A 144,179-nucleotide genomic window follows, 5' to 3' on the forward strand; every position below is an offset into this window, starting at 1 on the left:
GAATGTGGCACGAACAGCCAAGTTTCTGGTATTGCGACTGGCTCTAATGCAACAAGGGGTACATCAGCTTCCAAGAGATCAATTGTGTTAGGGGATTCTGTAGTCACAGGTACAGACAGAGAAAAAGCAGAATGGTGTGTTGTTTCCCTGGTGCCAGGATCAAGGATGTCTCAGAGAGGGGGCAGAAGGTTTTCACGGGGGAGAGGGGCCAGCAGGAGGTCATTGTCCACATTGGAACCAATGATATAGGAAGGGAAAAGGTTGAGACTCTGAAGGGAGATTACAGAGAGTTAGGCAGAAATTTAAAAAGGAGGTCCTCAAGGGTAGTAATATCTGGATTACTCCCAGTGCTACGAGCTAGTGAGGGCAGGAATAGGAGGATAGAGCAGATGAATGCATGGCTGAGGAGCTGGTGTATGGGAGAAGGATTCACATTTTTGGATCATTGGAATCTCTTTTGGTGTAGAAGTGACCTGTACAAGAAGGACGGATTGCACCTAAATTGGAAGGGGACGAATATACTGGCAGGGAAATTTGCTAGAACTGCTTGGGAGGCTTTAAACTAGTAAGGTGGGGGGGGGTACTAGTTGGGGGGGGGGGGGGGGGGGGGGGAGGGGGGGAGGGGGGGAGAGGTGGGAAAAGAGGAAAGAGATCGATCTGAGAAGGGTACAGCTGAGTACAGACGAGAGTCAAACAGTCAAGGCAGGCAGGGACAAGGTAGGACTAATAAATTGAACTGCATTTATTTCAATGCAAGGTGCCTAACAGGGAAGGCAGATGAACTCAGGGCATGGTTAGGAACATGGGACTGGGATATCATAGCAATTACGGAAACATGTCTCAGGGATGGGCAGGACTGGCAGCTGAATGTTCCAGGATACAAATGCTACAGGAAGGATAGAAAGGGAGGCAAAAGGGGAGGGTGAGTGGCATTTTTGATAAGGGATAGCATTACAGCTGTGCTAAGGGAGGACATTCCTGGAAATACATCGAGGAAAGTTATTTGGGTGGAACTGAGAAATAAGAAAGGGATGATCACCTTATTGGGATTGTATTACAGACTCCCCAATAGTCAGAGGGAAATTGAGAAACAAACTTGTAAGGAGATCTCAGCTATCAGTAAGAATAATATGGTGGTTATGGTAGGGGATTTTTTAACTTTCCAAACATCGACTGGAACTGCCATAGTGTTTAAAGGTTTAGATGGAGAGGAATTTCTTAAGTGTGTACAAGACAATTTTCTGATTCAGTATGTGTATGTACCTACTAGAGAAGGTGCAAAACTTGACCAACTCTTGGGAAATAAGGCAGGGCAGGTGACTGAGGTGTCAGTGGGGGAGCACTTTGGGGCCAGCGACCATAATTCTATTCGTTTTAAAATAGTGATGGAAAAGGATAGACCAGATCTAAAAGTTGATGTTCTAAATTGGAGAAAGGCCAATTTTGACGGTATTAGGCAAGGACTTTTGAAAGCTGATTGGAGGGAGATGTTCACAGGTAAAGGGACGGCTGGAAAATGGGAAGCCTTCAGAAATGAGATAGCAAGAATCCAGAAAAAGTATATTCCTGTCAGGGTGAAAGGGAAGGCTGGTAGGTATAGGGAATGCTGGATGACTAAAGAAATTGAGGGTTTGGTTAAGAAAAAGAAGGAAGCATATGTCAGGTATAGACAGGATAGATTGAGTGAATCCTGAGAAGAGTATAAGGGAAGTAGGAGTATACTTAAGAGGGAAATCAGGAGGGCAAAAAGGGGACGTGAGATAGCTTTGGCAAATAGAATTAAGGAGAATCCAAAGAGTTTTTACAAATATATTAAGGACAAAAGGGTAACTAGGGAGAGAATCATGGACGGCACGGTGGCACAGTGGTTAGCACTGCTGCCTCACAGCACCAGAAACCTGGGTTCAATTCCCGACTCACGCGGCTGACTGTGTGGAGTTTGCACGTTCTCCCCGTGTCTGCGTGGGTTTCCTCCGGGTGCTCCGGTTTCCTCCCACAGTCCAAAAATGTGCAGGTCAGGTGAATTGGCCACGCTAAATTGCCTGTAGTGTTAGGTAAAGGAGGGGTTGCGGGTCGGTGTGGACTTGTTGGGCTGAAGGGCCTGTTTCCACACTGTAAGTAATCTAAAGAATAGGGCCCCTTGAAGATCAGCAAGGCTGCCTTTGTGTGGAGCCACAGAAAATGGGGGAGATACTAAATGAATATTTTGCATCAGTGTTTACTGTGGAAAAGGATATGAAAGATATAGACTGTAGGGAAATAGATGGTGCGCCTTGCAAAATGTCCAGATTACAGAGGAGGAAGTGTTGGATGTCTTGAAACGGTTAATGGTGGATAAATCCCCAGGACCTGATCAGGTGTATCCGAGAACTCTGTGGGAAGCTAGAGAAGTGATTGCTGGGCCTCTTGCTCAGATATTTGTATCATCGATAGTCACAGGTGAGGTGCTGGAAGACTGGAGGTTGGCAAACGTGGTGCCACTGTTTAAGAAGGGTGGTAAGGACAAGCCAGGGAACTATAGACCGGTGAGCCTGACCTCAGTGGTGGGCAAGTTGTTGGAGGGAATCCTGAGGGACAGGATGTACATGTATTTGGAAAGCCAAGGACTGATTAGGGATAGTCATCATGGCTTTGTGCGTGGGAAATCATGTCTCACAAACTTGATTGAGTTTTTTGAAGAAGTAACAAAGAAGATTGATGTGGGCAGAGCAGTAGATGTGATCTATAGGGACTTCAGTAGGGCGTTCGACAAGGTTCCCCATGGGAGACTGATTAGCAAGGTTAGATCTCATAGAATAAAGGGAGAACTAGCCATTTGGATACAGAATTGGCTCAAAGATAGAGGACAGAGGGTGGTGGTGGAGGGTTGTTTTTCAGACTGGAGGCCTGTGACCAGTGGAGTGCCACAAGGATTGGTGCTGGGTCCTCTACTTTTTGTCATTTACATAAATGATTTGGATGCGAGCATAAGAGGTACAGTTAGTAAGTTTGCAGATGACACCAAAATTGGAGGCGTAGTGGACAGTGAGGAGGGTTACCTCAGATTACAACAGGATCTGGACCAGATGGGCCAATGGGCTGTGAAATGGCAGATGGAGTTTAATTCAGATAAATGTGAGGTGCTGCATTTTGGGAAAGCAAATCTTATACATTTAATGGTAAGGACGTAGGGAGTGTTGCTGAACAAAGAGACTTGGAGTGCAGGTTCATAGCTCCTTGAAAGTGGAGTCACAGGTAGATAGGATAGTGAAGAAGGCGTTTGGTATGCTTTCCTTTATTGGTCAGAGTATTGAGTACAGGAGTTGGGAGGTCATGTTGCGGCTGTACAGGACATTGGTTAGGCCACTGTTGGAATATTGCGTGCAATTCTGGTCTCCTTCCTATCGGAAAGATGTTGTGAAACTTGAAAGGGTTCAGAAAAGATTTACAAGGATGTTGCCAGGGTTGGAGGATCTGAGCTACAGGGAGAGGCTGAACAGGCTGGGGCTGTTTTCCCTGGAGCGTCGGAGACTGAGGGTGACCTTATAGAGGTTTACAAAATTATGAGAGGCATGGATAGAGTAAATAGACAAAGTCTTTTCCCTGGGATTGGGGAGTCCAGAACTAGAGGGCATAGGTTTAGGGTGAGATGGGAAAGATATAAAAGAGACCTAAGGGGCAACATTTTCACGCAGAGGGTGGTACGTGTATGGAATGAGCTGCCAGGGGAAGTGGTGGAGGCTGGTACAATTGCAACATTTAAATGGCATTTGGATGGGTAAATGAATAGGGAGGGTTTGGAGGGACATGGGCCGGGTGCTGGCAGGTGGGACTAGATTGAGTTGGGATATCTGGTCAGCTTGGACAGGGTGGACTGAAGGGTCTGTTTCCATGCTGTACATTTCTATGAATCTATGCTGCCAGACGTGCTGAGTTTTTCCAGCAATTTCTGCTTTTGTTTCTGATTTCCAGCATCCATGGTTCTTTTGGGGTTTTCTTTTTAAACAAATCCAGAACTCCCTGGATGATAAAAAAATAGACTAAGATGAAGAGGAAGGATGCTTATTGCTGGTGTTATGTAGATAATAATAGTGAGAAGCAAATTGAATATTTGATCCTTGAGCCCAAACATAAACAATCTATGTTCATGATGCGGTTGCAGGGATAGAAGGTAGTGCAACCAAATTTGCAGATTACACTAAATTAGGTGGAATATAACTTGCAATGAAGAAATAAGAAATTTGTAAATGGATATGGATAGATTCAGTAAATGGGCCAAAATGTAACAGATGGGGTTAAACATGAATAAGAATAAGGTTATTTGATTTTGTCAGAGGACTAGAAAGGCAACTTCTTATCTAAAGAGAGAAATTTCAGGGTACTTCGCTGCCGTGGGATTTGGGCATCCTCGTGTATGAATCCTAGAAAACTAGTCTGCAGGTCCAGCAGCTAATGAGAAAGTAGGGAACTGATGCATTAATGAGACTGTACCTGGGAATATTGTGTATAGTTCTGGAAACCCTCACTTTAGGAAAGATATAGTTGCTTCGGAAGGTTCAGGGGAGGTTCATTAGATTCATTCGAGAGATGAGGGGCTTGTCTTATGAAGAGCACATTGGATCTATACTTTCTTGAGATTAGGATAAGGAGGAGAGATGTCATTGAGGTTTATAAGATACTAAAAGGGATTGACAAAGTTGACTTGGAGATGATGTTTCCTGATGTGGGGCAATTTTGAATGCAAGGCTAAAGGCGAGCAGATTTAAAACAAAGATGAGAAATCACTTCTCTCAAAGGGTCATGAATCTGTGGAGTTCACTCGCCCAGAGTGCAGTGGATGCTGGCATATTGAAAGCATGTAAGGAGGAGATAGACAGATTCTTAATGAGTAATGGAGGGAAGGAGTCTTGAGACAGGGTAGGAAAGTGGAGTTGAGATGAGATCAGCCATGATTACAGTCCAGACTCAAGGGGCAGAATTATGGATTCCTGCTCTTAGTTCTTATGTTTTGTTTACTTCTGCCTTAAATATATCCACAAAAATTACCCATTCAATGAAACTTTCCTACTCAAGAAAGGAGACTGAAAACAGATAACCAGAAGTGAATTAATTCATTGCTAACACTCTGGGCTCTGTTTTAAGCAGGGCGTTTAAAAAAACTTCAATGTGTGACAGGGAAATCAGATTTTGCCTAATTCATTCGACTTCCTTGGGCAAGTGAGAAGAAGTGTGAATAAAGGGAACCTGTAGATCTGGTGCTGTTGGATCTACAGAAGGCAAGGTGCTACATCACAGGTTCATGCCCAAAATAAATGTGCAGGGTTAGGGCATAACTCATTAGCATGGTGAACGAATTGTGTAGTTAACAGATAAAAAGAGATTAGGCACAAAATGGGTCATTTTTGTGTTCACAAGATGCAGCACGTTGAGCACCATAGAGCTTAGTGCTAGGGCCTCAACTATTTATAACCAACATTAGTGACTTGGATGAATGGCCAACGTAGTTAGATACTAACCTTCAGATAACACAAGGACAGGTGGGAGAGCTGTGAAGAAGACAAAGGGAGTCTGTAAAAGGGATGTTGGCATGTGGGGCAAATATATGGCTGATGGTGGAAAATGTGAACTTGCCCACATTGGCAGGATGAATAGAAAGGTTAATGACGAAAGATGGCAGAACATTATCAGTTAAATGACGAAAGATGGCAGAACATTGTGGCACAGAGGGATCTGAGTGCTCTGTACATAAATCCCAAAATGTTAGTATAAAGGTACAGCAAGTGATTAGGGTGACAAACAGAATATTGGTATTTATTGTACGGGTAAGAGAATATCAAAGTAGGAAAGTTAGCTGCAATGTAAGAAGAATTTGGTTAGAGCACATCTCGTGTATTGTGTGCATTTTGATCTCCTTGTTTAAGAAAGAACAGGCAAGGCAGTGAATACTCTTGTTGCCTTCTGAGGAAAGGTTGGACAGGCTGTGTCTGTCACCATTAGCAAGCACTCACTAATGAGACTGACTGTCCACCTGGAACATACCATGTCAATGGGAATGGGTTCAGTCGGTCATTGTGTGGCTGATGAACGCGATCCAGATTCACACGTTTAGCAGGTGGTTCTGGGAGGTGGAATTGGTCCTTGGCCTTGAGACCATTGAAATTCCTTTCTCTGCTTCCTTCCCCATAATTTCTCTGGCTGATGGACGTTCTTAAAGAATGGTGTCCCTTCAGACAGGAGCTTCCTCCAAGTCGGTTTCTTCTGAGCGAGACTATCCAAGGCATTGGCGTCTATGTTGCATTCCTTGAGGCAAGCCTTCAGGGAAATGTTTCCATGGTCCTCCCCTCGTTCCAGTGTCTTCCTTGAGCCAGGTAAGGGAGGTTTGCTTTGGCAGTCAGACCCTCGGCATCTGAAACACCCAGCAGAGTTGACTGATTCCTGAGATGAATGTGCTGTCTGAAAAGGTAGAGTTGGGTAGGCTGGACTTCTATCCATTGGAGTTGAGGTAAATGAAAGATGATCTTGTTGATCAGATCCTGAAGGGACATTACAGGGTGAATATTGAAAGAATGTGAATCCCTGTGGGAGACAATTGATCAAGGGGCATAGTTTAAAAGTAAAGTGTCTTCCACGTAAGATGTAGGAGAATATATTTTTTTTCCCAAAGTGTGTTCTTTCCCAGAGAGTTGTGGCGATAGGGCCATTGACTAATTTCAAGGCTGAGTTGGATAGACCCCACGACTGAAAATATTTCCCTCCCCACCCCTATCTGCGTTCTGCACAGACCATTCCCTCTGCAATTCCCTGGTTAGGTCCATGCTCCCCACCAACCCACCCTCCACTCCCGACACCTTCCCTTGCCACTGCACAAGGTGTAAAACCTGTGCCCATGCCATCCTCTCACCTTCATCCAAGGACCCAAAGGATCTTTTCACATTCGGCAGAGATTTTCCTGTACATCCACCCACCTCATCTACTGTGTCCGTTGCTCCTGAACTGGTCTCCTCTACATCGAGGAGACAGGACACCAACCCGCGGAACATTTCAGGGAATATCTCTGGGATACGCACCAAACAACCCCACTCCAACTCCCCCTCCCACTTCCCCAAGGACATGCAAGTCCTGGGCCTCCTCCACCATCAAATCCAAGTCACCTTGGGACCCTACAACCACACGGCATCAACATCGACTTCACCAGTTTCCAAGTCTCCCCTCCCCCACCTCATCCCAGATCCAACCCTACAAATTGGCACTGCCCTCTTGATCCTGGCTGACCTGCTGTGCTTTTCCAGCACCACTCTAATTTTTACTGCCCTCTTGACCTGACCTACCTGTCCATCTGCCTTCCACCCATCCACCCCACCTTCCCACTGACCTATCACAATCACCTCCTATCTACGTCCACATATCACCTTCCCAGTTACCTTCCCCCCAAACCCCATGCCCTCCCCCTATTTATCTCTCAGCTCCCTTCCCTGCCCCCCCCACATTCCTGATGAAGGGTGAATGCCTGAAACATGGACTCCCCTGCCCCGGGATGCTGCCTGACCTGCTGCGCTTTTCCAGCACCACTCTAATCCCTCGGCTGCTGCCTGACCTGCTGCGCTTTTCCAGCACCACACGTTTCAACTCGGATTCTCCAGCATCTGCGGTCCTCACTTTCTCCTGGATCCTTGACCTACAAGGGAGTCAAAAGATTTGTGCTGAATGGGTGGAGCAGCATGTGGTTAGGATCTGCATTGCACTGTCGGAGAGTGTAATGGAGGTCGGGTCAATTGTGGTTTACAAAACGAAATTGGACCATTATTGGAAAAGGAAAAAAAATGCCATGTAATGTGGTAGAAGAAAATCACTTAGTAGCTGAATGACTAGAGGCTGTTGTCTTAAACGTGATTTAGTTTATTCCATGATAGCAACGAGATATAAATTACATTGGCATATTGTTCCTGAGGCTAGGAGGGAGACCTCAATATCAGACATTAAGCCTTCGAGGTCCCTGTCTGAATCCATCTGATTTGATGGTATTGGGAAGGGGATGGGGGGACTTGATGCCCTGCCCAGTATTAGCCTTTCATACCCTTACCCCTTTAAACAATGTAAATGGCAAGGAAGGGCCTAAAAAAACTGAATGGGTTACATAAAGCCCAAGACAAGGAAGTAAAGACATAGGAGAACATAGGAGAAGAGCCCACAGCCTGCAGTAATGAGGTCTCTCCATGGGTATAACTGAACAAGTAACTGAATATCCCCAACACAGATCAAGATAGGAATTCCAATTTGGACCTTATCTAATGTTTCCACCCTAAACTTGGCCCTAAGGGCGTTTTATTTTGGGATTTCTCAAACTCTCCCTAGTTCTGGCAGATAAAAGCAAAAAAAATCTCCTTCCCCCACTCAAAGTCACCCTCATACGACTGCCTGTGTGAACATATTTGCTGTACTAACCTCACACACTGCAACACATTAACTACCAATAGTATACAGCATTACCAGAATGCAGACCAACTGCCAGAGAACACTGTAAGTAATCTAAACTAATCTAACCTAGAATGGAAATAGTTCACAAATTCCTCCCCCTGCTCATTCCTACCTGCAGGCATTTGCTCTGAACCTTCTGATGTGATTTCATAATTGTAAAACTTTAGGTAACTGTACCATAGAATGAATCAATGTTTGTGATGGCAGATTGTGCCAGTAACAGGAAACACATTGGTTTGTGATCATCCATTTATTGATCTGTATTCACATGGAAAAGTGGGACTGTGTGTTTTCTGAAAGAACTAGCCAGTCTTCTGCTCCAGTACAACCACTGAATGGATTAGAGTGTGGATTCTGTTACAAAACATCAGAGCAAGTCTCTGAAGTTTGATATGTTATAAAATCTAACGTGCCAACCAGAACTGTCGAGTATTTTGTTGGGTGGATGAAAAGCAGCTGGAAGTGAGTCAGTATCTTTACGCCTTTCATTGGAATAAAGAGGGAAGGAAGACAACAGAGATGTCACATAAACTTCCAATTCATTATTACCCATTTTAAACAATCACACAATATTAAAATGTACCCACGTGCTGTCTGACAGCTCGATATGGTATGATCATGAACCCAAACTCCAAACTGAACCCATTAGTTTTCACTGCATAGATCAGGATTTTATTGGTTTTGTTAATTGCTGCTCTGTTCTGTTTGGACCTCTTTCACTACAATGACTCATAGGTTTCCGTCCCCAAAAGCGTGAAATGTTCCAACATTATTTCCAGGCTGTTGTTTATCGCTGTGCCCTCTGCATCTGCAGCCAACTTCCCCTCCCACTGATCAACTCGTATTTATTTTGTTCAACTCCCTCTGCAAACCTGTGCTTGTCTCTGGCATCAGCAAATCTGATCAAACGTGAATTGTTGAGTTTCCATCTCCAGGGTAATGGGAGGTGGTAGTCTTCCTGATAGGATGGTACAGTGGTGGTTAGCACTGCTGCCTCACAGCACCGGGGACTTGGCTCTGATTCCAACCTTCGGGCGACTGTCTATCTGGGTTTCCTCTGGGTGCTCCAGGTCCTCACAGAGCCCAATGATGTGCCGGTTAGGTGGATTGGCCATGGGGAATGTAAGGATAGGGCGGGATGCTGTTTGGAGAGGTTGGTGTGACTTGATTGGCTGAATGGCCTGCTTCCACACTGGAGGGATTCTATGAATAAGTCCCAGGACACCCCACAGTATTTTGCCATCAATCAACTTCTCATCCATTTCCAGTATTTACCCAAGTCTGTGGAAAACACAGTAAGATCAGTGAGGAGGATTAAACAGCCGCACTGAGCATGAAACCACAGCCTGACTGAGGGAGGTAAAAATTTGTCAGCAGTAACTACAAAATCACAAGTACAGTGAGACTAGTGGGGAGGAGCAAGGTTCAGAATTGAGTGATTGTGGTAATCAAAGTGTTCCATCACACAGAAATAGGACAGTGAATGTCTGGTATGTTTTTTTTGTCTCTTTCTCTCTCTGAAGAAGGGCGTGGCTGGGAAAGTATATTGTCACCTGGGCAAAGTATTTAGAAGGGAGTGAATAAACATGAAGGTTAAAACAGTGTAGGTTCAGAGGCAGGAATTAAAGAGAAATATAAAAACACAATCATAAAAGAAGGACTTTGCTGGGATTGTGGACAGGCAGCTGAGACCTGTTACAATTCCTGCCCCTGTGGGAATTTCAGGACATTTCATGCATCTTGGGGAATCATGTGTAGGAAGTGTCTCCAGCTGTTTGAACACATTATGGATTTTCAGAAAAGGGCGATTGCTTCCCAGATCATATCTTCAAGAAGGTGATTGCACCACAGGCAGTAAGAGTTCAAGCTTCAAGCATAGGAGCAGATTAGGCCATTTGGCCCCATCAGTACCATTCAATCAGGTGAGAGTTGGTTTGGTTGTATTTTGTAACCCTATGTACCCTGATAACTGTTGCTGCTCCTGCCCAACAGGAATCTGTTCACCTCCGTCTTAAAATTATTCATAGATCCTGCCTCCTCCAGAGAGTTCTAAAATCAAACATCCTTCTGAGGCAAAATATTTCTTCTTATTGCTGTCCTTGAAGGCGATCCCAAATTTTAAAACTGTGTCGCTTAGTTCTAGACTCACCCAGAACAGAAAACATTTAATCCACACCTGCCTTGTCGAGGACATTATGGATCTTACACACTTCAATTAAATCATCCAACATTTGGGGAAAACAAGCCCAATCTAATTTGGCAGGCAGGAAGAGAAGAAGCACATTATCGAAACAATAAGGGATTACAGAGGGATCTGGGTATCCTAGTGCATAAATCACAAAAGGTTAGTATGCAGGTATGGCACGTAATTAGGAAGACGAAAGGAATGTTAATTATCCTTTATTGTAACTGAAATTGAATATCAAAGTAGGGAGGTTACATTTCAGTTATACAGAGCACTAGTGAGACCTAGGTGATGCATTTAGGCAAGTTCAATTCTAAGGCGAATTATACAATGAGTGGAAGAGCCTTGGGAAACGTTGATGGGCAGAGAGATCTGGGAGTGTCGGTCCATTGTACCCAGAAGGTTGCTGCACAGGTGGATAGAGTGGTCAAGAAGGCATATAGAATGCTTGCCTTCATTGGACGGGGTATGGAGTATAAGAGCTGGCGAGTCATGTTAACATTGTACAAGACATTGGTTCGGCCACATTTAGAATACTGTGTACAGTTCTGGTCGCCACATTACCAAAAGGATGTGGCCGCTTTGGAGAGGGTGCAGAGAAGGTTTACAAGGATGTTGCCTGGTATGGAAGGTGCTAGCTATGAAGAGAGGTCGAGTAGGTTAGGTTTACCTTCACTAGAAAAAAGGAGATCGAGGAGGGACCTGATTGAGGTTTATAAAATCATGAAGGGTATAGACAGGGTGGATAAAGACAAGCTTTTTCCCAGAGTGAAGGATTCAATAACCAGAGGTCATGCTTTCAAGGTGAGAGGTGGAAAGTTTAAGGGGGATACGGGTGGCAAGTACTTCACACAGAGGGTGGTGGATGTTTGGAACGCATTGCTAGCAGAGGTGGTAGAGGTTGACATGGTAGATTCATTTAAGATGCTTCTGGACAGATGTATGAGTAGGTGGGGAGCAGAGGGATACAAATGCTTAGGAATTGACCAACAGGTTTAGACAGTGGATTTGGATCAGCTCAGGCTTAAAGGGCCGAAGGGCCTGTTCCTGGGCTGTACATTTTCTTTCTTCTTTGTTCTTTGTATATTTGGAGTACTGTGGACTGTATTGGTCTCATTATTTAAGGAACAATGTAAATATTTTGGAAACAGTTCAGAGAAGGTTTTCTAGGTTAATATGATGAATGTACCCTTCCTGAAGAAGGGCTGATGCCCGAAACGTCGATTCTCCTGCTCCTTGGACACTGCCTGACCTGCTGCGCTTTTCCAGCAACACATTTTCAGCTCTGATATGATGAATGGCCTAGTTATCTTATGAAACAATGTTGTATAATCTCTGTGTTAAAAAGAAGTCTTCTTGTCTCTATCTTAAATTGGTGACCATGTCCATGCATATGTCTGACTTCCTGTATAGGAGAAAGTGAGGACTGCAGATGCTGGAGTACCAGAGTTGAAAAATGTGGTGCTGGAAAAACACAGGAGGCCAGGCAGCATCCGAAGAGCAGGAGAATCAACGTTTCGGGCATAAGCTTCATTCTTCATTCCTGAAGAAGGGCTTATGCCCGAAACGTCGATTCTCCTGCTCCTCGGATGCTGCCTGGCCTGCTGTGTTTTTCCAGCACCACATGTTTCAACCCTGACATCCAGTAAAGTCAAGTGCATCACACTGCAAGCCCAACAAACAATCCTGAACCGGCTGTCAATGTAATTATTCACATACTTGGGATTATTTAGCAAATGCTGTCCGACTGTAGAATAATAGGTAATGCTGGGTACATTTTGAGTTTTGCAAACATGGGTTTGTGGGGTATGGTCATTAACATGCTTGTCATGACCAATTGAAGAGATATACTGTTTGTTACAATCTGCCAGTCATTGAAATATACAGCCTACAGCCTTTGCGGTTGGCACGGTGGCTCGCACTGCTGCCTCACAGCGCCAGGGCCCTGGGTTTGATTCCAGCCTCAGGCGACTGTTTGTGTGGAGTTTGCACATACTCCCTGTGTCTGTGTGGGTTTCTTCCCACAGACCAAAGATGTGCAGGTCAGGTGGATTGGCCGTGCTAATTGCCTGTAGTTTCCAGGGTTGTGCAGGCGAGATGGATTAGCCATGGGAAATGCAGGGCTACAGATTAGAATGGGGGGGGAGGGGGTTGGTTCTGGGTCTGAGCCGGATGTTGTTTGAAGGGGCGGCGAGGACTCAATGGGCCTGCTTCCACACTGTACAAATTCTATGATTCTACATAATTGGCGTTACATTGGCACTGACATTCAGATCTCACATTTAACTGGGAACAGTTCTGAGGAAGGGTCACCGGATCTGAAAAGTTAGCTTTGATTTCTGTTCACAGCTGCATCACAGACCTGCTGAGCTTTTCCAGAAACTCCTGTTTTTGTTTCTGATTCACAGCATCTGCAGTTCTTTTGGTTTTTATTTTGCGTTCATAAAGTGTCTGTCACGTCCTCAGGTGATCTTTGAGGGCTTCCAGGTTGATGACCTACACTTTAACATGTAGTCACTGCCAAACAACTGACTACACCAGCCAAAGGAATGAAAGTATCTGATTTAGTTGCTCTGTCTTCACAGGTGGATTCATACTCCAACATTCCCATAGGTCGATAACTCTCACTAAACCAGCAATGACCCAGTGGTCATGGGTCCTGATGATAAAACCTGAAATGGAAATAATTTAAAGGTGGTTCTTGAAGCTTTCCAGGATATTCCCCTGGTGAGAAACCTTGGATTAAAATGAGAACCAGAGGTGGGGAAACACAATCTGGGTTTACAAGAGAGTGCATCGTAAATTTGGGAACAATCTTTGATAAATATCGAGAAGTAAACAAGAACGTTTACATATGCCTCACAGGTAAAAGTGTTTGATCCTCTTTATTACAGAAAGCTAATAGATGTGTGGCTGAAATGTAACATTGACAGTAAAGGCATAAGAGTTATCCAGATCCTCTATTAGGACCAAATAGTGAGAATCAGGTTAGAAAATATCAAACAGCTTCACAGTGAAGAGAGAAGCTAGCTTTCCTGTTTATGTCCTGCACTTTCTTGGTCAGATCCACCGATGTCAAGCCAGTGTTCTTCTCTGACCACTGCCTCCTGCTGGCTGACTGTCACCTAAAGGATGACCAGTGGGCTAGCAAGGGAATGTGGAAGCTGAATGTGGAATTGTTGACCCCAGAAAACATTGAGGAGCTCAAAGGGATTACACAGGTTAGAGAAGCATGAAGCCCCTCTCTGAGTCTCCAGTGGGGATTGGTGGGAAATGGTCAATGGGAACATTAAGAGATGCTTTATCCTCAAAGATGATCAGAAGGTGAGAGAAAGGTGGGCAAAACTGTCCAAAGTCTACAAAAGCCTGCAGGACCTAATCCTGCTGCAGACAGCGGGAGTCAATGTCACAGAGGGTCTCGAGGGGGTGAAGAGCCAGTAAATCTCACTCTTTGTCTCAGAGACCTCCAAGATAATCTTCCAGTCCAGGGTCCACAAGGTGGAGTGGGCTGAGACATCCTCACGTTTCTTCTTTCAGAAGGTGCACAGGGAGAGCTCCGTGCTCAGCAGCCTGAAGGAAGAAGATGGCTCAGTATCGTCACCTCAGTCTGACATCCTGAGGGTCAGCAAATTATCTAAGGCTAGGCTGTGCGACACGAAGCCCACAGACAGCACAGCCTCCCAGTCATTACTGTCTCTATCGCCATGGTCTTAGACAACAGCACACAGCAGAGGCTATACCAGCCGCTGTCTCTGGATGAGCTGGCCAAGGTCCTCGAATCCTTAGAAAAGAATGAAACTTCCCAAAGTGACAGTTTACCGGCCGAGTTGTATTCGGCTCTGTGGGACTTGATTGGCTGGGACCTGCTGGTGGTGTATGACAGTATCTACTTCTGGCAGGGAGCATGTACAAATCCATGAGGAAATGTATCATCACCCTCACCTACAAGCGGGGAGGGGGAGGGAGGGTGTTAGAAATTGGTGACCAATATCATTGTTGAGTGCAGGTTAGAAATTCCTGTCTAATGTCATCGCCAAGTGAGTCAGGTCTGCTCTGGGATCAGTGATCCACTCTGATCAATCCTGTGCTGTGCCAGGAAGGACGACCTCGGACAGCCTCACACTCCTCAGGGATACGGTCAGGACAGGGGAGTGGACACCTGCCTCCTCAGCCTGGACCAGGGGAAAACTCCTCGATAGGATATCACACACCTACATGTAGCATGGGCTCCTCAGCTTAGGAGGCCATTGTTTATCTACTCAGTTGCCTTTCTTTTCCTTTTTTTTCTGTTTTTAAGGTCTTTCAGTTAGTACATACACTATACTATAGGTAAGTTCAAATTCACTTACCTTCATTTTGAAAGCTTCAGCCATGAGCTTCTCTTGAGTGGCTGTTGCTTCTGGAGGTCTTTCCTGATGTGTGGGTCTCGGCCTGTGACCTGTGCTCTGGTCTCTGTTGGGGTGGTTGTCCCAGTTTGTGATCTTGGGCAGTCCAGCTTCTGTCTTGGTTTTCTAATGGCTCACCCTTTTGTTTAGTCTTTGGATGGCAGCCCAGCAATCTGGTGGCCTAGCGGTTTTTTTTGGACTGGTATTCTTGGTGGTGGTATGTCTTCAGAAGCTTTTGACCCAGTGATGTGGCGTCCCAGCGTTTCAGTTTTTGTCCTGTCCTGTTGTTCTCATTGTGGATCTGCTTTCGTTGAGACCAGGAGCCTTTAAATGGACTTGGTTCAACTTTGTTTTATAATAACATAATTTTTATTTAATTTTGTAACTTGTGTTTTTGTCATGACTTCTGTCATTATAGGCACCATGGTAAGGTGACTTAGAACACTTTTCATTGTATTTTTAATGTTAAAATGCATACGACAATAAATTCTAAATCTAATTCTAATTCTACATGTAGGACGTGCTCTCCAACATGGGCTATGGGGAACGAATCTGCAATTGCATTTTACTGCCCTACCCCTGCATTGTTAGTGCAGTCTCAATTCAACGGGCAGGAATCTGAAAGCTTCCCGATCAGATCCGGAGTCAGGCAGGGCTGCCTAGTCTCTCCTGCCTTGGTTGTGTGTTGTATAGAGCCCTTTGATGAGTCCATCAGGAAGGATGTGAGCCTGAGAGATATGACTATTCCAGGCAGCAGGGACCAGCAGGTCGAAGCCTCCCCGTACATGGATGATGTCACTGTCTTCTGCTCAGATCCACTGTCAGTGCACAGACTCATGGGAATCTGTCACCAGTTCAAACTGGCCTCAGGAGCCAAGAGAAATCGAGGCAAGTGCGAGTCCATGTTCTTCAGGAACTGGGCTGTCTGATCCTTTATCCCCTTCACCGTCAGGACAGATTATCTGAAGGTGCTGGGAATATGGTTCAGAGAGCCTGGGGCATGCACAAAAACTTAGGAGGAGCAAATTGCTAAGGTGAAGCAGAAACTGGGCTTTTGGGAGCATCGCTCTCTCTCCATTGCGGGTATAAACCCGGTCACTGGGTGTGAGGCTGTCTCTCTGTTATTGTACGTGGAGCAGGTCTGGCTCATCCCCCCAGGCCTGTGCTGTTTCAGCCACCCAAGCCATCTTCCACCTCATCTGGAGGTCTCTGATGGACCGTGTCCATAGGGACACCATGTATAAAGCTCTGGAAAAGTCGGGGGAAGAACCTACCCAACCCTGTCCTCACCCTGATGGCCACCTTTGTGTGTGCTTACATCAAGTGTTTGGACTCTCTGTACACAAACACCAAGTGTTACTGCGCACTGAGTTTCTCCCTGTCCCTGGTATTGTGAGGGGTGAGCCTGACCTCGCTGCTGAGGAACGCCCTGAGTAGTCGGACCATTCCCTAATACCTGGCCTTCATGGAGAAATTTGCAAAGATCTTTGACCACAAGTCCATTGGGAAGTGGTCAGCATGTAGTGTCCCCGAGACCCTGTGAGGGAGAAGGAGAGGGCGGATCCTGTCACATGGTTCCCTGAGCAGACTGTCAAAGTCATTTGGCAGAACGCCTCATCGCCAGAACTTTCCAACAAGCACCAGGGCAGTGCTCGGCTGGTGGTGAGAAGGGCACTGCCAGTCAGATCCTTCGTGGGCACCTGGTCACTCTGCACCATTTACAGCAGAGAAAAAGGCCCCTTGGCCCATCAAATCTGCACCAGTCAAAACCAACCACTTAACTGTTCTAATCCCATTTCCCGGCATGTGGTCAATAGCCTTGGCATCGGAAGTGAACATCTAAATGTTTCTTAAATGGAATGAGGGATTCTGTCTCTGACAAGCGGTGAGTTCCAGATTCCCATAGCCCTCGAAACCGTCTTGCTCCGTCCCTTAAACCTACGCCCCTGGTCATTGATCCCTCCACCATCTGTCCCAGATCAGCTTACGCATCTCAGTCACATCCCCCGCTCTCAGACTCCACTGCTCTGGGGAAAACAACCCTGATCTGTCCAACCTCTTTCTTCATAACTGAAACCCTCCAGCCCAACGGCTGTCCTGGGAAATCCCCAGGTAAGAAAATCACTGCGTTTCACTAAAACTGCACACAGTTCCCCCCTCGAAATGTGGCCGCAGATGCCCAGGATGGGGGATAAATGGCTGGGATGGGGAGGAGTGATATTGGGTCAAGGAGTGGGGTGGCAGCTGGCTGAGGGGGTGGGTGGGTCAGGAGGAGGTGAGAGCTGGGTATAGCTCTGTGTCTCTGCCTCTCATTCATTGAAGCTGTCAAGTGAGTGGGAGTAAGGCAGTCTTACTGAGGGAGAGAAAGAGAGACAGCCTGGGGCTGCAGGGGTAGGGGGAACCCTCACTCCCAACCAGAAACTGCAACCACAAGTTGCTCACAGCTCGCCATGCCCTGGAGGAAGCTGCTGCCGCCCCCTATCTCGGCTGCCCCTCGCTGGATGATGCCCCTCTGCCTGTCCTCGGTTGCCCTCCTGCTGTTGGGGCTGGCGGTGGTGCCCGCCTGGAGCCCGGGATCGGAGCTCGGGAGCCGGCAGCGGCTGCAGCAACACCAGGCGCCCGGGGAACAGCGCTCCGCCGCCGGCAGCAGCATGAGAGCGGAGAGTCGCTCAGCCCGGAGCCGGAGCATAGAGGCCAGGGCAGAGACTTGCTGCCCGGGATCCCCCCTTCAGGACAGGCGGAAGGTGAGTGAGAGACTGGGGGAGGGAGAGGGAAAGCCAGGGTTCAGATAGGTACCTGGCACAGGAGCTCAGTTTGCAAACTTTTACAAAGACACTGCACACATACAGAGGGCGATGTACAAACATTACAGAGAGAGGAAGAAAAATCAAGTTAAAGTGACTTCTTACAGGAGACTGCTTCTTCAGAGTTCATCCGAGCTGTTATTTTTTTCAAAAATATACTTTATTCAAAAAATTCTTTATCTACATATAGTCACTAGAGCAGCGTGGTCCTGCACAGTTTCTGCATATGGAAACAGACAGGCAAACATTGGAGTTTGACTTTCCCTAGAGTTCCAGCAAGTCAACCCAAGGCATTTCTAACTCCGGCAGGGCACTATTTACATATATTCGAGACACCGGGAGGGTCTGATAACTGGACGGACCCCCACGCCCCCCCTCCCTCCCCTGTAACTTTGCCTAAGGACTGTCACAGACTGGTCTTTGCACCCCCCCCCCCCGCCCCGCTGTCGTCCGTCTCTCAGCGGGCAGCCCTAGACCTTGGAATGGCCAGTCTGCAACACTCATGGAGGTCAACTCCTTGTTGTGTGAGCCCAAGATCCGAGCAGTACTCAACCTCCCGGTTAAAGTGCTGCCCGAGACTGGGAGCACTGGCTGCCCAAGACTGGAACTCCTTTCTTGGGCTTAACCCTTTTGCATTCAGTTTGTTTTTAAGATATTGCAGATATCAAGAGTAAAGAGAGTTCTGATCTAACTGTCCAGTAACAGAGGCTGGAGGGGCTGAATGGCCTCCTGTTTGGGGGTTGGGGTGAAATATTTAAATGAGTTGCTGAGGAAAGGGGTCTGGCTAAGGGTTAGATAGGTGTCAATGTGCCTATTACAGTGCAAGGGCCCAATTGCTGAACTTTTAACATTGAACTGTGGGAAAGGGAGCCTGCGATTGCTTAAAAATATTTGGGAATAATATTCTGCATCAATTTATACTTCTATAAACTTGTTGATAGATCAGTACATCATCCCTTTTTGAACATGGAGTAATGTGAATGACTTTGTGTGACTGAGTACTGACCTTTTGTGTGACTCTGACAACAGACACCTGGTCATACACACTGTACTGAGGGGCCCTCAGGGCTCTAGCTCAGTCATACCAGGATACAATGGGGTTTCTGTTTGGGGAGGGGGCGGGCTTTGTGGAGATCGACTCAGTCATGCACTTCCACCATGTCAAGTACTTGCACAGATTCTACACATGATATGGCCCACATGATAACAGCACGTTTGCCCTGTATCCACATACACACCACTGAAACATTTTTGGTGCCCTTTTAAAAATTTGTTTTCTTCCTTGGCGCCTGATGTGAGCGATGAGGTTTAAACTCGAAACAAGCTGAAAAGTAAACGTGAGGAACAAGATCCTGAATGATTTCTTCTGGACCGTAGATAAGAAATACACCTGCCAGTTGGCTGGCTTCCACCATCAGCATGATTAATACAGGCTTCTGTGCCAAGCCTTTTTCATGATTAAATAAGGTACCAGAGCATTGAAATAGGTAAGGTGGGATGGAGTGTTTAATTACATCAACCAGTTTGGTAGAAAATTGAAGTGAGTTAGAAAATTTGAAGTCCTGTGGTTTAATTGGCATTTCATGAGGCTGGTGTGTCCATTCTAAGCTACAAATTGAACTGAACAGCTAAAGGAGCAGGTTTCTCATTAACAACTGGTCCAAATTGATGGTAGTAATCTCTTATTTTTGGAGAAGGAATCAATTTTCTTAGATACAGTAAGAATGATGTTAAAAAAAGGGGTTCCTACAGACTGACCAGGCTGTAAGATTTTGATTCATTACTGACTCTTGAACTGCTTTTGGTTTTTTTAAATTTCGAAGAGTCAATGAGGCAGAATGTATGTACCTTCCATGGGGAAGCACCAGCAACCCGGCAATTTACAACACTGCGGGTTGGGGGCTGGGAAGGTAAACCTTGTAGGTTCATGATCTCCATATCAGCTGTGGCTATCAATGTGGCAAAAACACTAACCCTTCATTGTTCTGGACCTGGCTCGAGTGTGGTTTCTCAATACTGCACAATAAAGCCTGTTTCTCAACATAATCATAGAGTCATGGAGATATACAGCACAGAAACAGACTCTTCAGTCCAACTCATCCATGCTGACCAGATATCCCAACCCAATCTGGTCCTATTCTCCAGCATTTGGCCCATATCCCTCCAAACTCTTCCTATTCATATACCCATCCAGATGCCTTTTAAATGTTACAATTGTACCAGCCTCCACCACTTCCTCTGGCAGCTCATTCCATACACAAAACACCCTTTATGCGGAAAAGTTGCCCCTTAGATCTTTTTTATATCTTTGCCCTCTCACCCTTAACCTATGCCCTCTAGTTCTGGTCTCCCCCCCCCCCCCCCCCCCCAGGGAAAAGACTTTGTCTATTTACTCTATTCATGCCCCTCATAATTTTGTAAACCTCTATAAGGTCATCCCTCGGCCTCTGATGCTCCAGGGAAAACAGCCCCAGCCTGTTCAGCCTCTCCCAATAGCTCAAATCCTCCAACCCTGGCAACATCCTTGTAAATCTTTTCTGAACCCTTTCAAGTTTCACAACATCTTTCCGATAGGAAGGGGATCAGAATTGCACACAATATTCCAACAGTGGCCTAACCAATGTCCTGTACAGCCGCAACATGACCTCCCAACTCCTGTACTCAATACTCTGACCAATAAAGGAAAGCATACCAAACATCATTTTCACTATCCTATCTACCTGTGACTCCATTTTCAAGGAGCTATGAAGCTGCACTCCAAGGTCTCTTTGTTAAACATCACTCCCTAGGGCCTTACCATTAAGTGTATAAGTCCTGCTAAGATTTTGCTTTCCCCAAATTCCTTTTGCTGTTACAGCATCCTTCATTCCAAAACTGTTTAACATATTAGTCTCTGGTCACATCTGGCTGATTGAGAATCCAGATGTGTTACATTCAATTTCTGATTAGTAAATAAAAGAAAGGTAAAGGATTCCAGCGTTGAGGATGTGATCTGCATATTCCCTCACTCAATCCTTTCATGTGGACTTTAACCATTTATTGGTAAAATGATCAGCCAGACATCAGCGTGCGGTTTCCCTTTTTTGATTTATTTTGAGGGCTCTCCTTCCTTGATCTCCCATTCCCATAGACAGATGTACCTGCTGCTGTAGGGAGCTTCCCGGATTCCGAGCACTGGCACTGTCTTCAAAGTCCATCCGTGCACTCGTTCAGATGCTGGCAGCCCACATCTGCTCTGCAGGGTTTGTTTAATTGTCCTGGAGCTGTTGGACTGAGAGTCACCCCCACCCTCCTCTAGCTTATCTCTCCATGCTTCAGGCTCACTGTCTTTATTCTTGATGAAGGGCTTTTGCCCAAAACGTCGATTTCGCTGCCCGTTGGATGCTGCCTGAACTGCTGTGCTCTTCCAGCACCACTAATCCAGTATGAGAGTAATTAGCACCCACTTTGCTGATGGGGAGTTAGAGTGGGACAATGAATTTGCAGATGAGGTTGCTGTCTCTCTGAAATGGTTTAGCTTCTCCCTGATGCCGCAGATGCAATGTAAATCTGCCCAAAATCTGGGGAATGAAAAGGAATAGATTTTTTAAAAGTTAATTATATATTTCTAAGGAGCTGTTTTGACATTATTTATTGTGCCGCTCTTACAGTAGTGTGGAACCAAATCTCACACATCAAGGCCATCGCTCCTGGATTGAGAATTTTGCAGTCTGTTAAGTTTGGGCACTTTCATCTGGAAAGGGGACATTCATGTCCCAACTGGGACATCATGCGCACTGCCATGCCCCTGATAGCAGCTAGTTGGAGGATATGATACTTTGTGAGTGCTGGCCCATTTTGATTTCTGACACATAATGACGGGGAATTTTGTCAGGAAATACTCTGCTCCTCTAACTTCAGTCCCATTTTCATTTGGGCTTTTATGAAGCTTCCACCCAAGGAGGCCCAGTATATTTTATGGTTCGATTGTGGGGAGGTAGGCTTGCTCTGGGAAGGCATGCCCATTTCTTATTTGCCCAGACTAGAACTAGAAATCCAGAGGCCCAGATTCATGCTCGGGGGCAGCGTGGGTTCAAATCCTACCTCAGCAACTGGTGGAACTTATATTCAGTTATATGGTCTGGAATCAAAAACTAGTCTCAGTAATATTGACTATGAAACTACCATAAATTATTGTAAAAACTCATTGGGTTCACTACTGTCCTTGAAGGAAGGACTGTCATCCTTCCTTACTTGGCCCAACCTACATGTGACTCCAGACCCACAGCAATGGGTTGGCTCTAAACTGTTTTCTGAAGTGGCCTAGCAACTCACTAATTCAGGATGGCGAACAAATGCTGGCCTTGTCAGCAACATGTAAGTCCCATGGAAGAAAAGAAAGGCTTTGGAGAAGACACTGGAGAGCCAGCTGAAGGAAGCTGTTAGAGCATTGCTACACGTGTCACAAAGTTGTTAGAGCATTGCTACACATGTCACAAAGCTGTTAGAGAATTGCTACACGTGTCACAAAGTTGTTAGAGCATTGCTACACATGTCACAAAGCTGTTAGAGAATTGCTACACGTGTCACAAAGTTGTTAGAGCATTGCTACACATGTCACAAAGCTGTTAGAGCATTGCTACATGTGTCACAAAGCTGTTAGAGCATTGCTACATGTGTCACAAAGTTAGTCCGTTTTTTTCTAAAAGCTGTTCCTTGGCTCAAGGAGATTTTGGTCCTTGATTTTTTTCTGAGGGGCAATAAATCAGACTGGGCTCTAATCAGTCTGGATTGGTTTAGAGATGTAAAGTAATTTCAGAGGCTTTTTGTTTATATGTAAACAGATGAGACTTCAGGCCAAAGTGGTCATGCTTTAGAAGTGACCTGTATAATGAAAGGGGAGTGGTCAGCTCTCTAGCTGAGCAGTTTTAGTTCATTCTTGAACTGGGAAGTTCCACAGGGAGCTGTGTGGAAACTCTCTCTCTCTTCTTCTTTCTGCTCTTCAACTTCAACCTGTAAACTTGTGTTCCAGTTATACTGGTTTTTTTAAAGGGAGTTTGCTTACTGGGCCTGTTGTGTTTATTCGGACCAGCATAATTAAGTCTGGCTGGAGAGACTGAGTTCTGCAGGAGTTCTTTATTCTATTATTTGTGTTTCATTGTGTCATTTTGTGAATAAATGTTTTTGTCTGTTTTAAAATCTAGTAGTCAACCTTGCTATCTTACTCCAGGTAATCTTCACTGTACACAAATTGCAAAGTTAGGTCTAGGGCTGCCTGCTTAAGAATGTTTTGAGTGGTCTGGCCGAGTCCATAACATATGTAACTTAATGTTTTCTATTTAAACCCCACAGCCTATTGTGGGGTCACCATAGTCACCAGCGGGCCATTCAGACTTTAACTCTTCTTATGCAGACCCTCCTGTCACAGCGAGGTTGGAATGTACCTCCTCGTGTACATCATCATACACATTCCTGAAAACATGATCTGTGATGGGAATTCTCCCCTGGATATTGGAATGACTGGCTTTCTTTCTGTTTATACTACGAGGAGGATCTGAAGAGATGGGAGATTGAGGAATGAGTAATCAGAGAGATGGGTTGAGGGGGTTGGGCACAGTTACAAGATCAAACTCCTGCAAGATGTGACGTGTACTGAGGTTGAACAGGGACTTGTGTCTATGCCTTGATACAATTTCCTTACCTGTTTGCCATGGCCATTCACATCTTGATCCCAAATTCTTTGGGTCAGCCTCCGAAAATCTTTTTGTTCTCTATGGAGACAGATAGGTAACCTGAGTAATCTATGGAGAGAAATGTGGTGGTGCATTCAGCGCAGAAACTCCATTCTCAGCGCATGGAGTGACCAATAGAGAGTACAGAGGTATACCCGAGTGGGACAGATTACATCAGTTACAATCTTAGAACTTTGTTACTTAGAATCCCTACAGTGTGGAAACAGGCTCTTCGGCCCAACAAGTCCACATTGACCATCCAAAGGGTAACCCACCCAGACCCATTCTCCGGGCCTATTATCCTATATTTACCCCTGACTAATGCACCTAACCTACACATCCCTGAACACTATGGGCAATTTAGCATGGCCAATTAACCTAACCTGCATATGTGTGGATTGTGGGAGGAAACCGGAGCACCCGGAGGAAACCCACGCAGACACGGGGAAAATGTGCAAACTCCACACAGAGAGTCGCCCGAGGTGGGAATTGAATCCGGATCCCTGGTGCTGTGAGGGAGCAGTGCTAACCACTGAGCCAATGTGCTGCCCAAAAGCTTGGATTTACTCCGGCAGGGTGGTGAACCTGGTCTCCCATGGGACAGGTGGGCATACTAACCATTATACTGCCGAGGAGGTAGCTGAAAGGTGAACAGGCATGTCAAAGGCACGGTGATTTGGTGCCTGATATTGAGAAAGAGAAGCTTAAGGAAGAGTGCAGCTCTGTGAGGGGAGTCTCACTGCTGCTTTCCAGGGTAGAGAATCACCAAAGGTTACTGGGCAGAAGGATGCCATTGCACTGACTCATTAAATGAGCTTCATCACCTTGTGCCAATCTCCTGCTTTTCCCCCATACCCTTCTACACAAATTTTCATCCAAACAGTCATCCAATGCCCTCGTGAATGTCATGATTGAACCTGCTCCCCCATTTCCAGACAATGCATTCCACTCCCTAACTACTCACAGTCTGGGATAAAAAAACATGTTTTTCTCACATCGACCTTGTTTCAGTTGTGGATCACATTAAATCCATCTCTTGTTCTTTTTCCATTCGCGTGCGGGAACAGCCTCCCCCTAGGTAATTTATCCAGCCCACTGAGAGTTTTGAAAACCTCTATCAAATCACCACTCAGCCGCCTTCTCTTCAAAGAGAGCACTCCCACCTCCTTCAGTCTATCCCTATAACAGGTTTCTCATTCCTGCAGCCATTCTTGTGAATCCTCTCTGCACTCTGGTAAAGTCTGTAGTTGCGGATGGCACAGAGCAAGTGCGTCAGCCTCCCCCTCTTATTCAGCACATGTCAGTGAGTGTAACAAGTTCAGCCAGCCTGACCTCATAGAATATGAGTTCCCTGCTTGGGGCTGTTAATCTGGTCCAATCAGGGAGCCCTAGCTGACAGTAAAGGATGAATGTCAGGGTTATTGAGACCATAAATGCCTGATTCAGTGAGAGACAGTGCTGTTGTAAAAGGCGATGCATTTGTGAATAAAGAGTGATTGCTAATGGGATTTTGGCCTCCAAAGAGTTATTTCAGCACCCTCAGTGAAATGCCGCACCAGTAAAAAGAACATTGTCATTGCAGGACATTGAATCACAACCTAATGTTACTGAGAATTGTGTCAACTGTGTACGATTGACCCTTAACATTGTCATTCACTCTGTAAATGGTTCTGGTGGAGTTTTCAATGCAAGTTTCACAACAAAGGATTTAAAAAAAATATGTATGGACAATATGTTAAAAGGAGAGATTTAGATTCTATTGGAAGACTGATACTTGAAATGTATTTCTGTTGTGAAGTTTTTCTGTTAAATACTTACGTTACAGTTAGGATGGGATTGTGGGTCACAAGGTACGGGTGTAACTGCGGTGTCTTGTCCAGGGGGAATGACAAAACGAAACATCCACAGCTGGAGTTTTAAAATACAGCTGGTGGTATCCTTCAATCAATCAGATCACTTTGAATATTTCAAATGAGTAACATTTACAAGGAAGTCCACTCACAAAACCTGTTTTTTTTTGTTTGGTCTGTTTCTTACGTCTCCTGTGGTACCCTGAATGGCTCTGTCTATGCCAGACTTCAGAAACTGGATGAAGTAATCGCTGTCTGTTTTTAACCACAGGAGAACCAACAGATTGACAGAGCCTTAGTCACTGATCTGTGGGGCCTCAGACAACTGGAAATAATTGTTGATAAGCCAAATGTTATGTTTAGCTTTTTTAAAGGAGCATTTTTATTATGTTTTGACTTTATTTAAAATTATTGCTGAAAAACTGCCAAACAAGGAAGAAACGGGACCTCAGGGCTGACATTTCAATATCCTGTTTTGCAGCGAATGATTAGTACATTACCCTCACACATTTCATTGTGGTTTGAGCAGAAAATCCCTGGTTCTTTCTGTGAGATGGTGTCTTCACTTTTGGCAGTCAGTCAGTGAGTTCATTAGCACTCTGCTAAATGTGAGCGCAGCAGGATGAAGGTGATGCAGTCCTTTGAGGTGATAGAATTTGTGGATTTGAAAGATGCTTCCAAAGGTGCCTTACTGCAGTGCATTTTGCAAAAGGCACATACTGCTGTCGCTGTGCATCACTGGTGGATGGGATGGCTATTGAAGTCAGTGGATGGGGTGTCAATCAATGGGCTGCCTTGTTCTGGATAGTGTTGAGCTTCTTGAGTGTTGTTGGAGCTTCACTCATTCAGTGAAGTGAGGATTATTTCATCACTGTCCTGACCGTGCCTTCTAGATGGTTGACAGGTTTTGGGAGTTAAATGGAGTTATCTACAGTAAGATGTGGAGCCTCTGACCTGTTATGGCAACCACTGCTGCTACAATTAGCATTCTGATCAATGATAACCTCCAGAATGTTGAGATGGTGAAGCCATTGAATTGGATGATGATAGCTGGTGAGATTCTTTCTTGTTGGTGATGGTTATTATCTAGCAGTTGGGTGATGCGAATGTTACTTGTCACTAGTTAGTCCAAGCCTGCATGTTCCCCAGTGTTTTTGCTTGAGTTCTGTTCTTGAGAATGCTCTGTGTTATTGTTCCATGAGTGACAGGCACCCGATTTCTCACACGTCAATCTACACACCCGTGTGCATGAAGTTTGGAAGAAAGAAGCTCTGAATGTGGGGATTTGGGCAACACGAGAAGATTAAATGATTTCTTTGTCCAGATATTTTGTTAGAAAAGCTGCAGATTTCAATGTCAATCTGTAAAATCTTTAAGCTAAGTCTAGGAAAGAGCACATTACCCTGGATTAAGCCACGTTCTTTAATTGGATGTAGATGTTAATTAACAGCTAATTCAACACAAGCCATTTTAAATTATGTTAAATTCATGCCATCTGATATTGGGGGTTGGTGTGTGTACACATTCTGGAATTAATCAGACTTGAGTACTCAACATACAATACCTCCACCTGAGAAAGCTGTTAGCAATTTATTTCTAGTCTGTATTGTAAATTGCATAAGTGGTTATTCAAAGTGTGCACTGCTTGTTCGGCTTTATCTTGAGAATTGAAACTTCTTGTTTACAGTATATGAATTCAATTTATTCTGTCCTTATTTGCTCGACAGCTTCTTCCACTGACAGAGAAAAAAAAATTGCATTTACATAGTGCTTACCATGACCACCAGACATCTCAAAGCACTTTGAGTGAAGTGTACTACCTTTCTGCAGTGTAATATAGGAAGCATGGCAATTTGTACAGTGAAAGCTCTCACATGTAGGAAAGTGAGAATGACCAGATCATTTGATGCTGACTGAGGGACACGCATTGGCCAGAACACCAGGAATAACTGCACAGCTCAACTTTTAATTACGACGATTGCATGTTCTATATGTACATAAACAGGCAGACAGGGAATCAGTTTAACATCTCATCTGAAGGGCAGCACCTCCAACAGTGCAGCACCTCCAACAGTACAGCGTCTCCGATTGTGCAGTGCCTCTGACTGTGCAGCACCTCCAACAGTGCCACTCCTCCAACAGTGCAGCGCCTCCAACAGTGCAGGGTCCCCTACAGTGTAGCGCCTCTGATGGTGCAGCGTCCACTACAGTGTAGCGCCTCTGATGGTGCAGTGCCTCCTACAGTGCAGCGCCCCGATAGTGCAGCGCCCCCCTACAGTGTAGCGCCCCTGATGGTGCAGTGTCCCCTACATTGCAGCGCCCCCCTACAGCGTAGCGCCCTTGATGGTGCAGTGTCCCATACAGTGCAGCGCCCCAATGGTGCAGCGCCACCTACAGTGCAGCGCCCCGATAGTGCAGCGCCTCCTACAGTGCAGCACCCCGATGGTGCAGCGCCCCCTACAGTGCAGCGCCCCTGATGGTGCAGCGCCCCGATGGTGCAGCGCCCCCTACAGTGCAGCACCCCTGATGGTGCAGAGTCTCCAACAGTGCAGCACCTCCGATGGTGTAGCGCCCCCAACAGTGCAGCGCCCCAACAGTGTAGCACCCCCAACAGTGTAGCACCCCCAACAGTGTAGCACCCCCAACAATGCAGCACCCCCAATAGTGCAGCACTCCCAACTGTGCAGCACCTCCAACAGTACAGCACCCCCAACAGTGCAGCGTCCCCAACAGTGCAGCGCCCCTAACAATGCAGCGCCCCCAAAAATGCCGCACCCCCAACATGCAGCACCTCTAACAGTGCATCGCCTCCAACAGTGCAGCGTCCCTGATGGTGCAGCACCTCTGATGGTGCAGCGCCCCCAACAGGGCAGCACCCCCTACAGTGCAGCATCCCTGATGGTGCAGCACCTCTGATGGTGCAGCGCCTCCTAACAGTGCAACACCCCCAACAGTGCCACTTCTCCATCAGGGCGGCACCTCCAACAGTGCCGCACTGCCAACGGTACCGCATGTCCAACAGTGCACTGCCTCCATTGTTTCCACTCCTCAAACAGTGCAGCACCTCCAACAGTGCCGCAACGCCAACGGTGCTGCTTGTCCAACAGTGCATCGTCTCCAACATTGCCATTCCTCAACATTCCTCAAACAGTGCAGCACCTCCAACAGTGCAGCACCTCCATCAGTGCAGCGCCTGCAATGGTGCAGCATCCCCAACAATGCAGCGCGTCCAACAGTACTGCACCTCCAACAGTGCAGCACCCCTAACGGTGCAGCGCCAAAATAATGCAGCACCCCCAACAGTGCAGAGCCCCCAAAAGTGCAGCACCTCCAACAGTGCAACATCCCCAATGGTGCAGCGCTCCAAACAGTGCAGCACCTCCAACAATGCAACGCCCGCAATGGTATAGCATCACCAACTATGCAGCGCCTCCAACAGTGCAGTGCCTCCAACAGTGCAGCACCCCCAACAGTGCAGCACCTCCAACGGTGCAGTACCCCTAATGGTGCAGCGCCTCCAACAGTAAAACACCCCTAACGGTGCAGCACCCACAAGAGTTCAGTACCCCTAATGGTGCAGCGCCTCCAACAGTGCAGCATGCCAACAGGGTGCAGCGCCCCAATGGTGCAGTGCCTCCAACAGGGCAGCGCCCCCAACAGTGTAGCGCCCCCAACAATGCAGCACCTCCAACAGTGCAGCACTCCCAATAGTGCAGCACCTCCAACAGTGCAGTACCTCCAACAGTGCAGCGCCCCCAACAGTGCAGCGCCCCCAACAGTGCAGTACATCCAACAGTGCGGCGCCTCCAAAAGTGCAGCACCCCCAATATTGCAGCGCCCCCAATGGTGCAGTGCCCCCAACAATGCCGTGCCCCCAACAATCCTGTGCCCTCAACAGTGCAGCGACCACAACTGTGCAGTGCCTCCAACACTGCAGCGCCTCCAACAGTGGAGCGCCCCCAACAGTGCTGTACCTGCAACAGTGCAACGCCCCCAACAGTGCAGCACTTCCAACAGTGCAGCGCCTCCAACAGTGCTGCACCTCCAATAGTGCAGCGCCACCAACAGTGCAGTGCCCCCAACAGTGCAATGCCTGCAACAGTGCAGTGCCCCCAACAGTGCAGTACCCCCAACAGTGCAGCGCCTCCAACAGTGCAGTGCCCCCAACAGTGCAGTACCCCCAACAGTGCAGCGCCTTGAACAGTGCAGCGTCTCCAACAGTGCAGCGCCTCCAACAGTGCAGTGCCCCCAACAGTGCAGTACCCCAACAGTGCAGCGCCTCCAACAGTGCAGTGCCCCCAACAGTGCAGTGCCCACAACAGTGCAGCGCCTCCAACAGTGCAGTGCCCCCAACAGTGCAGTACCCCCAACAGTGCAGCGCCTCCAACAGTGCAGCACCTCCAACAGTGCAGCGCCTCCAACAGTGCAGCGCCTCCAACAGTGCAGCGCCTTGAACAGTGCAGCGCCTTGAACAGTGCAGCGCCTCCAACAGTGCAGCGCCTCCAACAGTACAGCGCCTCCAACAGTGCAGTACCCCCAACAGTGCAGTACCCCCAACAGTGCAGCACCCACAACAGTGCAGCGCCTCCAACAGTGCAGCGCCTTGAACAGTGCAGCGTCTCCAACAGTGCAGCGTCCCCAACAGTACAGCGCCTCCAACAGTGCAGTGCCCCCAACAGTGCAGCGTCTCCAACAGTACAGCGCCTCCAACAGTGGAGCGCCTCCAACAGTGCAGCGTCTCCAACAGTACAGCGCCTCCAACAGGGCAGTACCCCCAACAGTGCAGCGCCTCCAACACTGCAGCGCCTCGAACAGTGCAGCTTCTCCAACAGTGCAGCGTCTCCAACAGTACAGCGTCTCCAACAGTGCAGTACCCCCAACAGTGCAGCGCCTCCAACAGTGCAGCGCCTCCAACAGTACAGCGCCTCCAACAGTGCAGTACCCCCAACAGTGCAGCGCCTCCAACAGTGCAGTACCTCCAACAGTGCAGTACCTCCAAGAGTGCAGCGCCTCCAACAGTGCAGCGTCTCCAGCAGTGCAGCGTCTCCAACAGTGCAGTGTCCCCAACAGTGCAGTGTCCCCAACAGTGCAGCGCCTCCAACAGTGCAGCGCCTCCAACAGTGCAGCGTCTCCAACAGTACAGCGCCTCCAACAGTGCAGCGCCTCCAACAGTGCAGCGCCTCCAACAGTGCAGCGCCCCCAACAGTACAGCACCTCCAACAGTGCAGTACCCCCAACAGTGCAGCGCCTCCAACAGTGCAGCGCCTCGAACAGTGCAGCGTCTCCAACAGTGCAGCGTCCCCAACAGTACAGCGCCTCCAACAGTGCAGTACCCCCAACAGTGCAGCACCCCCAACAGTGCAGCATCCCCAACAGTACAGCGCCTCCAACAGTGCAGTACCCCCAACAGTGCAGTGCCTCCAACAGTGCAGCGTCTCCAACAGTGCAGCGCCCCCAACAGTGCAGTACCTCCAACAGTGCAGCGCCTCCGACAGTGCTGCGCCTCCGATTATGTAGTGCCTCCAATAGTGACTCGCCTCTGATGGTGCAGCGCCCCCAACAGTGCAACACTTCCAACAGTGCCACATGTCCAACTTTGCAGCGCCCCCAACAGTGCAGCACCCCCAACAGTGCAGCACCTCCAACATTGCAGTGGCCCCAACAGTGCAGCACCTCCAACAGTGCATCACCCCCAATAGTGCTGCGCCCCCAACAGTGCTGCGCCTCCGACAGTGCAGCGCCTCCGAATATGTAGTGCCTCCAATAGTGACTCGCCTCTGACGGTGCAGCGCCCCCAACAGTGCAACACTTCCAACAGTGCGAAAAGTCCAACTGTGCAGTGCATCCATCAGGGCAGCGCCCCCAACAGTGCAGCGCCCCCAACAGTGCAGCGCCTCCAACAGTGCAGCGCCCCCAACAGTGCAGCGCCTCCAACAGTGCATCACCCCCAACAGTGCAGCGCCTCCAACAGTGCATCACCCCCAACAATGCAGCACCCCCAATAGTGCAGCGCCTCCAGCAGTGCAGCGCCCCCAACAGTGCAGCGCCCCCAACAGTGCAGCGCCTCCAACAGTGCAGTGCCTCCAACAGTGCATCACCCCCAACAGTGCATCACCCCCAACAGTGCAGCGCCTCCAACAGTGCATCACCCCCAACAATGCAGCACCCCCAATAGTGCAGCGCCTCCAGCAGTGCAGCGCCCCCAACAGTGCAGCGCCTCCAACAGTGCATCACCCCCAACAATGCAGCACCCCCAATAGTGCAGCGCCTCCAGCAGTGCAGCGCCCCCAACAGTGCAGCGCCTCCAACAGTGCCTCACCCCCAACAGTGCAGCACCCCCAACAGAGCAGTGCCTCCAACAGTGCCACGCCCCAATAGTGCAGCACCTCCAACAGTGCAGCACCCCAATAGTGCAGTGCCCCCAACAGTGCAGCACCCCTAATAGTGCTGTGCCCCCAACAGTGCAGCACCCCCAATAATGTAGCGCCGTCAATAGCGCAGTGCCTCCAATAGTGCAGCGCCTCCAGCAGTGCAGCGCCCCCAACAGTGCAGCGCCTCCAACAGTGCCTCACCCCCAACAGTGCAGCACCCCCAACAGAGCAGTGCCTCCAACAGTGCCACGCCCCAATAGTGCAGCACCTCCAACAGTGCAGCACCCCAATAATGCAGTGCCCCCAACAGTGCAGCACCCCCAATAGTGTAGCGCCGTCAATAGCGCAGTGCCTCCAAAAGTGCAGCGCCCCCAACAGTGCAGCACCCCCAACAGTGCAGCACCCCCAACAATGCAGCACCCCCAACAATGCAGTGCCCCCAACAGTGCAGCGCCTCCAACAGTGCAGCAACTCCAACAGTGCCGTGCCTCTGACAGGGCAGCGCCTCCGAATGTGTAGTGCCTCCAATAGTGACTCGCCTCTGATGCTGCAGCGCCCCCAACAGTGCAACACTTCCAACAGTGCCACATGTCCAACTTTGCAACGCCTCCATCAGGGCAGCACCACCAATAGTGCAGCGCCCCCAACAGTGCAGCACCCCCAACAGTGCATCACCCCCAACAGTGCAGCACCTCCAACAGTGCAGCACCCCCAATAGTGCTGTGCCCCCAACAGTGCTGCACCTCCAACAGTGCAGCGCCTCCAATGGTGTAGTGCCTCCAACCGTGTAGCACCTCCGACATTGCAGCGCCTCCGATTATGTAGTGCCTCCAGTAGTGACTCGCCTCTGACGGTGCAGCGCCCCCAACAGTGCAACACTTGCAACAGTGCGAATGGTCCAACTGTGCAGTGCCTCCATCAGGGCAGCGCCTCCAACAGTGCAGCGCCCCCAACAGTGCAGCACCTCCAAAAGTGCAGCGCCTCCAACAGTGCAGCACCCCCAATAGTGCAGTGCCTCCAACAGTGCAGCGCCCCCAACAGTGCAGTGCCTCCAACTGTGCAGCGCCTCAAACAGTGCAGTGCCCCCAACAGTGCAGCACCCCCAATAGTGCAGAGCCTCCAACAGTGCAGCGCCCCCAATAGTGCAGCGCCTCCAACAGTGCAGCGCCTCCAACAGTGCAGCACCTCCAACAGTGCAGCACCTCCAACAGTGCAGCACCCCAACAGTGCAGCACCCCCAACAGAGCAGTGCCTCCAACAGTGCCACGCCCCAATAGTGCAGCACCTCCAACAGTGCAGCACCCCAATAATGCAGTGCCCCCAACAGTGCAGCACCCCCAATAGTGTAGCGCCGTCAATAGCGCAGTGCCTCCAAAAGTGCAGCGCCCCCAACAGTGCAGCACCCCCAACAATGCAGCACCCCCAACAATGCAGTGCCCCCAACAGTGCAGCGCCTCCAACAGTGCAGCAACTCCAACAGTGCCATGCCTCTGACAGGGCAGCGCCTCCGAATGTGTAGTGCCTCCAATAGTGACTCGCCTCTGATGCTGCAGCGCCCCCAACAGTGCAACACTTCCAACAGTGCCACATGTCCAACTTTGCAACGCCTCCATCAGGGCAGCACCACCAATAGTGCAGCGCCCCCAACAGTGCAGCGCCCCCAACAGTGCAGCACCCCCAACAGTGCAGCGCCTCCAACAGTGCAGCACCTCCAACATTGCAGTGGCCCCAACAGTGCAGCACCCCCAACAGTGCAGCACCCCCAACAGTGCATCACCCCCAACAGTGCAGCACCTCCAACAGTGCAGCACCCCCAATAGTGCTGTGCCCCCAACAGTGCTGCACCTCAGACAGTGCAGCGCCTCCAATGGTGTAGTGCCTCCAACCGTGTAGCACCTCCGACAGTGCAGCGCCTCCGATTATGTAGTGCCTCCAGTAGTGACTCGCCTCTGACGGTGCAGCGCCCCCAACAGTGCAACACTTGCAACAGTGCGAATGGTCCAACTGTGCAGTGCCTCCATCAGGGCAGCGCCTCCAACAGTGCAGCGCCCCCAACAGTGCAGCACCTCCAAAAGTGCAGCGCCTCCAACAGTGCAGCACCCCCAATAGTGCAGTGCCTCCAACAGTGCAGCGCCCCCAACAGTGCAGTGCCTCCAACTGTGCAGCGCCTCAAACAGTGCAGTGCCCCCAACAGTGCAGCACCCCCAATAGTGCAGCGCCTCCAACAGTGCAGCGCCCCCAATAGTGCAGCGCCTCCAACAGTGCAGCGCCTCCAACAGTGCAGCACCTCCAACAGTGCAGCACCTCCAACAGTGCAGCACCCCAACAGTGCAGCACCTCCAACAGTGCAGCACCCGCAACAGTGCAGCACCCCCAACAGTGCAGCACCCCCAACAGTGCAGCGCCCCCAACAGTGCAGCACCCCCAACAGTGCAGTGCCTCCAACAGTGCAGCACCTCCAACAGTGCAGCACCCCAACAGTGCAGCACCTCTAACAGTGCAGCACCTCCAACAGTGCAGCACCCCCAACAGTGCAGTGCCTCCAACAGTGCAGCGCCTCAAACAGTGCAGCGCCTCCACCTGTGCATCACCCTCAACAGTGCATCACCCCCAACATTGCAGCACCTCCAACAGTGCAGCGCCTCCAACAGTGCAGCGCCCCAATAGTTCAGCGCGTCCAACAGTGCAGCACCCCCAACAGTGCAGCGCCCCCAACAGTGCAGCGCCCCCAACAGTGCAGCACCCCCAACAGTGCATCACCTCCAACAGTGCATCACCTCCAACAGTGCAGCGACCCCAACAGTGCATCGCCTCCAACAGTGCATCACCCCCAACAGTGCAGTGCCCCCAATAGTGCAGCGCCCCCAAGAGTGCCGCACCCCAACAGTGCAGTACCTCCAACAGTGCAGCGCCCCCAGTAGTGCAGCACCCCCAACAGTGCCACACCTCCAACAGTGCAGCACCCCCAATAGTGCAGCGCCTCCAACAGTGCAGTACCCCCAACAGTGCAGCATCTCCAACAGTGTAGCACTCCTTCAGCACTGCAGTGGAACTTCAATCTTGATATCTGTGCCTCGGCCCTGGGTGGGACTTGAACCTGTATCGTGCAGTTTAGAGACAAGTGCATGTGACAGGCATTGGTGCCAGAGTTCCCGGATACTCTGGTGATGTTGCAAAGACACATTACTTTGCGTAAGTACCTCACAACTTGATTTGATGCATGCATAACATAACATGGTTAGCACTGCTGCCTCACAGCACCAGAGACCTGGGTTCAATTCCCACTCCGGCGACTGACTGTGTGGAGTTTCCACTTTCTCCCCGTGTCTGTTTCCTCCGGGTGGGTTTCCTCCGGGTGCTCTGGTTTCCTCTCACAGTCCAAAAATGTGCAGGTTAGATGAATTGGCCATAGTGTTAGGTGTAGGGGAATGGGTCTGGGTGGGTTGCGCTTCAGCGGGTCGGTATGGACTTGTTGGGCCGAAGGGCCTGTTTCCACCCTGAACGTAATCTAATCTAATTAAAGAAATATATAACATTTTGTTGGATTAATCGTTGATTGTGACCTGATATGAGAACATGAGCACAATGAAGATTACATCTGATCCCAGTTCCATTATTAAAGCCCACGAGTGTGGCACCATTCCTGCTGCTGACCTCATGAGTAACCTCCAGCCATGACTTACTTTATCCAAAAACTTGCTGCTGCTGCTGAAGGGGAGGAACTTCTCCTCATGAGGCCTTGGAGCCTCCACTGTCACCTCCAAGGGGATATTGTGAAGCTGAGGGGCAACTTTTGAGCTCGTAGACTCATTGTACACGTCCCCCCCCCCCCCATTACCTTCATCCTAAAACAAAGTTAAAATCCTGCCCTCTGAAATACATTGTACTCCTACTGCAATTCCTACTGCTCCTCCTAATTTAGTATTGTCTGCAAACCTGGATAGATCATTACCAAGTCAGTTATAATCATGGTGAAAGATCCCAGTCCCAGATCTGATCACAGGAGAAATAGTGTTTGTCACATCTTGCAATCTGTTTCCCATGTTTACAACAAAACCTCAAACCTGTCAAAGTTGCCAATTTGGCACACCCTTCATTTTGCCAATCTTATTTTTTGTGGAGAACCTTACTGATTGCTCTCTAGAAACTCATACCAGTAACATCCACAGTAGCTCTAATGAGTGACCCATCCATCACTAATCTCCATGTGTGTAAAAAAATACAAATGTAGATACTTTTCCTTCAGCCAAATGTCATCTACAGCATCAAGGAATGTGAAAGGTATTAAAATGAACATTTCTGTTAAAAGTAAGATTAGCTTAGTTTTGCTTTTAGCAAAGAGAAGATTCTAATTGGCATCAAATGACAGTGAGGTGATACAAGATGGTTCAAGGGGAGCAGGGAGAATATGACCCCACCAGTAATTAGAAAACCACAAAGGAACCTTTATAAACCATTAAAGCCTGTTTGATTGAGAATGCCTCACCACCAATAAAAGCAAATTACTGTGGAATTTCGGTGCGTCCTGACTTGGAAAATTTCATAAACTTCGCTTCCAGTTTCCATCCCTTCATCACCTTCACCTAGTCCATCTCTGACACTTGCCTTCCTTTCCTTGACCTTTCTGTTTCCATTTCCAGCAATAGTCTATCCACTAATATCCATTACAAGCCCACTGACTCCCACAGCTATCTGGACTACAGTTCTTCTCACCCTACGTCCTGTAAGGACTCTATCCCTTTCTCTCAGCTCCTTCCCCTCCGCTGCATTTGTTCCGATGAGGCCACTTTCCAAACTGGTGATCTTAATATGTGCTCCTTCTTCTCCAACTGTGGCTTCCCACCTGCAGTTGTTGACAGGGCTCTCGACAGCATACGGTCCATCTCCCATGCCACGACTCCCACCCCCTCCCTCCCCTCCCAGAACAAGGATAGAGTCCCTCTTGTTCTCACCTTTCACCCCACCAGCCTTCACATGCAGAGAATAATCCTCCGCCATTTTCGCCAACTCCAACATGACGCCACCACTAAACACATCTTCCCTTCCCTCCCCTCCCCCTGTCTGCATTCCACAGAGATCGTTCCATCCGGGACAACCTAGCCCACTCCTCTATCACCCCTAACACCTCTCCCATCATACATGGCAACTTCCCATGTAATCGCAGAAGGTGCAACACCTGCCCTTTAACCTCTTCCATGCTCACCATCCAAGGCCCCAAACACTCATTTCAGATTAAGCAGCGTTTCACTTATACCTCTTTCAATTTGGTCTATTGCATTCGTTGCTCCGAATGTGGTCTCTTCTATATCGGAGAGACAAAACGCTGACTGGGTGATCGCTTTGCTGAGCACCTTCGGTGTGTACGCAATCAGGTCTTGGACCTTCCCATGGCTTGCCACTTCAACACACAATCCTGCTCCCTTACTCACATATCTGTCCTTGACCTGCTGCAATGTCCCAGTGAAGCTCAACACAAACTGGAGGAACAGCATCTCATCTTCCGACTAGGCACATTACAGCCTGCCTGTCTCAACACGGAATTCAACAACTTCAGATGATTATCCCATCTTGATGCCTCTGTTTTCATTCTGCTCCATAATTTTATTTTATTTATTTTTAAAAAATTTTTTCACTGTTCTGTACCTCTTATTTCTTGATTGTCTCCCTTTCTCTCACTCCCCACTCTGTCATCACCTTTTTCCTCTCCTCTTCCCTCTTTGCCTACCCTTCTCCCCTGTTTTCTGCTTCATCCCTCTCCCCACCCCCATCCCCACATATTTTGTCACATGGCACTGGCTTCAGCCTTAGTCATTCATAGCTCCTAATCTCCCTATAATCTCTCTATGCACTGTCTTTATCACCTCTTTATTGCAACCTTTGCTTCTGGAGCCATGACTCACCTTCTCTCAGCCTAGTATAAATACCTCCCTATTTCTCTCTTTTTTTTAGCTTTGACAAAGGGTCAGTTAGACTCGAAACATCAGGTCTTTTCTCTCCTTACAGATGCTGCCAGACCTGCTGAGATTTTCCAGCATTTTCTCTTTTGGTAATGTCTCACCACTGTTTGGTAATGTCATCCCCACATTTTGTGATGCTAAAAGCAATCTCTTCATCAATGAGGATACACATGGAGAACTCGCTGTCAGTTGTCACATTGTTGTTTGTGGGCTTTGCCCTGGTGCAGGGTCTTGTAAGAAATAACCCTCTGATCATTCTCTGGCTTTAATTGCAATCCTTTCCATCAATATTTTGGAATTGAGGAAGCGATGCAGATGTAGTCAGGGGAAACAGATGGACAGGACCAGTGTTTCTACTTTGGTAACACTAAGTGGAACAAAGCTATAGTTAGTGTTGCAGAGGGACCAGGTTGGCTTTTAAATTGAGATGTGCAGTCACTATGGAGTGAAACAAGTTTCATTTTAGTTAAATCGATCAGGAGTCAGTGGCCCTTTCACTGAAGTTACTGAAGTTCAGAATCGGATCAGTGATGTGGGGCAATCACAATCGTTTATCTTCCCAATGTATCACAATACTGTCTGTTGCTTAGAAAAGTGAGAACATGTTGAATAAGATTTTTCTTTTCCCTCTTTCAACACTGAAAGCAACAGCAAGTAGCCTTTCAGATGGGTGATATGTCGAATCCAACATAGTGCAGTTAATAAAGGAAGCGTTTGGTTGATTTCAAACGCTGATATTTCCAGTCCCTGAAGGACAAAAGGCTACAAAATAATTTGAACGCGTTGTGGTGCAGCCCACCTTCAGAAAGTGACCAGGTTTTCTCCTCTCCTGCCGGCTCATCCCGGAGACAGTCTTTGTGCACATTCCTCAACTGTCAGCCTTCCCAAAGTGTTTGTCGGTCAGTCAAGGATTTTTGAAGTGAATTCACTGAAAGACAGCAACTGATGCAGTAATTCAGAAAACAGCTATGTGATGATGACCCAATAACCTGGTTTTAGTGATATTGATTGAGGGATAAATACTGGCTGTTCTTCAACATACTGACATGGGATTGTCAGCACCCATCTGAGAGGCTTGACCTTTTATCTGAACGTTAGAATCTCTGACAGTGCAGTACTCCCTCAGTACTGCACAAATATGGCAGCCAGGTTATTGTGGTGAATGTTTGAAGTGGGTCTTGGGCCCACAGTTTTCGGGCAGTTGGTTAGAGGGATTACCAACTGAGCCATAGCTGGCATAAATTGGGGTACAACTTCATCCACCTCCAGCAAGGGCACTGAATGACCATCAGGAATGCACCAGACTGATTTATCTGTTACCAAATGTGGAGACACGTGAAGCATCATTAACCCTTCCACCTCTCAAAGTACTTTAGACATGATTATGGTGATGAGGTTTATAGAACATAGAACATAGAAGAATACAGTGCAGTACAGGCCCTTCAGCCCTCGATGTTGCGCCAATCAAAGCCCACCTAACCTACACTAACCCACTATCCTCCATATACCTATCCAATGCCCGCTTAAATACCCATAAAGAGGGAGAGTCCACCACTGCTACTGGCAGGGCATTCCATGAACTTACGACTCGCTGAGTGAAGAACCTACCCCTAACATCAGTCCTATATCTACCCCCCCTTAATTTAAAGCTATGCCCCCTTGTAATAGCTGATATCCTAGTCTATAGGGCTCAATGTGCCATTTTATAGAAGGCCAGTATCTAGTTAGCTATTCATGGAATAATTGTTCATTTTTGAAAAGTTTGCTGTGCCCTGGATCAGGGAGGGCTTTTATGATCCTTCTAATACAACCTGAAGGCTGCTGAGCTGGAAGCTGTTATTACCTGTGGGTTTGTAAAGAGCTTTAGCTTACACTGTGTCATGGGAAAATGAAATGATTAAATTGTGTTTCATCCGTAGGTACAGATTGAATAGAAATACAGCTGAAGTGCTTAAAAATAAGTGGGTATTTCACAAGATCTGTGTAGGAGAGAGACAGTCGGAGACAACTCTCTATAAATGTATAATTGAGTTCATGGACAAATCATTTAAGATCTCCCGTGGGATGGGTGACAATATCATTCTTTTGTATTGAGATTCTTTGCACATTCCCCTGTCACTTTTAGATAATGCATTTACTCAGCGAAAGCTTTAAAAATAAGCTACTTGGTGTTGAAAAGACTATATGTGTTTATATTTTGATTGATGTCTGAAATAGGAACAGAATTGTTTCATAAGTCAAGGATTGTTAAAGGATTACTACTCCCAATTGACTCCCAATTGAAACCAAGTCATCTAACAATGACTGTAAATGCTATGTAGTTGTTGGTTTAAACAGTGGGCAAAGCCGGAGCCAGGAGGGCTGTGTATAAATGGAGATTTGGCTGGCAGCAGCTAGCTGATTGGTCTGTGAAATAGACATCGATGACAATCTCCTCTCTGCCTATAACTATATGATTGGCTCCCAAATAGGTGAATGGCTTGGGGGTGTGAACGATTGGGAGAAGCCACCAGCTGTCTAGAAGTACAGGTGCTGTTTATTATTCCATGCAGTAGAAAGTACGTCAAGCCTGAGGAGAGTCAGTGTGTTTCCCCTCAGTTACTGGAAAATGATTACTTTGAATTAATAAGTCAGAACTTTCTGAGTATGAACCAGTTCCTCTGTGCCTCCCAAAAACAAATGGAAGTATCTGGAGAAGGAAGATTGAGAAGCAGTATTCGGATCTGCAGCAGGATAAACTTACCAAACCTTGTGGATAGGGACCACTGAATAGCCTTCCTGGTCTTTTCCTCCCTCCATTGCACCCAGGTTTCTGCAGTGGCTGTGAGCGTAGAAGTAGGAAATCTCCGGTCACTAACACAGGACCATCAACCTTTGTCAAACTTGGGTGATTTGATTTTGATTTTTATAGTACTGAAAATGGCCCTTCAGACCATTGAGACTGTGCCAGTCAGAAACAACATCTACCTATTCTAATCCCATTTTCCAGCACTGCGCCCATAGCTTTGAATGCCTTAACATCACAAGTGTTCTGAATCCTTCTTAAATGTTATAATACATGTCATAGGCAGTGAGTTCGAGATTCCCACCACTCTCTTGGGAGGAAACAAACCCTCCGAAATCCCCTCTAAACCTCCTGCCCTGTTCCTTAAACCAATGCCTCCTGGTCATTAATCCCTCATCAAGGGGAAAAGGTTCTTCCTGTCTACCCTGTTTATGCCCCTCAATCATGTACCCCCCATTCCCCCCCCCCCACCCCCACCCCCAGTCTCCCCTGCTCTAGGGAAAACAACCTCAGTCAGCTCAATCCCTTTTCATGACTGAAACTTTCCAGCTCAGGCAACATCCTGCTAAATCTCCTCGGCACCCTCTCCAGTGCTGTCACATCCCTTCTGTAATGTGGATTCTCTAACTGCACATGATACTCTTGCACTAGCCTAATCAACACCTACATAATCCCTCCATAACCTTCCTGCTCCTAAACTCTAGCCCTTGGTTAATAAAGGCTGCTTTCTTAACCACTTTTATCCAACTGTCCTGTTACCTTAACGGACTGGTGAACATGCACACCAAAGTCCCTCTGATCCTCAGTGCTTCCCAGAGTCCTGTCCTGGGGAAGATTAGTTTGCAAAATTCAAACATTTGGGATTAGAGATTATGTACTGGAATAGATTGAGAACAGGTAGGCAGACAGGAAACAGAGTAGGAATAAATGTTTTTTTTTGTGAGCGGAATGTAGTGACTAGTGGGGTACTGCTGGAATCAGTGGAGACTCACAATCTAGATTAATGATTTAGATGAGGAATCTCCAAATGAGACTAAAGGATTTTGAATGCTGGAAATCTGAAACAAAAACAGAATGGAGAAACTCAGCAGACCGGGCAGCATCTGTGGTGAGAAAGCAAAGGTAACGGTCTGGGAAGTTCTGAAGAAGAGTCACGGGACCTCAAACATTAACTGTGCTCTCTCCCCAGGTGCTGCCAGGGTGGTTGCACATTCTGTACTCCCATACTGCTTCTGCCCTAGAGGCCTTGGTATGTGCTTACCATCTTTATGCTGTTCTGTGTATCCCTTGATATCCAGGTTCTCTGGGTTTACCTTTTCTTTATTGGAACATGTTAGCTCTGCATTCTCTCCGTTTCCTTCTTGAATGTGTCCCACTGCTCTGACGTCGATTTATCGAAAAGTATCTGCTCCAACTCCACTTTGGCTACATCCTATCGGGCCTTACAAAAGTAGGCCTGTGTTGATACTTGAACCATTTTTCTTGGCTTCATTACTGAATATTAAATCCAGGACTGCACCCTTGCTTGTAGGCCTTTATATGTACTGGCTTAAAAAGCAGTCTGGATGCATTTTAAGAATTCTGTGCTTTCTAAACCTTTAACTCTAAGCCATCCCCATATTGGGGAAGTTGGAATCCCCCACTATCATGGCCCTATTACTTTTATACTTCTTTGATATCTGCATAAAATCTGCTCCTCTTTTTCTGTTTGGGCTTTATATTACACTTCATGCAATGTGATTGCTCCTTGTGAGTTTTTAAGTTCTATCCATATGGTTTCATTTGAGGATTGACCCAGTCCTGAGTGCCCTCCAAGTTTACTCGTTTTGACCCAAATAATATACCCTTCAACCTTGCTCATGGGCTGATGCAACTTCCTGTTAAATGCACCTCAGGCACTCCATGTGGTAACAGGTACCATGTTTGTGTCACCGCAATGAACATGGCTGTGTGGGGGGGCTGAGAGAGAGAGAAAGACAGAGAGTTAACTTTTGAGGTTAATGACCTTTCTACAGCCCCGCTTTGATAGAATAGCAAAACCCGACCTATAACATTCAGCAGTCAAGGGTGGGAGTGGGTTTGGAGGAGATTGTGAGGGGCTTACGAACTTGACATAAGGTCGTTTAGTTAAGTAGGAGCTGCGAGAGCTTGATGAGCTAGAGGCTCAGGTTTTGAGGTATTTGTGGCCCATTACGCCTCACAGGTTTCACAGCGTGGTCCTATTTGTAATTGGATGAGATGGCATTAAGGATAATGTCAGTGGACAAGAAAATCCCGGATTAATGTTCTGAGGACATGGTTTCGAATCCCATGATGAAATGGTGAAATATGAATTCAGTTACTATCTGGCTGCTAACCTCAGTGCTATCCAGGGTTGTAAATGTTATTTAAGGAAGGAAAACGGCCACCCGAGTTTGATCTGTCCTACATGTGACTCCAGGCCCACAGCAAGGTGATTTGCTCTTAAATGCCCTCTGGATAATTACAGCTGGGTAATAAATGGGCAGCCGGTGAAACCCACATCCCACAAACAAATGAAAGAATAATATTTATGCCTTGTATACTCATTTGAACCTTTGATGGTTGGATCCTAATGTCAGAATAGAGTCACAAGCATATTGTAGCACCCAGGCCATATTTGTTGAAAGGTGGTGTGTATCAGTCATTCCCTGTGGAGGTTTATCTGAGATCACTAGCCTTTGGGACTGTAAGGCATGAGGAGAGGGGAGACCTGGTCCTGGCAAGGGGTTGTGTACAATGGAGGGGTTGAAGAGAGTACCCAAGGGATGAAAGAGGGTGGTGTAAGGGGCATGGGCTAGTAATGTGGGAAGGGCCTGAGTGTGGTGCAGCGGGAGGGAGGTCCAAGATGGGGAAATGAGCAGCTTAAAGAGTGATGACTGCCCACCCACATACTTTAGTTTCACAGCTTTGACAAACAGGAAACATTAGATAAACTGCACTAAAATCTGCTCTTCATTCCCTCCCCCCACCTTCAACAGTAAAAACAGATGTTTACAGCTGTGGAGAGACGTAATTCCCCTTGGTCTTCACAGCTCTTCCAAGGTTAGCTCAGTTATTGTTTCCGGGCATGGGGAGATCAGCTGGCCAGCTGTCAGGGTACAGTGGTGAATGATGGCAGCGGTTGTCAGAGGGTAATCCTGCTCGAAATGCTGTCAAATGGAATTACGGAATCGACAGTGGTTGGAGTGAACCAGAATAACTGCATTTTCATGGCCATTACTGAACTGCCGATGGTAAGTCTGCATCAGGTACCATCTTAGCTGGACATGAGGGATCCCGTGACATTATTCAAAGAGGAATTTGGGATTTCTCTCTGGTATTCTGGGCAATTCCTTCCCCTCGTAGACAAACAGGAGGCTGGAAGGACACAGCAAGCCAGGCAGCATCAGGAGGTAGAGTCCTGAAATGTTGACTTCTCCACCTCCTGATGCTGCCTGCATTGCTGTGTTCTCCCAGCCTCCTGCCTGTCTACTTTAGGATTCTATCATCTATGGTTTTTGTTTTGTCTCTAAATACCTCCCCCTCAACCAACCTCACGGAAAACTGACTGATTAGTTGTTTGCTACATTTCCATTTGTGGCTGTATTTATATCCGAATATATGAATTCGGAGCAGAAGGCCACTCAGCCCCTCAATGTTACGGCTTTCATTAAGACCGTAACTTATCTCATTACCTGATAAGCTTCCACCTGTCCTACTTACTGTATGTAGAATCGATTTACCTCTGCCCCAAAAATATTCAAAGACTCTATTTCTGCTACCGGTGGAGCGTTTCAAACATTCACGACCCTCTGAGAGAAACAATATTCTCTTCATTGTGATCTTCATTGGGCAGCCCCTGGTTTTAAATGTTTTAGGTTATTGAATTTAACTCAGTTTATACATCTTTGGAGGGAACCTCCCTGCTTCTGAAGAAGTGCATATAAAAGAAGCTATTAGTATGTAATTTTATGTCATTTGTCTCCTGTCTGCAAGAAGCTTGAGAATAACTGACTGTTGCCATAGCAACAAACACCAGAGTTTATTAGTGGTTCATTTAGTGAAACAAAGTACTCTTCACCTTATGGAGTAAATGCTCAAAATCTATCTTTTCTAAGCTCTCAAATTTGAATTTGAGATTTTCTATTCAGTCTTGTGCGCCATGTTTACATTTGTTTTAAAACATGTGTGCAGTTTGGAGTAAGGGAACATCAAGAGCTGAAAGAATTGGTTTTATGCTAAAGTCACCATAGTCTTACCAGGCCATAGTGTTGTTCCCTTTTTGGAGCAAGATGACTGGTGGTGGTTTAACCTGAGGGTAACCAAACCTCAGGAGAGGGCAGGGGTTGAGAAGGAGAACCTTTGCTGTAGCCTCAGTCCGCGCGGGAATTGAACCTACGCTGTCGGCATCACTAACCAGCCGTCCAGCCAACTGAGCGAATACAACTCCACTATTTCTAAAACAGTAGGTTCAATTTGGTGGTGACAGTGTTCATTCTCGTAAAGGGTTTCTCTTCTGCTTTGTGCACTCACCGAGTATTATAAATCATCAACCTTCCTTATTAACATTCCTTTTCAATAAATTGCTTCTACAAAATGCAGGAATGCCGATAGCAACAGCATGCTGTCAGCGATGGTCAGCTAATGAAGAAGGAATTAATGAAGAAAGGATTTCTCATTACTGAGATAAATCAGTTTCACAGAACCCGCTGGTATGGGGCTGGTCCCAAACAGCAACAGGAGAGATGCTGAAAATGGCAGGAACTCAATCAAAGACTCACCTGCCCATCTCGATGATAGTCAAAACTAGAAAGTACCTTGTCCCCAGGACGTACTGACAGTTCCACTGAGAGAGAACAATGGAGCCTTCATTATGAATCCACAGAAAAGCCTTTCCAAATCAGTCTCAATGGTCGCACATCATCGATTAATCTGAAATTTGAAGCATGTCCACAGATCCCAGATTTTACCAGCAACCATGTTGATTTCAAAAGAAGTGGACTCAACAGAGCTCAAACGGTGCAGAAGAAAGCCATTTAGTTTCTGTACCACCTTCAAAAGAGCTTTTTAATTAATTCCACTGTCCTTCTCCTTCTCTATCGCCCTGAAAATATTTTCCGTTCAGTGTTTATCCAATTCCCATTTGAAACTCAGTATTAAATCTGCCTTCACCACCCCATTGATTCGTCCAGCCCAGAGCATAATGGCATTCTGCAAGAAAAATGTTTCAACAAACTGCATTTTAATACTTAGTTCTGAATTAGATATTTTGCACTCCAGAAATGATGGAAGTAACAAGGAGCTTCTGTTTACCACAATGTACTACTGATCAGTACAACTGATGTAGCTCTATATCATCAGATCACAAGCTGTAGAGTGTTATGTTCTGTATAGCGAGCCTATTCCAGATGCATTATTGACATGGTTCCACAGCTTACAATTTACTGAGCTTTGATGCTATCATCTTTTGGCTTAGGGATTGTTTCACTTTGTAGGAATGATGCCCTCATGGAGCTAAAGGATGGGGAGTTAAAAATATTGGTAATTCATACAGAGAACAGGCAAAATATGAAATTCTCATGTGAAATATCAGATATGTAAAATCCCTGAGTAATTTAGTACCAGGGTGTGTGAATGTAACTAGAATGGAAACTGGGAAGCAAAATCACTAATCACTTAATAGCCATGAGAACTGAGTTACAAACAATCATTGATTTATTTATTGAGTGATAGATGAACTGAAGCTTTTGCACTCAGTAACTGCAGCCTGCCTTCCTTTGCTAGTCACTTCGATGGCACATTGAACTCCAACCGTGGGCCAGTTCATCTCACTCCCTGGAGGAAGAGGCAGTTCGCTTCCTGACATATATCAGCAGTTCTCAGGTAGGTCAGCTTTCAGATACCTTCAACTAACATCAACATGCGCTCATTGTTGCATCCACTAGCAAAAGGTGAACAGGACTGAGAGAGTAATTTGCATTTATATAGAGCCTCTTGTGATCTCAGCATTTTGAGGTTCTTCGAAAGTGAGAGAATTTTTTTATCGTGCTGTAATGTAAGGAAATGTGACACAATTTGGTACTATGGAGTCCGACAGCTCTACTCTGCTTGCTGTGGATTATTTTTGCAATTCGCTGCCAATTCAGGTAGTGTTGTACCAACTCCTGCTGTTTGTGGCAGCAGATTTCCTATAGTCTGGGAAAGCTCCAGCCCTCCTCAGTTCTGCTGCATTGAGCTGGCTGCAGTGACTACAACAAATGGCCTGACAGTAGATGGCCTCCACCTGGCTGTGAGTGACTGAAGGAGAGGGTCTGCAGACTGGCTGACTATTCTCTGGTGCCTGCCTGTGAACCTATAGACTAGGTGCTGTGGGTTGCTGGTGCTGACCGTGAACGTGCTGGTCTGGTTTGGCTCCAATCTGCGATGGGTTAGTGTCTTCTGTTGGGTAACTATAGCTGATATGTTACATCAAATATTTTTCTAAATTCATAGGATATGTGCGTGGCTGACTCTGCCAGCAGGTATTATTCATAACGTAATTGACCTTGAGAAGGTGGTGGTGAGCTGCCTTCTTGAGCCACTGCAATCCAACTGATGTAGGGAACCATGGGTGGCACGGTGGCACAGTGGTTAGCACTGCTGCCTCACAGCGCCTGAGACCCGGGTTCAATTCCCGCCTCAGGCGACTGACTGTGTGGAGTTTGCACGTTCTCCACGTGTCTGCGTGGGTTTCCTCCGGGTGCTCCGGTTTCCTCCCACAGTCCAAAGATGTGCAGGTCAGGTGAATTGGCCATGCTAAATTGCCCGTACTGTTAGGTAAGGGGTAAATGTAAATGTAGATGTAGGGGTATGGGTGGGTTACGCTTCGGCGGGGCGGTGTGGACTTGTTGGGCCGAAGGGCCTGTTTCCTCACTGTAAGTAATCTAATCTAATCTAATCTAAACTCCCACAAACTACCAATAGGGAGTGAATTCCAGGATTTTGACCCAGTGACTGAGTAGGAACAGTGATATATTTCCAAGTCAGGATGGTGAGTGGCTTGGAGGGAAGCTTTACGGTTGTGGTGTTCCCACGTATCTGCTGCCCTTGTCCTTCTAGATGGAAGTGGTCACTAGCTTGGAAGGTAGTCTCAAAGGAGCCATGGTAAGTTCCTGCAGTGCATTATGGGGATGGTATGTGTCGCTAGTGGAGTGAGTGAATGTTGAAGCTGATGGATAAGATGCCAACCAAGGGCCCTGTTTTACCATAGTTGGTGTTCAGCTTCTTGAGTGTTGGAGCTGCACACATCCAGGAAATTTGGGAGTATTCCATCCCACTGCTGACTGTGCCTTGTAGACAATAGACAGGCTTTAGGCATGCGGAGGTCAGTTATGTGCTTCAGAATTTCTAGCCACTGGCTTCATAGAGTCACAGTTTCATGGAGATATACAGCATGGAAACAAACCCTTCAGTCCACACCAACCAGCGATCCTAAATTAATCTAGTCCCATTTGCCAGCACTTGGCCCATATCCCTCTAAACCTTTCCTTTTCATATACCCATCCAGGTGCCTTTTAAATGTTGTAATTGTACCAGCCTCCACCACTTCCCCTGGCAGCTTATTCCATACTCATAACACCCTCTGTGTGAAAAGGTTGCCCCTAAGGTCCCTTTTAAATCTTTCCCTTAAACCTATGCTATATAATTTTAGATTCCCCGATCCTGGGAAAAAGACCTTGACTCTTAACCCTCTCCATACCCCTCATGATTTTATATACTTGCATAACGTTGTCCCTCGGCCTCTGACTCTCCAGAGAAAACACCTCCAGTTCAGCTTCTGATCAATGGGATCTCCTAGGATGTTGATAGTGGGGTGATTCAGCTATCATAATGTCATTGAATGTCAAAGTGAAATGGTTTGATTCTGTCTTGTTGGAAATTGGCATTACCATGGTGTGAATGTTACTCACCAGTTGTCAGCCCAAGCCTGGACATTGTCCAGGTCTTGCTACATCTGAACATGGATGGACTGCTTCAGTAACTGAAGAGTCATGAATAGTGCTGAACATTGTGCAATTGTTGGCGAACGTCCCCACTTCTGACCTCATGATGGAGGGAAGGCCATTGAAGCAACTGAAGGTGGTTGGGCCTAGGACACTACCCTGAGGAACTTCTGCAGAGATGGCCTGGAGCTGAGAGCACTGACCTCCAAAACCATGACCATCTCCCAATGTGCCAGGTATGATTCCAACCAGTGTAAAGTTTGCCCCATTATACACATTAATTCCAGTTTTCTAGGGCGCTGTGATGCCACACTCAGTTGAATGCAGCCTTATGTCAAGGGCTGTCACTCTCACCTCCCCTTTGAAATTCATCTCTGTTGTCCATGTTTGAACACAGGCTGCACTGAGGTCAGGAACTGAGGGGCCCTGGCAGAGCCCAAACTGGGCATCACTGGGCAAGTTAGTGCTGAACAGGCGCTATTGATGACACCTTCCATCATTTTACTGATGATCGAGAGAAGACTGATGGGCGGTCATTGGCTGGGTTGGATTTGTACAGGGTATAGCTGAGCAGTTTTCAAATTATATGCAATTAAATGTAAGTGTTGTCGCTGTACCACAACCGCTTGACTAGGGATGCCGCAAGTTGTGGTGCACAAGTCTTTGGTGCCATTGTCAGAATATTGCCAGGGCCCAAGGCCATTACAGCGTTTGGTGCTTTCAGCTGTTTCTCGATCTGATGTGGAGAGCATCTTTAGTGAGGGCTACAGTTAGGGCTACACAGAGAAGGTTGGGAGATGACCAGGCAAATGAGTAAGCTTGGGCGGGCAGTGCAGGAGTCCCCTGTGGCCATTCCCCTCTCATCAGGTACACTGTGTCAGATGTTGTTGGAAGTAAGACCTCTCGGGGGAAAGCAGCAGCAGCAACAGCCAGATCATTGGACTACAATTGGTACTGTTGTATAGCTGGGAGGGTCGATATGTAGGTTAGCAGTTGTGATAGGCAACTCTGCAGTCAGGGGTACAGATTGGCTTTTCTGTGGCTGCAAACAAGACTCCAGGATGGTGTGTTGCTTCCATGGTGCCAGGGACAAGGATGTCTCTGAACAGGCACAGGATATTCTGAAACAGGAGGATGAGCAGCCAGAAGTATGGTCCATATTGGTACCAATGACATAGGCAGAAAGAAAGAGGAGATCCTGTAATGGGAGCTCATACAGTTAGGTAGAAAGTTGAAAAGCAGCACCTCTAGCATTGTAATCTTGGGATTATTTCCTAGATCACCTGCCAGTGAGGCCAGGAATAGGAAGATAGTACAGTTTAGCATGTGACTAAGGAGCTGGTGTATGAGGGAGGGCTTCAGGTATGTAGATCATTGGAAAGTCCTCAGGGCTAGTGGGACATGTACAAGGAGGTCAGGTTGCATCTAAACTGGAGGGCAACCAACATCAGATCAAGGTGGTTTGCAAGTGTCACTCGGGGGGGGTTTAACATTTAGTGTGGCGGGGGTGGGAACCAGAGCAGTAGGTCAGCAAGTAAAATGACTGAGGAGGAGTCTGAGACTAAGGCCAGTAAGGCTAAAAAGGAAAAACAGATGGGAGAGGTTACTTAACACAGTGGGACTGGCGGTCAGAAGCGTATTTGATTTAACAGGTAAGGCAGATGAACTTAAAGCTTGGATTGATTCATATAACTATGATGTTGTAGCTACTGCAGAGTCGTGGATGAGAGAGGAGCAAGACTGGCAGCTTAACGTTTTGGATTTAGATGTTTCAGGTGAGATAGAGAGGGATGTAAAAAGGGGATTATGTTACTGATATGGGAGAATATCACAGCTGTACTGAGAGAGGACATCTTGGAGGACTTATCCAGCAAGACCATCTCGTAGAGTTCAGGAATAGGAAGGATGCAATCACTATGATAGGATTTACCACAGGCCTCCTAACAGCCAGCAGGTGATAGAGGAACAGATATGCAGACAGATTATGGAAAATTGTAAAAACAAAAGCATCCTTGTGGTGGGTGTTTTAACTTTCCCTGAATTGCCTGGGACTCGCTTAGTGCTAACGGTTTGGATTGGGGGGGAGTTTGTTAGGTGTATTTAGGACTGTTTTATGAAAAAATATGTAAATAACCCAACTAGGGAAGGGACCATAGCAAACCTGGTTTTGGGGAATGAGCCCAGCCAGGTGATCAAAAGTTTTAGTGGGGAGCATTTTGGGAACAGTGACCATAATTCCGTAAGTTTTAAGTTACTTATGGATAAGGATAAGTGTAATTCTTGGGTGAAAGTACTAAACTGGGGGAAGGCTAACAATGACAATATTAGGCAGGAACTGGGGAATGTAGATTGAGGTCGGCTGTTTGATGGTAAATCCACACCTGGCATTTGGGAATCTTTTAAAGGCCGGTTGATTAGAGTTCAGGACCAGCATGTTCCTGTGAAAATTAAGGATAAGGATGGCAAGATTCAGGAACCTTGGATGATAGGAGAAATTGAAAAAAGAAAAAAAGGAGGCATATGTAGGTTTAGGAAAGAACCCTCAAAGAATACAAAGATAGAAGGAAAGAACTCAAACAAAGAATTAGGAGGGCTAAAAGGGTCAATGAAATCTCTTTGGCAAACAGGATTAAAGAAAATCTCAAGGTGTTTTATACACATATACACAGCAAGAGGGTAGCTGGGGAAAGGGTAGGTCCACTTGAAGACAAAGAGTTGTACATAGAGCTGGATGAGTGGGTGAAGTCCTTTCCAGATAGTTTGCGTTAGGTTTCACAAAGGAGGGACATGTTGATATTCTAGGGCCTGTCAATGTAATAAAGGAGGTGGTTTGGATGTTTTGCAAAACATTAAGGTAGAGAATTCCCCGGGATCTGATAGGATCTATCCCAAAATACTAAGGGAGGAAAGGGAGGAAATTGCTGGGGCCTTTGCATCCTCTTTAGCCACAGAGAGGTTCCAGAGGACTGGAGAAAAGCAAATGTTCTTCCTTAGTTTAAGAAGGCCAACAGAAATAATCCGGGAGATTGCAGTCTAGCGAGCCTTATGTCAGGGGTAGAAAAAGTATTGGAAAAGATTCTTGGGGATTAGATTTACTCACATTTGGAAACACGTGGATTGATTAGCGATAGGCAGCATGGCTTTATGCAGGGAAGGTCGTGTCTCTCAGACATGACCGTGTTTCAGGAAGTGACAAAGATGATTGAGGAGGACAGGGCGGTGGATGTTGTCTAGATAGACTTTAGCAAGGCCTTTGACAAAATCCCTCATGACAAGCTGATAGAGAAGGTGAAGCCACATGGGATCCTGGTGAGCTGGGGAGTTGGATCCGGAACTGGCTTAGTCATAAAAGACAGAGAGTAATGGCAGGAGGGTGTTTCTCTGACTAGAGTTCAGTGGCCAGTGGTGTTCCACAGGGAGCAGTGCTGGAATCTCTTTTATTTGTAATATATATTAATAATTTGGAAGGGAATGTAGATGGGCTGATTAGGAAGGTTGCAGATTAGACAAAGATTGGGGGAGCTGCGGATAGTGAGCAGAATTGCCAGAGGATACAGCAGGATATAGGTAAGCTAGAGACTTGAACAGAGAAAGGGCAGATGGAATAGAATCCAGACAGATACAAGGTAATGGATGGTGGGAAGTTTAATGCAGGAGGGAAGTTTACAGGAAATGAACAGAACCCAGAGAAGCATTAACATACAGAGGCATCCAGGCAAATAGGTCCACAGTTCCCTGACAGTGGCAACACAATTGGATAAGATGGTCAAGAAGGCATATGGCGTGCTTGCTTTCACTGGTCAGGGCATAGAGCATAACAATTGGCAAGCCATGTTGCAATTTTATGGGACTTTAGGTCACATCTGCAATATTGTGTACAGTTTTGGTTGCCACCCTACCAGAAGGATGTGGGGGCTTAGAAGAGGATACAGAAATGGTTTTCCAGAATGTCACCGAATTAGAAGAGTACTAGCAATGAGGAGAGACTGGATAAACTTGGTCTGGTTTCACTTGAATGTTGAAGGATGAGGGGTGATCTGATAGAACCATACAAAATTATGAGAGGCATAGCTAGTCTTTTACCCAGAGTAAAAATGTCAATCACTAGAAGACATAGGTTTAAGGTCAAAAGTGGTAAGTTTAAAGGAAATGTGAGAAGCAAATTCTTTACACAGCGTGTGGTAAGTGCCTGGAATGTGTTGCCACAGAAGGTGGTTGAAGCAGATATAATGACAATGTGTAAGAAGCATCTTGACAGATAGATGAATAGACAGGGAATAGAGGGATACAGACTGTGTAGAGGCAAACGATGTTTAGTTTATCATATCAGAGAATCCTTACAGTGTGGAAAGAGGCCATTTGGCCCATCAAGTCTACACCAACTCTCTGAAGAGTAACCCAGACCCCTCCCCCCTACCCTCTCACTCTACATTTAGCCCTGACTAATGCACCTAATCCACACATTCCTGAACAATTTAGCATGGCCAAATCACCTAACCTGCACATCTTTAGACTATGGGAAGAAACCACAGCACCCAGAGGAAACCCACATAGACAATGTGCAAACCCCACACAGACAGTTGCCCGAGGCTGGAATTGAACCCAGGCCTCTAGCACTGTGAGGCAGCAGTGCTAACCATCAAGCCACTGGGCTTTTAGAAACGCATCTCCTGTGGGTGCAGGCTTTGTGGGCTGAAGGGCCTGTTCCAGTGCTGTCCTGTTCTTCGTTCATGTGGAGTCAATGAAATTGGCTGAAGACTGGAGTCTGTGATGTTGAGGAGATCTGGAGGAGGAGAAATTGTTGAAAACTGACAGAGTTAACTTGTAATTATGTTACTGTGTGCCCACTGAGGACTGAGGCTGTGTGCAATTAATAATGTACTTAAATTATGCATTTTATTTCGAAGCAGTTGAATTTCAATATTAGAGATTCTGCTAAGAACTGTGTTAAATAAGGCCTACAGATCATATAGCACTTTGCAGCCATACTTTAATTCCGATTGGCTGGATAGCTGCCTGCTGTTTCTAATTAGATTATTTGTGTGAAACCATTTGGTATGGTGCATGAACTTTCTCTAGATAGGCTAAATTACTGTGCCAAATCTGATTGGGTATCGTGTACCAGAGTGTGCCAGGTCCAGAATGGTTTCTCCTTCCTTGTTTCAGCTGGACCTCTCCCTGAGGCTACATTGAAGGAGGGGATTTTTGGAATCTCAGCAAGCGGCTGAAACCATTTTACAAAAATCCATGGAAAAGATTCAGTAGAGACAGTGTCCCGAACTGTCCTTTAACCTCTGCATTCAGTGAAGGCTCGTCCTCCTCTCAGGTTGTACAATTCCCATGCGAAATGAGTTTGATACAATCGCAAACAATTCCCCTGGAATGTCCTGATTAAAAAATCAAATGCCTTTGCATATGTCTTGCTGAATTAAAACAGAAACCACTACATCTACTATATCTTTGATTAGAAAAAACAATTCATAATTTGGCCGACATTGTAACCATGTAGAACCTATCCAAGTTGTAGTGCAGAATTCAGGCATGTTCTTGGATTACAGTGAAGACACTTGACCAAGAATAAGATCATAAAAAAGAGAAGAGCAGGAGTAGGCCATTCTCCCCATCGATCCGGCTGCACCATTTGATATGACCATGACTGACCCTTCAGCTGAATGCCATGGTTCTGCTCTGTCCCCATAGTCCTTGGCTCTTCCAGTCTCTAGAAATGTTTCTGTTGCTTTCTCAGATATATTCAGTGGCTTGACCTCCACAACGTTCTGTGTCAGAGAATACCACAAAGGTTTTGTGACTTTACTCTATGCCTGGGAGTGGTCCTCAAACTGGGAATATTGCAGGTTGGTGATGGCTTTCCAGAGTGGACTGTGCTCCAAAACCTCAACCCACACCACGTTCAGGTGGAGATGGAACACAGTGCTGGTGACTGTTTGGGTCTTCAGGGAGCTGGACACAATCATAAACCAAACTGTCTTTGTGCGTCTTATCGCAACTTCTGAGCTGGAAGCTCGGACCCTGTGGTTGGGAAGGTTGCGGGGGGGGGGGGGGTGGTGGTGTGGGGGGTGATGTGCTTTCTGCCTCACAAGCTCCCTTTCAAAAGTGGGCCCACCCCCTCCCAACCTGACCGACGGTGACCCCTGACTCTGGCAACTCATGCAGCCCAGCCCCTAGCTCTTTGCGTCTTTGCACCCCTGGCTCCCTCTCCCTGATGGACCATGATGCAAAGTGGGAGTTATGTCCTTGTCTTTGGAAAGAGAGGCCACCTTCGTGACCTGTCAATCACAGCAACTGAGCGAGTGCATACCCACCTTCATCGATGGCCAACAACACAGTGGATGCCAATTTAAATAAGACGCATGGCCATTCATTGACTGAACTGCACAAGATGTCCTCCAGCTCAGTGCGAGCAGGGGACCGAGGCTGGGTCATGGGAGGGAAACCGGAAGTGGGGTCTTGGCTCAGAGCTCTCAGTCAGTCACTGGCTTACAGGCTGCTTCATGTCCCAATGACTGAGGGTCTCTCAGGACAGGTTCAGGTGGATCAGTCTCTGGCTGGACTGTCACAGGATCCAAATCCAAGAGCATCTCAGTCGTCAAAGGGATCAATGCAGGGTCACCTTGATCTGTGCTGACACCACTGGGATATTGGAGAGCTGTCATCCACCGGGCTTTATTTGTCACTTTAACTCCCATGGAAGCCATAGGACAGGGGCATTATGGGGGCAGCAGCCCAGATCTCAATGAACATCTTCTGATTGGACATCAACTTCACATTGATGGAGTGGGAAACCTTGTGGTTGAATGTACTTTTCTGCCTGACTGAAGGCTGATGTTATTTCCTCACAAGTGCAGTCGATGGTGCCCTATGTCTGAGAGAGCCTAGCCAGAACGTCAAACCTGAGAGCCCGCTCGTTCTGGTCAGTGCCATCCCAGGCCAACTTGGTATGAATACCAGCCCTACAAACAGGTTTCCTGCTGTATGTATTTGTGGGTTGCTAACTCTGGAGATCCTGTGAATGCCTCTGGAGGGGCCCTGGAGGAACCCACAGGTGAAGAAGCTGAGGGCCATGGTAAACCTCTGTGAAAGTGCTCAGCGTGCCCACTGCTTCTTCCAGCCAGCTGCCAACCTCTGCCACTACACACCTGGGCACCTCGACTTGTGAGACATTAGTGTTTCGAAAGATGAAGCTAATTCTCTGCTGGCTGCTGATGCCCCTCTCTCGTACCGGTCTGTTGGTCTCTAAGCACCAGGGCTGCTGCTGTACAAGTCTTGATGCTGCTGTTAGTAAAACAATGTCCCAGGTAACACAGACAACCGAGACTGATCTGATAGATCAGAGCTCAATTAGAATGTGCATAAAGTGACCCCTTCTCACAAATGCAATGAATAAAATAGTTCCCATGAGCAGATTAGAATGTGAATGCTGAAAACTTATTTGCATGTATCCCTGACACAGGCTCAGCCACTTGAGGTGCTGCTTTCAGTCATAACTTGCAGCTCAGCAAACCTGTGGACCGACAGTTACATTCCCAAGCCCATGTTAATGTTGCGGTCATTAATGGACTGATGTGTTGAAATGGACCACCCGCCTCTCTCAGGAGAGAATTATCGCTCGCACACTGCTTAACACCACGTGGTCAGGTATGGGAGTCCATGGGTTGAAGCCAGTTTCCTGTCACCCTCACTGTTCCAAGGTGTCCCCAGCCTCTCTGACCTGCCTTGAGGTCAATGTGTGCAGTCACCTTCCCTCCTGCTACTCAATGAGTTGAGATTTGTGGAATAATCACAGAGGGATGTGATTTTGCCCTCCGAGGTGATGAGAAGGGGAAGTTAATGGGTGAGTTGGCATTAGTGAGATATTCACCTCCTTCCGGCTAGAGTCCTGGGTGACCGTTTTTTGTTTTAATCAAATTGTTTGGATGTGTTCAACCTGGGCCTCCTGCTTTAGATGCAGGGGCACTACTACAACTCTACCTCCCCCTGACCCAGGTGAGCTTCTTGGACTACTGCCAATTAAGGCCCTTTAAATGGTCAGTTAAAGGGCTGAACTCACCAGCTCTCCCCTGCCTCCCTGTCTTCTCCCAACTAGAGACGATGCTGACCTGGTTGCTCGGGGTGCAGGGGGTTTCCAATTGCCCAATCTGGGGGGTAATGGAAGGACAAGGAACTTGGCCTCTGTAAAGCTGCCTTGGGCCTTGCCTGTAGGACCTCCCCCTGCCATTCCTCCTCCTCCTTCCCTCTCGACTCCCAGCCCTTGACAAGACGATTACAACTAATTTCCCATCTCACCCTGAAGGGTAGGTCAGAACTGACAGACTTTGAGACCCAGAGACCATCAAAAACAAACAGCTCCCAGAGTACTTGAATTTTCTAATCATGAACCTGTGCTCACTTGACGTTTTCGAGGACGCTCTCCATTTGAGAGGCTTTTATTTTGCAGGTGAGTGGAGTTTGGATGAGAAGTGAATGCCTGTTGTACTGTGGGGGCTCTCCCTTGCAATCTGAGAGGTGCTCCTGAACAGTGCTGCAGACCGAGACTGCGTTTCTGATTTTACAAAAGAAACCATTTCATTACAGCACGGATTAAGAATGAGTTATTCCAAACAGCTGGAAGCTGAAATTGTAGGGAGTGGATTCTGGTGACAGAAGCATCCTGACTGAGTACCATCGTATCTGCACAGTCTCAGTTTGGTGTGTGCTGTGCTGGGTGAGAGATCTCACTAATAAAGATCTCTGGTCCCAGCAGCTGAATTGAGATTGTGTCACTTTGGTGTCACACACTGGGGGACAGCAGGTTGGCTGGAACCAGCCTTCAAGCCCACGTACAAACAGGTAGACAGACCATCAACCCTTGTGAAAGGTCCCCCACCTTTTTAATGGACCTTAATTGACCTCATCCTCAATCCCACCTTTTCTCCCCCTACCTGACAACTCTCTGTTTGAAACATTTCGATGGAGACTGAAGCAAGTTGCAGATTGTGAATAAGACGGTGAAAATATTGCTTTCTTGGAGCAGGCCCAGCTATGTCTAATTTTATGACCGATTCCCCTTGTACTGTGTTCTCCCACTAGAAGTCACCGTTCCTGTGTGGTAAATATAGGATTGCAATATCCTGTTTGATTTTTGTTCTGGGAAGGTGGGCTGAGACAGAGGTGGGCCGGCCAGAGTGTACCTGGTGACTGACCAGAGCTGTAGCGAGGCCATTGGGCTGCTACAGCTGCCTCTGTTTTTGACTGTTGGCCTATTTATAATGATGAGTTAGGCCTTCCAACAACTCCCCTTCCTCTTCACCATGAACTCCACGCACCCTCTGTGTGCCCCATCGTATCACTAATAGCCCCTTGTGCTCCATTATACCTCTACATCCCACAGGTATCGTCAATAGCCTATCACCCTGTACCTATAATGGGTAGCTTCATGTTTAAAATGAATTTAACAGTAAATTAACCTTGCAGCAATCTTATTGAACAAACACAGAGAATTCTGGAGAAAACCAGTAGGTGTGGCATCATCTGTGGAACAGAGTCAATGTTTCGAGTCCCGTATGATTTTTCAGAACTCCATTTCTGAAGAAGAGTCACATCAGACTCGAAAAATTACCTGTTTCTCTCTCCACAGATGCTGCCAGACTTGGTGGGCTTCTCCAGCACTGTCTGCATTTGTCTCAAACTTGTAGCTTCTGCAGTATTTTTGCTTTTAATCGTTGTAGAGCCATCATTCTGATGCATTTCATTACAATAAAAATCTCGTAAACTCACTCAAAATTTCAATCCCTCCTCAGCTTGAGGGAACAGCAACCAAACGGATGTAATTATTCGCTGTAATGTGCCGTGCTCCTTACTGCCCTGATATCATTCTGATGAACCTATCTGTATCTTCTCCCAAGAGCAGTGTACCCTCCCTGAACTGCAGACCTGAATTCAGTACTGGGGACATGGCTTGACCAATTGTATGTGCAACTAAATGGTCACTTCCTCACTTTTTCTGCCCCAGTCCTCTTACAATAAAGGGTTCCAACAGCCTCTGCCACCACTCAGTATTAGCTTTGAATGGTTTATGTACATGGCACCATTCATCTTTGATCTTCCAGCTGATTGGAAAGTTCCACCAGCTCTCTCCTCAATGAGCTGGGATTTTTCTATTAACATTGGCTGAAAGTTTTGGGAAAATGAGACTGTCCCCTCCCTACCTCAGCCAACCTTTTCAATTTCCAAGTTGAGTTTCTGGTCCAGGAGACTATAGTGCCTTGTTAAACACCTTATTACCTTCTGTATTACTGACATGATGAGGTTAGTTTGGCTAGTGCCAATAGCATGATCCCTTCTGCCTTTGCACAATGTTTGACAATTAACCTCACTTCACACACAGAGGGTGGCCGGGAATGCAGCAGACACTGTCAGAACTGAGCCTTGCCTGGTCTTCAAGTACTCCTGCACCCCACCCCCCCAGAACCCGTATGTCCCCTTTACCTCTGATCACAAGTAGCCTGTATGTGTCTCGGCACAAAATAACTCCTCAATATAGCAGTACTGAGAGGCCTTGTCTCTGGCTGAAATGCGCAAACTGCTGTGGCTTGGCAGGCAAGGTAGGGGTGCTGTGGGCATGCAGGTGGTTGCTAGGTGAACGAGAACTTTGAGATACAGGCTGTTCCCAATCAGTGAGCTCGATGCCCGACCATACACAGAGAGGCGTGCCCTCACAGCAATCTGTCATACCTCACTGCTGCTAATAGTCTGGGTTTCCTGTGCATCCACCAAGAGGATTGGTTAAGGGCCATGATGGCTGCGAGTGGTTGGCACATGCCAGAGGGCACTTTGCAGGCACAAGGGGCGCTTGATGTCTGTGGATCATGCCTGAGGTGCTGTTTGGTCCTAAACAACATGGCAGGCCTCAGAGCAAGCTCTACAAAAAATTAAGAAGTCACCCGCTCTGATTTCCATATCAAGAATTTGCTAAAATAGGAAGGTGAATGTTAATGAACCAAAATTGGGGTGTTTAAGGAGCTATATTCTCCCCGTTAACTGGCAACTCACCACTGCCACCCAATAACGCATAAAAGATGGAGCAAGGTGCTGCCAACATTGGGATAGACCTTGATGGACCAATTCTCATCCAATTCTGCCACAAATCTGGCTCAGACCCCCTTTGTGTCCAATTTTTAAACCATTGACTGGAAGGTCATAAGATGATGAGCCTGCACTGAACATGACAATAGTAATTGGGAAAAGGTCACTCTGCATTCAGAACCTTTACACACCAGGAGCGTGGTTAATTGCTCAGTAAAACAAAACTGTGTCATTTGGATACATTATTGTGAGAAGATGCAAGATGTAACATAAATGAGTCAGTATCCCTCCCATCTCGGAAGTCCCCATGGCCCTCCCAGGAAGCTCCAATAGCAATGTGACTGTGACTTCACCCTCAAGGGTTGAAGCAGTTTCTCATGAGGTGGCAGCTGGGACTAACTTCCAGGCACTCTGCTGGATTTTAGGAGTCTGAGGGACTGATCGGATATTCCCTAACACTTTGTGCTGAACTTTCCAATGCAGGTGGAGAGTTAACATCTAAATGGCCAATGCTGTAGGTAACCGCAGCTAAATACAAGCTGAGTACAGGAACATGTGCAAACCCCAGCAGAGTTGCAGATTACAAGACTTGATAAGGAATGATAAAAATGCCTGGAAAACCAAAAATTGCAGTCGGGAAGCTGGAACGCTTTGAAGATCTTTAGGGACCACAACAAGCCCCCACCCCTCCTGGATAAGAAGGGGGCAATGGGAAGTGGGAATATTGTGGTTCAGTCCCAACCGAACTGAGCTGGCAGGGTACCAGAAGATTAAGCAATAGTTGTGAATGAAGAGATGGCTAAATATCAAGTGGGTATCGATCCTGCAGAGGAGAATCAAAGTGCAGTTTGATTGAAACACAGGACAGACCCAGAGGACTGTATTCCTCAGGGGGTGGACTACATTTTCTGATCAGATCTAGCAATAGTGGCTTGAGGCATGATTAACACGCATCCTGCGTAAGGAGCAGTGACCCAGTTGCAGTCAGTTTCCATGCTGTTCCTGCCGATTGTGATAAAATCAGTTACGCGTAATCCAAAGTGGTGCCAAAGTGGTGGAGCAGCTAAAAGACCCAGCCAGTGAACGCCCTGCTGATGCTCTGTGCTTGGGCGGATTAATGCTTTCGAAAATTGTCCACAACGTTTTCAATTAGAACTCTGACAGAGACAGAAAACTTTGATCACATTGGTTTGATCTGAATTCAAACCTGGCTCCCAGAGGTGGGAAAGGCAGGGTCTTAACTCGCTTTGCTGTTCAACCCCATGAATCAAAAATGAAGAAGCAATGATATGGAGAGGTAGACTTCAATTTCAAATCTAAAAAACCATTAATAGGAAACTCAAAATGCTTTGGCATGCCAGTATATAATAGAGAATATAAGTTCCTCCCTTCTTTCCAAAGTTGGCCAACATGTAATATAGTTAATCATTTCATCCAGTCAGATTAAATCAATGACATATGTTCATCAGAGTAGACAGCTGGCTGGCCATTGTGTAACCCTGCATTTAAAACAAAAGAGTTCGACAGAAAGGAAATGGAAAGAGATCAACAATAACAGGCAGCAGGAAATGTATCTGAGCTTCTCACTGAGAGGGCCTCCCCTTGACAAAGCCACTGTTCAGCTACAGGGAATTTAACTGAATGAAGCACTAAGTAAGGAGGGAAGGTTTGGTGCCTGTTTGGAGCTCACTGACCACCTAAAGGTGTTCGTACCTCAGGTCAGTGCTGTCAATCAGAGCTGCAGAGCCTCATTGGCTGAGAATATGGGGCGGCACGGTGGCTCAGTGGTTAGCACTGCTGCCTCACAGCACCAGGGTCCCAGGTTTGATTCCAGCCTCAGGCGACTGTCTGTGTGGAGTTTGCATGTTCTCCCTGTGTCTGGGTGGGTTTCCTCCGGGTGGTCTGGTTTCCTCCCACAGTCCAAAGATGAGCAGGTCAGGGGAATTGGCCATGCTAAATTGCCCATGCTAAATTGCCCATTGTGATAGGTGCATTAGTTGGAGGGAATTGGGTCTGGGTGGGTTACTCTTTGGTGGGTCGGTGTGGACTGGTTAGGCCTGTTTCCACACTGTAGGGAATCTAATCTAATACAGGCTGCAGAGTTTGGATTATGTAGGCCTCACACTGACCCAAGCTCGACTGTAGCAACAGCTGGTTGTAAAGAAATGTTGGCCAAGTGTGAAATGTCTTAAAGTGTGTAAGCGTGAAAACTCAGAAGGTGCTGTATTCCTTCCACTGTCCCGTGCACCTCAGAAAGCTGGGAGAAAGTAAGGATTGCATGCTGGAGATCAGAGTCAAAAAGATGTGGTGCTGGAAAAGCACAGTAGGTCAGGCAGCATCTGAGGAGCAGGACAGTTGATGTTTTGGGCTAAAGCCCTTCATCAGCAATGGTGGGGTGGGGTGGGGGGGGGGGGGGGAGGTGGTGGAGGGAGTTGAAGGAGGCTGAGAGTTAAGTAGGAACGGGGGTGATGTAGGTAGCTGTCAAAGTGATAGGTAGATGCAGGTGGGGGGTGATGGTTATAGGTTGGAGTGGAGGGTGGTGCGGATAGTGGGAAGGAAGATGGACAGATAGAACAGTTCAAGATGGCAATGCCGAGTTGGAGGGTTGGATCTGGGATGAGGTGGAGGGAGGGGAGATAAGGAAATGGTGAAATGGGTGTTAATGCCGTGTGCTTGGAGGGTCCTAAGATGGAAGATAAGGTGTTCTTCCTCCAGGTGTTGGGTGGCTTGGATTTGGTGGTGGAGGAGGCTAAGGGCTTGCATGACCTTGATGGAGTGTGAGGGGGAAGTTGAAGTACTTGGCTATAGGGTGGTGGGTTGTTTGGTGTGTGTGTCCCAAAGATGTTCCCTGTAATGTTCCATGAGTTGGAACCTTAGAAAGCTGGACAATAAATAAAGATCTCGGAAGAAAGCAGAGGCCTTTAAAATGTGGATGTTTAGATAGATATCTAAGCATAACATTCTGTCTCCTGACCATACTGAATGAGGAGGTACTTACATTTTCAAGTGCAAAAAGAAGCATGGAGTGACGTCGCAAAAAGACACTGTCAGTATTGTGGTCATTCAGTCAGAGCGGTCAAGGTTCTTTTCAGAGGGCAGAGTGTAGAGGTGGCAGGAAGAGGGCTTGGGTTGGACATTGTTGGGTGGTGTCAGTCATAGAGCGGTTCCAGATGAGCTACAGTCAATGTGTGAGGATGGTGCAAGACAGACAGACCAGGCAGGAGTAGCTACAAGCAGCAGCAAAGAAGTCTCACTTTTCCAATTACACCTTGAAGGGGTTAGATGTCAGATGCTCTGATATTAACTTGCCCCTCGCCTGGCTGAAAATAAGGGCAGCAACTTAACCCTTCTGAGCTCCCTCTCCTCCCACCAGATCCCCATATAACCCAGCTTCTTTCGTCTCCTGAAGGTGTTGCAGCAGTTAAGAGCATTAAGACCAGTTTGTTACCAATTTGCTGTTTCTGAATAATTATATGTCCCCAAATGTATTGGCCTTTGAGGGGGTGAAGTGCAGAGTTGCACAATTGGACAAACAGAACGAGACTTCACACCATCAGCATAGTACTTGATCTGAGGAGCAAAATATTCCTTTCCCTTCAAAATTTAGTGGAAGAATTTAAAATAATAATCTTGATAGTAATGACATTACTCTTGCCAGAAAAGAGTCTCAGTCAATGTTTCCATTCTTCAAATCAATGAAGACACTTGGTACAATCAAGCTCAGTCCAGACAAGGTTCAAGTGGACACAGTCCTTTTCCATCGATAAGCTCTCATTCCTTACTCCAATGGGAATCCTGAACTCATGTGCCTGGTGCACCGTCAATAAGCAACACGCAAGGATTTCACTCCATTGCTCATCACCATCAGGTGAGGGTTAATATCTGGGCACTTCTGTGTTAAGTGGAGCTCTCAATGGATAAGAATTATTCCGGGGCTATATAAAGAAGAAAATAACAAAAAGCAAAATACTGAAGGCAGCCAAAATCAGCAAACTGAAGCTGGTTTCAATGAAGATTAAATAGACAAACAACAAAATCATATTCTTTGAAAACTTATATTCTAAACTTTATAGAATCAGCACTGAGACAGACCATTGACCTGTTGTACATGTACAACCCTTCCTTGGAACTTTCAAATTAAATTCAATTGTCCTCTTCTTTCTCCTTATTCTGCTTCATTCTTCCATTAAACCTATTGAAGACAATGGGTAAGTATTTGATAATGTTTGCCTCTAGAGTGCCTTGTGATAAAGATACTGTGTTCAAAAAGTGCAAGTCTGTGGAATCCTGCGAACTCCCTGCTTCATTCTTGCTAACTCTAATCATTAGACAATGCCAGTTTTGGTCTGTGAACAAGTGGGAACAAACTTTGGTGACTTAACTTCTCAAACACTTACAGGATTCTGAAACACTACCCCCTGATCTCTCCTCCCCTTGTTAATCATCTATGTTCGAGTGAAGATACTCCTAAATTTAAGCAATAATAAAAGCAGAAAGTGAGACTCAAAAAATGGATTCATAATGTTCACTCTGTTACTCTTTGCGCTAATACAGCCAGACCTGCTGATTTTCTCCAAGTTTCTGTTCTTGTTTGTGATATCTAGCTTCCCCGTGGTAATAGTTTCTCTCTTTATTAAATCTCCCTGTAACTTTCCTCATCTGTGCACAGAACCGCAGTCCCTCATCCCAGATCCCATTGTAACGAATTGCTTCTGTACTCTCTGCCAGCCTTCACCTTTTACCAAGAGTAATACCCTGGTAAATGAGAATTCTGAAGATTTGCCTTCACTCCTCTACCCATAAGAGAATCTCCATAAGAGAATGAAATTCATCATTTTTGCTGTGAAATAAGTATTGTCGCTCTCTTACTATGAGTGTAAAAGAAACATCCATTCAAGTCTGGAGACAGTTAATTGGTGCTGAGCCATAGTCTTACTGAGAGGCCTGAGGGGAATTTTCATTGTCATTGAATCTGGCAGGTTTGCAGGATTTTATGAAGCTTGTGTATTGTCCTCTCACTGTAATCATCACATCTTCATTATACCTTGCAAGCAGCATAGCAAACAAGTGGACTTTGTGTGTTCTGCCATTCTGCCTTCCCAAAATAAATACAGAATTCCTTTCCTTGAGAGCTGGTTGAAATTAGCATTTGTGGTCCATCGGCACGAGCATTCAAAGCTCCCAATTCTAATGGGACAATTGCCAAAAAGAATAGAAGGTTTGTCCATATGCTTTGAATTGAACATTTTATAATTGGTTTTCCTCTGCATATGGAGTGGTATTCATTCGACTGCGTTAAAAATTACAGTAACCTGTTCATCATTATCTGCAATGATAGCCACCGACATTTTTCCTGAAAGAATAGTTCAGGCCCCTTATTTTTCTCACTCAGTTGACGGAGCATTGGTTTGAGGACAAGAAAACAGGGACATGTGCTCGAGCTCCCTGCTTGCACTGCATTGAGGTGAGAGCAGGACATGGAGAGGTACTAGCCCGCACCGACACCCCACTCCCTGTAAACAAAGCCTGACCTGAGGTGGAGAGAGCAAAACCTCCCAAATACAATGGAGTGCACATATCACAGTGGAAGTGTTCACTCTGTACCTGTCCCCACAGAGACTGCCAGAGCTGCTGGGTTACTCCAGAACTTTATGTTCTTATCTCAAAATATCACGGTGGTCCGTGGCAGGGCATTCCAGATGTTGTCAGTCCAAAGGCAGCTGCATCCCAAACATAATCCCCTGTATCAGCTGCTGGAAATTTGTCACTGCTCCCTGTGCGCTCCCACCCGTAACATCCCCAATGCACTCCCATTATAGCTTCACCAGGGCATTCTCACTGTAAAGTCATCAATATGACAGGAGAAATCGTACGCCTAGCCAAGAGGAAAAGGGAAGCGTACATAATGTCCAGGCAGAACGGGCCCTGGAGAAATATCGGAAGAGTAGGACCAGTCTTAAACGAGCGATCAAGTGGGCTAAAAGGGGTCATGAAATAGCTTTAGCGAGCAGAATTAAGGAGAATCCCAAAGCCTTTCATTCTTATATAAGAAGCAAGAGGGTAACTAGAGAAAGGGTTGGTCCACTAAAGAATAATGAAGGAAGGCTGTGTGTCGAACCTGAGAGAATGGGTGAGATTCTGAATGATTACTTTGCATCAGTGTTCACGGAGGAGAGGGACATGATGAATCTTGAGATTAGAGATAGAAGTTTGGTTAGTCTGGATCACGTTGACATAAGTAGGGATGATGTGTTGGGTAGGCTAGAGGTTATTAAGGTGGACAAATATACAGGCCCGAATGAGGTCTATCCCAGGTTGCTGAGGGAGGCGAGAGAGGAACTAGCTGGGGCCCTGACAGATATCTTTGTGGCATCCTTAAATACAGGTGAGGTGCTGGAGGACTGGAGGGTTGCTCATGTTGTCCCCCTGTACAAGAAAGGTAGTAGGGATATCCTGGGTAACTACAGACCAGTGAGTCTGACGCCAGTGCTGGGAAAGTTGCTGGAGAAGTTATGAAGGGATAGGATCTATTTATATTTAGAAAAGAATTGGCTTATCAGCGATAGGCAACATGGTTTTGTGCGGGGGAGATCGTACCATACCAACTTAATAGAGTTCTTCAAGGAAGTGACCAAGTTGATAGATGAAGGAAGGGCTGTTGATGCCATATACCTGGATTTTAGTAAGGCGTTTGATAAGGTTCCCCATGGTAGACTAATAGAGAAAGTGAAGTCACATGGTGTGCAGGGTATTCTAGCTAGGTGGATAAAGAACAGAGTAATAGTTGAAGGGAGTTTCTCGAAATGGAGAAAGGTGACCAGTGGTGTTCCACAGGGGTCAGTGTTGGGGTCACTGTTGTTTGTAATATACATAAATGACCTGGAAGAGGGCAATGTTGGTATGATCAGCAAGTTTGCAGATGACACGAAGATTGGTGGAGTAGCAGAAAGCAAAAGTCAGAGAATACAGGAGGATATAGATAGACTGGAGAGTTGGGCGGAAAAGTGGCAGATGGCTTTCAGTCCAGACAAATGTGAGGTGATGCATTTTGGGAAGTTTGGACAAATGCATGAGTAGGTGGGGAGCAGAGGGATATAGCTGCTTGAGATTTGGGCGACAGGTTTAGACGGTGGATTTGGATCGGCTAAGGCTTGGAGGGCTGAAGGGCCTGTTCCTGGTCTGTAAATTTTCTTTGCTCTTGTTCTTCAATACACTTCCACTTTTACTTTCACCAGTGCACTCCCACTGAAATGTAAATTTGATGTGACTAATAGATAACAGCAACACAGAAGGGAATAATTTGGCTCTTTGGAAGAGGGGCTATGTATGTACTGTATATATGACCAGAACCTAGTTCTATCAGTGACTTGGAATCTAGAGATGTTAATTGTGGGACAAGATTGGGATTTGGGGGGGGGGGGTGGGGTGCATGCTGAATGTGACATGGCACCTGACCCTCCCTGGCCCAGCTCCTTGTGTCTGATCTCTCCCCCAGGAGGGTCAGGTGCTTTCTATCGGAACACACAGTTCAAGAGCCTTACCTGTCCCAGGGAAATGTAAGAATAAGTAAAATCAATGCATTTCTTCCCACAGTCAATCTAAAGTACATTCTGTGGGCAATTTCTGTTTCTCTGCAACTCCTGCAGATTTAAAGTACAATCTTCCTTTTCATTTATGTACGACTGTGGACACTTGAATAATTGACAGTGTCCTGAGGAGGTTGCAGCATGTGGGTAGGAGCTGGGATTGTGTGGGAGTCCTGATACAGCTGACTTGGCTGTGGAAGTTGAAACATCTGATAGGCACTTACTCGGGATCTGGGACCCTCTGGAAAAATCCCCAGCACAGAAACTTTGGAAAACTCCTGATGCTCTTACCTGAATAATTAGCCAGGGAAAGCCAGAGGAATAAAAACCTATTCTAACTCGCTCCAGCTAACTATGAAACTGAACACGGTTACCCCTCCCCACTCTACTGTATAGTGCCGAGAGTGTGGTGCTGGAAAAGCACAGCAGGTCAGGCAGCACCCAAGGAGCAGGAGAATCGACGTTTCAGGCATAAGGCCTTCATCAGGAATGAGGCTTGTGGGCAGGGCGGGGGAGGGGGGGGGGGGTGAGAGATAAATAGGAGGGGGTGGGATTAAGGGGAAGGGAGCTGAGAATGCAATAGGTAGATGAAGGTGATGGAGAAGGTGATTGGTCGGAGAGGAGGGTGGAGCAGATAGATGGGAAAGGTGATGGACAGGTTAGGAGGGCAGTGCCGAGTTGGAGGCTTGGGACTGGGATAATGTGGGGGGGAGGGGAAATGAGGAAGCTGGTGAAATCGACATTGATCCCATGGGGTTGGAGGGTCCCAAGGCGTTCTTCCTCCAGGCTTTGAGTGGTAAGGGTTTGACAATGGAGGAGGTACTGGACCTGCATGTCCTTGGCAGAGTGGGAGGGGGAGTATACTCATTCCTGACGAAGGGCTCCTGTGCCTCAGATGCTGCCTGACCTGCTGTGCTTTTCCAGCACCATACTCTCGACTCTGTTCTCCAGCATCTGCAGTCCTCACTCTCTCCTTCCCTGTATGGTGGTCAACATTGGCATATTAAATCAGTTCTGGAAGGCACTGCCATTCTCAGGCCTCAGAGGACTCGCCTACAACCAGTAAGATAATGTGAGGGGATGCTGTTGGATTGCCTTCAACCCCTTTGAGCAGATCCTCTGAAATGGGGTTTCCCACCCAAAGTAGTAACCTGGAGAAGATGAAGCAGTACAACTGGTGCACAGGTTGAACCAGGATGGCAGAACAGGAATGGCTTTGCTGTAGCTCCCTGCTTTACAAACCTGAATAAAGGGACAAGGAACAGCCCCTCGAGCCTGCTCCACCATTCAGTAAGATCGTGGCCAATCTGATTCTAACCTCAACTTTATATTCCTGTAGATCCCCAGTAATCTTTCCTCCCCTTGGTAATCAAGAATCTGTCCACCTCTGCCCTAAAGATATCTACGAATCTGCTTTTGTGTGTCTGTGTGCGTGTGTGAGTGGGAGAGAGAGAGAGAGACTGTATGTCTGTGTGTGTGTACGGGTGTGTGTGTTTGAGAGTGTGTGAGTGTTTGTGTGTGTTTGAGAGAGTGTATGTGTGTGTGTTTGAGAGTGTGTGTGTTTGAGAGTGTGTGTGTGTACGGGAGTGTGCGTGTGTGTCTATGTGTGTGTACAGGAGTGTGTGTTTGAGAGTGTGTGAGTGTCTGTGTGTGTTTGAGAGAGTGTATGTGTGTACATGTTTGAGAGTGTGTGTGTGTGTACGGGAGTGTGTGTGTGTGTGTCTATGTGTGTGTACAGGAGTGTGTGTTTGTGTGTGTGTATGGGAGTGTGTGTGTGTGTATGGGAGTGTGTGTGTGTCGATGTGTGTTTATGGGAGTGTGTGTGTGTGTCTATGTGTGTGTATGGGATTGTGTGTGTGTCTGTGTGAATACGGGAGTGTGTACGGGAGTGTGTGTGTGTGTTTGAGAGTGTGTGTGTGTACGGGAGTGTGCGTGTGTGTCTGTGTGTGTGTACGGGAGTGTGTGTCTGTGTGTGTGTGTACGGGAGTGTGTGTGTACAGGAGTGTGTGTGTGTGTGTATACGGGAGTGTGTGTCTGTGTGTGTGTACGGGAGTGTGTGTGTGTGTGTCTATGTGTGTGTATGGGATTGTGTGTGAGTGTGTGTCTGTGTGTGAGTACAGGAGTGTGTGTGTGTGTGTACGGGAGTGTGTGTCTGTGTGTGTGTGTACGGGAGTGTGTGTCTATGTGTGTGTACAGGAGTGTGTGTCTATGTGTGTGTACGGGAGTGTGTGTCTGAGTGTGTGTGTACGGGAGTGTGTGTGTGTACGGGAGTGTGTGTCTGTGTGTGTGTGTACGGGAGTGTGTGTCTGAGTGTGTGTGTACGGGAGTGTGTGTGTGTACGGGAGTGTGTGTCTGAGTGTGTGTGTACGGGAGTGTGTGTCTGAGTGTGTGTGTACGGGAGTGTGTGTGTGTACGGGAGTGTGTGTGTGTGTCTATGTGTGTGTATGGGATTGTGTGTGAGTGTGTGTCTGTGTGTGAGTACAGGAGTGTGTGTGTGTGTACGGGAGTGTGTGTGTGTACGGGAGTGTGTGTGTGTCTATGTGTGTGTATGGGATTGTGTGTGAGTGTGTGTCTGTGTGTGAGTACAGGAGTGTGTGTGTGTGTATGGGAGTGTGTGTCTGTGTGTGTGTGTACGGGAGTGTGTGTCTATGTGTGTGTACGGGAGTGTGTGTCTATGTGTGTGTACGGGAGTGTGTGTGTGTGTACGGGAGTGTGTGTCTATGTGTGTGTACGGGAGTGTGTGTCTATGTGTGTGTACGGGAGTGTGTGTGTGTGTACGGGAGTGTGTGTCTGTGTGTGTGTGTACGGGAGTGTGTGTCTATGTGTGTGTACGGGAGTGTGTGTGTGTGTACGGGAGTGTGTGTCTGTGTGTGTGTGTATGGGAGTGTGTGTCTATGTGTGTGTACGGGAGTGTGTGTATGTGTGTGTGAGAGAGAGTGTGTCTGTGTTTGCTGTCATGTTTCTCTTCTGATGCTAATGCTCAAATAACAACTTTTATTGGAAGAAATGTCACAACCTGCTCAATTATGGGCTCTGCCTTTTGCCGATCCATAAAGTTCTGATATTAAAAAGCTCTCAGATCATGAAGATGAAAAGATTGTTTATTTTGTTATTTCTAATCAGATGAAAGAGTGGGCTTGCTCCTCTGAGCCTGAATATTCCAATGTTTGTTTTCACTAAGAAATTCTTTGTTCTTGGATTGCGAGTAAACCTTTGATAAATAAGACATCAATACAGTGAATGTTGCTCTCTGTTCACTTCCACTGAACTCTCTTTTGTTGTCAGTTTGCCATTTAACTTCTGTGGCCTCCAAGGCTCTCAATGCACCCATTGAAAACCAACAGTATAATCTCATTACTCCCAGATAAGCCTAATAATTATCTAGGAGTGTGGAGAAGGCAATCTCTCAATTCCAGTGACCCTCATCCATTGCTCAAGCTTCAGTTTCCTAATTTGCAATGTCATTGGATTTGTCTGACTGAATTACTGCTTTGAAAATCAGACATTGTCTTTGGATTAGAAACAGAGCACTGTTGCAGTGAATGTTATTCAATTAGAAGTGACTGACCTTTTTGGTTACATTTGATTTTCTGTTTGCAGATGAAGTCTCATTTGAACCCACATGGTTAACTCCCATTTGTTCTATTTAGTTGGTGTATAATCTCGTCAGGCATCAATAACAGTGGTGTGACTGCCCACACGTGTGTGAAAAGCAAATGTTTCTGAGCCGGCTCCATTCCCATATACAGGGAGGAAGCAGAGGCTGGCTCCCAACCCTTGGCAGAACTGAGTGACGATTCATTACATTAGTCCTCTGCCCAGAATAACTTGTCCTGAGATTGACTCGAGTCTCCCTGAGGACTCTGGGAGGCCCAGGAATAGCTGTCGGCTTGCTGTTCGTGCTGTACCGAGGCAAGGAGTGTATACTTCCTCAATCCTTTCTCCCAAACTCTTCCACTGCCTGGCCCCCTGCCCCACCTTCTCCACGGCCTTCTCCTTGGAAACAACCTGATTTGGTGTCGTGCCCAATCTCTCTCTGTTTGGCTCGTTTGCTTACGTGATGCACTCTTGTTCACACTTTAAAAAAATCATTAAAGGTGCTATATAAAAGTAAGTTTGTTGTTGGTTTGATTGGTGACTTTATTCAGGAAAGGTAACTTGCAAAGGCAAGTACAATGTCTTCTTTCACCTACAACTCTGGGTGGCCGCGCTGTGCAACCAGGGTTGACCTTGCCAGAGTCGAGAATGTGTTGCTGGAAAAGCACAGTAGGTCAGGCAGCATCCAAGGAGCAGGAGAATCAACGATTTGGGCAAAAGCCCTTCATTAGGAAGGCCTTATGCCCGAAACGTTGATTCACCTGCTCCTTGGATGCTGCCTGATCTGCTGTGCTTTTCCAGCACCACACTCTCGACTCTGATCTCCAGCATCTGCAGTCCTCACTTTCTCCTAGTTGACCTTCACCTTGCCTGAGCTACAGTCCAGCTTGCTCTGCATCATTTGGCTTGGCCCACCCTGTCCTAAGGCCTGTGTTTTGCTGGAACTCCAGTCTCTGCTCCCAGGGAAGGTCTCTCCCTGCTGCTATTACTAAATGCCCTCTAAAACTGCAGATAGTTACAGATGGGTTTTGTTTAGTATGTGTTATGTAATAAATAGCTCAAGGTAATTAATTAAGATCTACCATCGTGAGAAACACAATGTTTTATCTATTCTTCTGATTAATTTTTGGGATGTAGATGACATTGGTCAGGATGGTATTTCTTTGGAGTTGCTCCTGAGAAACCCCGTGACTCTCTCAGCTACTCCAGGCATTCATCAGGCTAACGTCTTCCGCCCAAACATCTTCATCTGCTTCCCTCCATCATCAGGCCATAAGTTCCCTGTCACTCCCATCTACAAGAAGCACTGCAGAAATTCACCAAAGATCCTCAGATAGCATCTTCCAAACCCAGCACCACCTTCACCCAGAAAGACAAGGGCAGCAGATACCTGGGAACACTGCCACCTGAAAGTTCCCTTCTGAGTTGCTCTCCATCTTGACTTGGAAATAAATCATCATTTCTCCACCGTCGCTGAGTCAAAATCCTGGAATTCCTTCCCTAAGGCTACTGAGGGTCAGCCCTCAGCACGTGGACAAATGCGGTTCCCAAATGCAGCTTGCCACTACCTTCAGAAGGGTAACTAGGGATGAGCCCAAACATTGATACCCACATCGCTTCAATCAATAAAAATAGCACCTTGCTGTCGGACTGCCATCCTGCGTAGGTTTATTTCCCTGTAACAGCAGCAAGTAAGTTTGGGTTTTAATGAAAGTTCTCTCTTTTAGTTAGTGTTTTATTTTCATTTGTTGATATCTGCTGTCTATTTCTGGATTTCTTTATAACTGAAGTCAAACTGCCGTGGTCTGATTAGACCTCATGTTCTCAGGTTAATTAGTGCAGGCCCCTGACATACTGGTCCTGGTAACATAGCCACTGCTCTTCACTGTGCTGTGGTAAATAACTTCATTTTACAGCCTGGTATTGATATTGGTATTTCTTCCTGTCTGAGATGGCTGTGCAACCTCAGATGAGATTGATGTATTTACCACAACTGTGCATCACAAAATGTCAATCACCTCCAAATGAGAGAGTTGAGGGATATTTAGAGTGGGTGGGAGACTAGAGTTCAACTCTGAGCGTATTTAATATCGGAGCATGGTCAAAAGGGCTGAATGACCTCCTCCTATTAATTTATATCTTTGTATGTTCATACATCACAGCAGTTTTCTTCCACAGCACTAATTCCCTTTTTGTCACTGTACAGATTTCCTGTAATAAGCCAAATGAGGAGATTGACAGTCTGGAACTCAGCCAGGAACCATGGCCTGTTTGTCTGGACAGTGCTTTTCACCTTGTTCAGCAGATCCGCAGAAAACAGTGCAGGGTTTACTCAGTCGGGTGAGTGTGATTCTGTGCAGTCTGGTCTTCTGATTACATGTCAGCAATGGCAAGCTGTATTCAGCAACAACAGTCAGACTGGACCTGAAGACACCTAACTAATGACCAGAGTGGGGAAGGAACTGAGATTTGTCATTGAAAAAGTGGTGAGAGTGCTTGGCCTTCCCTGGTAACACTCTCATCTCTAGGGACTGAAGATCATGAGTCCCAGTCCAGACACTTCAGCAGCAAGCTGAAGCAATGGAGTGCTGCACTGTCAGAGGTGCTGTCATTTTGTATGAGGTATTAAATTGTGGTCCCTCAGTATGTCCTATCAGGCAAATGTAAACGATGTTTTGAAACTGAGTGGATGTCCTGGTAAACCATCATCCTTGAACCAACATCAATAACAGAAATATTTCTCTGTTTACACTTTTTTGTGGGATCTTGCTTTGCATCCCACTGGTTAGTGCATTTCCTGCATTGGAAGTGAGTACACTTCAAAGTACTTCATTTGCAAGAAAGCACCTTATCACAAAAGACCATGAACGGTGTTTAAAAAATGTTAAAATGTGGCCTTGATCAAGGGGAGTCCCTCTCACTTCATTTCTGGAATTCAGCTGTTGTCCATGGTTGACCAGGAATGTAATAAGCTCAGGAGCTGTGTGGCCCTGGCTGTACCCAGCTGTTAAGGGACAGCTGGTATCTCCAATGCACCCACCCTCCCATAACATTTCAGACCAGTTGGGGATAGGGGGGAGTAGGCAGCCACTGGATTTTATGAATGTTACCCACCTTTCAAACGCTGCTAGCAGGGGTGTGTAAAACCCATCACAATGTGTGAGAGGGATACAACCGTGGAAGGATAATGGAGGTATCTGGGCCTTAACCACCAGAGTCAGGGAATGATATAACATAGAGGGAGGCCATTCATCCCACTGTACCAGTGCCAGCTCATTCATCGGGTTGCCCTTCTCTTTCCCAGAATTCTGTCAAATGTCTCCCTTCAAATATTTATCCAACTCACTTTTGAAAGTTCTATCTGAATCCCCTTCCAAATCTTTCAGGCACTACGTTCTAGACCTTGATTGGTCAGTGTATATAAAAATAAATCTCCTATTGTTTCTAGCTCTTTTGCTTATCCCCTTCAATCAAGTGCTCAGGTGACCAAAATCTTCTGTCAGTTTTTAAAATCCCCCACCAAATATCTCATCTCTCCTCCATAGCCAAAGTCCCTAATCCTTGGGATTACTCTCATAAATCCCTTCTACTCATTCTCCAAAACCTTGATACCCTCCATAAACCAGTGTTCCTCAAAATGAACCCAATACTCATGCTGAAACCAAAGCAATGGTTTGCACACATTTAGCTTCCTTGTTTACCAAGGTAGGAAACCAGTAAAACCTTCAAACTGCATACTGATATGATCCCAGTTTATGTTAGTACTGAACAAGCCAGATCCCAAACTGAAATTTGGCTTGATAGATTATATTTTCTTTTTGTCTTTAATGAGGTGATCTCTCACTGGAACATAAGCATGAAATCTTGCAGATTAATACAGATTTTCTGTATTAATAACAATATAGGAGTTTATTATGCAAATAAAATGAAGATAAAATGAGTCAAACTATTTGGATCTAATGCAAATTTAACAAGTTCAAATCACACTGTAGAATATAACTCCAAATCACCACTTGACAGCGCTCAGACCAGAGAAAATCTCCTCTGCTATCAGCTCTATAGAATTAAGTGTGGCTTCAGCTCCCACACTGAAGAATCTGACAGCTTTTTCTGGAACCTTCATACACCTGAGTTTAAATCTTCTCGGTTGCGAATAACCTCTTCAGGGCTTGCCTAAACACCTCTGACCTGGAACTGTTACTAAACTCCTTGCTCTGAGGGAATCAATTTTTAACAAATTTAAATTAGCTTCTCCCTTTCCCAGGAACAGCTACTTTACATATTCATCTTCAGCGAAGAACATTACAGAACTGCCTCAAACTGAAACTAAAATTGAAAGGTTTCTCACCAGGATGTTCTCCCCCAAACCTATATGAAAAACAAGTCTGGAATCTTTGGCCAGAAAGCCTAATGTGTATGTTATTTACTCGTAGACTCTCCATTTGTTCTTAGAGGTTACCTCTCAGAAACTGTTTTTAAAAAAAACATCATGGCAACAGAAATACTTATAAGTTCATCATTAATTCCCTTCTGACATGCAGAAAACCCAAATACCACTAGGTCAAAACTTAAAAATCTAAACTGAAAAATAAATGATATTAAAAGGTGTATAAATCCTACACTTTACATCACAATATTGGTTGGACTCACTTTGTATACTTCAAATGGATCTCCAGTATGACCACGATGTTAATTTCTAAGTAATGAGAAAACTTGACAGTGTGATTCCTGCAATGAAACTGGGATATTCCTATAGCAGGTCAAATATACTTTTAAAAAGCTCAGTAGAGCTATGCAGTTAAGAACTGGCTGAAGCTGCAGAATTATGCTCTGTCTGCAGCTCTCCCACTGGGAAGCACATTAGGATGACCCTGCAGGACTATCTCATTAAAAGCCACTAATCACAGGGCAGCCATCACTTATAGCCAACACCATGATCGCACCAAATGTGGAGTGAACTGTTCATATTTGTTAACAACTAAAGCAGCCAGGTTATTAAGGAGCCTAGTACCTTAATTTAACACCCGCAAATGTTGAGCAGTGTGGCAGCTAAGTTAACAGTGCAGCTTGAAATGATTAAGTGTTATGATTCAGTCTGTCCCACAACTGATTGCAGTTTTACGATTGACTCACGATTAACACAAGATCCTTTAGTCTGTGAGTCAGATGAACATCCTCCAGATTTTTCCAGTCTGTTGTCAAAGTGTCAGTATCAGCTCCTGTTTATGTTGTTAACCTCAGCTGACTAAAGTCAGCAATGAATTTCAACAATGCATAATGAAAATGTTAGTCTTAGCCAGGTTGAGTGTTTGCAATGAAGCAGATTAAAAATACTGCACTCCTGAAGTGGCAGCAGGAGTGGGGGTACCTCCTACAGGAAGTCTATCCATTGGAGGTATATGTCCTCAAGTCTGGGCTCTCAGACCAGACACCCCCAACACCCTCGCACCCCTTGCTGCTTGATATCTTGGACCTGGCTCCAGCAAAGCCTTCACAAGGAACAGCGTTTGTAGTTCAGTCGTTCACAATCGACATCATTACTTTGGATGTGCAGGCCAAGTATAATACTTCCAAGTTTCCTAATGACACAAAAAAAACCAGGTGGAAGCTGAGTGGTGAGGAGGATATGAAAAGGTGAATTATACAGGCTAGGTTCATGGGCAAGAACATAGCAGGCAGAATGTCATGTAAAGTTATCGCCTTTGGCTGGAAAAACTGAAAAGAGTTCCAGTCCACACAGACTGTCATGAAATGTGATATTCCAGTATATGACTCACCTCATCTTCAGTCACTCTCTATATCAGGGGTGTGTGTGTGTGTGTGTGTGTGTGTGTGTGTGTGTGTGTGTGTGTGTGTGTGTGTGTGTGTGTTGTTAGTATTTTGTCATATAAATAAACTTTACAAAAACTTGACTATCTGCCATGTTTCTGAAGGGATTGAGAAATGCTGATGTTCCAAGGGATTTGCGTGTCCTTGATCATTAGACTCTGAAAGCTCACACACTGCTGCAGCAGGCGATTAGGAAGGCACATGGGACGTTGGCTTTTATTTCAAGGGGAATTCAGTACAACAGTAAAGATGTCTTGCTGCAGTTATATAGGGCCTTAGTGAGACTATACATAGAGTATAGTCTCCTTTTGCTCTCCTTACCTAAGAAAGGACATCCTTGTCAGAAGTGGGTACAGTGTAGGTTCACCAGGTTAAATGATGCAATACTGTGATTGTTGTGTGAGGAGAGATTGAGGAAACTGGAAGTGTGTTCTCTAGAGTTTAGAGGAATGAGCACTGATCATATAAAGTTCTTACAGCAAAGTTCTGGGTCAACACACTGTAGGAAGGATGTGATGGCACTGGAGGGTGTAAAGGAGATTCACCGGCTGGTGCCCGGGATGAAGAGAGGTTAAATAAGCTCAGGTTGTTTTCTTTGGAACAGAGAAGGCTGAGAGGGGACCTGATAGAGATGTGTCAGATTCTCTTCACCGGGGTCAGGCAGGGTGAAGAGAAGCAGCTATTCCACTTAGTCAAAGGGTCAATAACAAGAAAGCATAATTTTAAAGTGAAAGGCAGGAGGTTTGGAGGGGACTTGGGGAAAAATATTTTTTGTTTACCCAGAGGGTGGTGGGGGCCTGGAATGTGCTGCCTGCGAGGGTAGTTGAGGTAGAAAACCTCACAATCTTTGTAAAGCACTTGGATGAACATTTGAACTGTCATAATGTTCAAGGCTATGGGCCTAGTGTGGGAAAGTGGGACTAGTGCAGGTAGTGGTATACTTTTGACAGTACAGACTTGATGGACTAAAGGGCCTCTTGTGTGCCATGTGATTCTATTACAGGTAGGTGCGCAAAGGCTGTCTACCCCTAGAAGGGTTTGTAGGGGCTGGCTTGGGACGAGTCTCAGAATAAGGGGACCGAGATGGAGGAATATCTTCCCTCAGAGGTAGTGAATCTTGGGTATTGTCTATCCTGGGATAGACACTCAGTGATTGAAGTCAGAGATCTGTAGGTTTTCCAGATATTAAAGATATTGATGGATGTGGGAAAAGTGTAAGGAAGATCACTTTGAATGAGATCAGCCATGATCTAGCAGAGCAGGCTTAATGGGCTGAATGGCCTGTTCCTGTATCTAGGTTCCATTTGCTTCTTTCCTTTGGGATGTGGGTGTAGTCCCAGCAGTGGCCAACACTGGGACCTGGCGCTGTTGGGACTGTATTTGAATATTCGATGGCTGTGCGACAGTTGGTGTCAATGGAGGATGTGTCCACTTAGCTGTGAGAAGGGAAATGTTACTCTCCAAATATCCTGCCCCTGAAACGCCTGGAGGGGTTAGGGTCACACCCCTTAAAGTGGATACCTTTCAGGAGAAATTTAAGGCAGGTTTAAAATGGTGAACTACATTGGTGGAGTAAATAAGGAGAACCCAGTGTAAAAATATATCAGTGACCGTTCAACACAAAATGGCAGTGGTTGGTTGGAGAGAGAACCTGAAGGGAGATGTGGTAGGGGTTTTTCACCGAGTGAGGGTTGGACATTGCGGGGTGCCATGGTGCTGCTATTCCTCACCTCATCTGAAAAGATCCTATCAATTTTGATCTTGGACTGAGGGGGGCACCCAAAGGTGCAGGAGGTCAGCAATGGACTGGTGAGCTGGGCAGAGCAGTGGCCAATAGAATTCAGCACGCTCTTGGGTAAGGGATCACACTATGAATGGTGAGGCCTTGGAAAGTACTGAAGATCAGAGGGACAGACTCACAGAACCCCGACAGTAGTAGGGCAAGTGGATATGGTGGTTAGGGAGACAGAGAATACCTGCCTTTATTAGGCAAAGTATAGAATACAAGAGAATGGGAGGTTACGCTGGGAATGTACAACACACCAGCTAGGTCACAACTGGAATACTGGGCGCAGTTCTGGTCATCGCATTTTATAGGAAAGATATGATAGCACCAGAGAGGGGACAGAGGAAATTTACCAGGATGCTGCCTGCACTGGACGGTCTGAGCGATGGGGAAAAGCTGGGGTCGTTTTCCTTGGAGCAGCAAATATTGAGAAGGGACCTGATGGAGATCTGTGAGATTATGAGGAGCACAGACAGAGTGGATAGGAGGAAACTTGCTCCAAAGTAGAGGGGACGTAGGTTTAAGGAAAGAGGTGGAAGGCTAAAAGGGAAGTTGAGGCGATATATTTTTCACTCAGGAGGTGGGAGGAGACTGGAACTCACTGCCTCAAATGGTGATTGAGTCAGAAACTCTTGCAACATTTAAACAGTGTTTAGACATCACGTGCATTGCCATAGCCTCCAGGGCTCTGATCCAAAAGCTGGAAAATGGGATAAGTGTACTCTGAACTTTGCTGGCTAGCATGAACACAATGGGCAGAGTGGCCTCCTTCTGCATTGTAAATGTCTAGAGGTCTATCTCTGCATCTATGGTGCTGCTTCTTTCATTCAATTTTCCAAGAAATCCCTGCCGGAATGAAATGTTTTTTTTAACCTGACATTCCCTCTGCCAGCCCCTTTCACAAAGCTCGGACCCCATAGTGTGACTTGCCCCTGTGCCCTTCCCGGCGCGCAAACAGCACCAGCCCCTCCTGTCATTTACTCCCCATCCCCCTCGCCTTGCCTTGCTTCCTCCGCTGAATTCCTAGACACTGGTTCTTGTGCAGTAATAACACTCCACGGTTTGTGTTTGCCGTGGAAAACATTTGATCTGTAGCCCAGGGTTAGGTCAGTCTGAAGTGCTCGGTTATTTTCCGAGATTTCAGATAAACTGAGTTGGCTGAGGTTGAACATTCGGTGTTCCAAAGGACAGGAAGCAATGGTAAACAAAAAGCAATAAATCTGCAGATGGAATCTTTTTTTGATCTGGTTTTAGATTTAAATGCAGGGAGGGCTACTCCCAGTGCAATGTTGAAGATGAAAAACATAAGTGATGTGGCACTGAGCTGTGACAGCATCAAGTCTGAAAGCGGATGGGTCAGCTGGAGACTGGGAACGGAGGTGGCACAGAGATAGCGACACAGGCTGGGTTTCAGCCAAAAGATCTAGGAGCAGAATTAGGCCATTCGGCCCATCAGGTCTGCTCTGCCATTCGATCATGGCTGATAATGTTTCTCAACCCCATCCTCCTGTCTTCTCCCTGTAACCTTTGGTCCCCTTACTTATCGAGAACCTACCTATCTGCCTTAAATACACTCAGTGACTTGGTCTCTACAGTCCTCTGTGGCAATGAGTTCCACAGACTCACACCGTCTGGCTAAAGAAACTCCTCCTCATCCCAGTTCTAAAGGATGATCCCATCACTCTGAGGCACTGCCCTCAGGTCCTAGTCTCTCCTACCAATGGAAACATCTTGTCTGTGTCCATCCCATCTAGGCCTCTCAGTATTCTGTAAGCTTCCATCAGATCCTTCCCCTCGCATCTCTCCTTGTAAACTTTGGGTTCAGAGCAGAGTCTTCAACCCCTACCCATATGACAAGCCCTTCATTCCTGAGGAAACAGCTCCTACATGTACAAACAGCCAGGCACGGCCCAATAAGTCCACACCAACCCTCCGAAGAGCAACCCACTCCCCCCCCCCCCCCCCGACTAATGTACCTAACACTATGGACAATTTAGCATGACCAATTCACCTGACCTGTACATCTTTGGACTGTGGGAGGGAACCAGAGCACCCAGAGGAAACCCACACAGACACAGGGAGAATGTGCAAACTGCACACAGACAGTTACCTGAGGCTGGAATGGAACCTGGGACCCTAGCACTGTAAGGCAGCAGTGCTAACCACTGAGCCACTGTGCCTCATGGTTTATTATGGTTGGCTCTTTCCTTGTCTGTATTTACCAGAGAGTGGTGGAGAAACTCTGCAGATCTGGCAGAAGCTGTGGAGAGAGAAAAACAGAGCTAACGTTTCACCCCTGGTTTGATATCTTTCCCAGAGAGTGGTGGAAGCGAGGTCATTGAATAGTTAAAGCGGTGTGAGGTAGTTGTTTCACTGACATGTGAGTCACCAGGAATGGGGGTCAGTCAGAATGCGGAGCTGAGACCACATTCAGATTGGTCATAACCTTATTGAATGGTGAAGCAGGCTTGAGGGGCTGAATGGTCTCCTCATTCATATTGTTACTCATGGCACCTTTCACATCCGCCAGAGAAGACCATCAGTGTTTAAAGTCCTTTCGAAAAGACAGCACCTCGAACAGCACAGTAACCCCTTGGTAACTGCACAAGGGGCATGCTCACATCTCCAGAGGGAGGTGTAAAGCCTGAGAGGGACAGGAAATCTGTCTTGAATATTGGAAATCATTTCTGTAATGTAATGGTAGTGTTCTTAGATAGTATTGATGCAAACCAAACCAGAATTCAGTTCTGGTGTCTGCAGTTTCACAATGTTTAAGAACAGCTGTGATACCTCAGCTGCAGGGAAATGGTTTTAGTGAATTGTTGGACAGATTTCCTTGCACAGTGTTTTGATTTGTGGCAATGGTTACTGCACAGCATCATTCCAGACACGTGACTTATTCAAGTTTTCTCCTTCTGTCATAGGCTGGGGAGTGGAGACAAACGTTTTGAAGTGGAAATGGCCAAAGCTGGATGTGAGGTTCATTACTTTGACCCAAGTCTCAGTGAGGCCCACGTTCAGAAGAGTGAAGGTTACTGGCACCATCGCATGGCAATCGACTGGAGAGACCCCAACCCAGCCGCTATTGCCCAGAAACAGCGCAGAACTACCAAAAGGTTGGCCACTATTATGAACGAATTTGGTCACAGGAAGGTGAGTCTTACAGTTCACTGTATGAGAGATAGCTCCTTTCCTAAGACACTACATTCCTTGTCTTTTGGTCATTTACAGGCCATCCCTGGGTTACAAATAGATTCCGTTTCTGAGTATGTTTGTAAGTCAGTGTATATGTAAGTCCAACATAAAACAGCCATACATAAATATGAGAAAACACTTCAAATTAATATTAATATGGGATCTCTCTCATAAATATCAGTGTTTGTAAGACAGATGTTGTTAAATCAGGACCCCTCATATTTCTATTTGTTATTGTTTACAAACTTGTGACTGAGACCAGGGCTGGAATCCTCTGCTCCCTCAAGTGGCAGGTTTGGGAGCGGGAAGGACACGTAGTTAGGCAGGGTCCGAAGAAGAGTCATCGGATTCAAAACGATAACTCAGTTTTTCTCTCCAGAATGGTGCCAGGCCCTCGGAATTTCTCCAGCACTTCCTGTTTTTTATGTCAGATCTCTAATCTCTGCTGTATTTTATTGGCTAGGCCGGGTCATGGCCTACCCAAACCCTGCAGCTTCTCTCCTCCCCCAGGATGGAGGTCTGGTCAGGAAGGTAACTGAGGCCCACATGTGACCAATTCAAGCCTGAGTGAAGGCAGGCCCCTAGTGTCACTGTCAATGCTGTAAATATATTGGAAGATAATAAATGGGGAAGGGGTGTTCTGTTTAACCAGGATGGAGAATGTTATTCTTACCAGGAATCGGCACCAAGAAGGAGGCTGTGTTATCACATGGAGGTGATCTGGGGCCAATCCGTAATGACCTGGCCATTTTAACCCCAGGAATTTGATCAATGTCACTACTTTTTCAGGGCGTAGGCATCACTGCCTTAGTGAGCGTTTGTTGCCATTATTAATTGCCCTTGAACTGAGAGGCTTGTCAAAGCCATTTGAGAGGGCAGCTAAGAATCAACAGTCTAGATAAGGTGGTGCTAGAAAAGCACAGCAGTTCAGGCAGCATCTGAGGAGCAGGAAAATCAACGTTTCAGGCAAAAGCCCTTCATCAGTAATATTCCTGCTCCTCGGATGCTGTCTGACTTGCTGTGCTTTTCCAGCACCACTCTATCTAGACTGTGATCTCCAGCATCTGCAGTCCTCACTTTTGCCTAGCTAAGAATCAACCATATTGCTGTGGTCTGGAGTGACATAGAGTCCAGACTGGGGAAGGGCGGCCAATTTCCCTTCTAAAGGGCATTGAAGATTAATTTTTAACGACAATTTTCATGCCTGCAGTCTTTCAATTTCAGCTTTGATTGAATTTAAACACCAGCGGTTTCCTGAGCTAGGATTTGAACCCATGCCCCTGAGCATTAGCCTGGGCCTCTAGATTACCAATGACATTACCACTACATCATCATTTTCCTCTTAGTTATGACAGGGATTGTTGTAAAAACCCATCTGGGTCAGTAATGTCCCTTAGCGAAAGAAACTGCTATCCTTACCTGGTCAGTGACTCCAGGCTCATGGCAATGCAGTTGACTCCTGACTGCATTCTGAAATAGGGCAAACCTGTGGGCTATCGTATGAGGCTAGATCAGTCAGACTGGGCTTGTTGTCACTGGGGTTTAGAAGATTGAGGGGTTACTTGATTAAAGCATGTAAGATTCTGACTGGTCTTGAGAAGGTGGAGGTGGAGAGAATGATTCCTCTTGTGGATGAGTCTTAGGGGCGCTGTTGTAAAATCAGGGGCCACCCTTTTAGAGAGGAGAGTTAGTTTCTCTCAGGGTTTAGTGCAACTTTGGAACTCACTACGTCAGAAGGTGGCAGAGGTCAGGCAGGGGAATGAAAGGTAATACGGATTTCAAACCAAATAAATCATGATCTTATTGAAGGGCAGAGCAGGCTTGAGTGGTTGACTAGCCGACTTCAATTTATATTTCGTTTGTTCTCAGTTTAGGTTTCCCTACAGTATGGAAACAGGCCCTTCGGCCCATAAATCCACACTGACCCTCCAGAGAGTAACCCGCACAGACCCATTCCCCGACATTTACCCCTGACTAATGTACTTAACACTGGACAGTTTAGCATGGCCAATTCAATTGGCCTGCACATCTTTGGATTGTGGGAGGAAACCGGAGTCAACCTGCATAGACACAGGGAGAATGTGCAAACTCCACACAGACAGTCGCCTGAGGTGGGAATCGAGCCCAGGTCCCTGGCTCAGTGAGGCAGTCACGCTAACCACTAAGCTACTGTGCCATCCCCAAGTGCAAGAGTAATTCAGGATGTCTAACAAATGATGACCTTGCCAACAACACCCAGGTCCAATGAAAGAATAAATTGAAAAAGAAATTGGAATATTTTAAAAGATCAGAATTTTGTGAGGGAAAATAGCAGTGTTATTGTTATGTGAATATCTGTCTGGAGATAGCAACATGCTCCCAGCTTTGATGCCTGCACTAATTGCAGACAATATTATTTTGATTAAGAGGCCCACACATGGTTTGGCTGGTAATATGTCCTTAGGCACTACATAACTGTATTTGGAACAGATGGGTTTGAGTTGGGCAAAGACATTTTCATGAAATCAGAAAAAGTGAATGTCAGTTACTGTCCCTGACCAAGCATGGTGCTTGTGGAGGAAGGTGGTCAGAAACGCTGGGGACATGGTGTCAACACTGTTTATTTTCTTTCTCTGGGCTCCAAGTGGAAGATTCCACTATTACAGCAGGCCGACTATTGGGAGTCAGGCGAAATATGCTGGTTTTAGCGGCAACCTCACAAGGGAATGGACATCCCAGGCCAGGTGTTGCACAGCCTGATGTAGAACAAAACTCTCTCTGATGTGGGCAAGTGTCCCTTACTGAAACCTGTTCTCCATTTCCTGCACCAACAGTCCTGTGATTTCCAATTAGTGCTGGAGCAGAGACAGTTTTATACTCTGGGTCTCTGCCTGTAAACACTGCATTTGGGACCTTGCAATGCCATTTGACATAGGAGGCATATGGTTAGTAGACAGAGGAGAGTTCTGGTCTCAATTGTATGGACTGAATTTGGCATCTGGAATAAAGAATAATTAACTTGTTATACTGCCACATTCCCTAGATGTCAGTTCATCACAAAAGTACTGTTAGTTTTTATTATTAAGATTTCCACAATAAAAAGTACAATATCGTTTCTCACTAACATCTGTGTAGAGGACAGCTGGGATCACACATGACCTTCGAAGCTTTCAGCCAAGAAATATTATTGCCTTACACAAACTCCCTGTGCTTGTAATATCCTGTGAAGATGTCACTCAGTATTTACAGCATGTTGTTTTTTTTCTCATACAATAGGAGGTTAGTGTTTGGTACACTCTCATGAGAAGGTTCCTGAATACTGATTGCAAACCCTGTGAGAAGCTCAAGTTTTGAACTCCTGCGGCTCATACTAAACTGTGAATGACCATTTCCATTAAAGTAGTGGAATTAAAGAAATTGATGTTGCTAGCAAAGTCAGCATTTCAACCCTAATTACCCTTGAACCCATTGGCACACTTGTGGGTCTGGAGTCACGCATAGACACACAGTAAAAGGCCCTTCAGCCCATTGGGTCTACGCCAGTCAAAGACCACCACTTAACTATTCTAATGTCATTTTCCAGCACTTGGCCCATAGCCTTGTAGCTCTTTGCATTGCAAGTGACAATGGCTGAAAGAGAGAGACATAGGTTAAGAGAATGGGTAAAAACTTGTCAGACAGAATATAACACGGGAAATGTGAGGTTATGCACTTTGGCAGGAAGAATAGAACAGCTACATATCATTTCAATGTAAAGAGATTGCAGAAAGTTCCAGAACAGAGATTTGGGAGTTCTCAGCAATGAATCACAAAAAGCTGCAGTGCAGTTCAGTAGGTAACAGGGAAGGGAAATGGAATTCTGGCCTTTATTTCAAAGAGAATGGAGTATAGGGGTTTGTTCAAACTCAGTCAGATCGGGGCAAGTGGCAGATTTCCTTCTCTCAAGGACATTTCTAAACATTAAATGTCAACATTAGTTGCATTATTAGATATGTAACTTAAATAATCCTCATCAACTGTTCTTCCTAGTCTTTCACTGTTCTTCCTCTGTTACCCTCATCATCACTTTCTTCATCCTCGTGTCTTCTGCTTCTTTATTTAGCTTTCTTCTCCTTGTTCCTCTCATGATACTATAGTGGCAGCTGAATCAAACACTGTGGATTTTGAATTGTCCATTTCTCTGTGTTGCTGAGCCTAGAAGGGTGTTGGCAGTGCTACACTACTGAAAGGAACAAACATTGAAACATGCATTTCAATAGCACCCTTCATAATCTCCATACGTTCAAATTGCTTTTTAGACACTGAATTATTTCTGAAGTGCGGTCATTTTAAAAAAAATTTCAAAAGTATACTTTATTCTTAAAAAATATGAACATACATAGTGACTAAAGCAGTTCTATTCAGTACAATAACATATGAAGAAAACAAGCATTGGAGTTTGACTCCATCTATCAAACAAACCAAAGGCATTTCTTACTTGTACAAGATGATATTATTTACATATATTTGAGGCTCCATTAGTTGAACAGACTCCCATTTAACATCAGCAAAATGACAGTGGCCTTTCCCCACTGTACCTTAGCGGCAGCTGCCCCAAGCTTTAGTACGTCCCTCAGCACGTAATGCTGGACCTTGGAATGTGCCAGTCTGTAACGTTTGTTCAGAGCCACCTCCTTGTTCTGGAAGACCAACAAGTTTCGGGTGGACCAAAGAGAGCCTTTTGCCAAATTGGTGGTCCTCCAGGTACAATCGCTGTTTGTCTTGGTGTGCGTCCCGGGGAACAGACCGTAGAGTCCTGCATCTGGAGCTGCTCGGGATGAACCTCGAAACAACTACTGCATGTCTCTCCACACTATTTCTGAAATGCACTCACTGTTGTAATGTAAGAACATCAGTGTGTGCACAGCAACCTCCCACTAAAAGCAACATGGTAACAACCAGATGATCTGTTTTTGTGATGTTGACAGCCGAATGAGTATTACTCAGGACTCCACTGTTGTTTTTCAAAATAGATCCTTCACCTATGATCCACAGGAGAGGGCAACAGAGGCCTCGGTTTAAATAAACAGTCAGCATCTCCTGAGTATTATGGAATATTAATGTGGATTTTCTGCTCAAGTGTCTGCTGCATTCGGACCCTTCAATCTCAGGAGGGAGCTGTCACAAGCAGAGTCACTGCTATTGCTGGATCCCTCGTGCCCCACTTGCTGAGCAAGTCTCTCAGGGTTTCAAAGAGCAAATGTAATGGCTTCCATGAGCTGGTAATCCAGAAGCTGCTCTCGGAGGTGCTGAGCAGATGTCTTGTTCATTCTAGTTATCAGGTGAGCTTCTTTCCCTTAAAACCATGCCGTGTTAAATCGCTCCCCTTTAATTCCCAGTCTGTTCATTACAGGTGGCCACTGCATAGTCAAACGAGAACTTAGTTTGGTGGCAGATTACAAGTTATCAACATGGAAGGACTATTTTGGAGAAGAAATACTATATAAAGCCACCTATGTAATAGGGATCGATTTGATGTTTCATCGTTAAACTGGAATATAATTGTAGTTGAGTCTATTAAGTAATATGTGCAGTAAGTCCCTTTCAGTGAATCCCTTTCTCCATGCCACAGTGCTGTGAGTTGTTCAGCAGCATCTATAGTAAAGGCATAAATCAAGCTCTGTAAAGGCATAAATAAATCTGCTTCCTTGTACACCAACCTAATACCATCCTAGGCCATTGTGTCTGAATTAAAATTTCAGAAGTTGAATGTACACTGGAAATGGAAAGACTTGCAGGGCTGTGAGGAGAGCGTAGGAGAGTGTGTCTAATTGGAGAGACCTTTCACAGAGCTTGTATATACACTCTGGCCTGCGTTGTTCTATGATTATATGATTGCTGCCTCTCTCTCTATGAATTCGTTCTAATTGTTGAAAAGGCCAAAGGAAGGTCAGTGTGGGTTGACATCACCCAGGAGGAATGTATCTGCTGTGCTACATTCCGTGGGTGCGACAGTAAGAGCTGGCTTGTTTTTTATCAAATGCAAATTATCTCACTTGCTCTGCTATAGGGGCAACAGCCAAGAATTTGTAGCTACAGTTTTGTGTGTGTTGTGGGATTTGATTAGTTGATTGCACACAGAGACAGGAGTACAACCCCAGAGAAAGATGGAGGGGTAAGCAGTACCTGGTCACTGAGACTGTCCTGTACTGTCATCATGAACATGACAATCCTCAAACCCTTCCCATCCACCAGCTCTCCCTGAAGAGGTTACAATAAAAGAGACCGTGCTTTAGGACATCTGAGGGGAGGGGGGGGGGGGGGGGGGGGGGGGGGGGTAAGTCTGCAAATTCTCCTCGAGAGCCTTAACTTTAAATGAGACCCAAGAGATCACAGTCCCTCTGAGGCACATTCTATGAACCCTTATCTACCTGTTTCTAAGCTGAGACATTAGGCACTTTGAGAAACTTGTCTGGCCCACATTTGAAAGTGCTCCTTGTGTGAGGTGGCCTTATAGATTGACATCATTCTCTGTACAGATTAAAAGCCTCCTAATACCCAACAGCTCTATGTTTACAAAATTGCTATGTGCATCTCCTGGTTGTCTCAAATGTATCGACCCAGACTCAGTCCATTTGTTCACCCAGTACTCTTCTCTCATAACTGCCTACTCTCCAGTTGGGTGGATTGAGGTTTGTTAGCGGAGGATATTGAGGGATGTGGATCAAATGTGGGTGATTGGTAATGAGGTAGAGACCAGCCCTGATCGAAGTGAATGGTGGGACAAGCCTGTCACTGAACTGATGTTGCAATTGTACTTTTACCAAACTTTAGAGAAGGCCAGGCTATAGTGTGACAGAGTTAAACTCCTGACCATAAATTTCACAATCTCAGGATAATTTTCTCTATCATTGTTTACAGCAAAGGTTATTTTGAATGGGTTTATTGACACATATACTCAATGAGTATAGTGAAACGTTTATACATCGCCAATTACAGCACTGACTTAGATACAAAAATATCTCGGCACGGTTTCTTTTGTTACAAAATTTTAGACAATACAGAAATAAAATGTCCAGCATTATGGAAAAGGATTCAGTATAGCAGACCACACTGGCACCTAACTCCCAGTCCACACCGGCCCCTGGCACCACACCACGTCAGCGAGATGCAGGGAGGCCCATATGGGAAGAGTTCGCTGCGCCAGGTCAGGAGGTTGCCTCATCTACACCGGGAGCTGGCCATGCCAACACCGGGAGGTTGCTGCGGGGGTTTGCCATGTCAATACAAGGAGGTAGCCACGCCAATGCCAGGAGGTTGCTGTGGGGGTTTACCATGGCAACACTGGGAGGTCGCCACGCCAATGCCAGAAGGTCACTGCAGGAGGTCACCAAGCTAACACCGGGAGGTCGCTGTGAGAATTTGCCATGCTAACACTGGGAGGTCGCCACGCCAACACTAACGGCAGGATGTTGCTGCAGGAGGTTGCCATGCCAACACCAGGAAGTTGACACACCGACACCGGGAGGTCACTGCGGGAGATTGCCAAACCAACACCGGGAGGTCGCCACAGTCGACAAGCTAAGACTGGGAGATGATTGCACCCAGAGGTGGCCAGGAATCGTCACTCACTGGAGGCTGGTTAACCTTTGCCTGCCGGAAACCAGAGATCGTCGCTGGAGGCTGGGAATTGTTGCCAGAGACTGGGAATCGTCACAGAGACTGGGAATCATCGCTGGAGATTGGGAGTTGACACCAGAGACCGGGAATCGTCACAGAGACTGGAAATCATCACCGGAGACTGGGAATCATCACCGGAGACTGGGAATCATCAGTAGAGACTGGGGATCATCACCAGAGATTGGGAATCGTCAGAGAGACTGGGAATCATCACCAGAGACTGGGAATCGTCACAGAGACTGGGAATCGTCACAGAGACTGGAAATCATCACCGGAGACTGGGAATCATCAGTAGAGACTGGGGATCGTCACCAGAGACTGGGAATCGTCACAGAGACTGGGAATTGTCAGAGACTGGGAATCGTCACGGAGACTGGGAATCTTCACCAAAGGCTGGGAGTTGAAGAGGAAATAAGATAAAGGACAAGGAGAAGGAAAGAAAAACACTGAGAGGAATTAAAAAAGAAGAAAAGTGAAGAAGAATGGGCAGAATGGATGAGCTCCAGCCGGAGCATCCAACTCCTGCTGCCATCTTGTAACCATTTACAGATGGATGTTATGTGACAGACTAGGGACTGTTTAATCTGGCTACAATTGAATCTTGGTACAAAGCACTGAAGTGTAAACAAAAACATTTCTCCCATGTAGCACAGGGTGGCATGGTGGCTCCGTGGTTAGCTCTGCTGCCTCACAGTACCAGGGTCAAAGGTTCGATTCCAACCGTGGGTGATTGTCTGTGTGGAGTTTACACATTCTCCCCTGTGTCTGTGTGAGTTTCCTCTGGGTGCTCTGGTTTCCTCCCACAGTCGAAAGATGAGCAGGTCAGGGGAATTGGCCATGCTAAATTGCCCATAATGCTAGGTGCATTAGTCGGGGGGGGAGGGGTTACTCTTTGGAGGGTCAGTGTGGACTTGTTGGTCCGAAGGGCCTGTTTCCACACTGTAGGGAATCTAATCTAATCATTACAGAGATGTAGCTTGGTTCAAACCAGTCTTCATTCCACTGACTTTGTCTACACTTCCTGCTGCATTGGGGAAGCCGCCAACATCATCAAACATCCCTCTGCCTTGGTTATACTCCCTTCACCCTCTTCCATCGGGCAGATGATAGCACTTAGAGACATGTAAAGGACATGTCTCTTTTAACGCCTCCTGCAGCCCTCCTGGTTGTTTGATTCTCACTGATCTGTGTTGGATGTTTAAACGGGGTTTACAAAGGCGAATATGGAGGCCATCCCTTTGATGATTAGGTGGGGGTGGAGGGGGGTGCCTTAAGAATTCAGAAAGTCGGCCTGAGCTGCCAATTCCACATGAGGAAGAGTTCAGTCGGACTGGGAGGGAGGGTTTCGCTGATATGCTAACCTGCTGGTACACTGCAAATCAATACAAGCCAAGCCCTGACTGAGCCTAGGCCTTCTTGCAATGAAGCTGATGATTTGTTTAATCTCTGTTATATCGACCAGTGACATTGCTCAAAGAGGTTCCTGATGTAAATCCGTTTGCCACCTCATTAATATTTACATTTCACTGTGATGAGAAGTTAAACTCGGATTGTCTGCAGGGAAGGAGGGACTTGGTTACGTTAGATTCTGACCAAACCGGAATTCTTGTGCAGTCTTGCAAGGGATGGTGCCTTAGCCTGAGACACCAGTCTCTATTCCGCTCGGATGATGGATGCCACGTTCACTGGAAGGCACGAGCAGTTGCAATCACTAAACTGCACTGATTGTGGTCATTGGAATTTAAGACTCAGTTGGATATTTTTCTGATTTCTTTCAACTCCTTTGATGTCGATCTTTGGAGAATTGTAAGGAGATTCCATCCAAATGTGCAGGTAGCATAGAGTGATCCCATTCTTGCATTGGCTCTGTGGAAGACTCCTGTCTACCTCCCTTATCATTTCATGCTCAGCAGATGTTGCCCCTTTTCTTGTTGGATAATGATTATCCAATTTCTTTTCAAAAAGGTTATGACTTCTGTTCAGGCAGTGCATTTCAGGTCACTGGAATTCACTGGCTAAGGTAACTCTTCCTCTCCTGCTCATCCCTCAGCCAATGCCTGATTTCTGGGTTCCTTGATGACTGGCCTTCCTGTCAGTGGGAGGGTATCTAAATCAATCACTTCGGTCAATCAGGTCAAATCCGTCAGCATCTCTCTGTCACCCAAATAATGAGGGTGTGCAGATCAGTTTGTGGCCCCGGTGCTGAATCAGATTTTCCCTTTTTCTTGATTCGTTCATTGGGGATATCGGGGGTGGGGGGGTGGGGGGGTGGTCACTATTTGAACCACCATTTATTGCCCATCCCTACTCACCCAGAGGGCAGTTCAGATTCAACCACATTGCTGTGGGTCTGGAGTCACGTGTAGGCCAGACCAGGTAAGGATGGCAGATTTCCTTCCCTAAAGGACATTAGTGCAGCAGATTTTAAGGGGTTTTTGGAAAAATAACATAATCACCTGTCACAGGGAGATTTGAACCCATACCCCCAGTGTCCTGGTTACGTTGCTGCTACCTCCCTTACTTGCTCATGTATAATCTGGGTGTCCTGAAGTATTGAAACAGAAGAAAAACCTTCATTCCATTTCATGACTTCAGAATGCCCACAAGCGTTTCCCAGTCAATGTGTTATTTTTAAAGCACAGTCACAGGGTTATAGAATCGGCAACATGTGCATAGCTTTAGTGATGCTGATTGTGGGAGAGGTTTGGCCAGAGGACTTGTAAAATACCCTCGCTCTTCTGAAATTTAATGGATTTGTTTACATCCAATTAATGGGCAGAAAGGGGTTCAGTTTTATATCTTATCTAAAGGACAAAATATAGACCAGCACAGCACTGAGATATTGTGCTGCAGACCCAGAGGGAGAATTAAAAAGATGACTTTCAGACTCTGAGTCAGCCACGTTTGACACTGGATGCCGTGACTGGGCAGTGCCTCAGCGTATTATCGAACTGAAACAGCCTTTCACACCCAGGGGGCAACTCTGTGTATGGTTAAAACACATCAACTTGGATGTTTTGAGTGAATGTGCTGGACCAACACCACTTACTGAATGTTTGAAATGACCTGAGCTAGATCTGCAAAGGGGCAGGAGAAAGAATTTTGCTAAAAGAATTCTAGAATTTCACAGCAGAACAGGAGGCAGACCTGTTAACCCTATGGCCCTCTTTGAATGAGGACTCACTTGCTGAAGAAGAGTCACATCAAATTTGAAACATTAACTATGCTTTCTCTCTTCACAGCTGCTGCTAGACTTGCTGAGTTTCTCCAGCATTCTCTGTGTCTGTTGCCGATTTCAACATTTCAGACTTTAATCTCATTCGCCTGTCCATTGCATTTGTCTCTCCTTGATTGCAAAAACAACGTCAAATCTTTCTCCCAAGTCTGTTTGCGGTTGGGTTTTCTGCTCTGCATTTTTTGAGGCTGTCTATTGGTCTTTTCTAACATGAACAGTTTGGGATTGGGATCTCCCATATTCGAACAGGCTGTTACAGCTTATATGTGCTTTTTCTGGTTTGGCTGTTGTCAGACACTATACTGTGCAGCCTTGCACTGCAGGAGAAATCCCTCACATCTGCAGTATGAGACTTCATTTTGCCAGAGGCAGGGTGAACCCATTGCCTACATTGCTGTCCCCAGTCTGTTTCCAGGGGTCAGGCCTACCCTGAGCATGACCAGGTGCCAGCACCCATCTCAGCTGAGGCAGAGGTAGGATGTTGTTGGGACACCTCCCTTGCATGTGGCAAGTTGGCCAACGCAACTGGCTGAAGAACTTTTTTCTCACAATCCTAATTTCTTAAAATTTGACTTAAACAGTTTGCTGACCTCCTTACGCAAAGTGGGCCTTTAAGTTTGAAATCTTCCCACTGTTCCCACAGCCCATACTCAGCTTGATATCAAGATGAGAACATACTGGCGTCCTTGTGTCCAGCTTTGCTGAGGGAGTAATGGAGAATGTACTCGACAAGGTCATTCTCTCTTACCCTTGTTACAGAGATAGTGACTCTAACTTTACAGTACAGGGAGACGAACATCAGCCAGGCTGACCTCATAAATAAGACAACATGTTTCCCATTGATCTTTGAACAACTTCCTGCTATGAGGTTCCCAAGAAGTAAATGTTTATTTAAAGTTGTATCTTATTCTGAGGCCGTTTCAAAACAATCATTACCCTGTTATCATTCTGCAGCTACACAGGGGTGTACATCTGCAGGAGCTGGGCAGAGGGAATTACTGAGCGAGTAATTTTGAAGTCGCTGGTTTGATGTTAAAATAATATTGCTGTGGCCATTTTGAAACCTGGATGGGCTTTAACCCTGAGACCCATATCTGCAGGGAGTAATTGGAGCTTTTTGGCTTTGCAAGACCCTCAGTTCTGTTCACCCACTGGGACTGGCAGCTCTTGCCCATGCCCCTTTCACAATCTGCCTCCACATGGCGGCTACACACTCCCACTTGCTGGAGCGGTACCACCCAGTGTATGGTGAGGAGGGCACCACTGTGCACCTCAGAGGCAGCACTGTCCCTGTTCATGATTCCATGTCACTTCTCTTCCTGAGGCATGTACAGCTGAGTAAGTGAATACAGCTCACCCACTATGCTCCCCCTTCCCAATGGAATGAGTGTCATTCACAATAACTTATAAGGTAGGAGAGTGTTCAAGATTATACCCCCACACCATGTTACTGTTCGAAGGACATTGGCATCTCTCAGCCTTCAATGGCAATAAAAATCAGGAGGGATGTAAACCAGTCTGACTATTCACTGTGAAACAACAGAAAAACAAAGATCTGCAAATGCTGACAATCTAAAAGAGGAACACAAGCTGCTGAGCAATCTATGCAGGCCTGGCAGCATCTATGAATTATTGTCTATTCCCTGTGATGTATGACTGTACAGCGCGGCCTACCCCATGATGTCAGTGTTATCTCCTTGCTAGAGGACTTTAAAATGGCGCCCATTGCCCTGCTCCCTCTCTCCAGTCTCTTTATCCACCTTGGTACCAGCTGTTTCATGCAGTTCCCTCAAAATGTGGCAAAAAATTTGTAAGACTCTGTTCGAGTTTTCACTTTAACTATCATCATGGGAGGTTAATGTGAATAACTATCACTGTGGGAGGTTAATGTGAATAACTCTCACCCATGGGAGTGTGATGTGAATAACTATCATCACGGGAGGTTAATAGAACATAAAACTAAACAGCACAGAACAGGCCCTTCGGCCCACGATGTTGTGCTGAACATTTGTCCTAGCTTAAGCACCTATCCATGTACCTACCCAATTGCCGCTTAAAGGTCACCAATGATTCTGACTCTGCCACTCCCACAGGCAGCGCATTCCATGCCCCCACCACTCTCTGGGTAAAGAACCTACCCCTGACATCCTCCCTATACCTTCCACCCTTCACCTTAAATTTATGTCCCCTTGTAACACTCTGTTGCACCCGGGGAAAAAGTCTCTGACTGTCTACTCTATCTATTCCCCTGATCATCTTATAAACCTCTATCAAGTCACCCCTCATCCTTCGCCGTTCCAATGAGAAAAGGCCTAGCACTCAACCTATCCTCGTACAACCTATTCTCCATCCCAGGCAACATCCTGGTAAATCTTCCTCTGCACCCTCTCCAAAGCTTCCACCTCTTTCCTAAAGTGAGGTTACCAGAACTGCACACAGTACTCCAAATGTGGCCTTACCAAGGTCCTATACAGCTGCAACATCACCTCACAACTCTTGAATTCAATCCCTCTGCTAATGAACGCTAATACACCGTAGGCCTTCTTACAAGCTCTATCCACCTGAGTGACAACTTTCAAAGATTGATGAACACAGACCCCAAGATCCCTCTGCTCCTCCACCTTACTAAGAACCCTACTGTTAACCCTGTATTCCGCATCCTTATTTGTCCTTCCAAAATGGACAACCTCACACTCCATCTGCCACTCCTCAGCCCAGCTCTGCATCATATCAAAGTCCCTTTGCAGTTGACAACAGCCCTCCTCACTATCCACAACTCCACCAACCTTTGTATTGTCTGCAAATTTACTGACCCACCCTTCGACTCTCTTCCAAATCATTAATAAAAATTACAAATAGCAGAGGACCCAGAACTGATCCCCGCGGAACTCCACTTGTAACTGGGCTCCAGGCTGAATAGTTACCATCTACTACCACTCTCTGACTTCGACCGGTTAGCCAGTTCATTATCCAACTGGCCAAACTTCCCACTATCCCATGCCTCCTGACTTTCCGCATAAGCCTATCATGGGGAACCTTATCAAATGCCTTACTAAAATCCATGTACACTACATCCACTGCTCTACCCTCATCCACATGCTTGGTCACCTCCTCACCTTACAAGTCTTACTGAGTGTGAATAAGTATCACCCATGGGAGGATGATGTGAATAACTATCATCACGGGAGGTTAGTGTGAATAACCAATACCGTGGGAAGATGATGTGAATAACTATCACCCAGGGGTGGTTAATGTGAATAACTATCACCACGGGAGGTTAGTGTGAATAACCAATACCATGGGAGGATGATGTGAATAATGATCACCATGGGAGGTTGGTGTGAATAACTATCAATGTGTAGAATGTAAATCCAGTCCACCTTTACTATCTCTTTCACCTGGGTACGTTTCAGTCTGAGTGTGATTGTTATCCCATCTCCTTCTTCAGGATCTTACTGCTAATCTCTTTGCTTTGATCTTTCTTTGTAATTATTTATTGGCTCAAGTAATGCATTTGCATTTTTAACACCAAAGTCTGTCGGGTCTTTTGCATTTGACCAAATTGAGCCATTTATTCCCCAGTTTTATTTCCCCAAAGACCTGCCAATGTGCATCCTTTAACATTTCTCTACATTGAATTACATCTCTCCATTTCACCATCCTGCCTATGCTGCCCTGTAGTCCATAACTATCAGTCGCTCAGTCTTACACAACCTGAACTCAGTGAGCAGACAGACACAAGGTTAAAACCTGCCACCCTGCACCGTTAGGATAAATGCAAGAATGCCACATTACAAATTATGACATCAATGGGGTATACAAGAGGAGGATAGCGTGCTGATTGGTTGGTATACTGCCTTTGATTGGCAGTGTCTCTGCTGATTCGCTTATCCTACTCCTGTATCAGTGACACAATAGGAGCGCCCCCGGGTCCTATGGTCATCGAACTGCAGTTACTGATCAGAATGGAAACATTCCTATCAATGTCTCTGCTGTTCTGACCTGCATTTCATTCGGCCAACGAGGAAGCCGTGTACCTAGACCAAGTCATTTTTCAACTTTCAGTCATGCTGAGCTCTTGAGTACATCCTCCCTGTTTCAATCTAGTCTATAATTTATCTGTCTTCTTTCATGAAGAATGGTGCAAAGTAATTTATCCGAAATACCTTTACCTCCACGTGGATATTTGCCCTTGTGTCATTAGCAGGCTTGACATCATTTTCAGCTTGACAATTCAATTTAATTTGCTTGCTAATGTTTTCCCGTAACCTCTTGCTGCTTTTCACATTTACATGTTCAATTCCCCTCTGTACTTTCTTTGACCTTAAGCATATTAGAGTTACTCTGACCTATCCTGGGGAAAGAGCAGTGGAATGAGTTTTAATGGAACACTTTTCATTGTAGCACAAATGGAACAGAACCCTTTCAAAGTGAATGATGAGTCAGAACTGTTTCTGGGCCCTGTTTCACTCCTGTCCTGACCAGCTGTCGGGCACCTACCTGGGAAATCCTCAGGAAGGAGCCAGCACAGGCCATGCTGCTCAATTCAGGCAGGCAAAGGGTTTCCTGAGGCCGCACGCAGAATCAGAGAGGTTGGCAGCCCCAGCAGGGCAATCATTGCAGTGTTGCTGCAAGATGGCAACTCAAGGGCACCACCACCTTGACATACCCCATCTCAAGGGGCAGTAAAGGACAGATGCTTGGCCATCCCAGGCTGGGGGAGACACTGCCAGTGCAGTGTGTGATAGGGTGATCCTGCCAGTGCAGTAGGCATTAGGACCCTGCCAGTGCAGTCGAAACTGAGGAATCCTGCCAGTGCAGTCGGCAGTGTGGGGATCCTGCCAGTGCAGTCGAAACTGAGGAATCCTGCCAGTGCAGTCGGCAGTGGGGGGATCCTGCCAGTGCAGTCAAAACTGAGGAATCCTGCCAGTGCAGTCGGCAGTGGGGGGATCCTGTCAGTGCAGTCAAAACTGAGGAATCCTGCCAGTGCAGTCGGCAGTGGGGGGATCCTGTCAGTGCAGTGGGCAGTTGGGAGGAACCACCAGAGCAGCTGGTAGTCAAGGCTTGTGAAGTGAAAGAGAGCTTGAGTAACCCCCCACACCATGTCAGATGCCAACAAGACACCTCCAGTGGGTGATCTGTCTGTGCCAATCTGTCCACAAATATTATTGATACAGATTAGCTGCCTGTCATTGGTGGGACAGGTGGACTCTGCCCATGCTGATATACACTCTGGGGCAGTAGCACACTTGCTCACTGACCCAATCCTTCCTTCAGAGTGTGACTGGGAAGATCCCACCAATCGTATGCCACTCATAAGGAACAGATTGGAGCTCATACAGTGGACAGGAACCAGTTATAAGCTTTATAATACAGGCCTTTTATGAATATAACCACGATTATAATTGACAAATGGCCCTTGAGAAAGGCGAAAGTGGAGACTACAGATGCTGGAGATTAGTGTCAAGGTTAGTGTGGTGCTGGAAAAACACAGCAGGTCAGGCAGCATCCGAGGAGAAGGAAAATCGATGTTTCAGGCAGGAGCCCTTCATCAAGAATGGCCCTTGAAGCCACGTTAATCATTGAAATCATGAAGTTTTTAAAAATAACTGATGCCTCAGTGCGATGAAAATTACTGGGTTGTTTGTAATTTGTTGTACCTGGTGGTTTAATCCTATAAGGGTCAGAAATATTGTGTGTACAGGAGTGGTACAGTATATTCTCCCTGGGGTGGAGCTGCTTGTGTATGGATCTGGTTTCCATGGGGCAGTACCTGATTGTAAGCTGGCAGTAACAGAGAGCTCAGTGCAGCGGATTGATGCCTGTGCTCCGGGAAGATTAAGTTCGGAGAAGGTTGAGTACCTCTGTGACTTCCAAAGAAATGCTACTCAGGTTTGATAATACACTCCGTATCCTGTCCATAATGTACTCAACTTAAACCTTTTGTGCTTTTCAGAGCCTCTGTGGTGTAAAAAGCCCTTTATGTCTGGATTTGTGACAAACCCACAGAAAACAAATGACCTCGGCTGATAGCTGAAACAATGCTGTTTGTAAAGCAGCTGCCTCACCACAAAACCAGTTCTGGAGAGTACCACACGAGTATATCATTACCTTTGTTTCATTGCTGAGTCCATAATCTCATTCCCTCAGGAATACATTTCATTTAAGAAACTAGAATTGGGCTCTCCACCCATGGGTATAGTAAAGGAAAATTTGATGGAATTTCCATTCCTGATTTACTAAAGTAACAATTTTTATTCCTTGTATAACATTCACTAAAACAGATCATCAGGTGATTATCACATTGCATTTCCAACATTAGAACAATGAGCACGTGTCATTAACTGTAAAACATCTTGGGGGCATCCTGACTTTGTGGAAGGTGCTACATAAATGTAAGTTATTTTCTGTGTAATCTAGACTTTAATAATTGTAAAATGGCTTGGAGTCCAGTTCATTAGGGCCATTGAGCCTTTCAAGCCAGCCCTGCTACTCAGTAAGATCATGACTGATCCGATTGTCACCATAAATTCAGTCATCCACTCCTTCCCCCACCGCATTTTTACCCATTTGCTTCAAAATCTATTTCCCACTGTACATGGGTATATTGTCTGTGTGGCTTTCCTCCAGATACTCCAGTTTCCTCCCACAATCCAAAGATGTGTAGGTTAGGTGTATTGCCCATGCTAAATTGCCTGTAGTGTTCAGGGGTGTGTAGGTTAGGTGCATTAGTCAGGGGAAATGTAGACTAATAGAGTATGGGAATGGGTCTGGGTGGGATACTCTTTGGAGGGTCTGTGTGGACTTGTTGGGCCAAGTGGCCTGTTTCCACACTCTAGGGATTCTATGATTCTTCACTGCCTTAAACATATTCAAAGAACTTGCTTTCACCCCCTTTTCAGGAACAGAGTTCCAAAGACCTGTGACCCTCTTAGAGAAACATTTTCACCTAATCTCTTTTAAATGCATGAGGACTGATATTTAGACAGGGACACCCTCGTTCTAGATTCTCCCACAGTGACATCTTCATATCCACCCTGCCCAGACTTTGAGCAGATATTCCAAACCCTGGAGCAGGGCAGATACCCCAGTCATCAGCCCTCTCCCTCTTTGCTGCAAGCCTCCTTGACTAGACTGTACCTTAGCACCACCAAATTCCTTCCTAACCCCTCCTCCTCCCTGTATCATGGTGCCATGGGCAGTTAGGTGACCCTCTTTACAACCTTCACTCTCCTTCAGATAAGCTTAGAGAACCTCAATTCTGTTGGATGTTTGTAAAGCCTAAGGTTATCCTCTGCCCTGTTATCCTCTGGGTCCCCTTGCCCGCCAACACTCTGACTCACCAAGTCAGGGAACCAAACCCAAAAAGGGTGTGACTACCTCCAGGACTCTGGAGCGCAGGCAGACGGTGAACTGTTGTGTCCCCTGGTCTTCACGTCCAGCAGCCGGGCAACCATTCATCTCTCTCCCTCCTATTTCTTCCCACCTGCTAACAAAAGACACAGCAGTGATGTGAGGTTACAAAGATATTCCCTCTTCAGTGACATCCGGTGAAGAAAGTGATTAAGAAAGGAGCGTTCAAACCGCATGCTAAAAATTTTACAACCGACTCACACACTTGTGGGTGTGCAGTCATTGTTGCAACTTGGAAAAGGTGGCAATCAAATTTGCAAACAGCGAGGCCACACAAACAGTAATGAGGTATTGATCAGATATCCTGCTTCAGTGACTTTGGTCAGGGGATCAGTAATGATCAAGGCATTGGGGAGGACTGTTGTTTTCTTTCTCTGCATGTGGACATGCCTGCCTCAGCTTCAGCACCGGTTCAAAGTACCCTGATTGCCATTCCAAGCAAGCACAGTGTCACGTATCGTTATAGTGCGGCTGTCCCTCAGTATCGCTTTGAACCATCAGACTTGATGCTTTTATTTGCTGAATCCTGGATTTGGACTTCCAATATGGGCACAGACATAATGCCAGTTGAGTGCCAGGTGACATATGGAATCATGCTTGCAATGGTTCATCAATATCCTCAATAGATGTGAAATTAAACTTCAGTAAATTGGCAACTTGTCTTTTACCCAACCTGGCATCAGCAGGAAGGAAGAGGGAGGAGGGTGGAAGGGACTGGGGATTTGCCATTGCATGTTGCACAAGTGCCTCTTGCCTGCATCCCCATTGACTGATACAATGTGGAGCATGGGAGGAGGGGACAGAGAAAATGCCTGCAGTATCTGCTCCACTACAGTGTAGTGGGCAACCCTGGCACAAGACCTAAAAAAGGTTTATGTTGTACATAAAAAAAACCCATCTTGCTTATTATAAAATGTGGAGTTTCTCTCCATTCATTGAGTTACTTCCATTTTTCTCACTTTTCCTTTCCATCTCTCTTAAACTAATCTTTCTTTCCCTCTTTTCCTTTTTCTTCTGCTTGTAACTTGGCTTTAATTCACCCTCTTTTCATGCTCCATAGTTCCCCCTGTTTGCTCCTGTGGTCCTTAAGTTTTAATGGTTAAGGAGATGGACCATTGTACCCAGAGTTTATGAACTTCCAGATGCATCCTTGCCCTCACCCTGCCAACGTTAATTCACATTTCCAACAATTTGAACGGCCAGGGAATAATAGAATCCAAGAAGGTGAGAAGAAAATCCGCAAAATATCCCAGCGTTGCAATTTCTGGATTAATTTGTGCCTGACTTTGTTTCTGATAAAAAAAAGTCACAGTCAGAAGAAGCCAGAACGAGTGTTGGCTGTCTGGCTGCTTTCCTGTGCGAGCTAGTTAATGTTGCTGGACTACCGTAACTGTACAGGAAAACCCATAGCAGGGACTCCTCAGCAACACTATGCTTCAGCAGGTGCCTGTTATAAAAACTCTTCTGTAATTTCTTGCCCGTAATTACATTTTGTTTCTGGTGCTAGCTCTAAAAGTTAGGTATTTATGGGCAGTCTCAAAACAAAACCTTTCTAATCCAAGAGAGAGAAAATAAAAACCCTCCTTGATTTTTATCGTGTGCGATCTGATATCCTTTAGGAACATATAAAGGGAATATTGCTCAATGCTTTTAACAGTTCCAGTTAACTACTGAACCTGTTCAGTGTATAGGTTTAGCACCCAGTGTAGCTGATTGAAAGGCCTTGGGAAATAAAAGATTTCAGAAGAGACAACAATTAAATTGGGTTTTTCCTGGGAATTAATGAGAGATTTTCTAATTGGTAATGAGCCATTTTTTTTCGGGTTTCTTGGATGGTCCAGTATTTTATTTTCCAGTAAATGCCATTTTCTGGCTTGTAGCATTTTCTTTAAGCACAAACCCTACCCCATTGTAGATAACTTGTAAAGTTTGTACTCTCCCTGAAGCAGAGTCAAGGGTGTGGTGCTGGAAAATCACAGCAGGTCAGGCAGCATCCGAGGGGCAGGAGAATCGGTGTTTCAGGCATAAGCCGTTAATTCCACAGTTTTTCCATGGCCGGATCAAATGCTGCTTTTTCCTGTGTTTCTGAATAAGGCTGGATTCAGTTCTTTGTAACAGTTGACTGTCCCACAGGCACATTAATAATAAATTGATAAAGCTGTGCTTCTGTCCATAGTTTGAGGCACTATAACAGCTAGCTTGGAATTGCTGAATGTCCGTGGCTAGTTGTAAAAATAAGATACTGGCCGAGAAGACAGCAGAGCAGAAGTAGGCTATTCAGCCCATCGAATCTGCTGCACCATTCAATGAGATCATGGCTGATCTAATAATCCTCAATGCCACTTTCCTGCCTCTTTCCCATACCCCTTGATTCCCTTACTGATTAAAAACCTGCCTCTATCAGCCTTGAATATGTCTAATAACTCAGCCCTGAGTATATTTAATAACTCAGCATTTATAGCCCTGTGCGGTAAAGAATTCTACAGATTCACAACCCCTCTGAGAGTACAAATTCCACCTCATCTCCATTGTAAATGCGAGACCCCTGACTCTGAGATGATGCCCTCAGGTTCTACACTCTCCCACAAGGGGAAACCACCTCTCAACATCCAAGGCATCTAAGAACTTCTGGGTGTTGTGGGGGTGTGGGTGGGAGTGATGGTGTGTGGTGTGGGTGTGGGGGAGGTGGTATGAGTGTGGGTGCATGTGGGGAGATGAGGTAGGTGTGGGGGTTGTGGTGTGGGTGTGGGGGAGGTGGTATGAGTGTCGGTGCATGTGGGAAGGTGAGGTAGGTGTGGGGGGTTGTGGTGTGTGCATGTGGGAAGGTGAGGTAGGTGTGGGGGGTTGTGGTGTGGGTGTATGGGGTTGATGTGTGTGTGGAGGAGGTTGTAAGAGTGTGGGTGGATGTGGGACAGGTGGTATGATTGTGGGGGGTGTGGGTGGGTGTGAGGGGAATGTGGGTGTGGAGGATGTGTGGGAGGTGATGTGGGTGTGGGCAGTGTGGGTGTTGGGGATATGGGTGTGGGGGAGGTGGTATGAGTGTGGGTGGATGTGGGACAGGTGGTGTGACTGTGGTGGGTGTGGTGTATGTGGGTGTGTGGGAGGTGGTGTGGGGGTTGTGGGTGGGTGTGCGTGGTGTGGAGGATGTGGGTGTGGGGGAGGTGATGTGGGTGTGGGCAGTGGGTGTGTGGGATATGGGTGTGGGGGAGGGAGTGTGGGTGTGGGGGAGGTGGGTGTGTGGGGGCTGTGGGTTTGTGTGGTGTGGGTGTAGGGGAGGTGGTGTGGGAGTGGATGCGGGGGTATGTGAGTGGTGTGGGTATGGGGGTTGTGGGTGTGGGGGAGGTGGTATGGGTGTGGATGCGGGGGGGTGTGAGTGGTGTGGGTATGGGGGTTGTGGGTGTGGGGGAGGTGGTATGGGTGTGGATGCGGGGGGGTGTGAGTGGTGTGGGTATGGGGGTTGTGGGTGTGGGGGAGGTGGTATGGGTGTGGATGCAGGGGAGTGTGAGTGGTGTGGGTATGGGGGTTGTGGGTGTGGGGGAGGTGGTGTGGGTGTGGATGTGGGGGGGGTGTGAGTGGTGTGGGTATGGGGGTTGTGGGTGTGGGGGAGGTGGTGTGGGAGTGGATGTGGGGGGGTGTGAGTGGTGTGGGTATGGGGGTTGTGGGTGTGGATGCGGGGGGGTGTGAGTGGTGTGGGTATGGGGGTTGTGGGTATGGGGGTTGTGGGTGTGGGTATGGGGGTTGTGGGTGTGGGTATGGGGGTTGTGGGTATGGGGGTTGTGGGTGTGGGGGAGGTGGTGTGGGTGTGGGGGAGGTGGTGTGGGTATGGGGGTTGTGGGTGTGGATGCGGGGGGGTGTGAGTGGTGTGGGTATGGGGGTTGTGGGTGTGGGGGAGGTGGTGTGGGTGTGGATGTGGGGGGTGTTGGTGTTCTGTGGGTGGTGCTGGACAACTGGATCTGGGGCAGAACACCTCACCATCTTGGAGCAGTGGGTTCGGGAGAGGATCCTGCTGCCAAGACCCATCCTGTAACTTGTCTGGCGTTGTATTGAACAAACAATGGCAGCATCAATGCCTGACCACATCAGCGGGTACTGATCCAATACTATCTCAGGCCTGGCATTCAGAGAATTCTTTATAAAGTCTGATCTATCAAATCATTTGGAACATACTTTTAACACTGAATGCACATTGTTGATGAGTGTTAGTAAACCACTTTGAAAATCACCATTTTACTCAGTGCCTTTGAACACCTCATGTCTTACAACGAGCTACACTGAGAACCCTTTCATTCTTGCAGCTGGTGAAACCATAATTGAATGGCAACGCTGTCTTTCAGCCAAATGATGTGATGGGCTTTTAAGATCCCCAGGGACAGAACCTTGGTCTAAACGTTGCTCTGCAGTCTGCATTGACAGCAGCTTTCAAACCTGCACCTTCATTGCCTTGGAGGACGAGAGGTGCAGACACTACCACCACCTGGGAGTTACTATCTAAGCCACACACTATCCTGGTGTGGGAAGATATTGCCAGTATTGTTCAGTCAAAGCTCTGGGATTGCCTCCCTTACAGCACCGAGGGCGTATTGGCACAACACAGACTGTACCACTTCGACAATGGGCCATCAACATTGACCAAGTCAGTTCATGCACTTTGGATGAATTAATTTTAAAAAACTGATTCTAACTGACAGTTAAAAGAACACATTTTCTGATTACCTTTGGGGTAAGCCTGCTCCCCTGATTGAGACCAACTGAGCTCATCGTTGTGCATTCTCTTGTTGTTCTGGGAAATGCAAATATTCTTGTTTCCATGACAACACCCTGTGCAGACACAAATGCAGTAGACTTCCCATTCCTATGCACAGACGAGGGAGTATAAACACCTTTCACTTTGGGAAATAAACCTCAAATTTCATTATATTATATTAAAATACATTCAGTTAGTGGACATCAGTATGGATGAGGTAGTTACTGCTGAAAACTTATTCTCTTTCTTTCTGATGTTTGCACAGATGTGTCTACACTTTTGATTCAAAATAGCAAGTTGTTCTTTCACAGTAAACATTCTTTCAAACTGACTTCCTGGCTTCAGTGACTATTGTTGTTTTAATCTCTATCACATGAGCCGGTGCTATTTTTTTAAACTTCTATCCCCCAAAGTCTAGAGAGTTGAGGGCTGACCTAATTGTGTAAACGATCAAAGGATTTGTTTGGGAAGATGTAAAGAAGCTACGTCCTCTGGTGACTGAGTGGCACAATCTTCAAATTCAGCTTTTTCAGACGCTTTTTCATATAAAATTGCATGGGGATCTGAAATTCAGTCCCAAGAGGTCCTTGACCCCGGCGCACTTGAAATTTTGAAAGTTGATGGATTTTTGTCAATTAAAACTATCGACATTTATTCCTAAATAAAAACCGAAAGAACTGCGGATGCTGTGAATCAGAAACAAAGCCAGAAGTTGTTGGAAAAGCTCAGCTTTTCTTCTACCTGTCTTTGTGACGTCAGCAAATTACACTCCCGTACCTTGAGTCCCTTCGTCCAAATCATTGCCGTGCAGGCCCCAACACTGCCCCCTGTAACGCGTGACATTCTGCCATCTCGATTCAGCAGGAGGGTCACTCTGCTTTCCCAGTCCAGACCTAGCCACCCATCTTGCCCGACGCCGAGAGAAGTGATCAGGGATCTGGCAAGCTGAGGACATTAAGTGGACATTAGTTCACAATTTAAGGGCCTTTATTGCTGGTAAGTGGAGAAAGCTGTTTGTGGATCTTCTTTCCCAGTTCCCAATTGCAGGGATGGCAAGAATAGGGCAGGGAAATCTCGCCGGGGAAATCTTACCAATGTTTCTCCTTTCCCACCACCTCCATGAAGAGGAAAATCACACCGATTTGTTTGATCTTGTTTACATGAGTTTGTTTAGTGGGTTGGGATTACACAGGTTTCCTGTCTAATAGTGATCCGCTCCACTGTAAGGAACGACTCTGCTAAAGTTTGGGTGGGTCACTGTTGCTGCCATCTGTTTGGACCTGATTTCTTGCCCTGCGACATTGGCGGAGGGTGAGAGGGAAGAGGGTGTCATGGAGACTTCGGACAACAAAAGCTCTTCACAGAATGTTTCTTCCTTTGTATTCAGCCGGATATTCTCGGGTACAATAAGAGTGGATGTATTTCTCAGGGTTTGGAGGCCCGGTTTGTTTCAGAGTCAGCGGATGGCTTTGCCAGTCTCCTGCTGGGAGTCGAGCTGCTGGAAATGCCTGCAGACATGAGGCTGCTGAAATACTCTCTGAGACTATTACAAAGTGGCACTGACACTTGCCTGGAACTGGGTCATCAGGCTGTTTGCAGGAGGCACGTAACTATGGAGACGAAGCCAGCACCAAAAGGTTAAAAAGAAAGAGGAACCAATGTGCTCAAACTGAAATATGGAGGTGGGGGTGGGGGGTGTGGGGTGTGGTGTATGTCGCTGAATCTCAAGTTTAATCTCTGTGAATCTATTCATTCCTGACACATCTTCGGAAAATCAGAATAAAAATGAGTCAGCCAGAATTAGGCTGGTCAAATAACAAGCTAAACCTATCATCAGGAAATATTCCAAGAAAATTTCCCATTATCTTCCACTGTACTGATATGATTGGATATGATTTAAGGTATTTTAGATTTAGATTTAGACTTTATTGTCACGTGTACTCGGGTACAGGAATACAGTGAAAGTGTACAATCTCACCACACACGGCGCCATCTTAGGTACAAAGTATCATAAGAATAAGGTAGAAAGAAATAAAGAACAAAGTTAAAAGTTAAACATTACAGACCTTCCTAGTATTAAGTAGAAAAATAAAGAATTAAAGTTAAAAGTTTAAACATTACAATCTTTCTAAATAGGGAAGTGAACTGACTGATCCGCGTTTTGATATAAAACAAATGCATTTTCAAAATTGCTGTATTACTGAGTCCTTGTGTGGTTACAATACCACTATAGCATACCTGGGAGCTGTACTTAAATCCAGTTCTGGTCAATGGATGGAGATCTGACCTCTGACTGCTGCTGGCTCTCAGTGTGGGATGTGTTGAGGAAACACAAATCTGTTCAGATGTTGTACTGATTTCTGCTGGATGTGTATTGTCAGCCAGAGAGACTGTAACATTGACCAGTGCAGAGAATAGAAAATGCTGCTGCAGCTGATGCTATAAGTTGGAGATAAGTCAATGCTGGGCAGCATGGTGGCTCAGTGGTTTGCACTGCTGCCTCCCAGCGCCAGGGATCCGGGATCAATTTCAGCCTTGGGTGATTGTCTGTGTGGAGTTTGCACATTCTCTCCGTGTCTGCGTGGGATTCTTCCGGGTGCTCCGGTTTCCTCCCACAATCCAAAGATGTGCATGCCAGGTGAATTGGCCATGCTAAATTGCCGAGAATGTGAGGTGCATTTGTCAGGGGTAAATATAGGCTAGTGGAATGGGTCTGGGTGGGTTTCTCTCTGGAGGGTTGGTGTGGACCGGTTGGGCCAAAGGGCCAAAGGGCCTGTTTCCATACTGTAAGGAATCGAATCCAAAAACGAGAGAGGGGAGAGAGGGCACCAAATGTGAAGAAGCATCGGATTTGTCAGCATTGATGTCTGTCACTAATAAACACAAATAAATAGTTAACCTGGTGGGTTTTAGGCAAGTAAGTAATTTGGCGAGTAAATTAAGCACGAATTAACAGGCAGATAATACTTGAAATAAAAAAAAGTGATTTCAATCCTAATAGTCAACACAATAAATACAAATGTAACACAAGCTCAAGACCAGCACTTCTCTCCATCAACATGCAACTGCACAGCTCCGCGATATGCCATTCTTCATTCACTCAGAGTAGGGCAGGGGTCATATCCAACAAGGGTTTTCATCTTCTGTTTTCATGGATTCAATTATCATTAGTAAGGCTCACTTTTATAAACCTTTTCTCCCCAGTTTGTGACAGTTCAGTTGTTGTAGTTTTCCAGCGATCTTTCTAACTGACCAACAACGGTCCAGTTCATCATTAAGCCACGTCTAGAAAATCACCCAGTGCTCAGCATCTCTGAGTTATTCATACAGATCTAGGTTTTAGATCTCTTTGCAAGCTTGCTTATTATCTCCTGTTCCCTGTTTTTTTGTGATCTCCTCATGAATGAGATTTGGTTCTTCTTGTCAGAGGAATTCAGTTTGTTCCTTTTCCTGTCTTGATCTATTTTTTTTGTGTCTGAAACTGTGTGCTGATTACCCCTTTCCTTCTAACTGTATCTTCTTTACAGTAACAATGCCTTTGTTTGTCTTTTATGTGTCTGGTTGCATTGTTGTATATTTATTTCCTTCTTGTTGGCATGACTTCTAGGTTAAGAGTCACCAGGCCACATGGACCAGCATCTCCTATTCAAGAAAATTCCAATTGATCGCTTTACAATCTTTGCAAACTCTTAAACATTCCTTTCAAACATACCTAAAAGAAATTACAGATACCACATACATTATGATTTTTTTTTAATTGTACTGATGAAAGTTTGTCACAATTTATTCACTAAGGATATTGCAAAGTGGTTATACTGTCGGTTGAAAAATAACTAATTGTTGGCGATTGTATTGGGCAAGAAGTGTGGTGCTGGAAAAACACAGCTGGTCAGGCAGCATCAGAGGAGCAGGAGAATTGACATTCGATCATAAGCTCTTCATTAGGCTCTTCCTGATGAAGAGTTCATGCTCGAAACATCGACTCTCCTGCTCCTCGGATGCTGCCTAATCGGCTGTGCTTTTCCAGCACCACACTTTTTGACTCTAATGTCCAGCATCTGATACATTAGGGAGAAATCCATTGCTCTTCCTCAAGAAAACTGGAAGTACTGTGGATGCTGTAAGTCAGAAACAAAACTAGAAGTTGCTGGAAAAGCTCAACAAGTCTGGTGGCATCTGTGGAGAGAACGTTAACGTTTTGGGTCCAATGACCCTTGCCCAGAAGCCTCAGTTTGAAGGAAGGGTCATCTGACCTGAAACGTTAACTCTGATTTCTCTTCACAGATGCTCTTCCAGGTGTATTATTAAGTATGGCAGATGGAAAATCTGGCTCTTGTCGTCAGAAAACTGACATCACCACGCTCCAGTTTCTTAAGGTGATTTAGCAGGCCTGATGCTGATTTATTGCACCTGATGATCTCTTCATCAGGAAGAGCCTAATGTGTGCAGTATTTCAGAATGCATGCCTCATTAAATCTGTTTTCTCTTCTTAGGTTGATGTGCTCAAGGCAGACGTGGAGAGTGCAGAGTGGAAGATTCTTGAAAACCTAATTCTGGAGAATGTCATTGAAGAAATTGGACAATTGATTTTTGCAATTCATTTACACTGGCCTGGGTTTGAGATTGGTGGAAATGACAGTGATGTTGTTCGGTTTTGGTACAGCCTTCTGAAGGAGCTAGAGCTAAGGAACTTCAAGCTTTTCCACAGTTATAAGGATATAAATAAGCCACAAATCTTCCTACGAAAGCTGGCTTTCAATGCTAGTAGCAGCTACATACTAAGCTGGATTAATACCCAGTGGAGATAGCATTGAATGAGGAGATAACGCATTGGCAACAAACTGCACAACTCCATATATTTTGAGGACAGAACGGGCATTATACTAGTATCATGACTTTCAAGTATTTAAATTAGACCCTATGTAACATCAATTGATTTGCTTCAGAGAAAGTGTGTACCTCCCTCAGGATAATTAAAGGAACAAAGACCTTTCAGAGAAACAGTTAAAGTTGTGACTGTGGCTGCTTAGTTCCAGAACTTACTATGACGCTGTGGCTTTCTACAGACAGAGGAGTGAAGAGGGTCAGTATCTGATTTGAACATTACTGAAACTAAGGCCTGCACAGTCATCGTGCCACATTTGGACCAGCTCAGCTGTGACATGTCAAAGATCACTGTGGAGTGTGGGTATTGGAGAGCCCTATCTCAGGGTGGACAGTCACCAATGTTGGTGACAAGGTGATGTTTTCATTTCTATTTCTTTATGTAACATTCAGGAAAATAAATAACTTGCCTTTTCTGTGGCTGTCATAAAATTAAATGCTTAATTTACAAATAAGGACTGTTCGTGTTTCACCCACCTAAAAATAATAGAAATAATTCACATTAATACCTATTGTGTCTCTTAGAAGAACATAGAACAATACAGCAGAGGAACAGGCCACTATGTCTGTGCCGAACATGATGTCATTCCAAAGTAATCCCATCTGCCTGTATATGGTCCCTATCCCTCTATTTCCTGTATCTCTACTGGTCTGTCTAAATGCCTCTTAAACGTTGCTATCATATCTGCTTCTACCACTCCCCTGTCAGCACATTCCAGACACCTACCGCCCTTACGTAAAATCTTGCTTTGTACATTTCCTTTAAGTCTGCACAATTCCACTTTAAACCTATGCCCCCTGGACATTTGTATCCTGGGAGAAAGACACTGACTATCCACCCTATCCATGCCTCTCATATACTTCTTTTATATACTTTTATCAGGTCACCCCTCAGCCTCTGACACTCGAGTACATTAACCGCCTCAACCTGTCGACCCCCCTCCCCCACTCCAACCTCTCACCCTCACAACGCGCAGCCCTCTAATCCCTCTGCTCCAATCCCAACCTCACCATCAAGCCAAAGGATAAAGGGGGCGCAGTGGTAGTCTGGCGCACTGACCTCTACACCGCTGAAGCCAAATGCCAACTCAAGGACACCTCTTCCTACTGCCCCCTCGACCATGGCCCCACCCCCCCATCACCAAACCATCATCTCCCAGACCATACAGAACCTCATCACCTCAGGAGATCTCCCACCCACAGCTTCCAACCTCATAGTCCGGGAACCCAGCACTGCCCGGTTCTACTTCCTTCCCAAGATCCACAAGCCTGACCACCCTGGCCGACCTATTGTCTCAGCATGCTCCTGCCCCATTGAACTCATCTCTACCTACCTCGACACTGTCCTATCCCCCCTAGTCCAGGAACACCCCACATACGTTTGAGACACCACCCACGCCCTCCACCTCCTCCAAGACTTCCGTTTCCCTGGCCCCCAACGCCTTATCTTCACCATGGATATCCAATCCTTCTACACCTCCATCCGCCATGACCACGGCCTCCAAGCCCTCCGTTTTTTCCTCTCCAGACGTCCCCAACAGTACCCTTCCACTGACACTCTCATTCGTTTGGCCGAACTGGTCCTCACCCTTAACAATTTCTCCTTCAAATCCTCCCACTTCTTCCAGACCAAAGGGGTAGCCATGGGCACATGTATGGGCCCCAGCTATGCCTGTCTCTTTGTTGGCTACTAGAATAGTTGATCTTCCGTAATTACACTGGCACCACTCTCCACCTCTTCCTCCACTACATTGATGACTGCATTGGCGCCACCTCGTGCTCCTGCGAGGAAGTTGAGCAATTCATCAACTTCACCAACACATTCCACCCTGACCTTAAATTTACCTGGACCATCTCTGACACCTCCCTCCCCTTCCTGGACCTCTCCATCTCCATTAATGACGACTGACTTGATACCGACATTTTTTTACAAACCCACCGACTCCCACAGCTACCTGGATTACACCTCTTCCCACCCTACCTCTTGCAAAAATGCCATCCTGTATTCCCAATTCCTGCGCCTCCGCCGTATCTGCTCCCAGGAGGACCAGTTCCACCACAGAACACACCAGATGGCCTCCTTCTTTAGAGACCGCAATTTCCCTTTCCACATGGTTAAAGATGCCCTCCAATGCATCTCGTCCACATCCTGCACCTCCGCCCTCAGACCCCACCCCTCCAACCGTAACAAGGACAGAACGTCCCTGGTGCTCACCTTCCACCCTACCAACCTTCGCATAAACCAAATCATCCGCCGACATTTCCGCCACCTCCAAAAAGACCCCACCACCTGGGATATATTTCCCTCCCCACCCCTTTCCGCCTTCTGCAAAGACTGTTCCCTCCATGACTACCTGGTCAGGTCCACGCCCCCCTACAACCCACCCTCCCATCTTGGCACTTTCCCCTGCCACCGCACAAACTGTAAAACCTGCGCCCACACCTCCTCCCTCACCTCTATCCAAGGCCCTAAAGGAGCCTTCCACATCCATCAAAGTTTTACTTGTACATCCACTAATAGCATTTATTGTATCAGTTGCTCCCGATGCGGACTCCTCTAAATTGGGGAGACTGGGCGCCTCCTAGCAGAGTGCTTTAGGAAACATGTCTGGGACACCCACACCAATCAACCACACAGCCCCGTGACCCAACATTTCAACTCCTCCTCCCACTCTGCCGAGGACATGGAGGTCCTGGGCTTCCTTCACCGCTGCTCCCTCGCCACCAGACGCCTGGAAGAAGAACGCCTCATCTTCCGCCTCGGAACACTTCAACCCCAGGGCATCAATGTGGACTTCAACAGTTTCCTCATTTCCTCTTCCCCCACCTCACCCCAGTTCCAAACTTCCAGCTCAGCACCGTCCCCATGACTTGTACGGACTTGTCCTCCCTGCCTATCTCCTTTTTCACCTATCCACTCCACCCTCTCCTCCCTGACCTATCACCTTCATCCCCTCCCCCACTCACCTATTGTACTCTATGCTACTTTTTCTCCCCACCCCCACCTTCCTCTAGCTTATCTCTCCACGCTTCAGGCTCACTGCCTTTATTCCTGATGAAGGGCTTTTGCCCGAAACATCGATTTTGCTGCTCCTTGGATGCTGCCTGAACTGCTGTGCTCTTCCAGCACCACTAATCTAAAAACAGTTAATGTCTGTCTAACCTCTTCTTTTTGCTAATACATTGCAATCCAGGCAACACCCTAGTAAATCTCTTTTGCAACCTATTCAAAGCCTCTACCTTCTTCCTATCGCGTAGTGACCAGAATGGCACACAAAGCTCCAAATGTGACCTAACTGGAATTTTATACAAACTGCAACATGACTTGCCAACTTTTTTCTAACTCAGTGCTCCTAACAATGAAGGAAAGCATACCACATGCCTTCTTTACCACCTTATCCACTTGTATTGCCACTTTCAGGGAGTTATCGACTTGTACCCCAAGATCCCTCTGTATATCAACGCTCCTAAGAGTCCTGCCATTTACTGTATACTTTCCTCTTGCATTTGACGTCTCAAAATGCATCACTTCACACTTGTCCAAATTAAAATCCATCTGTCATTTCTCTGCCCAACTTTCCAACTGATCTATAATCTACTGTATCCTTTGACAACTTTCCTCAGTATCTACAACTCGACCAATGTTTGTGTCATCTGCAAACTTACTAATCAGACTACATACATTTTCATCCAAATCATTTACATATATTACAAGCAACAGAGATCCCAGCCCTGATCCCTGCAGAACACCAACGATCACAGACTTCCAGTCAGAACCATTCCCCCCCCCCCCCCCCCCCCCCAACGCCCCCACAATTACCCTCTGGCTTCTATCATAGAATACCTACAGTGCAAAAAGAGGCCATTTCGCCCATTGAGTTCACATCACCCTTCCAAAGGGCATGCCACCCCATACCCTACCCCTGTAACCCTGCATTTCCCATGGCTAACCACCTAGCCTGCACATCCTTGGACACTACAGGGTAATTTAGCAAGGGCCAATCCACTTCAATTGCACATCTTGGGACTGTGAGAAGAAATGAGAGTACCCAGAGGAAACCCACGCAGAACGTGCAAACCCCAAGCAGACCATCGCCCAAGGCTGGAAGCAAACCAGGTGTATACCAAGCCAACTTTGTATCTAGTTTATCAATTCGATGTGAATCTCAATTGTCTTAATCTTTTGGACCAGCCTATCATGAGGATTGTCAAATGCATTTGTAGATGCTTTCGTCCATGTGGACGACATCAACTGCCTTAACGCTCACTAATCATCTTCGTCACTTCCTCAAAAATCTCAATTGGATTTGGGAGACGTTTTTGAGAGAAGTCCTTCCCTGCATAAAGTCACACTATCTCTAATTAGTTCATTTTTTTTTCCAAATGCGAATAAATCTTGTTCTTAAGAATCTTCTCCATTAATTTCTCTACCACTGACGTAAAACTCACCAGCCTTTAATCTCCTGGATTATCCCTGCTGCCTGCTTAAACAAAGGAAAAACAGTCTTCTGGAAGCTTGCCTGTGGTTAAAAAGGAGCAGCTGTTACAGCCAGAAACTTTTCCTGTCCTCCATCTAGGATTACCCAGAATTACTGTGGTAAAGAATATAGAAGACATAAACTGTAGGGAAATAGATGGTGACACCTTGCAAAACGTCCATATTACAGAGGAGGAAGTGCTGCATGTCTTGTAATACATAAAGGTGGATAAATCCCCAGGACCTGATCAGGTGTACCCGAGAACTTTGTGGGAAGTTAGAGTAGTGATTGCTGGGCCTCTTGCTGAGATATTTGTATCATCAATAGTCACAGGTGAGGTGCCGGAAGACTGGAGGTTGGCAAACGTGGTGCCACTTTTTAAGAAGGGTGATAAGGACAAACCAGGGAACTATAGACCAGTGAGCCTGACCTCGGTGGTGGACAAGTATTTGGAGGGAACCCTGAGGGATAGGATGTACATGTATTTGGAAAAACAAGGACTTATTAGGGATAGTCGGCATGACTTTGTGCGTGGGAAATCATGTCTCACAAACTTGATTGAGTTTTTTGAAAAAGTAACAAAGAAGATTGATGAGGGCAGAGCAGTAGATGTGATCTATATGGACTTCAGTAAGGTGTTTGACAAGGTTCCCCATGGGAGACTGATTAACAAGGTTAGATCTCACTGAATACAGGGAGAACTAGTCATTTGGATACAGAACTGGCTCAAAGGTAGAAGACAGAGGGTGGTGGTGGAGAGTTGTTTTTCAGACTGGAGGCCTGTGACCAGTGGAGTGCCACAAGGATCGGTGCTGGGTCCTCTATTTTTTGTCATTTACGTAAATGATTTGAATGCGAGTTTAAGAGGTACAGTTAGTAAGTTTGCAGATGACACAAAATTGGAGGTGTAGTGGACGGCGAAGAAGGTTACCTCAGATGGTATGGTCCTAGGGAGTGTTGCTGAACAAAGAGATCTTGGAGTGCTGGTTAATATCTCCTTGAAATTGGAGTCACAAGTAGATAGGATAGTGAAGAAGGCATTTGGTATGCTTTCTTTTATTGGTCAGAGTATTGAGTACAGGAGTTGGGAGGTCATGTTGCGGCTGTGCAGGTCATTGGTTAGGCCACTTTTGAAATATTATGTGCAATTCTAGTCTCTTTCAAATCGGAAAGATGTTGTGAAACCTGAAAGGGTTCAGAAAAGATTTACAAGGATGTTGCCAGGGTTGGAGGATTTGAGCTATAGGGAGAGGCTGAACAGGCTGGGATTGTTTTCCCTGGAGTGTCGGAGGCTGAGGGGTGACCTTACAGAGGATTACAAAATTATGAGGGGCATGGATAGGATAAATAGACAAGGTCTTTTCCCTGTGGTCGGGGAGTCCAGAACTAGAGGGCATAGGTTTAGGGTGAGAGGGGAAAGATATAAAAGAGACCTAAGGGGCAACTTTTTCACATAGAGGGTGGTACGTATATGGAATGAGCTGCCAGAGGAAGTGGTGGAGGCCAGTACAATTGCAACATTTAAATGGCATTTGGATGGGTAAATGAATAGGGAGGGTTTGGAGGGACATGGGCCGGGTGCTGGCAGGTGGGACTAGATTGAGTTGGGATATCTGGTCGGCGTGGACAGGTTGGACTGAAGCGTCTTTTCCATGCTGTACATCTCTATGACTCTATGACTCTATAAAAATCTCTGTCTACGCCCCAGCAATCTCCTCCATTGTGGGTCTTGTTTACCTTAATATTTTTCAAGAAGTGCTTCACATATAGTGAACTAGTTTAAATTACATTTATGGTTATAAAAGCAACAAAACCAATATTGTATCCAACACTGTGAGGAATGATTACAATCTAAATAAATGTTTAGACAAGAGAATTGGGAAAAATCAACTACTTGCAGAGTCTGTGAAAGGAGTGATATCAATTTAAAAGTAATGTTGATGGTTAGAGAGATTGGGAAAAATATTTTAATAAAGCGATTGGAAGTCAATGCTTTGTACAGGAAGCGATTGAAGAGAACATTAGACACAGGAGCAGAAATAACCATCCGGCTTTTCAGCCTAATCTGCCATTCACAAAGACCTGAAATGATCTGGACAATCTAATACATCCTTTAAGGAAAAATTGGATAAATGATTGAGAGGAAGATGCAGAGATATTGGAGAGGTCATAAATTGCATAATTGATTTTGAATTCCTTCAGATAAGAGCTAGAAGACGTAAAGGGCCGAATGTCCTACTATTGTGCTGCAAATATCAATGGTTCAGTTTAAGATATCTTGTCATGGTTGAATGTGAGTTTGCCAGGATGTGAAGAGTGCCATGACCATGGGTCAGACCTCGAAGTACCTTGGACAAATTTCATGTGCAATTCTAAAATGTATTTATTGTAAAGTGGATTGATGTAACCGAAAATGGCTGCAGATGTAAATTGTGTAAGTAGCTGCCTGGAGAGAGAGCGCGCCACAGAATGCCACATCTAAGGCTGTGAAGGGAATTTCAAACAATGGCCCTTCATTTGGGAGGGGAGGGAATGAGGCAAATTGAAACAGACTGGACTGTGATCTGTTGTGACCACAAAGATAACGAGGGCTGACATGCTTGATGGCAAGGTCACCTCTGCAGATTATGTCTCAAACTGCAGGCACATTTTGTGGAGGATACACAGGACAGTGGCTAAAAAGCTTCAACTCCACTATTACGGACTGATGGCATAGAAAGCCCTGGTGCAGACCAGGCTTGGTTTGAGCATTAGCATGCTGTGGAAGTCACAGAGGAACAGTCACTCCTGTGTTGCAGGTAGAAGATAACTCACTCTCACCCTGAGTGATGCAAGGTAGTAAAAAAGAAACTGGACAAAAGATTCTCTTTCACCCCTAAAATTGGAACTCAATCACAATCAAAAGGAATCAGAACTACTGAATCTCAACCACTCAAGCATCATAAAACTGACCGTTCAACAACTCACACCAATGGTACCGGTAACTTCCAACATTCAACTATCCCCTCTTCATAAAAATAATTCAGAGACTGATCTGTATTTTCTGTTATCTTTTGGACTCACCTCTTATTTATAATGTGTGCTTTGTTGGTGTCTTATGTTTATTAATGAATAAACACTCTTTTTGTGAATTGGGTTCCTTTTAAAACATAAGCTTATTTGAATCTAGCAGACAAGTATTCAGAAGGGAAAGGATCCTTTTCACATTGAGGGTGGGAGATTAAAGAAAGTGAGCCAGTTCACCCGTCATCATTGGGAGATTAATAGTTTTGGGGTATCCTGTGTGAAATGATAGTGAATTGGGGAATCTAGCCCAGAGTCTAGTTGTAACATAAGAACAGACTGCCCCTTTTAAAAGTCACCTTCATCTGAAACAGCAGCGACTCAGCATAAATGTTAACCAAGCAATCTCTGATGGGGGACTTAGAGCCATGTTGTTATGGATCTGAGGTGAGAATGCTATCACGAAACTGACATCTTTTTATCTAATGGACGAAGATTGTCATAAGTTCCACTTCTCATAAGTGGATCTGCAGGAGCATCCAAACCTGTAGCTTCCTGAATGATTAGAGATTAAAATAGAGTGGAAAATGAGGCTTATTATAAACCACATAATGGACAAACTAACAAAAGTAAGATCAATGGGATTGAAGGAGAAGTGGCAACATAAAAACATAAGAACGACAAGTAGTGATCAACGGTAGCTTTTTAGACTGGAGAGAAGTATGCAGTGGTATCCCCCTTGGTTGATTTAAGGATCACTGCCCTTCTTGATAAATAGTAATGATCCAAGTAATGATCCAAATAGGTCAATATTTGAAAGTTTGCAAATGGCATGAAACTCAGAAATGCATAAATATTGAGAAGGGTACAAACAGACTTCAGTAAGAGGTAGATAGACTGATGAAATGGGCTGATGTCTTCAATTCAGCACACAACCTTTGAGAAAGGAGTTCAAGGCTGAGATTGGTGAGAGAGGTCAGTTACAGGGATAGGCTGTAGATGATGGGTTTGATGTTCTCTGTGCAAAAAAGGTTTGGAGATTTGATTGAGATGTTAAAATCATGAATTATTTTGAACTGTGAGAGAACACGGGGCGGCACGGTGGCACAGTGGTTAGCACTGCTGCCTCACAGGGCCAGAGACCCGGGTTCATTTCCCGCCTCAGGTGACTCTCTGTGTGGAGTTTGCACATTCTCCCCGTGTCTGCGTGGGTTTCCTCCCACAGTCCAAAGATGTGCAGGTCAGATGAATTGGCCATGCTAAATTGCCATAGTGTTAGGTAAGGGGTAGATGTAGGGGTATGGGTGGGTTGCGCTTCGGCGGGGCGGTGTGGACTTGTTGGGCCGAAGGACCTGTTTCCACACAGTAATCTAATCTAATCAATCAATCTAATCTAATCAAACATGTTTGCACAGACAGGGTCAGTCACAAGTGAACGTATATAAAGTGATTGGCAAAAGAATTGAAAATGATGGACAAGCATTTTGAATGCAGTGAACTGTATTGATCAGAAACAGTGCTGTCGAAAGGAGAATGGAAGCTGATTCAATCGCAATGTTCAAAACAACCACAGAGTGCCATCCAGGTTCAGCGGGTTATAGAGAGGGCAAGTGGAATGTTGGCCATTATTTCAAAGGGAATAGAGAATAAAAATAGAGAGATTTGTGGAAACTATACAAGGCATTAGTTAAACCACAGCTGGAATACTGTGAATTATCTTGGTCTCCTTATCTAAGGAAAAAAATACAGGCCTTTGATGGCAGTCCAGGCATAAGGTTGATATCTGGAATGGAGGGAGTGCCTTAGGAGGAGAGATTGAACGTTTTGGGACTGTACTCATTGAAATTTAGAAGAATGAGAAATTACCTTCCTGAAACATACAAGAGTTGGAGGAAGCTGAAAAATGTATTGCTGAAGAGTTGGAGGAGTCTTGACAGGGTTGATGCAGAAATGTTGTTTCCCTTTTGAGAGTCGAGAACCAAATGGTATAATCTCAGAGGGAACAATCATACATTTATGATAGAGATTAGGTGGAACCTCTTTTCTCAGCAGGGAGTGAATTTGTGGAATTCTTTATCAAGGAGTCTGTTGAGGCTGGGTCATTCAGTACTGTATATTCAAGGCTGAGACAGATTTTAATCCGTATAGGGAAAAGCCAGGAATGAGGAGTTGAAGATGATCAGATCAGCCATGGTCTCATTGGTGAACTTGACGGGCTGAATGACTGCTATTTTCGATGGTCTTATTGTAACTGCACATATATTGCCCACTCCAGGAATGATTGCAGCCTTTTCAATTTCCATTGCACATTGGCATTACAAAGGAGAAGAAAAGGCAATGCAGGCTGCACTCAGCATCGCACCCACCAACCAATCCCACCCAGGACATTCATGTTTCCTGCCTTGAACTTTCAGTTGTGACATTCCATACATTCCCATCCCACCACCAATTATTCACCCTCTGCATACCAGCGTTTTGCCTACAACTCCTACAATAGATTTGCTTCCCTCTCTGGCACAGTAGTATCACCTGATAACCCCTCCTTGACTCTCAGTGAGCGTCAAGGAATGACCATGGCCCTGACTTGGATGGATAGCTCCAGCCTGTGTGTTACTGGAATCCTGACTGACATCCCTGAAGCTCCCAAACTGACTCACCAGAAATCTCTGGATTGGTTGCACTGCAGTAATACTGAAGCCCTGAGCCTGCCCACCCCAAGTGTTGACTGAGCATGTCTAAACCCCCTGGACTGAGATTGGACAGTGCCCAGAACTCCCTGTGACAGGTCACTCTTAATGATGACATCCCCCTTAACTTGACCAAGACCTACTTTCCTTTGACCTTGAGACATGGTAATTTGGCTGACACACATGCAGTAGGTTTGCTGCATTAGCTGCTGGCGCACGGTGTCATTAGCAACACGTCCATCCACTTGACTGATCACTCCTGCCTATTGCCTGGCTTTGTGCCAGTGTTCGACAGCAGAAGAATTATGTTCTGAACAAAGCAGCAAAGCACAAACATAAGGCAATGCGAGGCAAAAGGCAATGCGAGGTAAGCTTCCAAGTGGCTGCAGAACGAGTAAGCCCAATGAGACCAAGTGAGAAGCCTTGTGATGTACCCTGTTCTGATGCATGAGATGGGCGCATTGCAATGTAAGGTATCAGTATGCTCCAAAGTGCAGTATTGTAATGAAGAATTCTATACTGATCAAGTTGGAGATGTGCCATAATGAGGCTGGTGCATGTTCAATGCCAGCCTCCATGAGGAAGGATGCAGCTGGGTTTTTGGGAACTGCTGTACAAGGTGGAAGCGTGGAGGTGCCAGTAGTGAGTAGAAGGACCTGCTCTAATGTCCATGCTGGGAACTGTCACAGTCTAGTTTCACTCCACCATTTGGAAGAATAAGACATTGCAAATTAATGAGGTGAGATCAGGTACTAATGAAACTATTCAAACCGTTATGGAAATTCCCACTTAATTTTCAAATGTAGAGAATCTCATTTTATCAATCTCACTACCTTTTCACAAATGATTTACCATTGCCCCTTGTTCAGGCAGTGGGAAAATTAAGCCAAATATATCATTCTTAAATATATCCAACGAATATTCTCTTAAAGCAAGAATATTTTAGAACAGCACTCAACTGCTCTGATTTCACTGGTTTACATTTGTGGATATGTGAGTTAAAAGCTTGAGAGAAAAATAGCTTGTTACAACTAGCACTATTATAGATGTAAAAATATTTTTTGCATAATTCATTATTGTGAATGTCTCTTCCATTAGAAACTCTTTCCAGCTGATGCTAAAATGAATCCAAAGTCATAAATGTGAAACAACACCATAGCAACTAGAGAGCTGTAAACTGCAGGGAACTTGAGACTGCAGGGAGCTTGAAACTCCAATGGGATTTTTGGAATAAAAACTCAATTGTCAAGTAATGGAACTTTGCCTAGAGGCATAACATGGGAGATTCAAATCAAAATTTGTATGAACAGCTGATGCAAATCTCTCACATTTCAGGTGGAATTCAGACCCTCAGTGCTCACTGGCTCAGGGCAGCTGTCAACTTAAAACTTCTTAGAACAAGTTCTCAAAACCCAGTGGGTTCCTGTGAAAGTACAGGGAGATCTATTAGTCAGATAAAGCAAAATTGCACAAATCCTCACACCATTCTTTTCAAGCAAAAGTAACATGGCTTCACTCAGATCCTAACAGTAGGAACAGTGACTAGTCCATTATTGTTGTCAGCACCTGATCAGAATTTGAGATGCTTTAGCTTCTTGGCCTTTCAACTGGAGGGCGGAACTTGTAAAGGTCTAGGAATTGACAGTACAATGCCAAATAGTGGGAGGGGTAGTGGGATAAAGAGAATATTTTTACCTCACAACTGATTTCTTTTAAAGTGCTCATTCCATGATAAATGGGCACACTATGATTCTGACCTCATGTGCAGGACAGAAAATATTCACATGGTATGGTCTGGTCTGAACTGAACAACCCTAAGGGAGTGGAACATGGTCACAAGGGTGTTTTTGTAAAGGAGGTCATTGTAGAGGAAATAAATAGTCTAATATAGGAGTGACTGGTATTCAGTGTGAGATAGTATTGAAGATAAACCCTAGGAATCTCGAAGGGTTATGTGACAAGAGCCTGGGAAAATCTTCAAGGTCAACACTGAGTCAAACTGTTCAGAGAGTGCTGTTTACAGCTCACTTGATTAGAATGAGGCACACAAAACTCCCCCATCTTTACTTTTTATCTCACCTTTGATTAAAATTCCCTGCTAAGAGTCAGCTTTGAGTCAGATCAAACATCTACATCTTAGCCTTACAAGGACAATAATGTATGGTAACAGGGAAAGTACTGCAGAGTGTCAGAGAGCACAGGAATAATAGAAGGAAATTTGACTGATAGCACAGAATGAGGAGAAAGTGAGGACTGCAGATGCTGTGGATCAGAGCTTAGAAATGTGTTGCTGGAAAAGCGCAGCAGGTCAGGCAGCATCAAAGAAGGAGAAGGAGAATCAACGTTTCGGGCATAAGCCTTTCTTCAGGATTCCTGAAGAAGGGCTTATGCCCGAAACGTTGATTCTCCTTTGATGCTGCCTGACCTGCTGCGCTTTTCCAGCAACACATTTCTAAGCTCTGATAGCACAGAATGGCAAGTTTTCTTTGTTAGGTGCAGAGATAGCACTGTGTGCTATTAGGGGCCAGATTTTCACTTGTCATTTCATATCAGAGGTTTGTAGGCCCCAGTCTTGGGCCAATAGGCACTGTACTGGATTACTGCCACATCCCAACCTCGAGCCACTTTTACAGAAGTTACCTTGGAATCAGAATAGTTACTTACCTTCAAGCAGTAGCCAAGCACAGACCATTATGGAGAGTGCCACACTGCCTGGTATTGCCAAACCATGGTGGTCTCACAGCGAACTGCAGCAAGGATTCATGGATAACCCCATGTGGGCTCCTACACTTGTTACAGCTGCTGGGAGACAGCTTCAACTCTGGTCATGTCAGGGAAGAATTACCCTGGTTTCTTCATGATTAGAACCAGACAGTTGTGGCTCTTTTAAAAAACTCTTCTTTGGAGGGGTGGTGGACTTCCACCTCAGTCAGTGTAACTTATGAGTCTGTGTTGAAGGACTTCCCAGTGACAGACTAACTTCAGAACCCTAGAAGGAGTTATGATGGTGAGCTCTGTCCTTGGATGTGACACACTTTGTAAAGGTTGAAGTTGATGGGTCATGAACAAGTCATGTGGAGTCATGTTGTGGGACTGAGACCCAGGAATGGAAATCTATCCTAGTAAAAGAAACCTTACTTTACTGGGCCTACTCTGCTACTTCTGGCCAGTTCCTCTGCAATAGATAAGAGTACATAATCTAAGCGCTAAATCTAAGACTGAAAGAGAGTACTGCTTTATTAGAGATACTGCAATTTGGTTGAGTTACTGATGGAAGCCTAGTCTACTTGTACACGTGGATGTAGAAATACCTATGGCACTGCTCAAAAAAAAGTTCTCCACTCTCCTGACTGATACTTTGCCTTCAACTATCATAATTGAAAAGACACTATCAGATGATAACTCACTGCTTGGGGAGTTTAGTCATTAACAAACTGGCTGTGCTTGTCTATATAATTTGGCACTTCCAAAAATAATTTGAGTGTGAATGGCTATGAGCTTCTCAGGATGAGCAAAGTGCTATTTAGGCATATTGTCTTGTATATAATTAGTAATACTGACAACTTCAAAATCAAACAGACTAGCTTTCAATAATCACTTATTTCTTGGATGCATCAACAATCTCTGCATCACAGGTTAATTAGAAAATATAACTTTCAATATAAAAACATGTGAACTGGCAAAGACTCCAAATGTAGCCTTCAAAAATAAGTTTACTTTAGAGTTGGATGAAAGGAGGAATTACTAAAAGCCACAGACGAGGAACCCTGCTGCTTTCTTTATGCTTACGCTGGGTAAATATTTGTGGTTTATTTCAACATAGGTTTGTTGGCTTTCTACTACCCACAAAGAAAAAAGGTTTGGTTTCTCAGTCTTTGCACTATGTATTTGTAGAAACAGACTCCCTACCTCAGCTCTGAAATCCATCAGCCGGATAATTTGTCACCATGCCATTACATTTGTCTTATTTATGGTCCTTACAAATGGAAGCCTATTACAGTTCACAAATGTGAGCTTATCCAATGCGTCAGATAACTTCATACAAGATATCATCACAGCCTATATACTGACTGACCAGTCAGGATATAAAAATCTGCATCAAATCACAAAGAATGATTCAATTTGAATTTCCAAAATACTATTTAAAGTGCACAATGATTAATGAATGATCTCTTTTGTCACCGATTTATAAATTCATACATGCTGTTTTCAACGATAAAAGTTCAGTGTAATTTTCTTCAGTAAAATGCTTTCTTAATGCCTGACAAAATTGACTGTTTGACATTTTAAACTGAACTTCAGTCTTTCATATGGTCTGTTTGAAATCGAAAAGAAGTTCTGAAACAATTGCACTCTCACACACGCAATGGAACAGTAAAGTATATGTATATGACGCACTATACACCAATTAAGTCACAGTTTTAAAAAGTCCTCTGAACTCCATTTACTGTTAAGTCTGCAAAGCTCATAAGTGTCAAAAAGGTTTTTTTAATCATGCAGCACAAAAGTATTTAAAGACTTCTGTTAGAAACTTGCGAACACCAGCATGGATGGGCTTTATTGTCAACTTTACACCCTCTTTGCAACTTTCTATAAAAATCCAGACACTTAAAATTTCTACTTTCTGGTTCAATCTGCATGCAATGATAGGGAAGTATGATGAGAAAGTGATGAAAATACTCAGCAGTTTAGGCAGCATCTGGGGAGAGAGAAACAGTCAATATTTCAGGTTGGCAATTTTCTTCAGAACTAGAAAACATTATGTAACATTACCCAAATCTGACAAAAGATCATTTGACTTGAAATCATAACTCAGATTTTTGTTCTACAGATACAGCCTGACCTGCTTAATGTCTCCATCTTTTCCCACTTGTAGTTCAGATTTCCAGAACCCACAATTTCAACTTCATTTCCATTTTATCAATGTTATTTGCATTCCACTAACAGTCATGAAGTTATATATCCAGCTCTTTGTATGAATAGTCTCCATTGCATAAACAGATAGCATTGCACTGAAAGGCAAATTCTTCTTAAAGGGTTCATGGTACAGAATGTTCAGTTTATGACTCAAATTTTAACAATTTTACAATAACTTGAAACAGAAAAATACAATATCTCCTTAATACAAACGTTTAAGTCAATATAATCATTTCCAGTTTTGAATGGGTCAATACTTTAGTTTCTGAATGGTAGGTCCAGGTTGCTGTATGAACAGAAATTTGAAGAATGGTCATTTTCAGTAAGGAGGGATCATGGTGGTCAAATTCCTTACAGTAGAATGTCTGCTTCTCGTGGTAACTGATGATCGTCAAACAGAATTGCATTCTTAGAAATTACTAATGTCAAAATTGGATGTTCATATTTTCTTAAAAATCTAAGAATTATGAAGAAACACAGTCAATGTCCAGTTTTCATTAATAAATGTAAAAGAAGATGTTTTTCTCTCTTCACGGATGCTGGTACAACCCAAGTTCTCTTTTCCAGCCAGCATTTTATTTCCATTCACATTTAAAAACTGGAAGTTGTTTTAGGTTGTGATTTTATTTGAAGTTTTAAACAGAATCTACACAGAACATTACTCAAATTCATGAAGATGTTGAAGGATATGCTTCAGTGTTGAATCTTTCAGCTTAGCATATAGCCAACTCTGCCGGAGCATTTCCGTGTCTTCAGCCAGCAAGGCAGTCAACAAGTATCCAGTCAGAGAGCATTCCGCAATGAGTCTAAACACAATTTCTCTGGAGAGACTTATTACCGAGAAAATTCTGAAGCTCCAGGAACTTCCATCAGTCCCACAGTTTGATCTGTCCATCCCAGCCACACGTGATGACTTTGGATGTTTCATGTGGATGCCAAATTGCACTAATGCAGACCTTATCATGTGCTTTGATTCGAGTGTACAGTTTGGTCGTCTTCCAGTCCCATATATTTAGCTTTCCATCAGCATCGCCTGAGGCCACATAACTGTTTATACAAATAAAAGTTAAAATACGTAGAATAACATTTTTCAAACTACATTCAAAAGATTAGAATACTGATTGTTAGATGTATTAACATATATGGACACTAAAATAAGCACTTACATAAATTATTTCAATGATCAAAATTTAGTACTTCCTGTAAAATGACTTTATCTGGATGCAATGCATGCAGAGTTTAAAGAACAGCCTCATTTATAATTTTAATATGGCAGAAAAAATGTCACAAACAATGTGCTATTGTTGAGGATTTTCATAATGACAAGCTACTAGCCGATACTTTCTGAAATCAGTCACTGAACATTAACAAGCATGCCATTTCTATGTTTACTTCAAATACCCATAGTTTCTAACTCAATGTTCAGACATCTGTAATACAAATGACATTCATTTCCAATTAAATCTCAATCCTATGTATGCCTGCTAATAATGATCAAGCCAGGGAATAAATGCATGATAATGGGATCGAATGTTAAAAAAATTACAGTTTTCACCTTTGGCCAAAGGTTAATGTAATTCAACACTAATTATTGTGAAACGTCTACATTTATAACAAAAACCATCTCTAGAATGTAGGCACTGTTGGTGAGGCCAGCAATTATTGTTCATCCGTAAGTGTCCTATTATCAACCACTGCTTCTGTGAGGTAAAGGTATTCTAACACAGCAATTATGCAGGAACTTCTAAGAATTTAATCTAGCAACAGAGACATAGCAAGATATTTCCAAGTTAGGAAGTTATTTGGAGTATTGCGAGTAGTTTTGGTCTCATTATCTCAGGAAACAGATTATTGTCAAAGAAGGGATCCAATGAAACATCACTCAACTTATTTCTGGGATGGTGGGCTGTCCTATGAAGAGAGATTGGAAAACCGGGCCTGTACTCTCTGGATGTTTCAAATAATGAGAGGTGATCTCACTAAAACCTATAAAATACTTAGACAGGGTAGTTGCGGTCAAGGTATTTTCCCTGGTTGGGGATCCTAAAACCAGGGGGCACAACTTAAAAGTAAGCGAGTTGCCACTTCAGTCCAAGATGTGGAAAAATTATTTTAAAGAGTTTTGAACCTTTGGAATTCCCTACCATAGAAGCTGGTGGAGGCTCAGTCTGAGAGTATGTTAAAGTGGAGATTGACAGATTTCTGATTACCAACAGTGTACAGGATTATGGGGATAGTGCATGTCAAATGAACTGAATAATTTGATCAGCCATGATTTTATTGAAAGGTGGGGCTGGCACAATAGGCTAAATGGTCTACTCCTGTTTCTATGTTAAATGGGTTAGAGAGGAATTTGGATGTGATTGTGCTCCCATGCACTTACTGTCCTTGTTCTTCTGAATGAGAGACCTTTCAGATTTGCAAGGTGCTGTTGAAGAGGCCTTGGAAAAATTGCTGCTGCCACAATACACCAATGCTAGAAGAATGAATGTTTAAAGTGGTGGGCTGGGAGACGATCAAGCAGGTTGCTTCGTCCTGGATATTGTTGAGCTTCTTAATTGCTGTTGAATCTGTACTCCTCCAGGTCAGTGGGGAATAGGTCATCATTTGGAAATTACAGTTAAATACAACAGCAAAACAGAAATGAATTTACCAGAAAAAAAGGTCAAATGAAAAACTCACCTCATGTCAGGTGAAAAATCCACCTGACAGGCATAACCTGCCACCATGTGGCCCTTGAAGATTTTTTTCTTATTCAGTCTAAACCTGTTTTGCGCTCCAAAGATGAGAATTTGATTGTCCATTGATTGACATGCCAGCCACTTGCCTATACAGGACACATTGGAGAAATTAATCAGGCTTTTTACACGTGAATACACATCTATTGGGTATATTTATCTAGACAGGGGCAAAATGTTTTTGTAGGTTGAAGAGCCAACAGAAATGTACACATACCATTCCCTCAGAGGAGAAAGTGAGGACTGCAGATGCTGGAGATCAGAGCTGAAAATGTGTTGCTGGAAAAGCGCAGCAGGTCAGGCAGCATCCAAGGAGCAGGAGAATCAACGTTTCGGGCATCAGCCCTTCTTCAGGAATGAGGAAAGTGTGTCCAGCAGGCTAAGATAAAAGGTAGGGAGGAGGGACTTGGGGGAGGGGCGTTGGGAATGCGATAGGTGGATGGAGGTCAAGGTGAGGGTGATAGGCCGGAGTGGGGTAGGGGCAGAGAGGTCAGGAAGAAGATTGCGATGGAGGAGTCCAAGGACCTGCATGTCCTTGGTGGAGTGGGAGGGGGAGTTGAAGTGTTGGGCTATGGGGTGGTTGGGTTGGTTGGTCCAGGTGTCCCAGAGGTGTTCTCTGAAATGTTCCGCAAGTAGGCGGCCTCCTCTATATTGGGGAGACAGGCCAGACCATGGCAACACGATGGTTGGAGGAAGAGTGCCTCATCTTCCGCCTGGGAACCCTCCAACCACGAGGGATGAACTCAGATTTCTCCAGTTTCCTCATTTCCCCTCCCTGCACCTTGTCTCAGTCAAATCCCTCGAACTCAGCACCACCTTCCTAACCTGCAATCTTCTTCCTGACCTCTCCGCCCCCACCCCACTCCTGCCTATCACCCTCATCTTGACCTCCCTCCATCTATCGCATTCCCAACGCCCCTCCCCCAAGTCCCTCCTCCCTACCTTTTATCTTAGCCTGCTGACACACTTTCCTCATTCCTGAAGAAGGGCTCATGCCCGAAACGTCGGTTCTCCTGTTCCTTGGATGCTGCCTGACCTGCTGCGCTTTAACAGCAACATATTTTCAGCACATACCATTCCATCTCCAGCAATAATCTTGCAACTAACAATTGTTATATTTTCCACTCACGTTGCATTTGCTTTAAAATTAAGAGAGGATTACATGAGCATAACCATTCAATCCCCACAATGCAGAAGCAGGCTGTTCAGCCCATCAAGTCCACACCAAATCTCTGAACAGCATCCCATTCTGACCCACTGCCCTGTCCTGTAATCCTGCATCCACCATGGCCAATCCACCTAACCTGCACATCCCTTGACTCTATGGGCAATTTAGCACAGCCAATCCACCTAAGCTGCATATCACTGGACTGAGAGAGGAAACCAGAGGAAACCATGCACTCACGGGGTGAGGATGCAAACTCCATACAGACAGTTGCTTGAAGATGGAATCAAACCTGTGCCCCCAGCGCTATGAGGCAGTAGTGCTAACCACTGAGCTACCCTGTATGAAAGCCAAGTTAGGAGATTGTAGAAATGCTGATTTTGAGGTACTAAAATAAACCAGGGGAAAATAAAAGATACAACATTTTTGGGGAAGAACAATGTAGAATAACAGTGAGTACCATTTATGAATGTTTTTAAACTTAGTGTGGAAAACTATATGCCACCAAAAGGGCAGAAGAAACTACACAATGGTGCAACTCTGAATTGAATAAAGGCAGAATGAAATAATTGAGGGTATGGAAGTATGTTTACATTAAGTAAGTAGACAGTAGAAGAGTACATGACAGAGAATCTGAAGACATTAAGAAAGAAATAATAAAAACAATTTGGAACTCAAAGGAAGTATGAAATTAAATTATCAAGTGACATAAATAGTAAAATATTTTGCAGGTTCATTAATTCTAAAAGAAAAACTGTGATGGGAATAGGTTCATTAAGAAAAAGACAGGATTATACCAGAGGGAATGATGGAAAGGTGGCAGAAACATTAAATAATTCCATCACTTATGAGCATGCCTGGGGAGATAGAATATGCAGATATGACATAATGGTGAGATGAGTGATGCATAAAATATATTTGAAATTTTAAAAAAAAGGATGAATTGAATTATCTAAGCAAACTAGCAGATAGTTAATGTAATTCCTACATTTAAGATGAGGCACAGTATGTGGCTAGGAAAATATAAACCAGTCAGTTATAAATTATCTGGATTGTCAAAAGGCTTTCAATAAGATGACCTGTAGATTAATGTATAGGGTTAGAAAATGTGAAGTCAGGAACAAGAGATAGATGAATTGATAGCTAGCACCAAGACAAAAAGCAGAGAGTGGGAGTGGAAGGTAATTATTCAGAATAGCAGAAGGTGGGAAGTATTTTACACATGAATTAAGGACTACTTTTGTTCACAACTTACATTTTAAAAAACTGGACATCAAAATCAAAAGCAATTTCTAAATTTGTGGATGACACCAAATTTGGGAGGGATGGGAGGTAGGAATTATTAGAACTGTGCAGAACTGCAAGAAATTACACTAGAATAACTATAAACTTGTAGAATGGGCAAATAATTAGCAAATTATGTGCACACAGATAAATCTTAGGAAGTACATTTTGGGAGGAAGAATAGGCAATTATTGCTTGGAAGCTGCAATTCTCTGTGGCATGGAGGGATAAAGGGATCCTGGAAGTGTAAAAGGCATCAGTCAACAAATGTTACGTTGTAGGTTAGCATGGCAATTAAAAAGCAAACCAAGGACTAGATTTTTTTCCCTGTTTGAGGGATAGAAAAAGAGAGAGGTTATTTTAAACCTATACTGTATAAAGATTATTTTAAACTTACAGCACGGTATGTACCTATGCTGTCATATTATAAACACAATATACAGACATTGGAGAGGGTACAGAGAAGATAGAAAAAGAAGTTTCTAGAAACGTGTGGATATATATATAGAAAAGGATTGACAGACTAAGTCTGTTTTGTCTTTGGAAAAATGTTGAGGGATGACCTAATGGAGACTGTTAAAATTACAGGACCCTCAGATGTAGGAGCAGAAGTAGGTCATTCAGCGCTTTAAGTCTGCTCTGCCATTCAGGGAGACCATGCCTGATCTGATAATCCTCAACTCCTCTCTCCTGCCTAATCCCCATAACACGTGACCCCTTTACTCATTAAAAATCTATCTCAGTCTTGAATAGACCTAATGATCCCACCTTGACAGCCCTCTGCAGTTAGGAATTGCACGGATTACCCCCGGAGATATTAAATGGTAACCTCTTAGTGTGAGGTTATGCCCTCTGATGCAGACTTTGCCAAAGGGAAAAGCAACCTCTTTCATCGGCCCTTTGGAGCCCTCTTAAGAATCATAGATGTTTCAAAAGAATCACAGATACATTATATAACAGAAGGTGGTCATTCGGCCCATTGATCCTGCACCAGCTCATTAATAAGCATCACTACCAAGTGCTAATCTCCTGCTTACTCCCTAGAAGCTTGCACATCATTTTTGCCCAAATAATTATCCAATAACATCTTACATAACTCAATTGAACCCACCTTTACAACAGTAGCAGGCAGTGTATTCCATTTCCTAATTACTCACTGAGTGAAAGATTTTTTTCTTCACTACATCTTTGCTTCTTTTGCAGTTTTACTTTAAATCTATACCAGTTTCTTCTTGTTCCTTTTACAAGTGGGAACAGCTTTTTTCTGTCTACATTATCCTGTCCATTCACAATTTGTAAAGCCTCTATCAGATTTACTCTTCGCCTTCTTTGTTCCAAGAAAATTAGTTGAACAGTTAGTAACACAAGGACATAATGGTGGAAAACTGGAATGCACTTCCTGGGAGGGTAGTTGAAGTGGGAAACTCACAACCTTCAAAAAGTACTTGGATGAACACTTGGAAATAACATAATGTTCAAGACTAAGATCCAAGTGCTGGAAATTTAGCTTTAGAAATTTTTTTTGTCACTACAATCTCGATGGGCCAAAGGGCCTTTTCTGTACTGTATGATTCTATGGCAACAGTCTCCTCGCATTCTTCTAATTACCAAAAAGTAAAAGCTAAACCTAACCAACCTCCCTTCATAAGAATATCTCTCCATACCTGAAATCAACCTACTGAACCTTCTCCAGACTACCTCCAATGTCAGTGTATCATTAGAATCAGAGGTATACAATACAGACACAGGTCCTTTGGCCCAACTCATTCACACTGATCAGGTTTTCTAAACTGAACTAGTCCCGTTTGCCTATGTTTGGCCCATATCCCTCCAAACCTTTCCTAACTATGTACCTGTACAAATGTCTTGTAATGTTGTATTTGTACCTGCCTCTACTATTTCGTCTGGCAGCTCATTCTGTATATGCAATATACCATAAGCCATTTGTGAGAAAAAATTTCCCCTCAGCTCCCCTCAACTTAAACCTATTCTCTCAAGTTTTGGACTCCCCTACCCTGGGGAAAAGAACTTTGCTACTCACTTTATCTAATCCCCTCACAATTTTATAAACCTCTAAGATCACCCCTCAACCTCCTAGATTCCTAAAAGTGCCAGTGTATCCAGTCTCTCATATAACTCAAACCTTCCAGTCTCAGTTACATTGTTGTAAAACGTTTTTGCACCCTTTCCAGTTTAATAAAATCCTTCCTATAGCAGGGCGACCAGAACGGTCTGCAGTACTCCAGTTGTGGTCTTCTCAATGTCTTGTACAGCTATAACAACATGACATCCCAACTCCTGTATTCAATGCTCTGACTCATGAAGGTAAGCAGGCCAAACGCTTTCTTCATCACCCTTTCCATGACGCGACATTCAAGAAACTATGTACTTGAACCCCTAGGTCTTCCTGTTCGAGAACACTCCCAAGGGCCCTACCATTAATTGTGTAAGTCCTGCCCTAGTTTGTCTCAGCAAAATGCAACATCTTGCATTTATCTGAACTAAACTGCAATTCTGCCATTCCTCAGCCTTCTGGCCAAGTTAATCAAGATCCCATTATGCCCTGACATAACTTTCTTCACTTCCCACTATACCACCAATTTTTGTGTCATCCGTAAATTTACTTACAGTACTCTCCAAATCATTTGTGTAAATGCCGAACAACAATGGACCCAGCACTGATCCTTGTGGCTCACCTCTGGTCATAGGCCTCCAATCTGAAAAACAACCTTCTACCACCACCCTCACTCTCCAACCATCAAGCCAATTTTGTTTCCAAACAGCTAGTGTCTCTGGATTCCATGTGATCTAACCTTACTAACCAGCTGACCTTACGGTACCTTGAAGGGGTTGCTAAGGAGCATGTTGACAATGCCTACCACACTGCCCTCTCCCCCCACCCCTGCATCTATGTTCTTGACCACCTCTTCAAAAGACTCAAATTTGAGAGACATGATTTCCCTCACATAATGTCATGCTGATTATCCCTAATCAGTCCTTGCCTTTCCCAGTGCATGTAGATCCTGTTTTAGCAAGATGTCTCTAGTTTTATGCTCTATTCCCTTTGATATAAAGGCCAATAGTCCATTTGCCTTCTCTATTACCTGGTGAACTTGAATTCTATTTTTTTGTAATTCATGCATGAAAATTCCAAATCCTTCTGTAGTATTTCTCCATTTAAATAATATTCAGCTTTTCAAATCTTCCAAGTGCATAACCTCCCATTTCCTCACATTATACTCCATCCAACAAGTTTTTTTATATAAAAGGCTTTGACAGAGTGTATCCAGAAAGAATGCTTCCTCATGTGGGGAACAGCAAAACTAACAACCATCAATATAGCACAGTCACCAAAAAAGCCAAAAGGGAACTTGGCAGAAACCAATGAGCAGTAAGAAGAAGGGACTGGTTACTACAGCTGGTGGTTGAAGCAATAATATATGGCACCCTGAACAAGCAATTGAAGGAGACATGAATAAATAGTATAATGTTAAATTTAGATGCATTTCATTTTTGTTAACTTTGTAATCTTTCTCAATACTAAAAAACTTTGTGATCTCAGCACTCTTTCAATTCTGGCCACTTATATATCCTGGATTTTAACTATTCCAGCACTGAAGATTGCACCTGCAGCTGCCTCAGCCATAGGCTTCAGAATTCCTTCCCTCAACTTCTCCTCGTCATATTCGCTGCTCTTCTGGAACTTCTTCAAAGTTACCATTTTCTATCATCTGTTCTAATTTCACCTTATGGGGTTTGGTATCAAGTTTCGTTCGATTCTGCTCGTGAATTATTAAATGCAAGTTGAAATTGTTCGCTATACTGTTAAAAACGTAACACAGCATCTAACAATATTTTAAAATGACATGGGGCCTAATTGTCAGGAAGAGAAGTGGAGAGATTAGATAAACTCACCATTTGGTGACAATGTTACTGCTGGCATAGAGTGCATACTTGGTTCTGCAATGTATTTGAAGTCCACAGGAATGTCCCTGTAAGAAAGCATGAAGACAGATAAGCAAATAGAAATAAAAACTGCTGTTTAAAGTTCTGAAGTTCAGCCTATGCAGTCTACTCAAATCCTAGAGATTATGCTGAGCAAAAAGTCCAAAGAACAAAACAAGCGTTCACACAAAAGCCAAACCGTCAGATTGATAAACAAGTGGAATAAAAGCTCCAAGAGGAAATTTCAATTGCTTTTTTTATTGTGAAACATAGCAACTATTTTCCAATGTAGAGTGAAACAAAGAGAACAAAGTGTATGTCACCATTTGGAGTGCTACATTAGAGTGTCAAACCAGTCTACGAAAGGAAAGAAAATGGGATGATTGTTGAAAGCAGATAAGGCAAAGGAGAAATGAACAACTTAACATGGAGCTACTGCAATTATTAGACTGCTGTAAGAGGTACAGACGATAGATATTCCTTAATGTTAAATGAATATTTCTTTAGATAGACTGCTCATGAATTTAAACATAATGGTTCAAGCTGTGGTTAAAAATGTCATAAACCTCACCGTGCAATTCAATGCATGAAAGATGAAATTGCTTGAGAGTCAGAAGAAAGGAATACAAAAGTGCCTTCAGTCAAACCTGATCAAATCCTTTAAAATACATATTAATAACATTTATTTAATTTCAGTCAAATTACTGCAACTCTCCATTTATAGAAACATAGAACAGGGCAGAATTCACAGCTCTTGGAATCCAACTAAAGTCTGAAGTAAAATGTAATATTGTGACACCATAAAAATGTAGATAGTTAGACAGTATTTATTACATCCTTTTATTCAACCTATTCAGTGAATTTTTGAACTCTCTGGTTTTAGCTGATAAACCAGATTTTAAGGCTGCCATTATTTTAGGTGCAATTTCCCTCTCCTTATCATTCCAGTACTTTATTTTAAATTCAAACAGAAAATGCTGAAAATTTTTTTGTTCAGACAGCATCACTGAGGACATAACAAAGTTAACATGTCTAATGGTTAGTCTGCATTAGGAGACACAGAAGATGGACATTGCTATTCATAGACAATGCTTGAAAATCTAAACATAATGGTTCAAGCTGTAGTCAAAAAGTGTCATAAACCTCTCCCTGCAATTCAAGTTGTTTATTGGTTGTTTGCCTTAACTACTTTCAGGCCAACAGTCCTTTCATTGCAAGGAGATAGATTTAGGCAGGTCAGAGAGTAGAAGAGAAGTATTGACAAAATGGATAATGATGTATGACAAAAGAGGATGGTATTTGGAGAAGTAAAGAAACAAATGATGGATCTTGAAGTATAAGTGGCAAGAATAGAATTACTACCAACAATTGCTGTCTGGGAAAAATAGAAGCAGTGGTTAATGATCTCTAATAGTCAAACTCAAATTTGAGGATTGGATAAAAAATAAATGTTGTTTCTCAAAGGTTTATTGAGTTTCATTAGAGTAGTGTAGGAGGCTAAGAACAAATGGAATGGGTCGTGAATTAAAATTACCTTACCTGCAGCTCAGGGTTATGCTGAAGGACTGAATGGAAGTGCTCCACAAATCAGTTACTTAATCTGTATTTAGCCTTTCCAGTACTGAGAAGACCACATTCTGAGTAGTGAATACAGTTTACTAAGTTCAAAGAAATATAAGTAAATTGCTAATTTGTCAGAACATTGTTTGGCACTCTGTTCTGATGAAGGATCACAGACCTGAAATGTTAACTCATATTTCTCTCTCTACAGATGCCGGGTATTTCCAGAACTTTCTGTTGTTATTTTGGATTTGCAGCATCAGCAGCATTTTGATTTGAAACTCTTCTCTGGTTCTTGGAGGGAGGGGAAGGGGTGACAGCAGAAGTGAGAGAAATGGAACAGGTGAGGAATTAGCAAATAAGAAAAAAAGGATGTCAGAGCACAAGTATTACTCGACAAAGCAAAGGCATCATCAGAAGCTGTGATGTAAAGACCAGAACAGAATCCTTAAATATGAATGATGTAAGGAACCCTAGTGAAGCTAGCTGAGGGAATGAGTTGATTACCATTCCCAGAAAATGTGATATTGAAGAAAAGGAAACAAAGGGAAAGAGTCATATTTAGGATATGTGAATACAATATAACACTTCCACAGTCATCAACACGTTGGACAAAGAGTTGCAGGATGCCATTCAGCCCATGGTATCTGTGCCATCACTTTGTTCACACTCCTCTGCTCTTTTCATATAGCCTAGTAAATGTTTCCTGTTCAAAGTATTTATCTAATTTTCTTTATAAATTCAATACTGAATCTGGGTCAATTAACTACTAAGCTTTCAAGCCACGCATTTCAAATCACTAGAACTGACTGTTGCCTCTGGTTCTATTGCCAATTACTTTAATTCTGTGGTTTCTGGTTACTGACCCTTTTGCTACTGTAAACTGTTTCTCCTTGATAACTTCATCAAATTCTTTCAAGTTTCAAACAACTTCTATCAAATCTCTCCTTCAGTTTTTCTGTTTGAAGCAGACCAGTAACTATAACCACATCAGACATGCATCCGGGATTCTGAAACAATTGTTCACATATTTAAATGTCAGAATGCACTATAATCTGTTGCAGAGGTAGTGTCAAAATAACATTGTTGCATGACACAGAATAATCATGGAAACAGATTCTCTGATTGACAAGGACATGTGGTAAGTCATGGTACATTAGGAAAATGGTGATGACATCACCAAAGAAGCAGCAAAACAAAAAGTCAAGCAGTAACACTGTTACATCAGGTTGTGATTTAACAGCTCTTTCCTCAAGACAAACTTAATTGTATTTTGTTTTTAATGTTCTTTATTGACTTTTGTAATATTTTCTTCCCACAATTATTGTTGCTTATTGATGGCAATTCATTGGGACCACCCTCACATCAGGAACAAAGTACACCACCTTGCATATGCAACTATTACAACGGCTCCCCCACAATAGTCTGAACTGCCAATCATTCATGGTAGGGCTATAGAAAAAATTTCCGTGCTCTCACACCAAAGCTCTGACCTAGAGATCTCCAGTTAGAAATCTTTGTTCTTTCACTCCTGTTCTTTTACTTCATGCTAAAAATGCGCATTTCATAAATTTCTATTTACATTGCTTGGGTGGCTACTTGTAGGTGCTTCTGGATGGTTACTTCAGTTGTGGATTACTTTCTTAGTACAATTATAAGAGAACTTCCCAAAAACAAATCTGTGAGAGTGCATAACAAAAGGAAAAACACTGAATTCCCACTTAAATGACTGTTAGAGGTTGTAACCAAACAAACATCACATGTTTCTGAACAAAAGTCTTTAACCCAACTAATGTGGTATCTGTCCATTCATCTGAATATTTTGCAGAAGGGTATTTTGACATACCTGAACAATACGACGTGCCATTCTGACTGATCGTGGTGGTAACCACGAGGCTACCATCTTGTACAAATTATCTCCTCATTGTACGTTGGACACGCAATGTTTTAAAGCAACAGTGATTATTACTTTCCTTACATAATTCCTGGTACTGTAATTCCTCAAATCAAAACACATATATTCTCTCCCATCCTCCATATCTTCATTAATAGAATGGTTCATGTTGAAACTAAATCTATTTAGAAGTAGGAACAGGCTTACACTGACATGTTAGGCACACATCCAATCTTTTCTGATTAAGAACATAGCCCAGAAAACAGAGTGGTCCTAACAGACTGATTCATTCCAGCTGTGGATACACATTACACAACTGCCAGGTCATCTATATAACTACAATTAGACCCGCAAAATGGCACGAAACATCATCCTCATCATCTGCCAAAAACCAGCTTAAATCTTTTAAGGTCAGACAGCTTGACTTCTAAAAACAATCAATACAAACTTTGAAATATGTTTTATTGTTCATTCAAATTCAAAGTTAAAAATGTTGTTCCTATTTGTTAAAGCTCTGGCCTATAACAAGTCACAGAGAATAGTCTATATGATTTTGTAGTTTCTCAATAACACAGGAAGATTCATGTAGAACAGCAGTGGTGATCATGTGCTGCTTCTCCATTTAAGCAAGAAGAGGTTCCAATTACACAAGATGTACAATACTGAGCTGGCAGTTTGGTGCTGGAGGAATTTATCTTTTTTTAAAGATGGTGCCTGTTGTGTTACAAGATTGCAACAGGACACATTTGCCAGTGACAACTTCACAAAGCAGTCAAAATGGAAATGGTTACATTTACTTACTTCGGTACAGATGGATTAGGAGGAGCGGGCCATTCAGCCACTTGAGCTTGCTCGGTCATTTGCTAAGATCATGCCTGAGATCAATGAGATTTAATGAGGGCATGGCTGATCTCACTGTGAACTCAACTCCATATTCCTGCTTACCACAATATTTTTTAAAAGAACAAAAGAGTCAAAAAACTAACTTAACTACCTCGGCCTTAAGAATATTCAATGACTTTGCCTCTGCCACACTCTTGGGAAGAGAGTTCTAAACATTCAACTTCGAGAAAACATTGCATTCATAGAGTCATAGAGATGTACAACACGGCAACAGACCCTTCGGTCCAACCTGTCCACGCCGACCAGATATCCCAACTCAATCTAGTCCCACCTGCCAGCACTTGGCCTATATCCGTTTAAATCCTTCCTATTCATATCCCCATCCAGATGCCTTTTAAATACTGTACTTTTACCAGCCTCCACCACTTCCTCTGGAATCTCATTCCATAAGCGCACCACCCCCTGCGTGAAAAAGTTGCCCCTTAGGTCCCTTTTATATATTTCACCTCTAACCCTAAACCTACGCCCCCTAATTCTGGGCTCCCCACAGGGAAAAGACCTTGTCTATTTATCCTATCCATGCCTCTCACGATTTTATAAATCTCTAGAAGGTCACCCATCAGCCTCTGATACTCCAGGGAAAACAGCCCCAGCCTGTTCAGCCTCTCCCTGTAGCTCAAATCCTCCAACCCTAACAACATCCTTGTAAACCTTTTCTGAACCCTTTCAAGTTTAACAACACCGTTCCAATAGGAAGGAGGCCAGAATTGCACGCAATATTCCAAACATGGCCTAACCAATGTCCTGTACAGCCGTAACATGACCTCCCAACTCCTGTACTCAGTGCATTTGGTATGAAAGTATACCAAACCCCTTTTTCACTATCCTATCTACTTGCGACTTTACTTTCAAGGACCATGAACCTGCAATCCTTTGTTCAGCAACACTCCCTTGGACCTTACCATTAAGTGTCTAAGTCCTGCTCTGATTTGCTTTTCCCAAATGCAGCACCTCGCATTTATCTAAATTTAACCCCATTTGTAACTCCTCAGCCTATTGGCGCATCTGATCAAGATCCTGTTGTAATCTGAGATAACCTTCTTCGCTGTCCACTACACCTCCAATTTGGTGTCATCTGCAAACTTACTAACTATACCTCCTATGTTCACGTTTAAATCATTTATATAACTGATAAAAAGCACTGATCTTTGTGGCAGACCATTAGTCACAGGCCTCCAGTCTAAAAGGCAGCCCTCCACCACCATCTTTAGACTTCTACCTTCGAGCCAATTCTGTGTCCAAAAGGCTAGTTCTCCCTGTATTCCACGAGACCTAACCTTGCTAACCAGTCTCCCACAAGGAACCTTGTCGAACGTTTTACTGAAGTCCATGGAGATCACATTCACCACTCTGTCCTCATCAATCCTCTTTGTAACTTCTTCAAAAAACTCAATCAAGTTTGTGAGACATGATTTCCTAGGCACAATGCCATGCCAACTATCCCTTATCAGTCCTTGCCTTTCCAAATACACGTACATCCTGTCCCTCAGGATTCCCTCCACCGACGTCAGGTTCACTGGTCTATAGTGCCCTGCATTGTCCTTAACACCCTTCTTAAACAGTGGCACCACATTAGCTAACCTCCAGTCTTCTGGCACCTTACATGTAACTATCGATGATACAAATATCTCAGCAATCACTTCCCTAGCTTCCCACAGAGTTCTAGGGTACAGCTGATCAGATCCTGGGGATTTATCTACTTTTATGTGCTTCAAGACATCTAGCACCACCTCCTCTGTAATATGGACATTTTTCAAGTTGTTGCTATGTTTTTCCCCACATTCTATACCTCCCATCTTCTTCTCCACAGTAAATACTGATGCAAAATACTCGTTTAGTATCTCCCCCACTTTCTGTGGCTCCACACAAAGGCTGCCTTGCTGATCTTTGAGGGGCCCAATTCTCTCCCTAGTTATCCTTTTGTCCTTAAAGTTATTTATAAATCCCTATGGATTCTCCTTAACCATATTTGCCAAAACTATCTGTGTCCCCTTTTTGCCCTCCTACTGCCTTTATACTCGAAGGATTTACTCGATCTCTCCTCTCTATACCTGACATATGCTTCCTTCTTTTTCTTAATCAAACCCTCAACTTCTCTAGTCATCCAGCTTTCCCTACACCTACCAGCCTTTCCTTTCACCCTGACAGAAATATACTGTTTCTGGGCTCTCATTGTCTCATTTTTGAAGGCTTCCCATTTTCCAGCTGTCCTTTTACCTGTGAGCATCTGCTCCCAAACAGCTTTTGAAAGTTCTAGCCTAATACTGTCAAAATTAGCCTTCCTCCAAGTTAGAACTTCAACTTTTAGATCAGGTCTATCCTTTTCCATCACTATTTTAAAACTAATAGAATTATGGTTGCTGGCTTCAAAGTGCTCTCCCACTGACACCTCAGTCACCTGCCCTGCCTTATTTCCCAAGAGTAGGCAAATTTTGCACCTCCTCTAGTAGGTATATCCACATCCTGAATCTGAACATTTTCTTGTACACACTTTACAAATTCCTTTCCATCTAAACCCATAACACTCTGGCAGTCCCAGTCTATGTTTGGAAAGTTAAAATCATCTCTATCTTAAATATGAGCCTTGTTATTTTTAAACAGGATGCCCTAACTCTGAATGCTCCCAAAAGGGAGAAAATATCCTTCCAGCATCCACCTTCTCAAATCTTTTCAGAACTTTATATGGCTCAGTAAGATCATTTCATTCTTTTAAACACTGATGGACACTTCATCCAAGTTATTCATTTAAATTGTGGATTGTTGAGGCCCAAACATTGATCCCTGTGTCAATTTTGAAAAACCTAAAATGGTCAATTTATGCCTGTCTCCTGCTTCCTGTAAGCTAACCAATCTTTTATCCATGCTAACCTGTTACTCCCTACACCATGCGTTCTTACTTTGTATTGTAAAATTTGATGCAGTATCTTGTTAAATGCCTTCTCGAAATCTAACACTTCATCGACTAGTTCCCCTGTATCCAACTTGTTTATTTCCTCAAAAAACTCCAGAGTTAAACATGATTTCCCTTTCACAAACTATGTTCTGACTTTGTCAGATCGCACTGAGGTCTAAGTGGTGGTTATTTCCTCTTTAATAAAAGATTCCAGCAGATTTCCAAGTTTACTCACAAATCCCCAATCCTATGTTCGTATCTCTTTTAAAAAAAAACCCAACAATTACAAGAAAACAATTTTAATTGCTTTAAGACGCAGTCTACTCCATATGTCCTTTTCACTTTTTCAAAAGTGATGTTCTAGCCTATATTCTTGGATGAGCGATGCCAATTTGGAACATGGGTCCTTCCATTTGGTGACAGTTCAAGTTAATAAGTTGCTTATTTATGCATTACTCATTCATGACATGCAGCTTGTCATGTTAAAGAATAAATAAGTTCTGGAGAAACTTAGATTTGCAGCATCTTCAGAACTCTTCAGAAGAGTCATATCAGACTTGAAACGCTATTCTGTTTCTCTCTCCACAGATGCTGCCAGACCTGCTGAGTTACTCCAGCATTTTCTGTTTATTTCAGATTTCAAGTATCTGCAGTACTTTGCTTTTATTTTCAGTTTAAATATTTAGATTACTTTCCAGCTCAGCCAGCGAAAAAAAAAGTTCAATTTTCAATGCTCAAATGTATAGAATCATGAACCTGGCCTTATTGGTCACAATTTATTGGAACCAGTGACAACTTATTAAAATTCACAAAGCATAGCCCCATTATTACATCAACAATAATCCCTTGAATAATCATAACATACAATCTGGATGATTCGGCTATCTTTAAATTAAAATTAATACAGCTTCCTGCAGAATTAATATGATTTCATAGAAAATATATTTCTTGCACCTTGAAGGACTCTTATGGACCTTAGGGCAATTACATTTCTATAATGTTGTCTAGGATGGATTATACGAGTGATGTTGCTAACAGCATCAACATGAATGAGGAATCTGGGTGCAGTGTATACTGGGAGCAAATTTTAATTTCCGGATTCTATTCCTCTTGGAATGAATGTGGAACACAGTGAAGTGACAGTCACCATAGGTTTCTTTATCATTAAGAGATGAAAGGTGGTAAGGGTCACCACATGTCAGGTAAGGGGCACTGCTGAGAAGATAGTATCTTCATGGTAAACCTAGCTGGTATAAGAATGAAACCTGAACTGTTGAGTCACTCTATCACAAACCAGCCATCCAGCTAATTGACTAGTAAGTGGTAGCAGAGAGAAACTGAGGGAGATTCTGGAGGGGCTGACCAATTAAGCAGCTGCCTCTGGGAACTCCAATAAATTAAGGGCAGCAGGGGAACACTCGATTAGGACAGCAGGTAGCAGAGGTAGGTACTGCAGAAGTGTGTGGACACTGGTCACAAATAGGGGTACAAGTAGTACAAATGGGTTAGAAAAAAAATGGGTTAGGCACACACATGAAAGAAAGGGGAAAAAAATCAAGAGTGATGGGCACTGCTACGTTATGACCATTTATTTACAGTGTCAACACTAAGAAATTTAGCATCAGGTAGCAATAGTTACCCATTCTGCTGCCTGGAATTTGCCGACACTTCGTAGATGGTTTCCTAGCTCAGTGGGTGCCCTCTATTCTGGATGAAGAGTGCCATTAATCAAACCAGATATGACTAATTGATTGGGCACTACAGATAGTTTCAGTTTCCTGGAGTGTCTTGTGGAGTGGGAAGATATCATAGAATTGGCCTAATGAGACTTCTCTCCCAATTCCACCTCTGCCTCCAAATGCATGGCCATAGGCCATTGAAAAGTGTGTCCTGGATTCCTTAAAGGAAGAAATGCTAACAGAGCAGGTCACTTGACCAGCAATGGCCTAGGAGAGGCGTATGACAAGTAATGGTTGGAATTCTCATTGATCTATATTTGTCAAGGAAACTCGGGTGTGGGGTTCATGTGATTATTGCTCAAACTTGGTTTGTTGCTTAAAATTAACCTAGGTGTCTGTTTTCAATATTCAGGTTAGTGGAGTGTGACAGACAGCATCTGGAATTGCACAGTGGGGGAACTGGATAACACTGATGAATTCGAAATGATTTTTCTTGAAAGTAAGTTAGACCATAAGACATAGGAGTGGAAGTAAGGCCATTCGGCCCATCGAGTCCACTCCACCATTCAATCATGGCTGATGGGCATTTCAACTCCACTTACCCGCATTCTCCCCGTAGCCCTTAATTCCTTGTGACATCAAGAATTTATCAATCTCTGCCTTGAAGACATTTAGTGTCCCAGCCACCACTGCACTCTGCGGCAATGAATTCCACAGGCCCACCACTCTCTGGCTGAAGAAATGTCTCCGCATTTCTGTTCTGAATTTACCCCCTCTAATTCTAAGGCTGTGTCCACGGGTCCTAGTCTCCTCGCCTAACGGAAACAATTTCCTAGCGTCCATCCTTTCCAAGCCATGTATTATCTTGTAAGTTTCTATTAGATCTCCCCTTAATCTTCTAAACTCCAATGAATACAATTCCAGGATCCTCAGCTGTTCCTCGTATGTTAGACCTACCATTCCAGGGATCATCCGTGTGAATCTCTGCTGGACAGCTCCAGTGCCAGTATGTCCTTCCTGAGGTGTGGGGACCAAAACTGGACACAGTACTCCAAATGGGGCCTAACCAGAGCTTTATAAAGTCCCAGTAGCACAACAGTGCTTTTATATTCCAACCCTCTTGAGATAAATGACAACATTGCATTCGCTTTCTTAATCACGGACTCAACCTGCATGTTTACCTTTAGAGAATCCTTGACTAGCGCTCCCAGATCCCTTTGTACTTTGGCTTTATGATTTTTCTCACTGTTTAGGAAGTAGTCCATGCTTGTATTCTTTTTTCCAAAGTGCAAGACATTTGGTCACATTGAATTCCATCAGCCATTTTCTGGACCATTCTCCCAAACTGTCTAGATCCTCCTGCAGCCTCCCCACTTCCTCAGTACTACCTGCCTGTCCACCTAACTTCGTATCATTGGCAAACTTCGCTAGAATGCCCCCAGTCCCTTCATCCAGATCATTAATATATAACGTGAACAGCTGCGGCCCCAACACTGAACCCTGCGGGACACCGCTCGTCACCGGCTGCCATTCTGAAAAAGAACCTTTTATCCCAACTCT

General features: G+C 45.1%; 2 protein-coding genes across 2 annotated transcripts in view; one reads left to right on the forward strand and one right to left on the reverse strand.

Annotated features, from left to right (window-relative positions):
- The first annotated feature begins 17,333 nt into the window (after positions 1-17,333).
- On the forward strand, positions 17,334-109,928 carry LOC140458021 (probable methyltransferase-like protein 24). Its single transcript, XM_072551987.1, has 5 exons — positions 17,334-17,768; positions 46,287-46,385; positions 72,956-73,089; positions 81,289-81,517; positions 109,083-109,928. Exons 1-5 carry the CDS (start codon positions 17,475-17,477, stop codon positions 109,395-109,397), a joined length of 1,071 nt encoding a protein of 356 aa, XP_072408088.1. The 5' UTR covers positions 17,334-17,474; the 3' UTR covers positions 109,398-109,928.
- A 14,232-nt stretch (positions 109,929-124,160) lies between these two features.
- The window catches only part of cdc40 (cell division cycle 40 homolog (S. cerevisiae)), a 126,346-nt gene continuing 106,327 nt past the window's right edge, over positions 124,161-144,179 (reverse strand). Inside the window, exons 13-15 of the mRNA XM_072552001.1 lie at positions 133,661-133,737; positions 127,241-127,385; positions 124,161-125,605 (exon numbers count right to left, since the gene is read on the reverse strand). Of these exons, the coding sequence (XP_072408102.1) occupies positions 125,428-125,605; positions 127,241-127,385; positions 133,661-133,737 (400 nt within the window). The 3' untranslated portion in view covers positions 124,161-125,427. The remainder of the gene's footprint in view (positions 125,606-127,240; positions 127,386-133,660; positions 133,738-144,179) is intronic.

Source organism: Chiloscyllium punctatum, chromosome 3 (genome assembly GCF_047496795.1).
Source record: "Chiloscyllium punctatum isolate Juve2018m chromosome 3, sChiPun1.3, whole genome shotgun sequence".
Lineage (NCBI taxonomy): Eukaryota > Metazoa > Chordata > Chondrichthyes > Orectolobiformes > Hemiscylliidae > Chiloscyllium > Chiloscyllium punctatum.

Excerpts from the sequence above, each read along its gene's own strand:
- LOC140458021 (XM_072551987.1), top strand. The coding sequence starts at position 17,475 with ATGCCCTGGAGGAAGCTGCTGCCGCCCCCTATCTCGGCTGCCCCTCGC. Across the intron at positions 46,386-72,955 it reads CATATATCAGCAGTTCTCAG|ATTTCCTGTAATAAGCCAAA; the intron begins GTAGGTCAGCTT and ends GTCACTGTACAG. Across the intron at positions 81,518-109,082 it reads ACGAATTTGGTCACAGGAAG|GTTGATGTGCTCAAGGCAGA; the intron begins GTGAGTCTTACA and ends TTCTCTTCTTAG.